Consider the following 124,138-nt stretch of genomic DNA (forward strand, 5'->3'; position numbering starts at 1 on the left):
CCTCTCTTTACAATAAATACAAAAATTAGCTGGGCATGGTGGTGCATACTTGTGGTCCCAGCTACTTGGGAGGCTGAGGTGGGAGGCACTTGAGCTCAGGAGGTGGAGGTTGCAGTAAGCCGAGATGGTGCCACTGCACTCTAACCTGGGTGACAGAGTGAGATTCTGTCTCAACAAAAAAAAAGAGAGAAAAAAGAAAAAACAAGAAAGAAAAAAGAATATACTTGGGGTCTTCCTTCATATGGAAAGATTCATGATGAGAACATCCAATCACAAAGTTTCCACAGGAATGAAGGTAAACAGGGACACACATAAACTATCCTCATCATTCTACTTGGCCCAGTTAGATCCATCCTCAGGCCTCTGTCCTGCTCTGAGCTCTAGGAGGCTGAGCTTGAAAGATGATGTTACCTGAGCACCTCTGCTCTTTGTCTTCCCATTGGGGTCAGCTGATGAGAGGTACCAGTAGAAGGTGGGCAGGTGGGAAAAGGTAGGGGAATACATAAAAATCCACTTAATCATGGCTTTGGCGGGGGCTGCACCCCTTGTGGCTGCCACACCCGCCTGGGGCCCATTTTTAGAGCTCCAGCTCTTGCTTCCTTTCCTTCCTGCTTCAGCCCGGGATGCTAACAGCTTTACACTGTTGCTAGTGCCTGCTACTTCACTACTTCTTGTTGCTTCTCCTAACTCTGCCTTTTGTACATAGTCCCTTCATTAAACTCTCTTCATGTAAAGCTTTGAGTGTGCCACCTGTCTACTGCCAGGACCCTGATGATTAAAGTCATCTCTGAGGGTGAATCCCTTGAGAAGTTACAAAGGCTAAGCCAGGAAGGCACACATGTGGATGTTCTTAGGGCAGCCTTCTCATGTAGATAGGTGTGGGCACAGAATCTAAGGGGAGGTCCTCCCCAGCCCCTGTTCATTCCATTTCTCCATGCTCAGGCAAGTACCTCAGGATGGGGTTAAGAAGCATAGACCAACCCTCTGTGAGTCAGCTGACAGCACAAGGGGCTAGCCTCATTTCTGTAGTCATCTGCAAAGTGAGAAGCCATATTTAGGAGTCAGACCCTTCTGTGAGGTACTTGGTTAAAGGGGAACTGCTCCATTCTGGTTGTATTGTGAGGCATTTAGCAAATAAAAAGCCACAGTCTTGTGTAATTCAGTTGATATTTAATTACAAGGAACTCAGGTTCTTATACAAGGCAAGAGATGGAAATCAGCGCTCCCCACGAGACTTTCCAGCCTGGGTGACTGAGGCTGAGGAGATGGGGACACATGGAACATAGGGGGAGGGTTCTGGCACAGTGTGTCCTGCCCAAAGCAGAGGGTGGTGGCCACTGGGGATCTGCCCTTGCGCTGGCCAAGGACTGCCATCACTCCATGAGGCAGAACTCTGACTCCTGCTGTCGCATGTTGGGTAACACATACAGAGCCACAGCTGCAATAGCCAAGAATACCATAGGCTTCCACAACCCAAACATGTTCTGTGGGGACCAAAGAGAAACTGTGAGTGCCCAGCCTCCTGAACCCTGCCCTAAGCCAGAAATCACCTGCCTATGGGTGCCCGAGACACCTCAGGAACTTCATGGATTAGTCTCTCTTACCTCCTGGGTACCGGTGGAGACAGGTGCTCTCTCAGTCCTGGCACCACTAGACATGTGGCCCAACACTGTACGCACCACCTTAGGTGGCCGCCTGTATCCAGGCTTCCGTTAATCCCCATGGGCTGAGAATACTAGCTCCCAGGAGAAGAAGCAGGCCCAGGGGCCAGACTTCCCAGTGATTGCAATGAGAAAGGACCAGATGCCATGGCAAGACAGAGGAGGGTAAATCTGGGCCTTTGGGAAAAGCAGCAGTACCTCATCAACTTCACTGTAGTGAAGTGAACTCAGAGTCAAGAGGATGGGGAAGTGGGGATAAGACGGAGGGAGAAATGAAGAACGTGAGCCACGGAGTGCAGGTCAGTAAGAGGCTCTTAGGCAGACAGACTTTGACAGAGAAAGACGTTGGTTCAAGGAAATCTAAGGAAACCTGTCACTGGGCCTGGGTCATTAAAACCCTCCCAGTCACCAGGTATGTTGACTGACTTCCTGGTGCATGTGCTAGAGTGTGCTAAGGCTTCCAGACACTGCTGGCCACTAGTGAACCCTGCTGATTCATGGGACAAGTGACACCATCAGAAAATATCCAAATGGCATCCATTAGGGAATATGAAAATCTTAGAAAAGAAAATACATACTTGGGGAAATAGGTTTTACTTTTATAACTTTTTTTACTGTACTACCTGAAAGGTAGAATTTGGATTTTGAGTCATAAGCTATGGCATAAGGTCACAGAAGGATGGTTATGAGGAAAAATGGTTTATAGCCCATTAATGCTAAGAACACATGTGCTCAGATGGTAATTGATCTTAAAATAAGAGGATTTTAAGCCTGCTATAAAGAACAAAGAAAATCTGAGCCTGTAGAAATAGCTACTAAGAACAATAGAAGATATGAAATGGAAAGCCAAACAATGTTAGAGGTGGATATACAGAGTAATTCATGTAAGAAAACCAAGAGGTCCAGAGGCTGAGGCAGGAGTATCGCTTGAGACCAGGAGTTCAAAGTTACAGTGAGCCATGTTCATGCCACTGCATTCCAGCCTGGGTGACAGAGCGAGACCCTGTCTCTAAAGCCAAAAACAAAAACTAAGAAGGGAGCTAGCTAGAAAAAAATATTTACAAGCTCAGATGTTTCTATCCTAATGTGCATTGCTAAGAATGTTAGTCTGTTCTGAAAGGAGTGGAGAGCTGAAATCCTTAAATGTGATGGGTGCACTTCACACTGGGCAAAGGCAAGCTTCTATACGGGATGGGGAAAGGGCTGGTGTGGGTGTCCCAAAGGGGTAAGTTGTGTCAAACTTTCCTTTTAAACTAGGTGACCAAAGTGACAAATCACTAGAATCATGTTTTTGGATGTGAGTTGTCTGATAGGATTTTCTGTGATATCTTTGCAGATAATATGCAGAAATAAGGGTAGGATGACAGCACAGTTTGTGGTATGACAGGTAGGTGACCAGTGAACTGAATAAAAGAACCCTGAGAGACAACACTCCAGAGGCTCTGTCCTCACTTGTTACTAGATGAAGACAGGGAAGGCGGGCTTGCCACCCCTGTAGATGATGTGAAGGTGGCAGAGACAATGAATATTTTAAAACCACAGGGTCAAGATGAAAAACACACACCTGAAACCTCATAAGGTAAGAACAATAAACTATAATGGTGAAGAATAGAAAATTCTGCCTTTGAAGCCTCAAAATCAAATGCAGGTACAGAATGGGGAGAGGATGCTCAGCATCACAATCTGCAGAGGGGCTTATAAACAATGCATGAAATAAGTTAGTAATATATTAGTTACCCAAAGAGCTAATGTGAACTGGGGTTGCCTAAACAGAAGAATGGTGTCTTCCTACTTGGGACCAATGAAGGAAAACTGCTCAAAACGAGGAGGGACGATAAGGGGAAGCAAGACTGGAGTCTTATCTGTGGCTAATATTGAGTCCTTATAATCTGATTTGCAGCTCCCTGGCTGTTTTACTTAACCTCTCTATGCCTTAGTTTAATCATTATAAAAGAATAATAGGAATAGCTTCTTCACAGGGTAGTTGCAAGGATTAAATCAGTTAATACATGTAAAGTGATTAGAACAGTGCCTGACACGTAAAGTGCACTTTGGAAGTGCGTGCTCTTTTAATTATTGATGTGGTATTTTATAATTTATAGAATACTTTCATCTACTTTAACTCATCTGGTCCTGACAAAAACCTGTGAGGCGGGTAGAGGTTTGATCATCCTTTGCTTACATTTGAAGAAACTAGAGTTCAGAGAGTGCATTTTGCTCCCTGGGACAATGCCTGTCAGTAGGTACAGACTGGACCAAGTTCTTCTGACCACCTGGCAGCCACGCTTGCTACCACACGGTGCTCCCTCAGGTCTTGGCTGCACAGATGCATGTTGAGGCCCCTGGAGCTCTGGGGATAACAGGCCCCACCAGGAGAACCCTTCACCCGCAGTTCTTCCTCTCCCTCTGATTGGGCAGGGCTTAGTCTGACATGGTGGAAGGCTGTGGCTGAATGCTTTGGGTCTTGCCTGTAGGGACTTAAGACTTCTGGGGGTGCACAGGGGAGGAACAGTCATAGAGAGGGACCCCGTCACTAAAGCAGTTATGGACCAGGGAGTAAAGGGAATACCTAAAGTCAAGAAGAAAGGCGGAGGCTTGAAGATGAGTAACAGAAAATCTGGGGAGGGAGCAGGAGGAAGCACAGAAAAAGAAATGGAGAGAAGTGCCACCAACAAATGCTCCAGCTGCCACCCTGCTGCATCAAGCCTGCTATCCTCCATTCACAGGAATGTGAGAAGAGAGGGGAGTGGAGGGGGTGGCAGGGAGAGCATGAAAGAGGAGCCAACGCAGGACTACAGAGAATACCTTATGGGTTCCAGAAGGCAAGTGGAACCCCAGTTCTACCTTAGGCCGTAGGAGCACATTCTGCCTCCTGAATTTGGTGTCCTGTTGACAGTCTATATTACATGTGTGAGGGCCAACTGGAAAGTGGCTAGAATATATCAGTCTTGACTTCCTCAGAACACACATCTCTGGCTAGTAGAAACTTTTCACTAATACCACATTCTCTCCAGAAAACCTAGCTTGGGAAGACAATTACCATGGAATCTGGCCCACAAAAGAAATAAACAGAGAACTATAAAATATTTCCCGGCATTCTGTTCTGACTTTTCTGGAGACTGGAAGTCCAGAAGCAGAAAACCATTCAGTAGAAGGTGCAGAGTAATACAGTAGGTGTTCAGTTCTATTTCGCCAAGGTTGAAAGACCAACTTAGGTTGCCCTCCTACCAACGCCCCTGGGAGGATCATGAGGATCACAGCTCTTCGGACCTCTTCTCTCTCCCAACAGAAGAGGGATTCCGTATTTTGCCATCCTGGGTAGCAACAGTTGTGAGAACTTGGCTCTGAGGTTAAACAAAGACAAAGAGGGCCCAGGCCAGCCTGGCAGACAAATGTCAGCCCATCAGAAGTGGTCAGGCTTGCCATCACACAGAGATGAGGGGGAAAAAGAAGTAGTGAGGCAGCTTTGACAGTAGCAACCATGCTGGGCTTATCCAAGGTTTTCCCAGCCAAGGACTGAAACTCAAACCATGTCTCTGGCAAGCATTCCAACCTCCTATGCATTATGAAGACATGCGCCAAGATGTCACAGGCTTTGCAGTAGCCCAAGGAAAAGTCAGAACTAAAACTCAGACTTGAGCATCACCTATTGTAAAATGGCACAAGCAAGAAGCGAGCAGCTGGGAGAAAAGGGAAAGAGGAGAGGCCAGGGCAACCTGCACCCTCCCTCTATCCCTCAGAAGGAGAGGAAGCAATACCAGTACCTGCATTAGGACGACGTCTCAGCCCACCAGCACCAGAGCAAAGCCGAGATGACCACCAGGCCTACAAGAGGCAAGGAGAAGATGGGGGGATCGGGGGTAGGGGATGACTGCAACAAACCAAAATGAGAAAGAAGCACGAGGAGAGACCAGGAGATGTGAGACATAAACACATGGATCCAACAGATAATGAAGATGAGAAAACAAAGGGAAAAGAGAAAGGAATCAAGAGGTTAAAAAACAGGTAAGCTAGAGCAGTTGCATGTCTTTTCTGCTGCCTGGGCCTTGGTTCTTTCCGCCAGCAGTCTGCAGGAATTGCAAAATTGAATGGGTTAAGCAGCAGCCAGGTCCAAGTCAGGCGGTGAGTCCAGTTTTCTTTCTGTCTTGTCATAGACCTCTCATATCTTGTTAGGCACGAGGTATCTGCACCTAGACCCTTCTTGTGACGCTGCAGAGAGTAAACAGCTTCCTTAGAGGAGTAGGGCAGATGCTTTTCCTAGGTGGCCCTAGGAAGAGCCAGTCTTCTACCAGGCCACCTGTCCCTTTGTTCTAGCCTGCTTTCCATAAGTTTCTTAGTATTTCGGGCTCTGGTCCCTTGGATCCCCTAGCAATCTAATGATATCATTGTAAGACAAAATGCACTGAAACAAACTGACAAGGGAGAAGGGCTAGTTCTTTCACTGCAACCATCTTCCAGACAGAAACTGGATTTGCAAAGTGGTAACACACATGCCCTAGAGCTGCCTGCAAAAGATGCAGGATCAGGGGGCAAAGGAATCTCTCCATATGAAGAAACATAGAATGTATTTGAAGTAGAAAAATCAGGTCTAGCTTTAGAAATGTGGCACCCAAGGTAAAGACATCTGTGAGGCCCTGAACCAGCGCTGGTAGAACATGATGAGTTGAAGGAAACATAATAATGGGAGGGGTTGCAGTGCCTCTGACTTTTCACATCTTAGGTAACGGTCCCTGGCACAAGGTCAACAGAGCACTACACACTGGATTCTTAGTGAGTGCTGAAGACCGAATTGCTGGAAATTCCAGATATCCTTAGAGTTGACTGGATAATCCCACCACAAGAGGCTTTTTTCTTTACCTCTGCTTAGGACAGAAAGAACCTGTAATGTAAGCTGAGGACTTACACAGGAAATACTCTAACTCTTTAGGGGCTCTGAGGCCCCAGTTAAGCCCAGGGCAAGAATTCAGTTGCTACATACCTGCGGAAACATACCAGTTACTAAAATATGGAAGTGTGTCTATACTACTGATAAGTTACCCCTAGCATCCTGGCAAATATATCCCAGGATACCTCCACCCCAGCCTCTCAACAATCCAGCAACTGAAGGGATGGTCTCCTTGGACTAGTCTATGCCCCTACTGCACAGATGTGAAACATTTTCACTATCACTCTCAGGCCCCACTTTCACATCCTGTGATATACAGAATCCAGGGGGTGACACAAACAAAGAAGAGATTATCCCCTGACACACCCGTAACAGCAACAACAAAGGTTAATGCTAACAGGGCACCATAGAAAAACTGAGTGATGTGCCCAGGCCGACAGAAATGGCCTGAAGTAGACTTTACACTGTCAACGTCCTTCCTGCAGTGCCAAAGAGACGGATGAGGGCAGAGTCCTGACATAAGGAAGGCAACAAAGGCTACTATGCAAATGAAAGGACTCCAGAGACCCCACGCTGGTTCCCAGAAAAGGTGGTCACTGGGAGGTGGTTCCACAGCAAATGGGGCTGAGCCCCTGACTTCCTGCAGACAGACTGCTCTCGCCTCCCGCTTCTGCATCTCCACCTCCCCGAAGGCCTAAGCCTTAGAGCGCAAGGCCTCTACTCCTGGAGTCATACATCCTTGGCAGGGCCACCCATGAACTCTGAGGCACCGGAGTCTAAGCGCCCACTTCCCACTTGATCTAGCCTTTGGCTCTGGTTACCTTTTTGCTCTCAGAAAGTCTGAGGGGATTGTTTTCTTTGGGACTTTCAAGGGAAGAGTTGATGTCATCTTCCTCGTCTTCATTGTCCTCTTTATTTTCCTCCTGATCTTCTGTGGATTTAGCTTCCCCAGGATCTTCTGGCTCAGCTGCTAGCTCATCCCCACATGGCTCCTTTGTTTCCTCTTTCACCTCCTTCTCTTTTTCCTCCTCCATCTCCTCTCTCTTTTCCTCCTCTTTTGCTAGTCCATCTAATTTCATCTGGCTGGCCTTGTAGTACAGCACCACCTCCAGACTCTGTGGGTGGGAGGTAGGGCAGGATGGGGGCTGCATTACCTGTGAAGCTCCTAACCTCATGACAAAGCTGTACTAGCTCAAGGAAACATGACTTCCAGCATGTCACAGTGCAAGGGTGTGGCCCGGTGGTCTGGGACTGCGAGCCAATCCTCCTGAGCATATATAGAGATCATACCTCACCTCTCAGGACACTATGTCTGGCCATTAAGCCATGTCAGACAGCTGCCAGAACTAATGAGTCTTGGGCTCTGCACCTAAATTGTCTTTTCCTACCCTTATGGTGACTCTTCTTTTACCCAATCCTCTTTTACTTATTAGTACACAACTATTTTTAACAAATGCTTCCCTCTTCATCTGTTTGGTACTTCTCTTGGGCATGCAACCCAGGAAGAACAGGGGCCCCAGCAAATGGGGCTGGGTGAAATGAAATAGCTGTCCAGCCTAGGGGCTGTGGTCCTTTGGGGCTGAACCTCCCAATGTGAGTTGTCTGTGTTCCACCCGCCCAATCGCTTCACAGGAAAATGGAGCACCCACTTTCCATTAAGATGGGAACCACTGTAGACACTTCAGAGATCCCAGAAGCTTCTCTACAAATCCCTTGCCTGGTTGAAAGGGCAGAGGAGATGATGCTTCTTCCCAGGATCTCCTCCTCCTTTCTGCTTATCTAGCTACTAAGGCTACTACTCACCTTTCTGGTCTCAAAGTCACTCTTGGAAGTATCTGAGCACAGCTTGGTCACCTTTTTAGTTTTAACCCCATTGGCATTCTTGTTCATGTTCTTATTAGCATTCTTCCCCTGGGCTTTGAAAGTGGAGGGTCTCTTCTCCCTGAGCTGGCGGAGCTCCTCCTGGCAGCACTGCAGCTGCCCCTCCAGCTGCTCCTGCACTGCCAGAAGCCGCCCCTGCTCATCCATGCTAGCCTGGTATTGCAGCTGCAGCTCCCGCAGCTTGGTCTGCAGGTCTTTGATCTGTTGGTAGTGGAGGGCCAGTTATCCAGAGCTGGGGGGTTATATAACCAGTTAGCTGCCCACGCAACCAACCTCGGTCCTGCTTAGGGGGTCACTGCCTCAGAAATCTCCCTGCTAAAGTCATAGGGAGTAGACAACGAAGAAAATATCCCACTGTGGAAAATAAGCCTCTCAAATAGTTTTACAGATAGCTTCTCTCTAACTTGAGGCACCTGACGATTTATATCTAATAAGATCAAAAAAACAGCCGGGCGTGGTGGCTCACTTGCCACCCAGTGTAATCCCAGGACTTTTGGAGGCTGAGGTGGGCAAATCGTTTGTGGTCAGGAATTTGAGAGAGCCTGGCCAACATAGTGAAACCCTGTTTCTACTAAAAATACAAAAAAAATTAGCTGGGTGTGGTGGCAGGCTCCTATAATCCCAGCTACTCGGAAGGCTGAGACAGGAGAATCGCTTGAGTCTGGGAGATGGAGGTTGCAGTGAGCTGAGATTGTGCCATTGCACTCCAGCTTGGGCCACAAGAGTGAAACTCCATCTCAAAAAAAAAAAAAAGGTCAAAAAAACTATTTAAATTGTGTTTTTTTTACTGTGACTGGGGAATAACGATAGGGCTGCTATCAATTCTGAACCTCAGGGATTTCTTATAGAATTCTTTTTACAAGAACTCCTACTTCATCCAACCCATCTCGCTAACAGGAACAACGTAAAGAACTGTGTTGTACACTCCTGAAGTGGGTACTGGGCTCCTGCACCTCACCCTGGAAACAGAGGCAAGTCACACCCTGCTCCCTCATCTCGGGTTTTGTCTTCCCTGGCTGATGGCAACACGTCACCATTCTCTCCATAGGTACCAATACTAGCCAGTCTGGACCCATGTGTTCGCTGCTCTCCGAATCTCTCCCATGTGTATACAAAGAGACTCCCACTGGACTGTGAGCCCCTGGCCAGAGACAAGGCTTCTGTCCCGTTTCTAGGAATGGGACATCTTGGCACTGTGAGAGATCCAAAAGGAGACATGTCCCTGTCCTTGAGCTGCTTACAGTCTAGTTGGTGCTCCTAGTTGGTACACCGGGAGACATGGCAAATGCACACACAGTGATGAAAGATTGGCAAGTTCAAAAATATACTTCTACAGAAGTGGTCTAGAACACAAAGCAAAAGAGAGAGCAGGAGTGGCAAAGGGAGAAAGAGAGAAATCATTGATGAGAGGATCCTGATGACTAAACTAGTAAACCCCAGCTCCATGAGCACTAGGAAATGTCAGCAGGGATGCAGAAGACTGCCCAGCCTCTGAGCCGCATGCTCTCCCTGCTTTGTCCCTCTCTCTGTAGCCTCTCTGAAGTGGCCATGACTCCTCTGGCTCCAGGGGCTCCCAGAGGAAACCCTGCCTCCCTGACAGCAGTTACCTCATTCTGGTCGTTCTGGGGGGCCACAGGCTTTTCAAGGCCTTCCATGCACTCCTTAAACTCCTTTTCACAGGCATCCATCTCTTCCTTCAGGTCTTTCTGCTTGGCCAGTAACTTTTCCATCTGCTCTTGCAGCTGGCTGTGCTCCTCCTGGCTTATCTGGTACATGGCCTGCACTGCCTGCAGCTTGATCAGCACCTTCGCAACCATTTCCTCAAAGTGCTGTGGGGGGGCGGGGGGGTGAGCAACAATAGCACCCCAGGAGCACCTAAGCTCCACCCAACTCTGCTGGACCCTTCTCTGGATAACAAACAATGGCCATCAGGATCTGGAGCTGCCCGGGAGGAATACTGTATTTATCCCCATAAAGAGCACCGTGACTGTGGTGGTGCTCTTTATGGGGATAAATGGGCCTCTGTTCAGATGGGGGCATCTCTCTATGAGAGGGCTGAGGGGGAGGCCAGGCTGCCATGGGTAGAGGGCTTTGCTTACTTCCGGTAGTTCCCCACATCAGCTCTGACCCCATTCCCACACTTCTTGTCTCTTCCCCCGGCAATGTATCTCTTAAAAAGACAAGAGTCCATCGTCCTCTGCCTGACCTGTCACCTGGCGACTGTTACCTCTGTGTCTTCAGGCTCAGCAGGTTCATCGTCAGTGCAGCTGCTGACAGAACTCTTGTGAAAGGTGTCAAAGCTACTGGTGCTGCCGTAACTCTTCTCATAGGTAATGCTGCTGTTGCTGGTGGTGCAATAACTCTTTTCATAGGTCTCACTGGCACTGGTGCTGCTGTCATAGCTCTTGAGGAGGCTCTCGTCTCTGGTCTGGGTGCTGGTATAACTCTTGCAATAGCTCTCATTGTCATCAATTGTGCTATGGCTATCGTGACAGTTCTCATTGCTGGGGGGCATGCTGCTACCATAGCTCTTTCTGTAGGACTCAAGGCTCATTTTTATAGAAGGGGACTGGACTTGAAGCAGTTGCATTTCTTCGAGGCAGAGCTGCAAGTCCGTCTGCAGCCTCTTCCGCTCCTCTAGGAGCCTCCGTTGCTCTTGCTGCAAGAGCTCCTGCTCCGCCTGACTGGCTTCATACAGCACCTGCAGGGTCTGCATCTGCTCCATAAGCAATTTGGATTGCTGGGGGCAGGGGTGGGGAGACATTATCATTACTCTGACATTTCAGTCCTTTCAGCTGCACCTTTCCTGGTGCAGGTGTCTGAGAGCACATCTTAGTGAATGGCACACCTACATTTCAGCCTCACACCAGCCTATGTCTTTCACTTAGCCTACAGGTAACTGGCATGTGTCAGTTTCTTACTCATTTGGGAAAATCTCCCCAAGGCAGATACTCCATGATTTCTGGGCTCCCATTTTGGCTGGTTTCTGCACTCTGTTATATCCCTGTCTCCTTGGAGCAGTGGGTTTCCAGAACACCCTGGCTCCCTACCACATCCTCTTCTCAGTCAGGTATACCCGTTGTCCTGGCCTTCAGGCTCAGTCCCCTCCCCCACCCCTAGTTCTAAAATCAGCCCCAGCCTTGAATGCAGCAATATGAAGAACTGTAAGCAAGATCTTACTATTAGTTCCTGTATCTCCTGCCCCAATTCTGAATCTGGCCTCTGGGCATGTTTCCCAGGCCCTCTAGGCCTGGCTTCTTGGCTGCTGATGTCCAGGATGAGATCTGATCAGCTAAGGAAATATTTTATACCTGGTTCCCAGCTCTGTGTTACCCAGGCCTCCAGCCTGGACATCTGATGCCCCTGGAATATGATCCAGCCTCACGTTGACTTTTGCTACTCCCTGTTCTCCTCGTTCGGCTAAGATCTGAATGAGTAGATTCAGCCTAAATCGAAACTGTCTACCTGCCCTTCCTTGCCCACGCTGAGACCTCAGAACAACTTTATCCCCCACCCCTGAATAGAATTGTATGGTGATCTCCACCTGTGTCACCTCATCTGCATGACCCCTTGCTGGTACTTGAGAGGCATTGATTTTCTGGTCTAACCCCTGTGATCTTGCTCTGTTATTGCCACCAAAGTTCCAATAAAGATACTGTGGTCAGTACTAAGAACCTCATATGCTAGGAATTCTTCTTTTGTAAATGAAAGGAACCAAATTTGCCTCATATAGAACACCAAAGGTGATAGATTTCGATAACTGAGAAGTGTACTTTTCTACTCAAAAAAAAAAGATGACATGTTTAGAGTCAGTCCAAAGGAATCCAAACAAACACCAAACTGATACTATACATCTTACTGGGAATGAGTCAAATGATCAGATTACAGACTTTGGGTCATCCCAGCTCTGCCCTGAGTGCTCACAGTGCTTCAGCTAAGCACTGTGAATATAAATGTGACAAAAGATAATGGCATCTAGGTGAGGTCCTTTGGCCGTATCTAAAAGCCACCTCTTAATGGAGCCTATGAGTGGTCACAGCTGGTGAAGGGTAGAACTTTACCCTTATCCTTACCCATGGTCAAATAGGCCTTCCCAACTCTGACCCTTTGGCTGTGCCCACTCTCCCTGCCATGCTGTTGTGCTCAGGAGAACTGTCTCCCTAGCTCTTACTATGGTTACCTTGTTTCGATCACATTTTGAGGACTTAGCCAATTTGGAATCATCTGGATTCTCCAACACTTCCTGGAAATGAGATTCTTTGAAATGTTGCAGCTCTTCATATAGCTCTAATTGTTCTTTCAATACGAAGTCTTGGTTCTGTATCAGCTTCTTCTGTTCCTCCTGCATGCCTTGGTAGAGCAGCTGCAGTTCCCACAGGTCTTCTAACTTGGTGAGTAGCTCCTGACTCTGAGGCGAAGTAGAAGGAAGGAGGCAAGGGATTGTGGTGGTTACCACAAGGAAGTCTGATGCCTCCCTGGTGCCTCATTCCCGTCGTGAACATTTCCCTGAAGAATCTCTGGATTGGCTTCACAGAGCCCATCGGGGGACAGGGGGCCTTTCTATGGAGGCCTGATAAAAGTAGTAATGATCTCTTACGTTGGAATATATTTTGTAGTTTACAAAGTGCTTTCAGGTGCATTTTCTCCAGACGGACTAAATAGCTAAATATAAACTGCTGCACAGATTCCAGAGTGTAAAAAGGTATTTTAAGATTTGAAGGTCTTATAAGAAAACTCTAATTGGCTCTGTCGAGCTTTTTGGTTTGGGGAGAGTGGTGAGAAAGTAAGGAGTGGTTGGTAAAGAGAAGAAAAAGTTCAATCCCCATCCTTTTATGTTTCCCTGGTCACACAGGGAAGCTTCTCAGAGCAGCTTCCCCACAGTAAGCAGCTGCCTCTAGTGGAGTTACCTTGAGTAAGAGGCCACTCTTGGGCAGTGGCAGTGTGAGCCTGTGCAGCTCTTCCTGCAGCTGGCCCTGCTCCTCCTGCAACCTCCTCTGATCCTCCAGGAGCTCACACTGCTCCATCTGTAGCTGCCCGATCTCCTTCTGGCTGGCCTTGTACTTTTCCTGCAATTCTGTCAGTCTGGACAGCAGTGTGTCACACTGTGGGCAGGGGCGGGTGTGGAGCAGCTGGTTACTCTGTAAGGTAAGCTTCCTGGGGGGCTAGCACTTCTGTGCTCTCCTGCCTCTTGCGATTCTCTCCCTGTGCAGTCACCTTGGATGGGTCACCCCAAGCCACATCACACCCTGGCTGTTTAGATGCCAACTGGGGAGCCCCAGCAGGCTACTCTTTCAGAGCAGGCTGTTTTAGACTGGTAGCTGGCCATGCTCTAAACTTCTACCATTCCTTTCTGGGGGCAGTTTGATAGGGCCTGCTATCGATAACCCTTCCTCCTCATTTCCCCCTTCCTCTTCTCCGGCCCTTTCCTGTGGTGTGTATATCATACTTCCCTCCTGTCGGGAACTCTAGCTCCTGTTATTCTATTAACCCCAGTGGTTTTTTTAATATAATTACAATCCTTACTAATAAGGACTTAATTTTACCCTAATTTTTCCAATTTTTGCTTTCCTGATTCTCTCCTTAAATCTTTAGAAAAGTATGAGCTATTGCTCAATTTGGGTTGAGAAGACTAAATCATCCAAAATCATCCTATTTCCAAAAACCCAAATCTTCCAATATCAGACAGATCTCAATGCTGTTTTATGGCTAGAGAAAAAGCAGGTGCTGTCTGCCAGCATGCATCTCCTTTCCCATTGTTTTTTCCATTAGGGGAAGAGGTGATGAGCAAGTCACAGATCCCCTGGGCTCCTAAATTGAGTAGAAGTGGAGAAAGGAAGAAACATGAGCCTGGATATAACAAGGCAAAGAGACTGTTGAGGTGGCCCAAATAACTTTCCCAATCCTCTGTCGCTTGAAGGCCTCTCCCCAGGGACAGGAACTACTGAGTTTTCTGGCAGAATGTGACCAGCTCCACCATCTTTAGAGACTTTTGGGTCTCTTCTCCAACAGGCTTCCCATCAGTAATCAGGAACTGAAAGTGCTCAACAGGATAAATGATAATGGCTTGCACTTTATACACTACAGAAAAGAAAAAATAAATAAGGCCTTTTTTTTATCACTACCAGAATTTATTACTAAAAGGAAGTGAGATGAGAGTAGTATTCTCTTCCATGTAAAGAGGGCACAATTCAACCTTCAGGAATTTAATTACTGGCAAGGCTCGGTAGCTCATGCCTGTAATCCCAGCACCTTGGGAGTCGGAGGCCTGAGGTCGGGAGTTTGAGACCAGCCTGACCAACATGGCAAAACCCTGTCTCAACTAAAAATTCAAAAATTAGCCAGGCATGGTGGCATGTGCCTGTAGTCCCAGCTACTCAGGAGGCTGAGAAAGGAGAATTGCTTGAACCCAGAAAGGCAGAGGTTGCAGTGAGCTGAGATCGTGACACTGCACTTCAGCCTGGGTGACAGGGTGGAACTCCATCTCAAAAAAAAAAAAAAGAAAAAGAAAAAAGAATTTAACTACTTTGAAGTGACAGAATAAATCCTAGAAGAGCCTATGTCCTTCTTTTGCCCAATCAGCACTCTGGGCACAAGACCATACCCCCTTTTAAAAGCATTTGCAATCTGCCCCAGAAAACTAGCTCCTCTCTCTGGTTGTGTATATGGGCCCATGTATATGTTCTTCTCCACGAATGACTAGCTATCACTACAGTGCTAATACCACAGATGTAGAAATATCATATCTGTGTAAAACCTTCAGATGTTCAGACTGGGATCCAAATATACTGATCCTACTAAGCTGTAGCTCTGGCTCAAAGTCAAGGTCAGGGCAAACTGTTTTGAAGTCAGCAGCATGTGGCCCTGCCTCTGCTTCCTGCCTAGGAAGCCCATCAAGCCCTTCGGTTGGGTGCCCCCACCTTTTGCCTCTGTACCTCGGCTGTCTGGAGCAAGTGCCCAGGAGCTGTCACCTCTCTGAATGACAATTACCTTATTAGTACACTTTCCTTTGTCCTCTGGAATGGGCTGGGAGGCCTTGAGCTCTTTCAGCTCCAGCCGGCAGAGCAGGAGGTCCTGCTCCAGCTGGTCATACATGTGCTTCTGCCGCTCCAGCTCGTCCTTGCTGGCCTGGTACAGCTGCTTCATCTCCTGAAACTGGGCGTGGGTCTTTGTGTTCTGGGCAGGGGAGGCAGGCCTGACCATCACCCCAGGCGCTCCTGCTGCTGGGCTTTCTCCTCCCAGTCAGGGACTAAGGGGACCCATCTTCCCTTATCCTACTCAGCCCCAATTTCATCCCAGCCAAGGATAGATACCCAAGATGGAACCGTCCCAAACAGGCTTGAAATACAGATCTTCCCAGTGTAGCCTCTCAAGTTAAATAAATACACATACAAATAATTTAAAAAGAAACACAGGCCTTCTGGGGCTTCTTTTTTTGGGAGGTGGGGAGGGAAAGGGACTTCCTTTTTATATGCTGATTTTCTGATTTAAAATCAAAGGAAGCTGAGAGCCTCGTGACTCCCTGAGGCCACCTTTTCCCCAAGTACCTCTTTGGCCCACTCATGGCCAACTCCTCCACACTTCTACCATTCCCTCTCCTCCTCTGCGCTCTCACCCTCACACAAGATGCCACCTGGCTACATCCTCCCTCACCCAGAGCTGCTTTTACCTTCTCCTTGCTGTCTTTGAAGGAGGCCGCCATATCCCTGAGGTGCTGCAGCTCTGCCTCATGGCACTGCAGCTCCTCCTGCAGCTGCTGCTGCCGTTCCAGCAGCTTTTCCTTCTCAAATGTGACATTCTGGTGCTGGAGCTGCAGCTTCTGCAGCCGGCACAGTAACTCCTACGGTAGAAGGGGCTTTGGACAGTGCCTCTGGGCTCCTTAACCCACTGGCTTTTCTGTCTGTATCACTTGAAGACACTGACAATCTAAGATTTGCTTCTCCCTGCCCTGCCCTTCACTTCCTAATGTCCTCACCTCTAATGTAGTACTCAAGCAGGGCTGAAGTTCTTTACCTGTGGTGCTGCCTATGTGGTTGCTGGAATTATTTTTAACTCACTGCTCTTATCCACCTTCCCCAAAACCTCAGAAGGATGCTCTTAGCACCCAAGTTGTCCCCTCACCTCTGGCTGCTGTTACCTTCTCACTCTGGTTTTCTACAAGTGTGGATTTCATGACTTTGAGCTGCCGGAGCTCAGCCTGAAGTTGTAGCTGTGCTTTCAAGAGCTCATTCTGCTCATCCTGGCTAGTATCATATTTTTTCTGCAGGGTACAGAGTCTGGACTTCAGCTCCTCGTTCTGTGGTAGGGAGGATGTGAGTAGAACAGTTACTCTCAAGAAACAGCAGATCTTTCTATGGATCAGTTGGGTTCCTTTTCAGATGCAGACACCTTGAGGAGCTCCCACAGGTCTAAAGTTCGGTTTCTTCTGTGAGACGGACACTCAGTAATGGCCACCATTTCTAGAATGCAGTGCTACGTGACTGCTACAGTTGGTTTCCCACAGACTGTGCCCAGTTGCAGGGCAGGAGTCAGCAAAGCACAGCCATACTCACTGTGCCCACCCCCATTGAAGCAGCCCCTCCCTGAGGCTCTTCTGCCCCCATCTCAGATGACTCCCCGGGCAGTGTTTACCTGGGTGACACTGTGGGAGGTCTGGAACCGAAGCACCTCATTCTGAGCACACTTGAGCTCCCTCTGCAGCCTCCTCTGCTCCTCCTCACTGACCTGGCGATGATGCTGTAGCTCTTGCAACTCACAACACAACTCCTGACACTATGCGGCAAATGGAACAGGGAGACTTGTTTACTACAGGTACCACATGTGCTCCAAGTTCAGCACATGTTCATTGTGGAAAGCATGGCATTCTTTGACTGGAAGAGGCAAAGCAAGCATCAGGCAAGCAAGACCCCAGAATACTATCTCCCGCCACAGTGCATGCCTATGGAGATGTTTCTACCACAGGCTGGGAGAAGGTGAAAGAAAGACAATGAAAGGCTGGCCTTTCCCACCCTCGGTACCCTACCTTCTCCTTCATGTCATGCATCTGCTCTTCAGCATCCCATAGCTGCTGCCGTAACAACTGCATCTCAGGATCAGGCTCTAGGAAATCCATTTCTGAAGTCTGGGACTCTACTGACGTCATACTCCTTAGTGGTTGTGACTCCAGCCATCTCTCCGTTGCTCTTTGTGTCCTGCAATCCAGAACCCCAGAGCGATGCTGGAGGGAATTTTGCTTGGCATCACCAGCCACGTGTGCCTGGTCCTGATGCCTTCATTTTAGGCCAAAGACAGTAAGGGGAATTCTATTGTGATTCACTGCTCGCATGAGCAGAAAAAGTCTCCAGCACCTCAATCTGCAAAGGTGTGTTTGGCTCTGGGAGACCCTAAGAGTGCCAGGCCATTTAGTTTTGAGGCTGGGCCTCGTCAAGCCCACTCCAATCTGGAAGCATTGTGCGTGCCATTAGACTGAAGCAACTTTATGCAGACAATAAAATAATCTCGTCTGATCTACTTTAGGGCAGAGCAAACCAGATCCCAAAGCCTCTAACAGAACTGAACTTCAGAACTCACTCCCTCTAGTCGTGAGACAATTGGGTCAGATCCCTATGTCTGCGTGTACGTGGTATGTGTGTCCTCTGGAAACCATGGAAAGGACTGGCTCTCCAGGAGCAGAAGAATGCTCGCTGCCCTGGCACCTGCCTTCAGGGGAAAGCCTAAGGCAAGGCAGAGTCCTGCAGAGTCCTGCAGAACCCCGTAACCTCTCACTCTCCGGTGACAGTTGTACCTCTCGCTCTCCAGATCCGCAAGCTGCCCCGTGAGGCTACTGTTGCTCTGCTGCAGGGCCCGGTACTCCTCATTCAGGAAATGGTAGCGTTCCCGCAGCTGCTCAAGTTCTTCTGCAGAGGACAAGCCGAGAAAGATGAGACCCTCAGGAGGAGAGTACTGATGACCAGCCCCCAGTTATCCTGTCTTGAAACCTGAGAGCAGAAGGCTAAAGAGTTTCTCTTTTACTGAAGACAGAAAAGAGATACAGAGGCTTAGAAGACAGGGCCCAGGAAATTCCACAGTGCAGTGGGTCTTTCTCCTCTTCCCGATAGCTGTCCTTCTTTTCATCTGCCCTGATGATTTGCCCTGTGTGCTCACCTTCAAAGCCTCAATCAAAGCAGACTCTTGAGCTTTCAGGAATTTTTGAAGGTTTAATTAAGTTTTGGGTTTACTGTATGTAAAGTTTCCATTCAACTGTTTATGATTATCTTCCCATTATGCTTTTAGTACAAAAAGCTGAGAGATGTGAACTGCCACATGTGACTGCCAGTACCTGTCTTTCAGGCATTCTGAGTTTATTTTATGTCCTTTATTCCCACACCAAATACACTGGTCAGGATGTGGTAAAGAATTCTTGCCAGTCGTAGTGGCTCACACCTGTAATCCCAGCACTTTGGGAGGCTGAGGTGGGCACATCACTTGAAGTCAGGAGTTTGAGACCAGCCTGGCCAACATGGCAAAACCCCATCTCTACTAACTACAAAAATTAGCCAGGCATGGTGGTGGGCGCCTGTAGTCCCAGCTACTCGGGAGGCTGAGGTAGAAGAATCACTTGAACCCGGGAGGTGGACGTTATAGCGAGCCAAGATTGCACCACTGCACTCCAGCCTGGGAGACAGAGTGAGATTCTGTCTCAAAAAAATTAAAAATAAAAAAAAGAATTCTTTCTAAATGGCATTTTATCTGCTGACAGAAAAGCCCATCCTCATCCTCAAGCATTAGAAGAGATCTAGTTGACATACCCCAGCACACGTCTCTAAGCACCAGTCACCTATACCTATACTTTTTGTTTTTTGGTTTTGTTTTGTTTTGAGATAGTCTCACTCTGTCATCCAGGCTGGAGTGCAGTGGCACAGTCATGGCTCACTGCAGCCTTGACTTGCCTGGACTCAGGTGATCCTCCTACCTCAGCCTCCTGAGTACCTACGACTATAACACACACCGCCAAGCCTGGGTATTTTTTGAATTTTTCTGTAGAGATGGGGTTTTGCCATATTGCCCAGACTGGTCTCAAATTCCTGGGCTCAAGTAATCTGCCTGCCTTGGCCTCCCAAAGTGCCGGGAGTACAGGCAGGAGCCACCATGCCCACCCACCAATACTTTTTAAGGCTGTAATGATACAAACACCTGTATCTGTTTTGTTTCTTCATGATGAAGAATTATGTTGGCTGGGTGCAGTGGCTTACACCTGTGATCCCAACATTTTGGAAGTCCAAGGTAGGAAGATCATTAGAGCCCAGGAGTTCAAGACCAGCCTGGGAAACAGAGCGAGACTCGGTGTCCATTTGCAAATAATTAAAAAAGAATTATGTCTCTTAGAACACTAATTCTACTGATATTTAAAGAGCACTAACTTGTTCTAAGTAGAACCCACGACCTATCTTACCTGCTGGAAGATTCAACAGCCTAAAAGTGACTTCTAATGTTTCCTGTTAATTCTAATCAGAATTCCTTAGAATACTACAGATTACCATAGAGGGAAGGAAGGAAACTAATCTTTAATGAAAACTAACGCATTAGACTTGATAGTTTCAGCCTCGTATTCAATAAGTGTGCAAGTGATTTCAACATGCTTCACATTCATTTAATTCCCACAATAGCTCTGTAAGTTTTTTTTTTTAAATAAACTTTAAATTTTAGAATAGTTTTAGATTTACAAAAAATCTGCAAAGATAGTACAGAGTTTCCTGGGAGAGTTCTCACCCAGTTTCCGGAATTGTTAACATCTTACATTACCATGGTATACCTGTCATGCCGAAGGAATCAAATATTGATGCATTACTATGAACTAAACTCCATATTTGACTAAGATTTCTTTACATTTTCCCTAAGGTCCTTTTCCTGTTTCAGGATCCCCTCTAGCTATAAGGTTTTATTGACCGGGTGCAGTGGCTCACGCCTGTAATCCCAGCTCTTAGGGAGGCAGAGGCAGGAGGACAGCTTGAGCCCAGGAGTTTGAGACCTGCCTGGGCAATATAGCAAGACCCCATTCTCCACAAAAAGGAAAAAGAAAAAAAGGTTTTATTAACCAATTTCGATTTCATATCCCAGATATAGAAACAAGCTCAGAGAAAGACCATAACCAGACTACCCATGTTCATCCTGCTAATTAGTGGAACTGAGATTCTGAACTCAAGTCTGTTTGACTCCAGCCCAAGCCTTCCCACTGTGCCAGCCTTCCTCTCCCAGCACCATTTAGTCTAAAGGCTCTTCTGAGAGGTTTGGTCCAGCTGGAAAAACTTGCAGTTCTTTGATTCCTTGTTGATTGCCTCTGCTTGACCTGGCCAAATATAGGACCTCCATTATACTCAGATCATAAATCTAGCCTCAGAATAAAGGCAAACTCTCTGATGTCATGAATCCTAGCAACTAGCTGGGAGACTCACTGTCTGAAAGCAGGGCTCTAGGCTTTTAGGTATCTCATGTATCACTAGCAATAACTTTTCTTCTCTGGCTGTCTTGTCCTCTGATTTGTTGTCCCCCTAAAGCTTCTATTTTGGGGTGAGCTAAAGGAGTCTAAGAATTAGCATCCCTGCACCTGGAAGCAGGGCCAGAGGCCCCCCACAAAGCAGTCCAGGCAAAGCGCCATGATGCCAGGGCAGCAGGAAGAGTTTCCCAAGGTGACAGGTCCCTCTTTGCCCATCCTAGAGCTGGAAATTTTCCCAGGAAGGGGTTTCCCATAGTCAAATCAACAAAGACCCAATGACTCTGAAGAATTCCCAGGGTACTTCTCCATGGTGCTATTTCTTACACCACCATGGACCAGTTATGTAACATCTGGGTAGGTTTTCCCCCCTTTATTTAAAATTTTCTTTTAGGAAGAGATAGGGTCTCACTTGGTTGCCCAGGCTTGTTATGAATGCCTGGGCTCCAGTGATCCTCCCATCTTGGCCTCCTAAAGTTCTAGGATTACAGGCATGAGCCACCATGCCTGGCCCTTTTACAGTCTTCAATTCAACCTGGAGGTTCTTATTGTTTTGTTTGTTTGTTTGTGAGACAGAGTCTCGCTCTGTTGCCAGGCTGGAGTTCAGTGGCATGATCTTGGCTCACTGCAACATCTGCCTCCCGGGTTCAAGCAATTCTCCTGCTTCAGCCTCCCAAGTAGCTGGGACTACAGATGCATGCCACTATGCCCAGCTAATTTTTTGTATTTTTAGTAGAGATGGGGTTTTACCATGTTAGCCAGGATGGTCTCAATCTCCTGACCTTGTGATCCATCACCCCCAAACCTGGAGGTTTTTTCTAGAGGTTCCCAATTTATGATCTAACACCACTTTCTACCATTTTCCTACATATTTTCTCCTTTCCTCTGCTTGACTTTACTGAAAGACTTGACTGCTCTCATACCTTGCAACCCAGAGAAATCTGAGAGACTTAAACTATTGGATGTTTCAGAGCTCTTCATTTCCATCTCTGCACGGAGGGAGGCAATCTCCATCTCGTAATCTCCCCGAATGCGTTCCATGTCTTCAAGTTCATTCTGCAGCCGGCAGAGATCCTCCTGAAGGGACGCTATGTCACTCTCATGTTCAGTTGCAGAATCCTCCGCTGCTTGCCGCAAATTCTGGATCTCAGCCTGGGCCAAATGTAGTTCCTGTTCTATTTCCTTAAGTTCACTTTCTTTCTCATGCTCTAACAGGGAAATCTCCTCCCGCAGAGAACGCAGCTCACCTGCAAAGCCCAAAGGTTGAGATGGTGAAGAGGGCAGGTGAACTAATATATACCATATTCTAGAGGTATGAAATTAAAGGGAGACTTATTTCTTGTCTGCAAAGTCCTGAAAACCTCCCCATCAGAGAAGTATAGCACGGATGGAATAAAAGGAGTACCTAAGAAGGGAAAAGAGAATGATTCTACGTAGTAATTAAGGTCCAATAGAAAAGTAGATTTTGAGGCCTGGCACCAAAAGCAATCACTTAGTCTACTATAAACAAAAAGTATTACGTGCTTCTAAGGAATCACCTGACAGTTAAAGACCTAACTTCATTAGGCGGGGCGCGGTGGCTCAAGCCTGTAATCCCAGCACTTTGGGAGGCCGAGGCGGGTGGATCATGAGGTCAAGAGATCGGGACCATCCTGGTCAACACGGTGAAACCCCACCTCTACTAAAAATACAAAAAATTATCTGGGCATGGTGGCGCGTGCCTATAATCCCAGCTACTCAGGAGGCTGAGGCAGGAGAATTGCCTGAACCCAGGAGGCAGAGGTTGTGGTGAGCCGAGATTGCGCCATTGCACTCCAGCCTGGGTAACAAGAGTGAAACTCCGTCTCAAAAAAAAAAAAAAAAAAAAAGACCTAACTTCATTTATAGTATTTTCTTGATGCCCCGAGTCTTTCTAAAAATTCCCCAACTCAAAAAATGTACACAAGTCAGGTGTGGTGACTCATGCCTGTAATCCCAGCACATTGGGAGGCCAAGACAGGAGGATCACCTGAAGTCAGGAGTTTGTCACCAGCTTGGCCAACATGGCAAAACCTAAAAATGCAAAAATTAGCCAGGCATGGTGGTGGGCACCTATAATCCCAGCTACTCAGGAGGCTGAGGCAGGGAAAACCGCTTAAACCTGGGAGGTGGAGGTTGCAGTGAGCCGGGATCATGGCATTGCACTCCAGCCTGGGTGACAGAGGGAGAGACTGTCTCAAAAAACAAAAAAATGTCTACACACTATTTTCACCTATTCAGCCTGAGAGCTCAGAAATTACAGAGCCTCAGAGTTCCCATGACCTACCTGTGGTAAGTACTTGACCCAAAACAATGTGCACTTAAGAGTTCACAACTGAAATTCATATATAAGTTAACTGCATAATAACCAAACACAAGAATAATCTAAGTGTCAGTCAACAACAGACTGTTTAAACTGATGACAGTTAGGCTAGGTGTGGTGGCTCATGTCTATAATCCCAGCATTTTGGGAGGCCAAGGTGGGTGGATCACTTGAGGTCAGGAGTTCAAGACCAGCCTGGCCAACATGCTGAAACCCAGTCCCTACTAAAAATACAAAAAAAAAAAAAGAAAAGAAAAAAAAAATTAGCCAGGCATGGTGGCGTGCTCCTGTAACCCCAGCTACTTGGGAGGCTGAGATAGGAGAATTGTTTGAACCCAGGAGGCAGAGGTTGCTGTGAGCCAAGATCATGCCACTGTACTCCAGCTTGGGCAACGCATTCTCAAATAAATAAATAAATAAATAAAGACATGAACAAACGGATGATAAATAAATAGAATATTGTGCAGCCATTAAACTTATGGTGAAAACAAAGACGTTTCCATATTAACTAAAGAAAAAGAGCTATAAAATATATGATCTGATTTTTGCAAAAAATATTTTATGTATAGTATATAACACACAAATGGAAAAACATATAGAAAAAGGCCTGGAAAGATCTATGCCCAAACCATAATGAGTAGCTATTTCTGAGGTATGGGATAATATGCGATGAGGTTTTTACTTTGCATATCATATCTATCTGTGCTGTTTAGATTTTCAGAACAAGCCTGTATTTTCTAATTTTTCATTTACAAAATAATGGGTCAAGAGTTCTCTGTATCTATGGAGCATCTCAGAGTTTCTAGACACATGTGTTCCCATCTAGGATCAGAACCAAAAAGTGAAAAGTAAAAGGCACTGATACCAACAGCGAATTTAGGATTTGGGGGCCAGAATTAGAGAATTAATGAGGATTGGGTTGGGAAGGTCAGGACCTTCCCATAAATCCTTTGCAAGGCACATTCTCCCATCCGCTTCCAACTCCTGCTCGCTCTACTCACCACACAGATGTCGATTTTTCTAGCCTGTACCTCCATTTCCTCAAAAAAATTAAGAGAAGTCTGCTATTAAATGGTCTCATAGAACCTTGTACTTTGCTATGTGTGTGTGCATACTTAGTCTCCCCTTCACTTGGTTATGAGCTTTATGAAGGCAAAGAGCATATCTGGTGTGCTCACTGTTACAGCTCTAGGATCTAGTATTGTACCTGAAAATGAAGCTCAATAGATATTTGATGTATTCATGCTTAAATAAGGCAGGTGGTTCATCCATTCAACAAACTAAGTCCCTCCTATGTGTACAGAACTAAACATTCGGGGTTTGGGGTTTTTGTTTTTGAGATACAGTCTTGTTCTGTGTCTCAGGCTCAAGTGGGGTGGCATGATCGTGGCTCACTGCAGCCTTGACCTCGCAGGCTCAAGCAATCCTCCCACCTCAGCATGCCACATATCTGGGACTACAGGCATGGGCCACTATGCCCCGCTATTTTCTTTCTTTCTTTCTTTTTAAATGTAGAGACAGGGGTCTCTTCCTGTTGCCCAGGTTGGTCTCAAACTCCTGGGCTCAGGTGATTCTCCCATCTTGGCTTCCCAAAGTGCTGGGATTACAGGCATGAGCCACCACACCTGGCCCTGTTTGGTTGTGTGGTTTTTTTTTTAATTAGAAGAGAATCTAGACTTTCAAAGAAGACAAATTTGGACACACTTCATAGATAGATGCTGAGTGGTGAGGGCATCTCAGGGGAAGATCTACCCTGCTCCTCCGAGCTCTCATGTGCAGCTATGGGCATGTCTTTTGCCAATCTTTCCTGTTCTTGAATGATCCTGGGTGTTATGTCTCCTTGATCTATTCAGCAACTATTAACTGATCCTTAACTGTATGCCAAGCCCAAGCATCTCCAGGTAGATTCTCTGACTTCCTATTTGAAAGAGTCTGCTCTACCCCCACTACTGAACAGCACAGTGAGATCTGTCTAGTTAGGGAGACCCAAGAAGAAAGTGGCCAATAGGATAAAGGCCCTAGAGTCTGGGGTGGGAGTTCTGGAGAAACAGACCAACCTCCACTTCCCTAATATGCTTTTGATGTTAGGGTTCAGCTCTCCCTTAGGTGCTTCTGGCGCTAAAAAAATGGCATTCTCTGCCTAGCACAGTGGCTCATGCCTTTAATCCCAGCACTTTGGGAGGCTGAGACAGGTGGATCACTTGAGGTCCAGAGTTCAAGATCAGCTTGGCCAACATGGGGAAACCCCATCTCTACTAAATATACAAAAATCAGCTGGGTGTGGTGGCCTGCGCCTGTAATCCCAGCTAGTTGGGAGGCTGAGGCAGGAGAATCGCTTGAACCCGGGACGTGGAGGTTGCAGTGAGACAAGATCGCGCCATTGCACTCCAGCCTGGGCGACAGAGCGAAACTCCTTAAAAAAAAAAAAAAAAGCATTCTCAGGGGAAACCGAAGGGGTGCAGGGTCACCTAGAGTCGCCCAGGGCAGGACCCGAGGCCTGGGGGCAGGGCTTATCCGGGAGCGCCCAGGAGTTGAAGAGGCCGGGCGGGGTTCCCCAGATTCTGAGGCGGTGGCGCCCGTTGAGTGTGGGGCTGGGACCGTCGGTGCGAGGTCGAGGGCTCGGGAGTCAGTGTTGTGGGCCGAGAAGTGGATTCTCACTCACTGGTTATGGCTTCCATCTTGCCGGCCCCACTCGAGCGGTGTCGCTGGGGGTCACCCCGTCGCCACCGGCCGGTCCCGGCCCCAGAGGGGCTGTGGCGGCCGGAACCGCCTTCGAACCGCGGCTGCCTCTGGGGCCGCGCGCGCCCCCTCCAGGCAGAAACGGGCGACTCGCGTGCGGGAGGGCAGCCTTGGTCTCTCCCGCAGGGACCGTGGGACAGCTCACCCTAGAAAAGTACCCTACTCAGAAAGGAGGCGCTCTAGAACCCCATTTTCCCGGGGAGTTTCTGCCTGCATCTCTGCTTCAATTCTGACTTTCCCCTCTTTGAATGGAGGAACGTCCCTTCTCCAGGCAAAGGCCTTTTTTTTTTTTTTTGTACTGGATCTTTTCTTTCATTATACACCATCTAGCATTTCCTATCTTTGAAAGAAAAGAAATAGCCTTTTGACCCTATATCCCTTACTTCTCGGCTTCTCTCCAAAATGACTACTGGAGTTATCGGTACTCACCTTTTCCATTTCACCTTCCATGTCCTCTCCAAACCCATGCACTGAAATGTCTCAGGATCATCCATCTTGCCAAATCCAAGAGCATCTTGCTTGACTTAGCAACCTGCCACAGTGGATCGTCGCCTCCTTGAAGCACTTTCTGCCCTGGCTTCCAGGGCATGACATGCTCCAGGAGTTCCTCCTACTTTACTCTTTTGTTCATTTCTCCTTCCATACTGGACCTCTAAATACTGGAGCGCCTCTGGGACTGGACTCTTTCAACTCTTCTGGTGTCTCTCCATGTGACTGCACCATGCTTCCCCTGGATTCTAATGCCAATTATATGCTAATGAGTCCAAATTTAAATCTCCGGCCCTGTTTTCTCCGTGGTTCTGGCTTAATATAGCTAACCGCCTCAATATATTCACTTGGATGTCCATAGTCACTTCAAACTCACCAGGGAGAAAACATGTCTTAAATGGCTCCCTTAGTCCCCAAATTTACCCCTTGCCAAGTCTTTCCCAATTCAATAAACATCACCACCTTCCAACAATTTGCTCAAGGCAAAGTCATCTTTCATGTCTCTGTCATCCCCTGATCCAATTCATTAGCAAATCCTGAGGCTTTCACTTTCAAAATATATTTGGAATCATCTCCATTTCTACATCCCTAACTCAAGCAACCATCATCTCTTGACTGGATTATTACAGCAACTTGCTAACACCACTCACTGTTCTGAGTCCCTTCCCTCCATCCTAAGTGTTTCCACTTAGTGGTCAAGTTCTCTTAAAAATGTAAAGCAGATCTTATTATCCCAGTCCTGGCTAAGACCCTCTCCTGGCTTTCCACTACACTTAAGATGAAAGCCAAACCTCTTGGCTGGCCTACAAGATCCATTGTTATCTGGCCTCTGCCTGCCTCAGAACGTTCTCTCACCAGGGTCCTCCACATGTACTTTGCTGCAACCACAGTGGCCTCTGTTCTGCCCCTCAAACAAATGAAGCTCATTCTCATCTCTGGACCTTCGCAGTTGCTGCTGCTTCTGCCTGGTGTGCTTCGCCCTCAGATCTTGGATGGCTGGATCTTTTTCATTATTCAGGTCTTAGCTCAAATGTCATCTTCTCAAAGATGACTTTCCTAACTGCCATACCTAAAATAAACTCCCTTCAAGATCAGCCTGGCCAACATGGTGCAACCCCATCTTTAGTAAAAATACAATAATTAGCCCGGTGTGGTAGCACATGCCTGTAATCTCAGCTACTCGGGAGGCTAAGGCATGAGAATCGCTTGAACCAAGAAGGCGGAGGTTGCAGTGAGCCAAGATTGTGCCATTGCACTCCAGCCGGGGCAACAGAGTGAGACTCTGTCTCGAAATAAAATAAAATTAACTCCCATCCCATCTCCTATCATATTACTATAATGTGTTCATAGTATTTATTGCCACCTGAACTTGTGTTGTTTATTTTCTGCCTCTCTCCATTAGAAGGTACTCTTCAGTAGAGCAAGGATGTGGTCTGTCTCATTCATAGCTGGTCCTCCAAGTATAAAGGCACCCCATAAATAGGTGATAAATAAATTAGTCCCATTTTACAGACAAGAAATGACATATCAGAAAGATAAGTGACTTGCCCAAGATCACACAATTTGTGAGTGGTAGAGCCAGGTCCAGGAAGCTAGGTGATCCCAGACCAATGCCCACAATCTTCCCTGTGTGACACTTTCCTCCTCTGCACGCTCCTTCACTGTCCGCCCTTCCTGGATCTACCTTTGCTCACATTTTCTGTCCCCTTCTCATCTCCTCCCGCTCTTACACCTCTGCTTGCTCCTGCCCAGGCCATTTCCAGGCCTTCCTTTTTTCTCCATTTATACTTTTCTTTTGGCTTGATCTCAGCTATCCCCAGAGTCCCTACAGTTTTCTAGGCCAGCTCCCCTAAACCTTCCGGAAGCTCACAGAAGTAACAAAGGCTGCCTCTTTATTTGGTGGTGCAATGGAATGTGGGACACTTGCCTTGCTGCTTCCCAGAGACAAAGGGATGTGGGTGTTGGAAAAAAGGGACTTGGGGGCCATAAGCTCAGGTCCCAGAGAGCAAGAGAAGTGCTCTCATCTGCCTCCCTTAACAGGTGCAGAGAGGCCCCACCAGCCACTTTTCACTAGCATCATGATCTTTCCCATGCTGTCCTTGGAGGGACCGGAAAAAGGAATCTGCCTTGGAATTCAACTTGGATCACCCACCCCTGGCACTGACCAGGAGAACAAAGGGACAAGGACACAGTGTGAAGGAGGAGGCTGAAGGAACAAGAGCAAAGAGCCCACCAGAAACAGAAGGTGATGGGGAGGCCAAGAAAGGGAAGGGGAGGACGGAGGAGCCAGGTGGAGGTACAAAGAAAGAAAACTGGGGACAGAGGAGGATGGAGAGACAAGGAGAGAAAAAGGGTGAGCCTAGTAGAGGAAAATGAGGTAAATTAGTACTTAATTTACGGGAAAAAAGTACTTAAGTGACCACTTGCATGGCCATCTCTCTCTGGTCCAAATCCTGGGAATTACCTTGGAGCTGCTGGATCTGCTTGGTGAACACCTCCGCCTGCTGGGCGCTGGCCAGCCGTTCATCCTCCAGGAGCCCTGTAGAGAGAGGGGCACCAGTGACAGGCTCGGATCCAGGGGAGCATAGAGCCTCTGGGCCTGGGCACTCACCCTGTAGCTCCAGGGAGTCATCCTCATGCTGCCCTGCCAGTTCCCGGGTCTCCTCCAGCTCTGCCACCAGCTGCAGCACCTGAGCCCGCAGCTCCTCCAGCTCTGTCTCTGTGAGGCTCAGGCCCCGGTGCTTGTTGACTGACAGGGAGCCAACACTGCCACCTTTCTGCACTTGTTCTTCTTCTTCTTCCACCTCTTCTTCCTCCTCTTCCTCTTCCTCCTCATAGAGAGCTGGGAGTAACACCTCCCCTAGAAGAAACAACCATCCCAGGAGGGAGTCGGCACCAACTTCCTTTCCACAGTCCCTCCAGAGCCCTCTAACTCACTATTCCAGGGCAGAGATGGTATATGGTGCCACCTTGTGTTCCCCAAGGAGCCCCTAGTCAAGACCTGTATTCAAGATGAGTCATCAGGTGTGAGGGTCAAGTTGAGAGGCAGCCCCTCCACCTCCCAGGCCTTTCCTGGACCAATGTTCACTTGATAGCCTCCTACCACTGCCTGTGGGCAGGCTGGTGCCTGCTCAGCCATGAGACACTTGCACAGGATTATCTGCTTCTAGGCTACCCTCTGAGCAGTGGAACAAGTAATCAAGAAAGGAGACAGTGAGCGGATCTTTAGGTCAAATGAGGTAACAGTTGCAGTTTGGAGATTTCTAGAAAACAAAACAAAACAAAAAAACTGGCTGGGCGCTGTGGCTCATGCCTGTAATCCTAGCACTTTGGGAGGCTGAGGCAGGTGGATCACTTGAGGTCAGAAGTTCCAAACCAGCCTAGCCAACATGGTGAAACGTCTCTACTAAAAAAAATTAGCTGGGCGTGGTGGTGGGTGCCTGTAATGCCAGTTACTTGGGAGGCTGAGGCAGGAGAATTGCTTGAACCTGGAAAGTGGAGGTGGAGGTTGCAGTGAGGCAAGATCAAGCCACTGCACTCCAGCCTGGGCAACAGAGTGAGACTGTGTCTCAAAAAACAAACAAACAAAAAAAACCCAACCAAAAAATATCCAGGTGGCTTGTGAAAAATCAGCCTTTCCATGATAAGAAAGCATTGCCCATCGGCAGGTAGGGAAAGGAAATATCTGATTGTAGAGGTTTCATCGGACAAACTCTGGAGCCCTTTGAAATCATCAAATACCTGTTTCAAATTTTCTAGAAGGTCCACCTCGTTTTTCCCTGTTGGCTGTCACAGGTCTCCTCTCCCCTAGCTGAGGAGGCCCCTCCTGCTCTGCTGACCACAAAGCAGTTTTCAGGGGAAGTCTTAGCCTGTACCTGTGCATAAAAGAAACGCTGCCATTCTAATGCATTAAAGAACTGGGGTTTGGTGCTGGCCCCCAGCCTCTGGTTGCGAGCACCCCCTCCTTTACTGCAATGCAGTTCCTATAAATAGCAAAATGTTGTCTGAATGGTGATTGTTTGCTTTGTTTTAAAATTCTGAATCTCTGGTCTTACTTTCTCTAATATCAGCAGCCTTAGGTTCATGTGGGACCCCTCGTGCCATCTGCCCCCCTTAGGGGGAGCAGGTTTCCCTATACTGAATGTGCAACGTGCCACACTTCACAGGAAGTCCTGGAAAATGGACCAGCGTCCTTCCAGGGGCCTGGTGTTGGCAGCAACTGCCAAGTCACATGGGTGTGGTGGGGACACACGTGTATTGGGAGGATGGCCTCACTCGCCCCCTCCTAGGCTTTCTCTTTCAGGCAGTAAGGTATCCGAGAGAACCAAAGCCACAGGCTTCCATTCGAAGTTAATGGTGGTGGCCCCAGAAAGACAATTCACATGCCCACTTCCTTGCTTTTTGAAAGAAGAGACAGCTTGGGATCTGGGTCGGCAGGCAGTGAGAACAAACCCCCTGCTGAAAAGCTGCTTCAAAGCTCTGTCCAACAAGGCCTCTCTCTGTCTGGCAGCTCCCTCGGGACACACAACCTGGTTAGCTGAGTGATTGGGGTCCCAAAGGGGTGCACTCTGAACTTCTGTCGAAGTCTGAACCCTGGGAAGGGCTGGAGCTCTGAGTTGCAGGAGGAGGGGCTAAGACGAACTGAAGGTAGGGCTGTGTCCTGGCTCAGAGGCCTGAGGGTCAAAGGGAAGAGAGGGAAGGGGATTAACGGAGGAGGGGAAGGGGAAGAAAGAAGCCTTTTGGGAAAACTCACCCTCCATAGCTTGCATCCCCCGTCGTTCCAGGGACCCCCAGCGTTGGCCCTTCTTCCTCTCACAGCCCTCCGAAGCCTCATAGGAGCCTAGAGTGGTCACTGTGGGTCCTGAGAGCAGGGCGAAAGGAGGTGCTGAGGGCTGGGGTGCAGAGGAAAGAGGGAGGCATGGCTTCCAGCCCCTCGGAGCCCTGGGATCTGGAATCCCAGTGGAGGTGCCTGACTCACTCTGCCGGCTCTACGTCTCCCCTCTCTCGGCTACGTCTCACGCTCTGCCTGCGGGGACCCCAGCCCTGCCGCCCAACCGCCTCAGACACTCCTGGTTCCAGGCCCCCCTTGCTTGCACAGACAGAAAGAGGGGGTGTGTGTATTTAGCCCCGGGGGACAGGGAGGAGAGAGGAAAGACTGAAAGAGGGCGGGAGCCAGTGAAAAGAGGCTGAAAGGGTGAGGCGGCCTACAAAGAGAGGGAGAGAGGGAGAGAGGGAGGGAGGGAGGGAGGAGTGGGGGGCGTGCGTGAAGGGATAGGGCTGCGGCCGCTCCCCTCCCCTCCCCTCCCCTCGTATTCTCTTACTGGACCTCGCCCACCCCACCCTCGCCCAGCGCTCTGGAGCCTCCGGGGCTGCAGGGGGTGCGGGGTCTGGAGCCCCGAGTACTGGAAGCACCGTCGGGCTTGAGTGGAGAGATGAGCTGGGGAGGGACCTACAGGCAGGATGCGGCCGGTGCGCAGAAGCCCCAGCCCCAGGCCGGAAAGATGGAGACCGGGCCCAGGTGGAGGCCAGGATGGAGGGAGGAAGGCTTCGGGCGGAGAAGAGGGAGCCGCGGAGTCCGGGAGCACCTGGGGGTCTGGAGGGAGGAGGGATGGAGGAAAGAAAGGAGGGGCGGTGGAGAGGTGAGGGACGGGCGGCTCTGACCTGGGCCCTGGCAGCTCCAGCCCGCGGCTCCCGCGCTGGTTCCGGCGCCCGCCTCCATGACCGCTCCCGCCGCCGCGGCAGCTTCCCAGAGCAGAAGCCGCAGCCGCGAGCCCGGGGACCGGGAGCCGGGTGCGCAGGGAGGAGGGAGGGCGGGCGAGGGGGCGGGGCCTGGCCGGGCCTCCTGACACCGCCCCCCGCTGCCCGCCGCCGCCCGGAAGCCCTCCCAGCACCCAGGAGCTCCGAGTGGGTGCTGGGGCGGCGCGGGAGGGTGAGCGCGACCCCAGATACCTCCCAAGGCTCTCCCCGAGGGAGCGCCGGGGGCCGCCGGGCCGGGACAGCGTCGGGAGCTCTCAGGCTTCAGGCTGTCCCAAGAGGGAGGGGTGAGATCTCCTGGTTCTGGCGGCGGGTCCCGCGGGGTCTGCTGTACGCGGGGACCTTCCGCACCAGGTGTCAGGGCCCGGTCATGCTCAGCAATGGGGACGGCAAAGGGCAAGGTGGGACTGTTTCCTCCAAACGCGCGGACACGTGCGCCCCTTCCTCCCCCACCCGGCCGGCGCCCCCACCTGGCAGCCGGCGCGGACTCCGGCCTCAGGTCCCTCCCAGCCCCGCCCGGGGGCCCCTTGGCAGCTTGGGGGCCGGAGAGATGGGCTAACGCAGGGCCCTGACCTCTCCGCTTTCCGCGCACCCTCCTCCCCCCAGCCAGGGCCAGAGACCCTCTTAGGAGGGGCCCTCCGATGGCCCCACCAAGCCTCAGGGCCCGAAGACCCCCCCCTCCTCCGTTCTGCCTTCCCTTCCGGTCCCACACCTGGTGGGCTGCGAGCCACGCCCCCACTGTCGCCCACTCGAAGTGGGCACGACTGATGGTCATTCTCTGGAAGTGAGATTTGGAAGCCCAGGCGGCTTATTTCGCGTCTTAACCATTGCTTTATTCAAGGAATGCCTGCTGGGTGGGTGCCGGCTCTCTAAGAGGCAGTTCTCACACCCCGGCAGGTCTCAGCAAGGATCAAAGTGGGTACAGTTGGGAACAGGGGCTTCCCAGAACATCCAGGAAACGTCTGGGAGATTCCTAAGCCGGGGACACACGCGGATCCCCTCTCTTGCACATCCATTCCCAGGTCGAGGGCTAGGATTGTCTGCGTTCCCCCAGCTGCCAGAAAGGGGTCCGGATCCCGACAGAGAGAGAGGGTTCCTGGATCTCGAGCAATCGAGAATTCAGGGCGAGTCCATAGAATAAAGTGAAAGCAAGTTTATTAGGAAAGTAAAATAATAAAGAATGGTGGGTTGCCCATTTTTATGGCTATGTCTTGATGATATGCTAAACAAGGAGTGGATTGTCCATGACTCCCCCTTTTAGACAATGTAGGGTAACTTTCTGATGTTGCCATGACATTTGTAAACTGTCGTGGCGCGCGTAGGAGTATGGCAGTGAGGACGACCAGAGGTCACTCTCATCGCCATATTGGTTCTAGTGGGCTTTGGCTGGCTTCCTTACTGCAAGCTGTTGTATTAGCAAGGTCTTTATGACCTGCGTCTTGTGCTGACCTCCTGCCTCATCCTGTGCCTTAGAACTCCTTAAACGTCTGGGAATGCAGCCCAGTAGGTCTCAGACTCATTTTACCCAGCTCCTATTCAAGATGGAGTTGCTGTGGTTCAGACGCTTCTGACACCCCACAGGCTTCCAAGTCCACAAGCCATCCCTGTTCCACGGGAAGGAAGCCCTTTTTTGTCTGGACTCCCCTCCTTTCCTTCAGCCCTCAGCTGAGGGTCACCTCCAGGTGGCCTTCCCTGACTGGCACCCCATCCCTGCCCTGCTAGGTGCCCCTGTGGTGCTGGCCCCTATCTGTCTCTCTGTGACAGCACCAGGCCCTTGGGGTTGTCCGGGCTCTGCTCAGTTTCTTGAAGTTTAGGCGGATCTTAGTTATCTTTGTATCTCCAGCATCGGACCGAGTTTCTGACACAGCATAAATGAGTTAAAGGTCTATCTCCCAGCTACCCAGTTAATGCCCTGTCTTATCATTTAACATGATTTCATATTTGTGTTGTTAATGTTGCCTGTTAATGATCATGTTGCCTGTAAGTCTCTCTCCCTCCCCACCTCATCCCTCCTTGCTCCATTTTTCTTCCACTGTCTCTCTCATTATCTCAACGGAAAGATGATGAGCAGAGATCAAGGATGTTTCCTTTGCTTTCCAGAGGACAGGATTGTACCTCAGATCCTGTGGCCAAGGTGACTCAGTTGTGGGGAAAGTTGAACACACCCACACAGACCCCTTCTGTAGATGCTTTACTGTCCAGATTTGGGAACCAGAGTCCAGATTTGGGGACTCAGGAATGGGAGAAGGGAGCTGCACTGGGGCCTTGTGGGATGCAGAGCTCTGGGAGCTGACAGACTGATTCTGGAAGCTCACTCGCTGTTCTTTCTGTGCAGCGCAGCTCCTGGTTCTGCCTCGGCCAGCAGGGTCAGGTTAGCAGTTGGCCTTGACTGCTGACCTCTTGGTGAATGGAGGGAGGCACAGCAGGGAAGTTGTTGATGGTGACATCTAGGGTTCAAGCTCTCCTCAGGGAGCTCTGATCCTGAGTATTAGGACTAATCTCTCCCTGGCTCCCTGGCATGCAGGTCATCATTCACCTTTGATTTGGGAGAACATTCAAGGGGGACCTGAGCCAGTCTATTTTCAGGAGCCAAACCCTGGCCAGACCAGTACTGGGTTGAACGTGGAGGCGGGTAGTTAAGGGCGGGAGAAAAGAGCTTAAGAGATATGAGGGAGGTAGGCTGTGGTCCAGAAATGCATCTCTGAGGGGCCAGGAGTGGTGGGCATGTCAGCCAGGTGATCAGCCTAGGGAGATGATCTGAATTAATCCCTGTAATCCCTGGACTCAGGGCTCAACCTCTTTCCTAAGCCCATCCCAGGAGATCATCCTCTTTGAGAACTGATGTAGCCATTTATCCCCCTTTACCCTTATTTCTAAATGCCTAGATCCTTTCATTTAAAAGAAAAAAAAATGAGTATTCGAAACATGCAGAAAAGTATAGTACAGAAAATAACCTAACAAATAACCATGAGCACAGAACTGAAATCCAACAACCATTCAGATCTTGCCACATTTGATTCGAGGAACCCCTCTATGTTTTCCAGACTTACCAGTATGTATGTTTTACCTTTTATGAATGTATCTACGAGCAATACATAATTGCAAATTGTGTGTTTTAGAAATTTATCTAAATAGTGGTACATTGTACTCATTCTTTTTTCCCACCCACCCCCATTGTACTCATTCTTCTGCAAACTCTTTTGTTCTCCCCCCATTTATCCATATTGTTTCATATAGCTCCAGTTTATGAATTGTAACTACTGAATACTGTTTCATTGCTTGAATACACTGCAATTTATTTAACCGTTCTTCTTCTAATTGGCAATGCAAGCAACTATTCCCAGTTTTCCATGTTAAAAACAATGTTGCACTTGACAATTTCATACATTCTCCTAGGATGGATACCTAGAAGTGGAATTTCTGGGTCATAGAGTAGGTGGATCTTAAACTTCATTAGCCGTTGCCAAATTGCTCTATAATGTAGTTAGACCAATTTAAACACCACTAACCGTGGCTTTATTTATTTGTCCCCTGGCCCCCCGATTTGGAAGTTATACATCCTATTTCTACTCTGTTAGTGATTACCTCTTTATAGATTTCTAAACCTTCTTTCTGAAGTGAATCAGTATCACCATACTTTTTTCTGAATAATAGAAAGAGCTTAGAACATGTTAACTCTGTTCTCCTTTCCCCACCACCTCCCATATTTCTATGTAGTATTTTAGTTTCCCCTTCTTTCTAACCCCTGTAAGCATCATCAGCACCACTATCACCACCAGCACCGTTTTTATCATCATGATCTGTCTCAATCCTCGCTTAGATCTACTAACATATTTATAAATTTCTTTGTTCACCATTCCTTCTTTTTTTTTTTTTTTTTTTTTGTTGTTGTTCACCATTCCTTCTTATTTCAGTTTCCCTCTTATAAAATATACCCTCGTTGCGGTGAGCCGAGATCGCGCCATTGCCCTCCAGCCTCGGTAACAAGAGCAAAACTCCGTCTCAAAAATAAATAAATAAATAAATAAAAGATACCCTTTTGTGGTATTTTAGTGTAAGTCTTTGAGGGATTAGCATTCCCAGTTAGTGTTTTAAAATGTCTTTATTTCATGCCCTTTTGATGGAAATTTAGTAGGCATCAAATTCTAGGCGACAGTTGTTTTCTCTTAGCCTTTTGAAGATAATTTCCCCTATAATCTTTTGCTGCTAATAAGTGACAAAGTTCTTTTCTGTCATTAAAAAAAAATAAATCTGCTCTCTCTCTTTTTTTTTTGAGACGGAGTTTCACTCTCGTTACCCAGGCTGGAGTGCAATGGCACGATCTCGGCTCACCGCAACCTCCGCCTCCTGGGTTCAGGCAATTCTCCCACCTCAGCCTCCTGAGTAGCTGGGATTAAAGGCACACGCCACCATGCCCAGCTGATTTTTTGTATTTTTAGTAGAGACGGGGTTTCACCATGTTGACCAGGATGGTCTCGATCTCTTGACCTCGTGATCCACCTGCCTCGGCCTCCCAAAGTGCTGGGATTACAGGCTTGAGCCACCGCGCCCGGCCTTTCTTTTTTTAATTTTTTTTGTTTTTTGAGAAGGAGCCTTGTTCTGTTGCCCCAGACTGGAGTGCAGTGGCGTGATCTCAGCTCACTGCCACCTCTGTCTCAAGGATTCTTCAAGGATTCTTCAGTCTCAGCCTCCCGAGTAGCTGAGATTACAGTTTGGTGCCCCTACAACTGGCTAATTTTTGTATTTTTAGTCGAGATGGGGTTTCATCATGTTGGCCAAGCTGGTCTCAAACTCCTGATCTCAGATGATCCTCTCACCTTGGCCTCCCAAAGTGCTAGGTTTACAGGTGTGAGCCATAGTACCTTGCCAAAAAAAATGTCCTTTCTATAATCTTTTGATTTCTATCCTTTCTCCCCCACCCCACCCCCAAAATCAATCTCCGGTTGCTAGAAGTGAGCTGCAAATTCAATTTTTATCTTTGTAGGCAAACAGGCATTTTTCTTTCTGGTTGTTTTAAGATTTTTCTCAGGTGTGGAGGCTCATGCCTATAATTCTAGTGCCTTGGGAAGATGGCTTAAGCCCAGGAGTTTGAGATCAGCCTGGGTGACATGGCAAGACTCTGTCTCTATAAAAATAAAAAATAACTCCAGCCTGGGTGACAGAGCGAGACCCCATCTCAAAATAAATAATTAGTTGGCATGATGGCACATACCTGTAGTTCTACCTACTTGGGAGGCTGAGATGGAAGGATTGCTTGGGCCTAGGAGTTTGAGGCTGCAGTGAGCAATGATCATAGCACTGCACTCCAGCCTGGACAACAGAGTAAGACCCTGTCTCAAAACAAACAAACAAAAAACCTCTCTTTTTTCAATATTCTGTAGTTTCACCACAGTATGTTTAAGAGCTCAGGACTCTTCAACCTGAGGACTGTGTCTTTCTTCCATTAAAATTCTCAACCATTATCTATTGGAATATTATGTTTTCCCCATTCTCTGAGTTACATTCAGGAACTCCTATTAGATATATATTAGTCTGTCTCATTCTTTCCCTTATGCTTTTTAGCTATTCTTTCATATATTCTATCTTATCACTTTCCTACTTTTTCGTATTTTGAATGATTTCATCAGCTTCATCAGCTCTCTTTTCCAATTCACTTATTCTCTCTTTGCCTGAGTCTAATAATCTACTGTTTAATGCATCACCAAGTCTTTAATGTCTTCTTTTTTATTAAGTATAAATTTCCAGTGCTAAGAGTCTTTAATTTCAATGATTATGTCTTTCATTTCTTCATGTTGTGTTTGGTTTTTTTCTCCTTATGGTTTATTTTCTTGCCTTTAATACTTCTACTACATATATTTATTATATAACGCTTTTCCTGTTGTTCTATCACGTGTAGTTCTTGGAGTGCTCTCCTGTTGTGTCCACCAACCCTTTCTTATTATGAATTGCTTCCTTGTCTAGTTTTGTTTCTTCTTAGCTGAACCTGTGGCTAGAATCACCCCAAAAGCAGCAACTCCACAAGTGAGTGCCCCAAACTGTGCTCAAATGGGGCTGGTTGGGATTCCAAAGACACCAGCAGTAAGCATCAGGGGATTTGTTCGAAGCATTTATTAGGGGAATGTACATACAAAGTGAGTTGCCATGAATCCTCAAGGCAGAGAGCAGGACAAGAGATGTTCTACCTAGGTGTGTCCACGATGAAGGAGCTGGGTTATGAAGTTTACATGAGGGTTTTAGGAATTTGGCTGGGACAGGGCTAGCTTCTCTATGTTTAGCAACATGGTCAGTCTTTCAGTGTTTTCAGCAACAACCTAAACACCTTTATCAGTGCCTGTGAATGTTCCAGGCTCTAATTTGGGTTCAAACCTACAGGGGAAAACGTTTCAGCTGGCTAGGTCACAGAGCACTTAAAGGACTCTGTATCAGTCAGGTGCAGTGGCTCAGGCCTGTAATCCTAGCACTTTGGGAGGCCGAGGTGGGCAGATCACCTGAGGTCAGAAGTTTGAGACCAGCCTGGTCAACATGGTGAAACCTCATCTCTACTAAAAACACAAAAATTAGCAGGGCATAGAGGTGGGCACCTATAATCCCAGCTACTTGGGAGGCTGAGGCAGGAGAATCATTTTAAACCAGGAGGTGGAGGTTGCAGTGAGCCAAGATTGTGCCACTGCACTCCAGCCTGGGTGACAGAATGAGACTCCATCTCCAAGGAAAAAAAAAAAAAGGTACCACCTGTATCTCTCAGTCTGGAGAAAAAAAAGTAGGGAAAGTTTGTAATATTTTATATTATACAAGTTTATAATTTTTATTGTGATCTCTTCTTTTTTGGGTTTTTCTAAGTTTGATGGGTTGGCTGGTTGGTTGGTTTGATGAGAGTCCTATACAACCTGGTTATATGAAGACAGTCTTATAGAACTCTTTCTTGCTTATGTGTGGCTGTGTGGAATTCCTAAAGATTTCGAGGGTCATAAACCAGTTTTATATTTAATTTCTCACTTGGATTCAGCACCATGAAAACATAAATCCAGATTATAATACAAGCACTTGGTCAGACTTGGGACTTCAATTTCTCAGGATTGATTTGTATTTCCACTCCTTTTCTCTGCTTCCTTGGACTGGTGGATACTGTTTTTCATCCTCTTTTCTTTTCTTTTTCTTTCTTTTCAGAGACAGGGTCTGGCTCTGTTGCCAAGGCTGGAATGCAGTGATGTGATCATGGCTCATTGCAGCCTTGACCTCCCAGGCTCAAGCAATCCTCCCACCTCAGCCTCCGAAGTAGCTGGGACTACAGGTGTGCACCACCACACCTGGCTAATTTTTTTAATTTATTTTTTATAGAGAAGGGGTCTTGCTGTGTTGCCCAGGCTGGTCTCAAACTCCTGGGCTCAAGTGATCCCCCCACCTCAGCCTCCCAAAATGTTGAGATTACAGGTGTGAGTCACTCTGCTCAGCCTTTCATCTTCTTTCCACGGACAAGATGAAACTTTGATATTCTGAGCTTTATGCAGGGAGTTAAGTTCGGTTTGGCTTTAGCTCCTTGCCTCTGGTAGGTGAGGCCACATATCCTACAATTGGAAGCACTGTGAGACACAGCTCCAGATCTTGAGTGACTGTCTTATCTGTGGGTGACATCCACCATGGGCCATTGTGACATCTCCTTTTTTTTTTTTTTGGTTTTTACATTCCTTTAATCCTGGTGGCTGAGAATTTCCTCTATAAAAAAAGTTGGGATGTCCATATTTTAATTTTTGAATTCTGTTTTATCCAACATCCCTGTGTGTGTTTGAGGGCACTGGATGATGGGATAGCTACCTTAGTCCAGTCTTTCGTGTTGTCTGAAGTTCTTCCTTTAGATCCTCTTTATCTTTACTTTTTTTTTTTTTTTTTTGAGATGGAGTTTTGCTCTTGTTGCCCCGGCTGGAGTGCAATGGCGTTATCTCAGCTCACCACAACCTCTGCCTCCCGGGTTCAAGTGATTCTTCTGCCTCGGCCTCTTGAGTAGCTGATATTACAGGCATGCACCACAAATACAAAATATACCCAGCTAATTTTGTATTTTTAGTAGCGATGGTGTTTTTCCGTGTTGGTCAGGCTGGTCTCGATCTCTCAACCTCAGGTGATCCACCTGCCTTGGCCTCCCAAAGTGCTGGGATTACAGGCATGAGCTACCATGCCCAGCCTTTCTTTATCTTTAATACGATTCTTAACAATCCCTACATCTCTAGGGTGCATCACAGTTTCTGATTTCATCCTCCTAACAAGTCTGAGAAATAAGTTTCGAGACTCAGAACTGTAACTGTCATCCTAGCTTTTGGACTTTGAGTCCAGTGCATTTCACAGCTTGGGTTTACGTTGAGAACTTGCCTGATACTGACCTTCAGCTCTAGCCTTGTCCTGATCTCTCTGACAGGCTGTCTTTCTGCCAAATAAAATGCAGCCCAGCCAGATGCTCTGCCAGTCCTCTCCTGCTCAATTTGGCCCCAGTGGAAACAATGCGGTACAAACAGGTCATGGCTAACGGGGGAGTGGGGGGACTGACTGCCACCTTGTCCTCAGGGTCTTTTAGCCACACACCACAAGGCCATCATCTCTTTGCTTCCAACAAGGAAGAGGCAGGCAGTGTATGTGTATGTGGCAGGGAAGAAGGGACAGAAAAAGTAGGGCTCGTCCGGGATTTGAACCCGGGACCTCTCGCACCCTAAGCGAGAATCATACCCCTAGACCAACGAGCCACTGGCATTTGCCCCTTGCCAGATGTGCTCTCCCTGCCACATCAGCAGCAGCCACAGCAGCAGTTTGCAGTTCTTAGAACTCTCTCCTCCCACTTCCAGGCTGGCTCCTGGCCCAGGCCACTGCGCTCCAGCAGGCCTTGCTCCCGGGTTTGCTCCTGCTCCTCCCTAACTTGTTGTGGAGCCACACAGATACTCCCCTGCCTGGGCTTCTGGGCAGGGTCTATTTTTCCCATGACCTGCCAGTTACCCCACGAGGACTCCCCACAGAGTTCACAGAGGTGCTGCTGGGAAGAAGCCAAGCTCCAGCAACCACCACTTTCCTGGCATCCTAGGGCTGGTGAGCCCATCTGGGATCTCTTGCACTCAATTCAGAGCTACTCTTCTTTCTTACTTCATGATCAGACCAGCAGAAAAGCATCTCCAAGCCCATTAGATTCCTGGGTGAAGATCCAGAAGATTGTCCCAGCTCGCTCTTGACTAGGTGACGTTTGTTAAATTACACAATTTCTTCATCTGCTGGTTGGGAAATTACTTTTCCCAACTACCTACCTGTCTTCCTTGCAGGGTGAGACACCTACCCTGTCTTCCTTGCAGGGTGAGACACCTACCCTGTCTTCCTTGCAGGGTGAGACACCTACCCTGTCTTCCTTGCAGGGTGAGACAATGTATGTGAAAGCACCTTGCAAACTGTAAAGTGCTGTACAAAGGAAATGGGTTATGATGGCAACATGAGGCAGGGGAGAAATTCACAGTAGGAAAGCTGCCATTTAATGCTTGCTGTGGGCCAGGCAGTGTACTCTGTGCTTTACAGACCTTATTTAACCTTACAGCAACCTTATCAGAGCAGTGTTGCCTCACTGTAAGATAAACAACTTGCCTGGATTCAGCTTATACTTCATACTTATCTGAATGCTTAAATTTGCCTAAATTCAGCTTATTCACATTTATCTGAATCCGAAGCCTGTTTTAAATGCAGTACACACAGCTACCCAGACTTTCTAAAAAACCAGAAATGGGGAATATATCCTGTCAATACCCACACTCCCTCCCCTACCGTAGCCTACCCAGGAAAGCTGCCCAGGAAGGAGCTGATGACAGCCTCTGGGTGGCCTAGGCTGGGAGGTTCCCAAAAGCAGTGAGGTGGGTGATCGAACCTCAGAAACTGGGGTCTTGTAGGAGACCCCGGTGTGCTTGGTGGGGCTGTCTTTTGTGCTTCCACTGTCCCTGTACACATCCATCACACCCTGGATTCTTGCTTACTGCCAGTGGGGACGTGTTCCACGAGCTGAGAGCTCCACGTGGGCTGAGACCTGTTTTCTCGGTCTTTGGGTGTCCCCTGTGCCTTGGCAGTACTGTTGACAAGACAGACGGCTCCCAGGCATTTCGGTGTGCCCAGTCTTGTGTGAGCACTTTACCAGATTAATCCCACTAATCTTCATAGCACAACTGTTATCATAGTCGTCACTTAGCACATGTCTGTGGAATGAATGAAAGAAAGAAAATCCTAGGAGTGTACACAAAAAGTCACTAGTGGCAACAGATTGGCAAGTGAGTCCTCACCACTTGGCTTGAAGTAGAAATGGTAACCCCGGAGAAATCTTCCACACTCCGTCCTTTTTTGTTTGCTTGTTTTTTTGAGACAGAATCTCACTGTCACCCAGGGTGGAGAGCAGTGGCACGATCTCAGCTCACTAAAACCTCCACCTTCTGGGTTCAAGCGATTCTCTCACCTCAGCCTCCCAAGTAGCTAGGATTACAGGCGCGAGCCGCCGTCCCCAGCCCATACTCCATCCTTTCAAGCAGGATTCCTACTGAACCAATCCCTCCTTTGGATAGGTGGGAAGAATGGCCCTCACTTTGGAGAATACATTGGCCATCATTCTTTTGTACTCAGGGCATAAAGTTGTATTATTTCCATCGAAGTGTCTGAACCAGATAACTGGCTCTGCTAACTAATCATGGCCAGAGAGGAAGGCAACAGCTCATCTATCCTCAAACCAAAGAGACTTTTTTTGGGTCGATGTTCCCCAGCTTTAAACTGACTTATAAATAAAAGCGCACGCAACATGTCCTTCCATTACCTCAGCACACATTCCCTAAATGGTTCCTCTTGGTGAGTGTGCCAGAGAGTGATGTTGCTCAAAGCTAGGGCTCCTAGGGGGCCTTTGCTGAAAATGTTTCAGGCCTGAGACCAGCATTGGGTCCTAGCCAGTGCTTCCCCTGGAGGTGCTGTTGGAATTTGGGGCAGGATCATTCTTCTTTGTGTGGCTGATCTGGAGCTACATCCTGTTCATTGAATACCAGTAATTCCTTCTTCACTATTGTGATAGCCATGAAATACCCTGTATGCTTCCAAAAGCCTCCTAGATGGTGGAGTGAGTGGAGAGGAGCGTGGCCCTGGTGGAAATCCACTGGCACCTACTTTAAACTAACTTCTAGGCTAAAATCACTGCAGCCTTCATCCTTGCAGTAGGACTTCAGGCCCTCAATTGCTCTTTGTTTCTGCATTTAAGGAGCCACAGGTGGAATTCTCTAGGGAGAACCATGGCTCTCCCTCCAGAAGCTTCTTCACTCTCCTCCTAGGTGTGAGGATGGCTGTTAGGCAGATCCTGAGTCCTCATTTTCACAAGAGCATGCCAGCTGGTCCCTTATTCCTTGTCTGGGAGTCTTATGGGTCAGTATTTAACAGACAACATTGTCACACACATCATCTCAAGCTCACTGTCACCTCCTACATATCAAAAACAGAAAAAAGCTAACACTGGTTAACTCTGAGAAGAGTAACTGAGTAGTGGGAGGCTAGGTATGAAAGAAACTTCTTTTTGCTGAATATTTTTCTTTTTGTTTTTTTTTTTTTTTAGTCTCACTGTGTTGCCCAGGCTGGAGTGCAGTGGTGTGATCTCGGCTCACTGTGACCTCTGTCTCCTGGGCTCAAGCAATTCTCCTGCCTTAGTCTCTCGGCAGCTGGGATCACAGGCATGTGCCATCACACAGGGCTAATTTTTGTATTTTTAGTAGAGACGGGTTTCACCATGTTGGCCAGACTGGTGTTGAACTCCTGACCTCAGGTGATCTGCCTGCCTCGGCCTCCCAGAGTGCTGGGATTACAGGCGTGAGTCACTGCACCTGGCCATATTCTTTTTTTTTTTTTTCTTTTTTTGAGAAGGAGTGTCTTGCTCTGTTGACCAAGCTGGAGTGCAGTGGCACGATCTCAGTTCACTGCCACCTCTGCTGGGTTCAAGTGATTCTTGTGCCTCAGCCTCCTGAATAGCTGGGATTATAGGCACCGGCCACCACGCCTGGCTACTTTTTGTATTTTTAGGGGAGATGGGTCTTTGCCATGTTGGCCAGGCTGGTTTTGAACTACTGACCTCAAGTGATCCACCTGCATCAGCCTCCCAAAGTGCTGGGATTACAGGTGTGAGCTACCATCCCTGGCCTGTATAGTCTTTGGTACTTTTTGAATTTTGAGCTTTAGGCATATATATATATACATACACACACACACACACACACACACACACACTCCATTCAAAACAAATTAAATTATTAAAAACTAAATAGAAACAATAAGTAGGATAGGGAGAAATGCATTTTAAGCCTCCAGAGAGCCAAAATTTCCTCTGGATCAGTGCAGCTCAGCAGTATTTGGACTACTGGTCTGGTTTAAGTACAGTTCTAAATTGTGCTTTGTGCCGCGTTGAGTCCATACTCAGGCCTCAGTACTAGACCCAGTCCTGTGCAACTGGTCATCCTGTCTACTCAAAGATGTTGTGGAGGACATTGTTCATTATCTCACAGCAATGTCTCCTTTGTGAAGTCCCCAGGGAGGCATTCTCATCTGTCATAACCCCAAGAACGTTGGTTTGCGTTTTCTCTCAGGACGATTATGTAAATGAGTGGCTGCCAGAGAGCATGGGCTGAATGCGTGGCCCATCGGTACCGAGTTCACAGGGTGCTCAGATGGCAACGTAATTCCTCACTCTTCCACTCCCCACTGTTGTTTCTCTTTCTTCTGCTTCTACATTCGATTCATGATTTCTCATTTTATCCTGTATATTCTTACAAGCCTCTCTTAAACTGTTTTAAGAAAAGGAAGGAGTATAAATAAACTTCTACGGGTAGTAGAAAATTTAAACCTCTGGCTGGGTGCAATGGTTCACACCTGCAATCCCAGCCCAGGAGGCTGAGGAGGGAGGATCACTTGAGATTAGAAGTTGAAGACCAGCCTGGGTAACATAGTGAGATTCTGTCAGGAAGGAAGGAAGGAAGGAAGGAAGGAAGGAAGGAAGGAAGGAAGGAAGGAAGGAAGGAAGGAGGGAGGGAGGGTGGGAGGGAGGGAGGGAGGGAAGGGAGAGGGAGGGAGGGAAGAGAGAGAGAGAGGAAGAGAGGGAGGGAAGGAAGGAAGGAAAGAAAAAAGGAAGGAAGGAGTAAGAAAGGAAAGAAAAAAAGCGAGGAAGAAACAGAAGGAAAGAAAGGAAAGGAAGAAAGAGAAAAAGAGAAAAGAAAGGAAGGAAGAAGGGAAAGAGAAATGAGAAAGGAAAGAGAAAGGAAGGAAGGAAAGGGGAGGGAGGGGGTAGGGAGGGAGGGAAAAAGAGAAAGAGAAAGAAAGAAAACAAGAAAGAGAAAGGAAATGAAGAAAGGAAGGTAGGGAAGGAAGGAAGAAAAAGAAAGAGAGAGAGAGAGAAAGAGAAAGAAGGCAGGCAGGCGTGGTGGCTCATTCCTATAATCCCAGCACTTTGGGAGGCTGAGGTGGAGAAATCACAAGGTCAGGAGTTCAAGACCACCCTGACCAACATGGCAAAATCCCATTTCTACTAAAAACACAAAAAGTTAGCTGGGCATGGTGGCACGTGCCTGTAATCCCAGGAAGCTGAGGCAGGAGAAGTGCTTGAACCTGGGAGGCAGAGGTTGCAGTGAGCTGAGATCGTGCCATGGCACTCCAGAGCAAGACTCTGTCTCGAAAGAGAGACAGAGAGAGAGAAAGGGAGGGAGGAAGAAAGGAAAGGAAAGGAAAGGAAAGGAAGAAAGGAAGGAGGGAGGAAGGAAGAAAGGAAGGAAAGAAAGGAGGGAGGGAGGGAGGAAAGAAGGAAGGAAGGAAGGAAAGAAGGAAGGAGGGAAGGCAGCCTCTTGAAACTATTCAGAAAATATCCACTTTGGTAGGACTTTCCTTTTTTCTGGACAATCAGAACAAATAGAAAAACAAATTTTCACTTGATTGTATTTCATTGGGTTCTGGGCATTTGTAAGTCTAAATCTGAATCAAAGGTTAGATTTTAGCTGGAGGGGAGGGGAGTGAGGAGGGAAGGGTTTGTCTCAGTAGGCATTTGGCAATGTCTGGAGACATTTCTGGTTATCATGACTGGGCTGGTAGTGTTGATTTTGGCATCTAGAGGAGAGGGATGCTATTAAACATCCTATGATGCACAGGACAGCCCCCACGACAAATAATTATCTGCGATGTCAATAGTGCCAATGTTGAGAAACCCTGGTCTAAGTGTAGCTCATGTGATCTTCTGTAAAGCCTTAGCGTATGAACATGTTCTAAATTAATAAGGGCACTTTCAGCCTGGGAAGAGCATTGTATACACTAAATGCACCTAGAATGCCTTCAGTTTTTATATTTTATTTATTTATTTATTTGAGATGGAGTCTTGCTCTGTCGCCAGGCTGGAGTGCAGTGGCATGATCTCGGCTCACTGTAACCGCTGCCTCCCGGGTTCAGGTGATTCTCCTGTCTCAGCCTCCGGAGTAATTGGGACTAAAGGCACCATGCCCAGCTGATTTTTGTATTTTTTAGTAGAGATGGGGTTTCATCGTGTGGGCCAGGATGGTCTTCATCTCTTGACCTTGTAATCCACCCACTACAGCCTCCCAAAGTGCTGGGATTTCAGGGGTGAGCCACTGTGCCTGGCTTTTTTTCTTATCTGTTCTTTTCTTTTTGAGATGGAGTCTTGCTCTGTTGCCCATGTTGGAATGCAGTGGCACCATCTCGGCTCACTGCAACCTCTACCTCCTGGGTTCAAGTGATTCTTCCACCTCAGCCTCCCAAGTAGTTGGCATTACAGGCGCCCACCACCACACTTGGCTAATTTTTGTATTTTTTGGTAGAGATGGGATTTCACCGTGTTGTCCGGGTTGGTGACCTCCTGATCTCAGGTGATCCACCTGTCTTTGCCTCCCAAAGTGCTGGGATTACAGGCGTGAGCCACCGTGCTGGAGACAGGAGAGAGCTATGTGGTTTTGCTTCAGGTTTCATTGATTTTTCTCCATTCTTTATTCATTTTTAATTTCATTGTTTTCTGCTCTGCTTTTTAGTATCTCCCCCTCTCTATTTATTTTAGATTTAATTCACTGTTTCAGCTTCTTATGGTAAAGTTTAAATTTTAAACATTTATTTTCTAGTATAAATACTTAAAGCTATAAATTTTTCTCTAAGTACTGCTTTAGCTGCTTCCCTCAATTTCTAATATTTATATATTTTTACTGTCATTCAATTCAAATTCTTTCAAATTTTCCTTATGATTTCTCTTTTGACTCACAGGGTATTTAGATGTATATTGCTTATTTATAAGTGTTTGGGAGATTTTCCAGATATCTTTTTGTTATTGATCTATTTGTAAGTTCACAGATCCTTTCCTTTGCCATCCAATCTGCTGTTAAGCCATCCAGTGAATTTTCTTTCTTTCTTTCTTTTTTGAGACACAGTTTTGCTGTTGTTACCCAGACTGGAGTGCAATGGCATGATCTCGGCTCACCGCAACCTCCGCCTTCTGGGTTCAAGCAATTCTCCTGCCTCAGCCTCCCAAGTAGCTGGGACTATAGGCATGCACCACCATGCCCAGCTAATTTTTGTATTTTTAGTAGAGAAGGGGTTTCATCTTGTTGACCAGGATGGTCTCAATCTCTTGACCTCATGATCCACCCACCTTGGCCTCCCAAAGTGCTGGGATTATAGGCGTGAGCCATGGCACCCGGCTCCAGTGAATTTTCTATTGGACATATTGTACTTTTCAGTTCTGGAATTTCCATTTGCTTATTTTTATTTTTCCCATTCTTGAGATCCATTAAGTCATGATGATCACTTTTTCTTTTCAGTCCTTGACTATATTTATATCATTGTTTAAAGTTTTTTTCTGCTGGTGCCAACTTCTGGGTCATCTCAGGTTTTGTTTCTATTGACTGCTTTTTCTTTTAGCTATACATCACATTTTCCTGTGGGGTTTTTTTTCTTTCACATGCCTTTTAATTTGTCATTGTATATCAGACATTCTAGATAGTAAACTGGGTTATTGTCCATTGGGAAGTGTGGATTTTTGTTATAATAGGCAGCTAACTTACTAGTTGGTCACCTTGCTGAGGCTTGGTTTTATCCTTTGCTAGTATGAGTCAGCTTTGGTTTTGCCCTTAGTCTCAGAATAAATATTTAGTCCTGGGATATAGATTTTAGCTCTATGGTGTGGCCTTTAGGATTTTCTTTTCTTTTCTTTTTTTTTTGGAGACAGTTTCGCTCTATCACCAGGCTGGAGTGCAGGGGCACGACCCCGGCTCACTGCAACTTCCGTTTTCCAGTTTCAAGCAATTCTCCTGCCTCAGCCTTTCGAGTAGCTGGGACTACAGGCAGGCACCACCATGCCCAGCTAATTTTTTGTACTTGTAGTAAAGATGGGATTTCACCACGTTGGACAGGATGGTCTCAATCTCTTGACCTCATGATCCACTCTCCTCGGTCTCCGAAAGTGCTGGGATTACTGGCGTGAGCCACCGCGCCCTGCCAGCCTTTTAGGATTTTTAAGTGGAAAGCCCTATGTGTTTACCCAGACCCTCTGACTTGGGATTCAAATTCAAACTCTTTCTCTGCTACAGTGGGTAACAGTAGACATTTGTTTAGCTGTTTCAGACCTCCGGTGGTTGCCTTTTGCTGGGCTCCTTGGAAATTCCTCCATCCACAGCTTAGCAGTCAGCCTATTATTTGAGGGGAGTTTATATGCAGATTTAAAGGCTTCACCTTCTGTGGCTTCCTTCATTCCAGGAACTCCACCTTCAGCTGCTCCGGAGTCCCAAACTGTCCTCGGTCCTCTGACTCTTCAAGCCAAAAAAGGCTGGGGCTTTCTGCTCAAGTTCTAGCTATCTTGTGCCATTTATACTTGAGAGTACACTCAGGAAAAAAAAAAATCAACATAGATGGTTCTTTTCATTGAAGAGTTGAGTTCCTTTCAGTTTCTGCCTGCTTTGGATATTTTAGGTGCTTTCAAAAAGTTTTTTTCTTCTTGTGCCCAGTTTATAAATTTTTTGCCTAAGGGGGCATTCATCTAATAAACTATTCTGCCATTACTGGGCCATCCTTTCACTTTTAACTTGTTTATACCTAGTGTGTCACTTTTAACTCATCTATAGGTTTATGATCTGCTGAGGTGGAGAAGATTCATTCACAAAGCCTAAAGTGTAGTACTGAGTACAAGTGCAGGTGGAGCTTAGAGCAGAGTTGGTGTCACTGGTCGGCGGGGTGCTGCAAAGAAGAGGTCTTTGCGAGGTAGGCTGTGAGGGCTAGGTAAGACTTCGATGAACAGACAGGAGGAAGACTGTGGCGACTTGCTGCTGAGCTAAGGGCAGGGGTAGGCATGAACATGGTGTGAGGACAGTGAGCAGACTCACCTCCCTGGCTGGAGGTCTGAGCAGGAAAGGTACACTCTTTGAGTAAATTCAACACAAAGAAATAGAGGCAGCGTGGCTCAGGGATGCCCTAGATTTCTAGGCATTGTCAAGTTGCCTATGTCCTATTCCATAAAGGCTGTTTACTGACCTGCTTCCAGGGCACTCCCCACTCCCAGCCCCTTCCTGCAGCCCGAGGCTGCTTCCCAGCCTCTCAGGAGATTTAAAATGGGCACCTTCCACAAACAGGCAGATGAGGTGAGGAAAACTTCACACAGTTGTGCCGGAAGCCAAAATCAGAGGAGTGCCCTTTCTATAGCCCCATTGTAAAAGAACAGCAAAAACGTGGAAGCATCTTCAATGAACATGGGCTAGCACCTCCCAGACCTCAGGGAGTTCACTTCTGTTCATCCCAGCACCCAACATTGCATATCCAGATTATTTGAGCCCAATCTTTTATCCTCTGAAGAACACAATCGGCTTTGGGACCACAAAAAGCCGGCAGTGGTTTAGGGATTTCTAATCCCAAACTTTGTCCTTAGAAGGTTTAGGATTAGTGTTCATCATTCACAGAGCCCAAGTGTTTTTAGAGGAGGGGTTTTGTGGGGTGGATCATCTATAAGAGGACTCAGAGGGGTGTGGGGTATCCATGAGCAAGATGTCAGAGGAAGAGGAGTTTTATCTGTTCAAGAACATCTCCTCGGTGGGGCCGTGGGATGGGCCTCAGTACCCCCACATTGCCCCTTCCTGGGCCTACTACCTCCAGGCAGCTTTCATGGGCATTGTCTTCCTTATAGGGTTACCACTGAATACCATGGTGCTGGTGGCCACAGTGCGCTACAAAAAGTTGCGGCATCCCCTCAACTACGTTCTGGTCAACGTGTCTGTGGGAGGCTTCCTTCTTTGCATCTTCTCCGTCTTCCCTGTATTCGTCGCCAGCTGTCATGGATACTTCGTCTTTGGCCGCCATGTTTGTGCTCTGGAGGGCTTCCTGGGCACTGTAGCAGGTATTGCAGGGGAAAGGGATTAGGGGAAGGCAAAGGTTGCTACTCCATTAGAGGGGGTCCCTAAAGAGGAGTCTTGGCAAAATGAGTCTGGTGCTTTTTAAAATACTGGGATACAAAGCAACCCAGACTAGAAGTTTGGCCAAAACAGGATGTTTGAGTCTTCACTCCAACGTCAGTCCAGCCCTCTGTCTCCCTGTGCTTGCTCTACCCAATCTGTATGCCACTCTGCCCCCGGGCTGGGTGGGGGGGTCTGTCTATCCCATTATCCTCACATTTCGCCACAGGTCTGGTGACAGGCTGGTCACTGGCCTTCCTGGCCTTTGAGCGCTACATTGTCATCTGTAAGCCCTTCGGCAACTTCCGCTTCAGCTCCAAGCACGCACTGATGGTGGTCCTGACTACCTGGACCATTGGTATTGGCGTCTCCATCCCACCCTTCTTTGGCTGGAGCCGGTGAGAGTGCAGGGCAGTGGTGCTGACTTAACTAGGAGCTCAGGTTGATGTGGGTGGAAAGAGAGCTTGGGTATAACCACTCAGTCTTTGACCTCTACCTTTTAAAGAGTTGCAATACATGAGGCGAAAGGGCAGTGGGAGACAAGTGCTAATGTTTACTCTGCAGTTGGAATTGCTGTAGCTTCTCTCAGTCAGGACAGAGCCCCTGCCCCCCCACTTGAAGTCTTTGGGCATTCTCTGGGTTCTAAGTGGAGAACACAATCCAGGCCTCTCAGCTCCCACTGCACTAACTCTTGGGGAGAGCCCAGTGAGCAACTGTTTGGTCCTTTGCAGGTACATCGCTGAGGGTCTGCAGTGTTCATGTGGTCCTGACTGGTACACCGTGGGCACCAAATATCGTAGCGAGTACTATACGTGGTTCCTCTTCATCTTCTGCTTCATCGTGCCTCTCGCCCTCATCTGCTTCTCCTATGCTCAGCTGCTGAGGGCCCTGAAAGCTGTGAGTGGCATTTGAGAGTCAGGGAGGAATGGGTTCGGGGCTCCACATGAGAAGAGAGTGCTCTGGTACGTAAGATGACTGGAAACGTCCGTAGCCAGAGAGGGTATCTAAAAGCAGCAAAGCAGTGGAAGGGAGAATGATGGAGATAGAAAGGTACTAAGCCAGGAGACGCGACAGAAAAGAGACAATCAGAGTGGATGCCCCCTCCCCCATCCCACAGAAAATCGTCCAGAGGCTGCGTGCAGTGGTTCACACCTGTAATCCCAGCACTTTAGGAGGCCGAGGCGAGCGGATCACCTGAGGTCAGTAGTCCGAGACCAACCTGGCCTATATGGTGAAACCCAGTCTCTACTGAAAACGCAAATTAGCTGGGCATGGTGGCAGACACTTGTAATCCCAGCTACTCAGGAGGCTGAGGCAGGAGAATCACTTGAACCTGGGAAGCGGAGGTCCAGTGAACCCAGATCGCACCACTGCACTCCAGCCTGGGCAACAGAACAAGACTGTCTAAAAAAAAAAAAAAAAATCTAGAGATCTGGGAGTTGAGGGCCAGGAAGAAGAGGGATGTGATGCTCTCCGTACTCCACCCCAGGTTGCAGCTCAGCAGCAGGAGTCAGCTACAACCCAGAAGGCTGAACGGGAGGTGAGCCGCATGGTGGTTGTGATGGTAGGATCCTTCTGTGTCTGCTACGTGCCCTACGCAGCCCTGGCCATGTACATGGTCAATAACCGTAACCATGGGCTAGACTTACGGCTTGTCACCATTCCTGCGTTCTTCTCCAAGAGTTCTTGCATCTACAATCCCATCATCTACAGCTTCATGAATAAGCAGGTAAAGCTTTCTATTCACATTGCTATGGTCCAGAAGACCTGGGCTCTTTTCTCACCATTGACTTTTTATTTATTTGTTTGTTTGTTTGTTTGTTTATCTATTTATTTTTTACCATTGACTTTTAACTCGGAGCACCATCAACCCAATTCGGGTTTCTGGGAGTAGACAAGGGAAGCCACAGAAACCCCAAGTAGGTTGGGAAGCCCTTGGTAAGCACAGGGAGGAAGGCACAGTTATCAAGACCAGAAAATAGAACCCTGGGAGGAAAGAACTTGAGTCATGAAAATGAAGTTGCTCCACAGAACAGGGTGAGTGAAAACGTTTTATTGAAAAATTCGTGCAGCAAACCACCATGGCACGTTTACCTGTGTAACAAACCTGCACATGTATCCCGAAACATAAATAAAAGTAAAACTCAAATTCCTCTGAATTGCCAGTCCTTGCATTTAATGAGTTCTTCATCATTTCCCTGACAACTTTTAGCTTGCACGAGCATGTGTGAAGCACAGAAATCACACCACATGCATAAATCTCTAACATATCTTATCCTCTGAAGGTATCGGGGTATTTCCTATCCCCTATCTAAAATCCGAGCTAATAAACCCCAAACCCTAAGTGGCAAGAACCCTACTTTCAGACGGTGGTGTTTTGGCAATTCCAGAGGGAGATGAAACTACTTTTGAAACCTCCCAGGAGAGAACAGAATTGGCAGTCCTTTCCAGCTGGAAGCACCTGCTAGTTATGAAGGGGCCTCTGATGACAGCGCTTTTATGAAGCAGGATGGTTTATGAAGTTTAACAACAGTGAGGTCTCAGACCTGACCAGGACATTTAGGATTATTGTAGACCAGGAGTCTAGCTAGTTTTCAGGATGGGGAAAGTATATTCGAAACCACCTAAGGCCTAAGGACATTCTGGGCACAAAGCATCCTATAAGCCTTTGATGATACAGAGAATGGGGGGTTTTTTTTCCCCATACTTCCTTGTCTGCCAAGGTTATCTCCAATGTGCCTTTCTCTCCAGTTCCGAGCTTGCATCATGGAGATGGTGTGTGGGAAGGCCATGACAGACGAATCCGACATAAGCAGCTCCCAGAAAACAGAAGTTTCTACTGTCTCGTCTAGCCAAGTTGGCCCCAACTGAGGACCCAATATCGGCCTGTTTGCAGCAACTAGAATTAAATTTTACGTTTAAGTAAGTTTCTATTGTCTCCATCAGAAACCAAACTACTAAAACCACAAAAAAGGTGGTAAGGAGTGATGGCAGTTTGGGGAGTCAATTTTTCATTTTCTTTCTATTCCCTTCTTGCCTACAAAGCTACTGTTTCCACTGGGTCTATTTCAGACCACCGAAAGGCCATTTCAACAATTATCAGTTTCTACTCCTACATGGCACCATTCACAGCACTTGGGGAACTGATTTCTACATACGAGGCAACTATAAAGGAATATGGCTTTAAGTTTTCAGTGTATGGATACTTTCCTTTTTAGAAACTATTTTTTTTTTCCTGTTGCGGATCCATTCTGAGATGATGTATGCTGAACTAGAACAAACTTAAGAAAACACCTTAGAAATGGGAGAGACAACTTTGGGAGGCTGAGGCAGGCAGATCATGAGGTCAGGAGACCAAGACCATCCTGGCCAACAGAGTGAAACCCAGTCTCTACTAAAAATAAAAAATTAGCTGGGTGTAGTGGCACATGCCTGTAATCCCAGCTACTCGGGAGGCTGAAGCAGGAGAATCGCTTGAACCAGGGAGTTGGAGGTTTTGGTGAGCTGAGATCGCGCCACTGCACTCCAACCTGGCGACACAGAGCAAGACTATCTCAAAAAAAGAAAAAAAGAAAAAAAAAACCTTAGTGGCTCCAAGAGTTTAAAAGAACTTCTGGGTAACTGCTACAGCTTTGGCAGGAACAGCCGTGTCCACAAGCCCCTGAGCAAGCACAAATTATTCCAGAGGCTTCTTCCCCGTAGACCTTTATATTTGTCTTAAACTGTGTATTTACTAAACTGTTTTAATGCTCTTGGGGTTCTCAAAATGAATTTGCATATCTTAATACCATTTGTAAACAGTACAAAAATGTTAAACAAAATTGTTTTACCTTATGCTCTACTCTCCCTCCAGGCCCCCAAAAAAGAACCTTTTTGAAATAAAAATCAAGGTAAACGTGTGTGTACATTCAGAATCGCTTGTGCTTGGTATCAGATAATTATATAATGAGCAGCTGGTCTCTCCAGTTATACAGCCTAAGGGAAGTAAGAAAGGGTTGTGGCTGTGGTGAGAAGGATGCCAGAAAATACGGAGAAAATAACCATTTAGGAGAAGGTAGTGCTTTCTCTGAGTTTGGGAGAACTTATAGCAGAGTTCCTTTTCTGACATTTTATAGGATCCATAATTCTAAGCTAGGGTTGTATTTCTTACAAAATGAAGGTCATACATACCCCACAATGAATGTAAACAGTTTTATTTAGAAACAGATAGGTACCTGTTTGCATTGTAGAATATAAAACTTGGTTTACACTCTATAAAAAATAACCAATATCCAAATTCAAGAGAGCTAGCATTCACAGAACACACATATGGGTGTGTAGCTACTGTTCACCAGCCTCAGGCTTGATTTAAACCAAAAAAATAATCCAAGGGGATCATTCAAGATTAGCATACAATGCTTGCTGCTGAGTCTTCAGCATGCAGAAGTTGCTATCTTAGCAGATTAAGGTTTGCTTTTCAAGTGCATGATTTTAACATAAGGCCTGGGCTCTCTGCACCTAGTGAGGTGTGAGGCTCTCTTGCCACACAGTTCACAAAACTAAGCCAGAGTTGGTGGCATTATTAAATTATCACTGGTCTTCTTAACAGAAAAAATGGATAATCCAGAGGGCAGGACATTTCCATTACCCTATATTGGGGCTAAACTTAAAAGTATATCCACTATCAAGAGCTCAGTACAAAGGCTGGGGTGAAGTTACATGATACCTGGCTTTTTACTATACCAGGGAGCCCACCTCAACATGACTGTGGAAGACCAAAGGATATACCTAGGTTCAGATTATAATAAATCACCCAGCACCACCTGAATGTATTATCCACAAAGATATAGCAAATAATAAAGGTTATATATACATATATTTATCTTGGTAACCTGAGGGCTAAAAACGTGGAATACAATAATTCTTCTCAAGAGGTCCATCTGTAAGAAAGGGACCCAAAAGGACAGTGTTTGTGTTGCATAAAATATGGGTAAGTGGAGTTGGGAACAGAGGGTGGTTTCTTTAGCTCTTTCCACAGCTCTCTCTTTGATAAGGACTAAAAATCTGTTGATCCATTATAAACTTTTTTCCTTTTTTTTTTTGGCAGCGGGGAGAGGGAAAAAGGAAGGAATGGGGTGTGATGGGTCAAAGGCAGGAAAGGTGAGCTATGGTCCTCAAACCAAAGAGCCCTCTCTGTAGGTCCTCTCATCTTTGAGTGTGAGCTCAAGCTCTCCAGAGGACACAGAAAGAGGCCTGGTAGTAAGTGGTTTGCATTGTGAGGTATGAGGATCTCTAGTAAATTCAGCAGCATGTGGTTTTTGGAATCAGCCCACAAGATAAGAACACTGCAACCAAACTCATAACTAATACTGCTAATTTAACTATTGTCCAAAAGAGAAAGGAAAGAAGAAAAAAATTTCCACTATATTGGGAGGTTCTAGGCTTTCCTATAAGTTATCCCAATAATCTTTTTTTAATCTTAGGGTTTCTTAAGAGAATTCCCATTCAGTGACCATGTCTCTCGTTAAAGGCACTTTCAATGACATGATTGGAAAGGAGTGAATTTTAATTGTAGTGAAACCAAGATTAATTCCTTGGCATACCTGGGGAAGAAGAGGAACTAGATGGGGGCATTTACAGTGATTTCAACAGGCAATTAATCAAGTCATAAGCATTTCAACAGATGCACACCCAGAAAAAAATGTATGCCCTGAAAACACTTGTATTTTTCCTTTAGTTTTCCAGCTGTTTCTATCTATAGCTCTGTAAAGAGACCACATTCACTACTTGATTTTCAAGACACTGGCCATAACTCTTCCCGCCACAGCTGTGCTTGACGAAATTAGCCAACAGCCAGTCCTATGGGGGAAAAAGAAGAAAATCAATTTGGGCCAAGCTTTCTTACATCAAAGGGATCTTTCCTTGCCCAATTAATGGCAGGATCAGTTGCTGGACATGTAGCAACTGAATGTAATATGTGGCCCCTACTACCTGTGACATTTTAGACTTTTTGATAGGCAAGACTAAGTGTTCTCTCTCTAAATATAAATTGTGGAGTACATATTTTTTTCCCTTTCCTCTCTCCTGAACATCTCTTATTGATCTCAGGCTTACAAAATTAGTTAAGTGAGAATTATAAAAATCATATAAGGGGTTGAGAAAGAGTAAAGAGCTGTTTGTCTACATGTGTGAGTTGAGGATCTTGATCCTTCATATCATACTCCCAACCAGAGAACAAATACAAAAATAAACACGCCATGTTATACATAATACAAAGTATAAATCTACAAACACAAGTGTACTAATTAGAGTTGTTCCTCAGAAGCACGGCTTCCCTCCAGTCCCTCAGAGAGGAGGAGAAATGGGGACGGGATGGTTTTCATTACGCCTTTTCACGTCTTAAAAAGTTTGTAATAACAGTCTCAGTAGCGCAAACAATTCCATGTGAAACCAGAAGCTGTAAAAATAAATTACTTTTGAGGAAATGAGGGTTCCTCTGTAGCTCAGAACTCATCATGCCGTACTAAGGCCTCCCCAAAATCTGTGGCCTGGCTGCCAACAAATAAGTCATACTTGTCAACAATCTCCTCCTTGGTAAGTTTGCCGTCCTGAAATTAGAGATAGCAATGAATTGAAGCAGAAGATATTTCCCATTAAAAATTCAGAAACACTGTTATTGAAAAATAGGGGTTAATCAGGAGTTAAGATTCTCATTCCTACTAAATTAAGTGTGACTCAGCTCTCATTCCCCTTATATACATACAAAGAGGGAAGAAAACAGCAATTACACATTTTTCTTTTATTTATCTATTTATTTTTTTGAGACGGAGTTTTGCTCTTGTTACCCAGGCTGGAGTGCAATGGCGCGATCTCGGCTCACCGCAACCTCCGCCTCCCAGTTTTAAGTAACTCTCCTGCCTCAGCCTCCTGAGTAGCTGGGATTACAGGCATGTGCCACCATGCCCAGCTAATTTTTGTATTTTAGTAGAGACAGGGTTTCACCATGTTGGCCAGGTTGGTCTCAAACTCCCAACCTCAGGTGATCTGCCCACCTTGGCCTCCCAAAATACTGGGATGACAGGTGTGAGCCACCGTGCCGGGCCAATTACATATTTCTTTTATCAAGAAAGTTAAGAGTGGAAGGGTGGAAATAATATAACCCAACAACTCAATGCTAGTTAATAAAGGTTTGTTTCATGAGAAGAAAACTCTCCTTTTAGAGGAAAATATAGAACGTCTCCCAGATAGGGATGACTACATGCATCTTCTTTTCTCACATATCTCAGGACACAACCCCTGGCTATTAAAGTGACTTTAAGCAAGAACTCAAAGCAGATCAACAGTTAAAAAACTAAATTTGAAACTGAAGATTAGCCTAGATAAAAATATACTCAGAACACTAAAAATCTCCATCTTTAGGCTGGTTTTCAGCTTACTCCAAGCAGGGCATTCAAATCTCTGAAACAGATGACCGGGCTTAGGGATAATGACACCAAAATACCTAAGATAAATGATCAAGGACAATTTGAACAGGCTCCAGAGGAAAGCTAATTTATAACCTACACAAAGGACCCAATTAAAAAAAAAAAGCATACTTGATTTAAGAAGGAAACAACTAGCTTTAAGTAGGCAGAATGGGCCTGTAACAGGAAAAGAAACAAATAAAGTAACAAAGCAAAAAAAAAAAAAAAAAAAATTCCCGGGGATCTAAAAATACCAGATGATGCATGTTGGGTACAGGCTAAACAGAGAGGCTCTTTTCTGATGCCAAATTTCCTACAATGCTATAAGCACTGGGCAAAGGGATTTCTAAAATGAGATCAGATAGCTAGTGCTGCCCTGAAAGGTTTTAATCTCCAAATTCAGATGCTTAGCTTAGATGAATTAATACTTTAAATGCTGTATGCACCTTAACAGAAACTGTTTAGGTGATCCCCTAAAAGCAGACTTCAATCCAGGATAGTAAGTGTGGGCCTGGCCAGACTTACCTTGTTTTGGTCTGATTCATAGACCAGGTGCCTGGCTTCTGCTTCTGCATGATCATAGTCTGAGGGAAGGATCCAGTCTTTGGTCTCTTCCTTGTCCATCTTCCCATCACGGTTCTTATCCCGAAACTCAACAAACTGCTCTCGCTCTGTCTTTACCCATTCTGGCTCATCAGTATTCCCATCATGGCTGTACATGTCACCTGCGGACACAGACATATAAAAGAAGGGTTTGTCTTTTCCCAAAACTGCCTCATGTTAATCTGGCCTAACCCTTTTTCCTCATCCATCTGTTTGGAACCCAACAGCAGCTGCAAGGATATTTTAGGCCAGAAAGATCTCAGAAAGCAAGGTATTTTCCTGAAGCTTAATTATTGATCTGGGAACAAGAATATTTCCTGCTGCTGATTTTAAGTCACATGAGAGCAAAGAATCCTATACCTCAATAAATGCAGAAATAAGAGGAGATTACCACCATCAAGAAAGAACTAGACTCATTCCCTACATTTCACTTCACCCTAAGGTAGCTACTTAAACTGGACCACTGGTTTTAGAAAGGTGGTTTTACATTCCCAATCAAATCTGGGAAGTGGATAAGCACAAGCTGTCTACCAACCAATTACTTCAAAGAGCACATTATACCAGTGGCCTTCAGTTGGGACAAGCATACCCGTGGGGGTTAGGAACACTGTCAAGGAGTACACTGAGAAAGGTCAGTCAAGAGAGAATTAAATTCTAGATACTCAGTTCCACATATAGTTTTTCTAAAAATTGATCTTCATAAGAATGTACCTCTGGCCATCAAGGCTTTTTTCCATCTCCCCCCTTTCACAACCGCCCTTGTCCCACTTTATAAAAGAAAGGCATATTTTCATCCATTTTGAAACTAGAGTGCAAAAAGCTCCAAGATAATGAAAAAGAGACAACTAGAAATACTAGTATCTGGCTGGGCATGGTGGCTCACACCCAGCACTTTGGGAGGCCAAGGCAGGCAGATCACCTGAGGTCAGGAGTTCAAGACCAGCCTGGCCAAAACGGGGAAACCTCATCTCTACTAAAAATACAAAAATTAGCTGAGCATGGTGGTGCATGCCTATAATCTCAGCTACTCGGGAGGCTGAGGCAGGAGAATCATTTGAACTCAGGAGGCAGAGGTTGCAATGAGCTGAGATCACGTCAATACACTCTAGCCTGAGCAACAGAGCAAGACTCAGTCTCAAAAAAAAAGAAAAAGAAAAAGAAATACTGGTGTCAGTTTTGAGAATGCAGATGTTTGAAAAAAATGAATAAATTCTTTTGGATGCCAAAAGCTTTTAAATGGTTAAAAAAAAAAAAAGTCCTAAAAAATGGACTAATTGAGTTTTACCTAAGGGATCATTAAACATAATTTTTGGGGCAGGCACAGTAGCTCACTTGAGATCAGGAGTTTGAGACCAGCCTGGCCAACATGGTGAAACCCCAGCTCTACTAAAAAAAAAAAAAAAAAAAAAAAAAAAATTAGCCGGGTGTGGTGGCCTGCACCTGTAAACCCAGATACTGAGGAGGCAGAGGCTGCACTGAGCCAAGATCGCGCCTCTGCACTCCAACCTGGCCAACAGACCAAGACTCCACCTCGCCAAAAACAAAAGCAAAACAAAGAAAACATAATTTTTGATGATAGATTACATAATTTCTGGCATATAACTCAAAAGGAGTTCCCAAGAACTAAGTGACATTGCTATGGCAAATCTTCCACTCTAGCGATAAGTAATTGTCATCCATGGATATGAAACTATTTGAAAAATAAGTTATCAAAGAAATGCATTTAAAAATACATAAACATAAAACGTTTGTAATAAATGTTATTTTGTTCAATTGAGTATTAATAATTGTAATAGTAACTTAACCCAGAAGACTCTAAAAACACTGAAGAGCCATATCACAGAAAACAATTTTCCATATTTCAATTTACATACACAACGTTCTTGCAAATAAGAATGTCAAAGTGACTTAAGGCTTTCAAGATAAAATATGTCAGAATATAACTCTGTTGAGGAAGTAAACTGAAAATGAATCTAACAAATAGAGGGCTGACTCCTGAGTTTGAGATAAGCCTGGACAACATGGTAAAACCTCTACAAGAAATACAAAAATTAGGCCAGGCGTGGGTGGTGGTGGCTCATGCCTATAATCCCAGCACTTTGGGAGGCCGAGGTGGGCAGATCACGACGTCAGGAGATCGAGACCATTCTGGCCAACATGGTGAAACCCCGTCTCTACTAAAAATACAAAAAAATTAGCTGGGTGTGGTGGCACACGCCTGTATTCCCTGCTACTCCAGAGGCTGAGGCAGGAGAATTGCTTGAACCCAGGAGGCAGAGATTGCAGTGAGCTAAGATCATACCACTGCACTACAGCCTGGGCAACAGTGCAAGACTGTCTCAAAACAAAACAAAACAAAACACAAAAATTAGCCAGGCATGGTGGTGCACACCTATATCTTATATACTCCAGAGGCTGAGGTGGGAGGATGGCTTGAGCCCGGGAGGTCAAGGCTGCAGTGATCCATAATCATGCAACTGTACTCCAGCCTGGGTGACAGAGTGAGGACCTTTCTCAAAAAGAAAAAGAAAAAAAGAAATAGGAGGCCAGGTGGCTCACGTCTGTTATCCCAGCACTTTGGGAGACCAAGGCAGGTAGAGCTCGTGAGCCCAGGATTTCCAGACCAGCCTGGTCAACATAGGAAGACCCATGTCTATAAGAATAATAAAAAAAATTAACTGCTCTTCTGCAGTCCCAGCTGAGGTGAGAGAATCACTTGATCTCCCCACCAGTAAGCTGTGATTGTGCCACTGCACTCCAGCATGGGCTACAGAAGGAGACTCTGTCTTTAAAAAAAAAAGAAGAAGAAATAGGAACAGCGTAAAATTTCCAAGTTGGTGAACAATTTATTCATTTTTTTTTTCAAGACAATACCATGTGGTGACTGATAAGTGGTATAAATATCCCCAAATCTCTATAAATTTAAACAAAAAAGGGCTATTAAGTGATGGTCCCCCATTGTTGTTAATCAAACACCACGACTAAAAAAAAATAAAGTACCAAAAAAATTTCCTTAACTATTATGCAATGCAAAAATAACAGCTAACATTGACTGCTTACTATATTCTAAGCATCATGATATAAATATTCTACTTATAAGAAATAACTTTGAAACACATACAAAAGTAGAAAAGTCTAAAGAACTCCTATTAACCATCATCAAACTCAATCAAATTTTTGACATACATGCTTCAGCTCTTTTTTTTCCCCTGAATTATTTTAAGGCAAATCTTGACATCACTTCATCCCTATACATCTCTTAAAAATTGGGCCGGGCGCGGTGGCTCCCACCTGTAATCCCAGCACTTTGGGAGGCTGAGGTGGGTGGATCATGAGGTCAAGAGATCGAGACTATCCTAGCCAACATGGTGAAACCCCGTCTCTACTAAAAATACAAAAAAATTAGCTGGGCATGGTGGCGTGTGCCTGTAATCCCAGCTACTCAGGAGGCTGAGGCAGGAGAATTGCCTGAACCCAGGAGACGGAGGTTGTGTGCGGTGAGCCGAGATCGCACCACTGCACTCCAGCCTGGGTAACAAGTGAAACTCCATCTCAAAAAATGCAATAAAAATTAATGATATTTTTGAATATACCCATAATGCCATTTTCATATTTTACAAAATAAATCCCTTGGTATCATCTAATGCCCAGACTGAATTTAAATTTCCGGATTATCTTTTTAAAGTTGGCGTGTCCAAATTATTCTTATGAATGATGGCAGGTAAGAAGTTATTATGGTATCTTATATTTAAATTGCATAGATTTCTTTCAGAATTACTTTCAAAATGTCAATGCTCATCACCAACAGAGACTATTCTTTTTTTTTTTTTTGAGACAGGGGCTTGCTCTGTTGCCCACACTGGAGTGCAGTGGTACAATCACAGCGCATTGCAACCTCAAACTCTCAGGTTCAAGTGATCCTCCTGAGTTGCTTGGATCATAGGCACATGCCAGCATGCCTGGCTAATTTTGTATTTTTTTGTAGACACAGGGTTGTGCCATGTTGTCCAGGATGGTCTCAAACTCCTGGGCTCAAGCGATCCATCTGCGTCGGCCTCCCAAAATTATGGGATTACAGGCATGAACCACGGCATCCGGCCCAATACAGATAATTCTTTATAACTGTTTAAATTTCTTAATTAAATATTTTAGATGCCAACTTTAAAACATGTAAGGGAATGCTACTTGTCAAATTCTTTCAGGAGTTATGTGAGTGAACAAGTTTGAAAATGCTCGAGTTATAAGACATCTAAGTGTACCTGCATTACATATAAGGTATGGGAACACACCTAAAGAGAAGTCTAAATGGTTCCTACAGGTTCTAAGCAAAGGTAGTTATTTAGTCAGTACTGCCATTTTCCTGATCTTGAGGGTTAAGGGTAGAAGTATTCTTCTGTCTTAAACTCACAAGAGAAGTTCCTCAGAGCAGGATTTGCCAATTTTTACCCATGCTACAGCACATCCAGAAAATGTAGTATTTGTATGGTCCACTGGACCAGGGCCCTGCCCAAGCTGTCCTGAGTGCCAAGAGGGCTGATTTGCAATATGCAGGTTGGAAAGTTCTGAACTAGAATATAGATACATGCTTAAAAGATATGGTTTTAAGGCCGGGCAAGGTGGCTCATGCCTGTAATCTGCACTTTGGGAGGCCAAGGTGGGTAGGTCACGAGGTCAAGAGATCGAGACCATCCTGGCCAACATGGTGAAACCCCTTCTCTACTAAAAATACAAAAATTGGCTGGGTGTGGTGGCGCACGCCTGTAGTCCCAGGACTCGGGAGGCTGAGGCAGAACTGCTTGAACCTGGGAGGTGGAGGTTGCAGTGAGCCAAGCACCACTGCACTCCAGCCTGGCGCCTGGTGACAGTGTGAGACTCTGTCTCAAAAAAAAAAAAAAAAAGACATGGTTTTAAAATAAGATAGAATACACAAAACAATATAAAGTACATTTTAAAGCTGGATGAGTAAAAATGATAAACTCTTTGAATTTCTATTTTTATTTATTTCTGAGACAGAGGCTTACTCTGTCACCAGGCTGGAGTGCAGTGGTGTGATCTGGGCTCACAGCAACCTCCACCTCCCGTGTTCAAGTGATTCTCCTGCCTCAGCCTCCTGAGTAGCTGGGATTACAGGCATGTGCCACCATGCCTAGCTAATTTTTCTATTTTTAGTAGAGGTGGGGTTTCACCATGTTGGTCAGGCTGATCTCAAACTCCTGACTCATAATCCACCCACCTCGGCCTTCCAAAGTGCTGGGATTACAGGTGTGAGCCATTGTGCCTGGTCAAATTTCTTTTTTTTTTTTTGAGATGGAGTTTCGCGCTTGTTACCAAGGTTGGAGTGCAATGGCGCGATCTCGGCTCACGGCAACCTCCGCCTCCTGGGTTCTGGCAATTCTCTTGCCTCAGCCTCCTGAGTAGCTGGGATTACAGGCACGCGCCACCATGCCCAGCTAATTTTTTGTATATTTTTTAGTAGAGACGGGGTTTCACCATGTTGACCAGGATAGTATCGATCTCTTGACCTCGTGATCCACCCACCTCCGCCTCCCAACGTGCTGGGATTACAGGCGTGAGCCACCGCGCCCGGCCCAAATTTCTATTTTTAAAAGACTCAGTCTATTTGCTGATATGAAGAGATTATTAATTTTCTTGGGTTTGACATTATCTTTTAAAAAAATATTTTTAGAAACACATATATATTTTAGACATATATACCTAAATGTTTACAGATGAAATGAGATAATGATTGAGATTTACTTCAAAGTAAGAAGGAAGCAAGGAAGTGGATGTGGCTGAAGAAAAACTGGCTGTAAATTGATCACTGTTGAATTTAGGCATAAGTACACAGGGATTCATTATACTATTTTAATTTTTGGGTGGGGGCAGTGGCTCACACTTGTAATCTCAGCACTTTGGGAGGCTGAGGTGGTCAGATCACTTGAGGCCAGGAGTTCAAGACCAGCCTGGCCAACATGGTAAAACCCTGTCTCTATTAAAAATACAATAATTAGGCTGGGTGCTGTGGCTTACACTTGTAATCCCAGCACTTTGGGAGGCCAAGGTGGGCAGATCACCTGAGGTCTGGAGTTTGAGACCAGCCTGACCAACATGGTAAAACTCTGTCTCTACTAAAAATATAAAAATTAGCTGGGCATGGTGGCACATGCCTGTAATCCCAGCTACTTGGTAGGCTGAGGCAGGAGAATTGCTTAAACCTGGGAGGTGGAGGTTGCAGTGAGCTGAGATTGCGCCACTGCACTCTAGCCTAGGCAACAAAAGCGAAATTCTGCCTCGAACAAACAAGCCAAAAACAAAAACAAGAAAAACACCAAAAATTAGCCAGGCATGGTGGTGTATGATTGTAATCCCAACTACTCAGGAGGCTGAGGCACAAAATTGCCTGAATCTAGGACATAGAGGTTGCAGTGAATAGAGATCACACCACTGCACTCCATCCTGGGTGACACAGCAAGACTGTCTAAAAAAAAAAAAAAAAAAAAAAATTGGTGTATGTCTAAAGTGCTCTATAATAAATTTTTAAAATAAAAAGAATTATCAGCACAACTTGGGTGTTTTTTTTCTTTCCCTATGCTTCCATAGGCACTGATGGGGGATTCTTTTTAATACTAAATTTATGAGCCAAAGAACTTTGTTTCTTCATGATCTCCTTCAACAGGGCACTAGAAGCTAGATACTGTTTTGGAGAATTCTAGGTTTACAAAGCCCAGCATCCCAGATGTAAAAGTGTTTGCATTAGTTACTGACTTGGAAAAAAAAAAAAAGCACACATGCACAAAAGATAGTTTTGGTAGTTTCAAAATATAACTTCTCTGCCCTTGAATCTATATGATACAGAGGGAGACAGAAATATCTCCTTATTTGGCCTCAATGCTTGATAAGTGATGTAGTTAACAGTTATAAAAATTCCTCTCCTTGGGAAGTTCAAATGAGTTCCTCAGTTTTAGCAATGGCAATAAAATGGCAAAAGCCAAGAATAAAAAGATAAATTATTTAAAAGTAAATTATTTAAATCCTATTAACATCAACTTGTCTCAGTAACATCAACTTGGGATCAGTAAATGCACCTAGGCGTTTGTCCACTGTCCTGATAAACTTCTCAAAAAAAAAATAAATAAATTTAGGAAAACATTGTTCACCTTTCTTTAAAAAGTTCAAAGTATGCTGGGAGCGGTGGCTTACGCCTGTAATCCCACCACTTTGGGAGGCTGAGGCTGGCAGATGACCTGAAGTTGAGAGTTTGAGACCAGCCTGACCAACATGGAGAAACCCCATCGCTACTAAAAATACAAAATTAGCTGGCTGTGGTGGTGCATGCCTGTAATCCCAGCTACCCAGGAGGCTGAGGCAGGAGAATTGCTTGAACTTGGAGAAGCGGAGGTTGCGGTGAGCCGACATCACACCACTGCACTCCAGACTGGGCAACAAGAGCGAAACAATGTCCCCCCCCACCCCAAAAAAAAAAAAAAAAAAAATCACTGAGCCTTAGAAGAAAAGGCAGGTAACCAGTAAAGGAGTAATTCAATTGGAATAATTCTAGCATGTAAATAACAGGTATGATTAGACGACACTTAGGGAGTGACTTGTTCCCACACAGCCACACAGTTTAATGACAGGTGATAGAAGTAAAGATTAAGTCTTCCGAAAGGCTTAAAAGATCTAAACACAAACAAGCTTATATGAAACACAAAGCCAATGGTGTGCTAGACTAAGTTATTACAATGAAATAAGTATGTGAAATATTAAAATATCTAATATCATTCTAAAGATAGTAACAGTCATACTTTCCATCTTTACTCATTTTTTAAAGAGATGGGGTCTCATTATGTTGCTCAGGCTGGAGTACAGTTGCTATCCACGGCACAATCATTCATTAATAATCAGCACAGTTTTGACTAGCTCCAATTCTGTCCTGGACCGGTTTAGCCCTCCTTATGCAACCTGATGACCCCCTGCTCCCAGAAGGTCACCACATTGATGATAAATTTGTGACTGACCACAGCCCAGAACTCTTGGACTCAAGTGATCCTCCTGCCTCAGCCTTCCAAGTAGCTGAGTATGCCACCACACCCAGCTCCTTTACTCATTTTAATTTCCATCACAGTAATTGGGAAACAATTTGTTCAATTACTTGGTAAGAAAGACAGCTCTTTTCTTCTTCTTCTTTTTTTTTTTAAAGCAATGGGAAAATCTTAAAATTAGTCTGAGGGTAATAAAACAGAGCTTTACTTGGGAGGAATTAGCCTTGAAGGTATAACATCCATAAGAATGTTTTTTTAAAAACATTTAGACAACTAAAAAGGGAATTATCAAAAGGGAGAAACTTAAAAAACAAACAGAAAATAGTCAGAGAATCGGACAGAAAATATGAACAGAACACAGTAAAAAGGAATAGCTACAAGAGGGATCAACAACTCCCGGTCATTTATTCACCCATCTCTTAATCTATTCCTGATCTCCTTTCCCTGGATTTCCCAAGGTCAGTCTGGGCTCCCTGCAACTCTACATCAGTTTTATAGAGCAGGCAGGACACACTGTATCTGTGCTATTCAGGATGGTAGCCACAGGTGCTTACTGAGCACTTGCAATGTGGCTGGGATGTGCTATCAGTATTAAAAAAAAAACCCTCGATTTATATTAATAAGTGGAAATTACAGTATTTTGGAATATTAGGTTAAGTAACATGCTGTTGAAATGAATTCCATCTGTTTCTTTTTACTTTTTAATGTGGCTAAAAGTTAAAATTGTGTATGTGGCTCACATATTTTGATTGGGGAGTGTGGCTTCTGACACTTTATCACAACCCACTATCACACTGGTCTGGTTAATGATCTGGTGACAGTTAATGATCTAGGGAGAGCTGACCCATGGGGTAAATTGTTACTACAGGTAAATACATCTTTTGTGTGTGTGTGAGAGACAAGAGTTTCGCTCTGTCACCCAAGCTGAAGTGCAATGGTGCAATCTCGGCTCACTGCAACCTCTGCCTCTTGGGTTCAAGGATTCTGCCTCAGCCTCAGCCTCCCGAATATCTGGGATTACAGATGCCCACCACCACACCTGACTAATTTTTGTATTTTTAGTAGAGATGGGGTTTCACCATGTTGGTCAGGCTGATCTTTAACTCCTGACTTTAGGTGATCCACCTGCCTCAGCCTCCCAAAGTGCTAGGATTACAGACGTGAGCCACCGCACCCGACAGCAAATACATCTTTCAAAGCTTCTCAGCTTCTTTTAAGAAAAACACTAGAAGCAGAGACTTACCAATATATTCTTCTAGATCAATGAAACCATCAGCATTCTTATCTATATCTTCCATTGTTTCCTAAACAGGAAAGAATAAGAGAGACTATTAAGTTAGTCTCTGAATGAAAATGCCAGAAGAAAGTATAGCATCTAGTTTAGTCAAACATTTATTATTTATTAAACACACACACATATGCATGTATGTACGTATGTGTGTCTGTATGGTTAAAACCATTTCTAGCCAGGATATGGTAAAACATGAGCAATTTCTTATGCTTCAATCTAAAATATCTGAGTCTTTTTGGCAGAACACTGACACTGCTTAATGACAAACTATCTCAACAAGCCCATGATGATCTACCTGGTAGCCTTAGTCATGTTAAAGTCACACTAACAGATGTGACCAGTGATTGCATATATAGCTATAGATAGTCTATGTTATCAGTAACTGCCTTCTGTGAGACTTCTTTTGCATCACTGTTATTACTCAATGTCTGGCCACTGGTCATGGGATATTTTAAATAATAGGATTTCCTCCCATTCTTACAGTATGAAGCTACCAATGAAATGGCATATATTATATGATAAAAGGTATTATATACTAAACAGAACGCCTACCTAAGGCACCTGAAAAATGACTTTATCAAGGTCCCAGAAAAACAGTGATAGACCTTGGATTCTGAATCTGGCCAATACTTATATGGCATATCACTCTGCCAAATACATGAAAAAAACTAAAGGGGAAAGATGGAATAAGCCACAAAAAAAGAAACTGAGTCCCTGTTCAGAATCCTTATCTCACCCACCTGTACTACTATATCTTTCATGTAGTCATACTCCTCAGGGTGCAGGAAAGCTGTGAACTCCTCCTTTGTGGCAATGAGGTCTCCATCCTTGTCTGCCATTTTAAACCTTCGTTCATCTCTAACCATCATCTGTTTATAGTTAAATCCATCATCAGGGTCTGGATCATCTAGAAAACAAAAATTTACGTCAAAACTTAAAAAGCTTTCAGAAAACAAAAATGTGTGGGGTCGGCAATCGATTTCCAACAAAGATAAACCAAGCAATGAAGAAATAATTGATTACACAGTTGACTACACAGGTGAAATTGCAGCAGTACAAAGGCATTTAGTTCTGGGCTACAGCTCCAGTAATTAGATCTCAGCATCAGGTCGAAGTTCACATGGAACTCTGGCTCTTAAACTATGTAACTCACTGTTATGCTTCACTGTTGGTATTAAGGCTACTAGAAGGCTTGAATTTCCTAGTCACATGGGGAAGGCGGTGGTGGCTCTAAAGTCCCATGTGGCCTGAGTTTGAACTCTACCATTTTCTAGCTATTAGGCCTTGGGCAGGAAACTTAACTGTGTCTTGGTCTCTTTATCTGTAAAATACAGATAGTAATGGTGCTGATCTCACAGGATTGCTATGAGGTTTAAATGAGAAAATATATCTAAGTGCTTAGAACAATGCTTAGAACATAGCTGCCTTTCAATACATGTCAGTTATTGCTATTTTTATTAAACATTAGGATCTCATTAAGAAGATAGATACCAAAGGCCTTCTACCTTATATAACGGACACTTGGATTAAAGAAATAGAATGCCACCACTTTGAAGGTCACATTCTGGTTTTTTTCTTCCGTCAACGCAGAAATCTATCAAGAGTTATAGGTATTGTTCATCCCCATTTATGTAAAATTCTAGAAAATGCAAACTAATTTAGAGTCACAGAAAATAAATCAGTGATTGCTTAGGGACAGGGGAATGGGGAGGATGAGAAGGATTACCAAGGGACATGAGGAAACGTTGGGGGGTAATGGATATGCTAAATATTGTGATTGCAGTGGTGGTTGTATGCAGATGACATAGTAAATACATATGTCAAAACTCATCAATTGTGCACTTAAATATATACAGTTCATTTTATGTCAATAACATTTTATGTTTTTATTACCAAAAAAAAACCCCACCTTAGATTACAACCAAATTGAATTTGAAACTATCCATCTGTTATGACATCGAGCTACACAAGCGGCAGGTATCTAGACTCTATGTAAGAATCTAGAAAACTGAAATTTAGTTTTTAAGCTGAAAAATGTGGTGTTAACTGCAGAAAATAAAAATTTTTTTCAATCTGAGTTGCTGTACAAACCAAGGAAGATAACAGATGAAGATTTTGTGAAGATATTTTAAAAAGTAAAAGACACTACATTAATGATAAGAAATGACTGTTTCTGCAACACATTGATTACATAAAAAGGATATGACACCAGTTTCATAAAAAAGACCCACAGGGCCCCTTTAAGAATAACATCATTACTGCTGACCTTTGAGACTGTTCAATCTTTCCACACTTTAAGCACAGTTTAAAGAAACAAAAACAAAAACTACTGCACTATTTTGAGTTGAGCATCTTGAAGCTTCAGTACAATAGCTTAATGAATCATAAGGCTTTGGGGTCCTATATATTGTGTGTGTACACACACACACACACACACACACACACAGCTAAAGCCATAATAGGTTGAAGATGGAGAACATAAGGAAAACAAGTCTTTCTTATATACTAAAGTGTCTCTTCTAAACAAAGTTTAAGTACTATATAACATAAATAAAAAACATAACAGAAGACAACTTATACTTTAAGACTAGATTCTTACATAAGCGCTCTCCTCCCGCTCTTAGTATAAAACATGGTGACTGGACTCAAATAGCCTAACAGCAACATGCACATATATACATAAGGATGGAAATAGAAAGATGCAAGACTTTTTTTTTTTTTTTTTTTAACTTTTAGAGTCGGAGTCTTGTTCTGTGGCCCAGGCTGGAGGGCAGTGCAATCATAGCTCACCGCAGTCTTGGACTCCTGGGCTCAAGCAATCCTCTTGCCTCTGCCTCCCAAGTAGCCAGGACTACCAACAAGTATCCACTCATGGTAATTTTTAATATATATTTTTTTAATAAAGATGAGGTCTGGCTTTGTTACCCTAACTGGTCTCTAATTCCTGGGCTCAAGCAACCTTTCCACCTCTGCCTCCCAAAGTCCTAGGATTAAGGCATAAGCCACTGTAAGGCCTGGCCAAAACTTTATTTTTAATGACAAAACCTATATGCCTATAGCTCTGCTTGGAATGCTATATTTATCCTAAGCACTAGTGTTGGCGCTAGCTGGCCTGTATACAACTTTAGGTAAGCTCTTGGTCTAGTTTTGCTATAGGCAGGGTAGATCTTAGTAGTTCATATTTTACTTGTGGCAGAGAGAGTGTTAACCTTTCTCTCATGGATAGTTTATAGCTGAACTCCAAATTGAATCAAGAACACACAATAACAAAAACTCCTCCTCACTTCTCTAAGCCGACTCATGACCCCCTCAGTGCTGTCCACCCGCATGCCTCTGGGGAAAGATGCCTTATAAAGACATTGCTTCTCCAGCCAGTGCTTCAGCTTATGCAGTCTCGGGCAGTAGAAATACCCATTATGTTGAATCATCTGCCCTGTGAGGCAACAGAGCTCTCAACAGATTTTTATGCACATAATCATACACAGTGTTGAAGAATCATTCTGGGCAGCAAGTGAGTGCCTAGGTCAGAGCTGAGATTTGTTTACACACCATTTTGTTTAGATCACCAATAGCCTACTCTTTGCTTTATATTTATAATTATTCCAAATAAGTCAGGAAGGTGCTGGGTCTCAGCCACAGCAAGAAGCAGGATGCCTCTCCATCTGTGCTGACTGTTTAATACATGTTTTCTTAATTGGGTGAAGAATATGTTTGGTTCTTGGCTAAGTATCAACCATTGAGAGAGAGTGCCTCTTTAGTCTTAGGAATGGGAACAAGCCTGACACCGAAATAAAAGTCTCTTCACCAGAAATGCATGCAATCCTGTAATTAATGCAGACAGCTGGCTGTCCAGTGGGGAAACAGATCTATTATACACTCACTGTTAGTCAGTGGTGGACAACAACGCTTGCTTTTACCCAGGAAGTTGCCTAATTTCCAGGACAAAAATGCAGAAAGTACCATTTATATTAACATATAATCTTGCCTTAAACTGTAACCACATACAACAGAGGAATTTCACAAATAAAAACACCTTGGGTCATCAACTCAGTAAGATCACTGCCTAGTATTTAGCAGCAGGCAAGTGTTACAAGTAAAAGAAAATGACTAACAAGTGGCCCAGGCATACAAGCTATCAAATCAACAAAAAGCAATCAAATCAACATGTATTTGCCTTGAAGCATTTGCAAAGCAGGCTGATAAACTTGTGTGCCAGAGAAAACAAATGGGAAATTTTCATTTCTAAACTTCAGTAAGCAGACATACTGAAACAAATTTTATCAAGGAAAGCTATTTTATTAAGAAAGACTTCTCACCAGTTAAAAAGAAATCTCAATTGGTTTCAATTTTAGGTCCAACACTTTATTGGGACCATGTCAACAGACATCTCAAAGCCCCTTGCTTTGCATTGTTGGAACTATACAGCTTTATAAAAACCTTTTTTTTTTTTTTGACAGGTCTTGCTCTGTCCCCAAGGCTAAAGCACAGCAGTGTAATCATGGCTCACTGCTGCCTCAACCTCCTGGGCTCAAGTGATCTTCCCACCTCAACTTCCTGAGTAGCTGGGACTACAGGTGTGCGCCACCATGCCTGGCTAATTCAAAAAAAAATTTTTTTTTTTTTTGGTAGAGACAGGGTTTCACTATGTTGCCCAGGCTTGTTTCAAACTCCTTGGCTCAGTCAATCCTCCCACCTCAGCATCCCAAAGTGCCAGGATTTATAGGTGTGAGCTATCAGCATCCGGCCCAATATATCCTTTTAAATGAAATCTACTCCAAAAATTGTCTCTATGAGGGATGACATACAGAAAAAAATGGTAAAATATATGTAAAATGCTAAAGATGTAGAAGATACCAGACTTCAGAAAAACACAATTAAACAAATTTTAAAATATACAATATGTAAATTTAAAATTAATAAAGGGAAATCAGCTTAGCACTGAATTGACTACTTAAGATAAGCTTCCTTTCCTTTATTGTGTGACCCATTTGTTTCTTTGACTCAAGACCATGGTCTCTGCCAGGCTGACATCTTGCCCCTTACCCAGGTAAGTGCCATAAGTCACGTTTCTGTACTCATCCCAGGAGATTAAGCCGTCTTGATTCATATCAAACTCCTGCCATTGGTTTTCAACATTGTCATATATGTACTTCTTCTGGGCGTGCTTAATCCAGGATCTCAGCTCCCCCTCGGTCACAAACCCATCTTTATCCGCGTCTATTTTATCTACAATCATTCTACAAGACAAAACAGTTACGTTTCAAGGTGCCAGCTCCACAAGGCTTTTTCCCCCAGATAGTAGGGACCTACCTAAAACGTAGCCGTAGGTGGCATTTTTATACTCCTCCCAGGAAACGAGGCCGTCCTCATTGAGGTCATGCCCCTTCCACTGTCGCTCTACATCCTCGTAAATCCAGCGCTTTTGTGCAAATTTAATCCAGTCTTTGAGCTCATCCACTGTGACAAACCCGTCCTTGTCGCCATCTATTTTACTTACAATCTTTCTGTAGAAAATGCAGAGAAATCCAGCAAAACGTTAAAAGGACACAGAACTCTGGACTTAGCCAGGTGTGTGCCCAGGGCTAATGAACAGAAATAAAAAATTGTCTCCAAAACAAAACTGCCAGGCCAGCATCTGAAAAAAATGGTCCATTACTGGTCTGTAATGAGCCACATGAATAAGGTCAACACCGTCATGGCTGGTGCACTTGGATCCAAAAGCAAACTGTCTTTTCCCAGTTTGTGTTCAGACTATGGAGGTAGAAATCTCTTTAGAAGCAGATTTCAGCCTATGGTTAGAATTTAGGAGTGAATATCCACTCCTAACCGAGTTCTCCACTCCTTGCATCAAACCACATGTAAAATTTTGTTTTTCCTTTTTTTCATTTTTATTTTCTCTAGTGAAGATGTGGCTGAACTTTTTCTTTATTGCTTACAGAAGAGAAACTCCATTTCTTGGCAAATAATAATGGTTTTCTAAAAATTCAAAATATTTACATCAGACTTTTAAAAAATTAGCTGCTTTTAGAAAAAGTAGCACTTTTGATAAAAATACAAAGAAAGATATCAAAAAAGTTCTGGATCATTCTCTCAAGGCAAGATTATTTTTAAAAAACAGGTTAAAAAGACAGGAAGATGCTTATCTAAAAAATGGCTAGCAGCTTTTAAATACTACAGTGAATTGGATTTTTACATGAAAACAGAAAATTCTGAGGAAATGATGTGGTAAAAATGTATATCTGATTATGAGAATGTTAATAGGCTGAGAGGGTTAGTAAGTAGATTATAAAGCAGAACAACAAAGCCAGAGAATCAGTATCTTTATGAATCTTCCTTTACAAGCATTTTTCTTCCAGATCTGTCACCTTAAGGATTTAAAATAATGTGCATGATATGAAAACTTCTGTTTAAAGATGCGATCACTTAACTATAGAGGCAAAGTCAATCTATGTAATGTCACCCAAGTAAGCAGCCCAGTTTGGAATATGAAGTTCAAGTCAAAACTTCCAATAGATGCAAAATCTTGACATACTCCTATGCTCTATTATTCGCAGGACCAAAAAGATTGTCACTTGATAGAAAATGATGTCTTTCCCCAGTTTGTGTTCCTTTCATGAATACAACATAGGAAAGAGATCAGAACTGCCGAGTAATCGTGACACTATGAAAAGAGACTCATCTTGATACTGATAGGGTATTAGACATAACTATTACTTAAATCCTGTAAGTAACTAACATTTTCCTTCAGAGAATGTGTAATCTTGCTCTAAAATGTTAACGGGAAAGGTAAAGCATTAAGAAGTTGTCTCTGGCCAGGTGTGGTGTAATTCCAGAACTTTGGGAGGCCAAGGTAGGTGGAATATCTGAAGTCAGGAGTTCAAGACCAGCCTGGCCAACATGGTGAAATCCCATCTCTACTAAAAATATAAAAATTGGATACGCATGGTGGCGCATGCCTGTAATCTCAGCTATTCAGAAGGTTGAGGCAGGAGAATCTCGAACCTGGGAGGCAGAGGTTGTAGTGAGCTGAGATCCCACCATGGCACACCAGGATGGGCAACAAAGCGAGACTCCATCTCCAAAAAAAAAAGTTATCTTTTAAATATCTTCTTCTATCTACACAGACAGAAGGACAGTTATTGTTGTTCTAACTTTGGTCCTGTAGAATTTTAACACTATTCACAGATTAAGCTACAAAATTTTGAAAACTTCTACATTATTTATAATAGGATGCAGTTTGGGCCCAAAAGATACTGGCTACCAATAGTGTCACTGTACAGTTCAGAAATAAAGGCCAAGGAACAAAAGGGCAATCAGAACCCCTCCAATCCGTGAAAGGTATTTTTAAACTATTATAAATAGCATGAAGAGAAGGATCCCCCAGATAAAAAAAGACATATGACTATTCAAGACGGGCTTTTCTTAATGAAGTTGGCTGAAGAGCATTCTATTCAATGCAAATATCTCAAGTGGTTTAATCTAGGGATTGGAAAACTTAAGAAAAAATGTATTTTTTTTTTTTTTTACTTAAACAGAAATACAGTTTACAAGACAAACCTCTTTTTTAAAAAAGGGACAGATAAATATTTCTGACTTTGTGGGTCGCATATGGTCTAGAGAGTACACACACATGCCTGTGTGTGTGTGTGTGTGTGTGTGTATTTTTAGACAAGCCTCTAAAAACTATAAAAGCCATAGCCAGGCATGGTGGCTTACACCTGTAATCCCAGCACTTTGGGAGAACAAGGCAGGCAGATCTCCTGAGGTTAGGAGTTCAAGACCAGCTGACCAACATGGAGAAACCCTGTCTCTACTAAAAATACAAAAAATTAGTCAGGTGTGGTGGCGCATGCCTGTAATCCCAGCTACTCTGGAGACTAAGCCAGAAGAATTGCTTGAACCCAGGAGGTGGAGCTTGCAGTGAGCCTAGATCATGCCATTGCATTCTAGCCTGGGTAACAAGAGCGAAACTCCATCTCAAAAAAAAAAAAGTAAAAGCCATTCTTATCTTGCTGATCATCACGCCTGTAAGCAGTTGTGTAAGAACACTGGAAGTGGGCACATCTCATTTTAGGCATAAAGCTTTAAACTATCATCTTTAAATGCCTGTGTAAATTTATAAAGCTAATGGTGTCACAGTCCTCTGATAGTGGAGAACCCTATAGATGCCACCAAATAAGCCTTTATTCTAGGACAGACACAATGCATTAGTGCACCTCATGTTATTTCTTTTAGGAGGTGGCACATACCTCTACATTTCAAGGAGCATAAAGCAAACCCCTCAGTTGTTTAAGAATCTGGATCAATATATCAGCTCCAGAAGGGTGAATAATATTTCTGAAATTTTCAGTATGCCAAATTTACTTCTATAGTAAATATATCAAGGATGAGATTCTTTTTTCTTTTTTCTTTTTTTTGAGACAGAGTCTCGCTCCATCACCAGGCTGGAATGCAGTGGCACGATCTCAGCTCAATGCAAAATCTGCCTCCCAGGTTGAAGCAATTCTCCTGCCTTAACCTCCAGAGTAGCCGGGACTACAGGCTTATGCCACCACACCCAGCTAATTTTTGTATTTTTAGTAGAGACGAGGTTTCACCATGTTGGCCAGGATAGTCTCAATCTCTTGACCTTGTGATCCACCCTCCTCAGCCTCCCAAAATGCTGGGATTGCAGGCGTGAGCCACCACGTCTGGCCAGATAACTTTTTAAATATTAAGAACCACTATCTTAAAACAAATCTTCATTTGAAGGACAAATAAAATGGTCTATTTGTCAACATTCTTAGTAAGAAAAAAACCTGAAACTTGCATATTTAATTGTTTTAAAATGCTTCCTGTGTTCTTTTAGATATTATTAAAGATTTTAAAAACAGTAGTGAATTTTTGCAACTAAAGGTATAAACAATGACTTATCTGTTAATTACTTGCCTTATAGACAGATGGAAAAAAGAGGAAATCTGTTGTTCCCAGCTCTGGTATACACTACCCTACCAAATCAATGTTTGGAAATGGCATAGCAAATACATTTTTTTAAAAAGGTTTATATGGAATTCTTGCTCCCAACAGTATGTTACTGTATAAAGTAGGGATATTTGTCACTACTGACAAAATTTGGGAGAAGGAAACAGTCTATTCATACATTCCATAAAAAACATAATTTTATCATCTTATTCTAATCAAATACAGAATCTGTGCATGTGCTAAACTTGTAATATTCACTGATCACAAAAAGGAATACTTTCTACTGAAAACTGCCAGCAGAGCTTTATCCCTACCTGCAAGGAACCAGAACATCCTCATTGAAGTATCAACTACCCTAAATGTCACCAGACCTAAGGGCCTTTCATTATTTAAGAGTAATTTTGTGAAAAAATATGTGCAGACCAAAATGTGGGTTGGACATGCAGAATATTAATGGGTGTGACATGAAGACTTACAATACCCTCTGCATTTCTATTTTCAACCTGGAATGTTAGCACAGTTATTAGATTAAAACTGGAAGTGAGGATGGTCTCTCAAAAGAAAGCAACCTAATAGAAAAACTCTGTTATGCGTATCTATCTATATCTACTTTCAAATGGGATAGTGCTCATTCTACATAGCAAAATATTTTTATAATTTGTCACTGTTGAAGAATAAAACATTGTACCCTTCAGTTAGTAGATAACCGAGTGAAAAAATAAATTTATTCTGCAGCATCTTCCAAAGCAAATTCTATAACAGTGTCTTAGGATCAAAAAGCTATCAAGGCAAAATATTTTTGAAAATTGCTATGTGTGGCACAATCTCCCACACAAATCTCTTGAATATAATTCAGAAAGTTGCACCAACAGTGCTCACTGAGAGGAATATTTTTACAAAATTGACCTGCATTTTCTTAAAAAAGAAGGCTTTGGAAGGGCCAAAGAAGACATTCTCAGATCCGCAATTAGAAATAATCAACTGGGATTCTACCAAATCAGTTTTTCAGGTCAAAAGCTGCCTACAAAGAGAGCCAAAGAACCTATGGCCCCGCTGTTCCTGAAACAGTAACTCAATATGAGTTACTGTGGTGGCATATACCTGTAGTCCCAGCTACTCTGGAGGCTGAGGTAACAAGATCATCACTTGTTACGATTTTCTAAAAGACAAAGTTGATTTGATTTTTGTTTTTTAATTAAGCAAATATCTGAGAATGAAAATAAAGAGGGTGAAGGACACCTTGGGAAATCAAAAACTTTATAGGGACCCAATATGCAGTTTATTAGCCCATCAAAGACCTGGCTTGTACAATAAGTCAATAGGTCACAGATAGTTTTTTAAAAACTTAAAAGCAGCACAGATGAGAAGTCTTCCCATGCAGTGTTCTTCTGGGAGCAAGATAATGCAGTTCAAGCTGGGTCCTGAAATATTTGGTACATTTATGCAAAAATCATGCTTTGTAGAATGAGGCACAAACTGTTACTCAATTATAAATGTATGAAAGCAGGCACTTAATTAAATTTTAGAGGCAGCAATTCTGTGGTTAGCTTTCAGAAGATGTATTAATAGTTCAATACAACTTTACTCCTGACTGAGCCAGAAAAGAAGAAAAGAATAGTCTTTGTAAAGAATGTCATTACACATACTAGTTCCCTGAGAGCTAGCACCTTACCCAAGCCTTTCTTTGCTCTCTTCTGGTGTCAGCTGATCAAAGGTCTTTGCTTCTTCAGCACCCAAGAAGGCATCATGGTCATAATCAAAATTCTGAGCATCATTGTGAACTTTGTCGCTGAGTTGAGGCTCATGATGTACACGGTCCTTCTTTTCTGTGGGTTTGCTCAAGGCAAAGGCTGTGCACAGGGACAGGCACATAAGAAACTGTCGCAGGTCCATGATAATTAGATCTTAAAGAAGATGAAAAGCAGTTAATTCAGGAGGCAGTATGCTTAATAACTAAATAAGAAATTAAAAGCTCACATCCTAGTTAATCATTAATTTGATGTACACATCTATGCAAGTCTTTTATATTATCCCAAATATTACTTAATCCATAAAATAAGTATGGTGGAATATCAGACTCTTCAATTATTATGGTGAGAAATTTTTACCAGTTTCCTTCATCTGATTGTAGGCTAAGAAATTTATAGTTAAAATGTCCACTTTGTGCTTTCTTTCAAAAGATACCAAAGTAGAACTTTAATCCTTTTGCCCAAGTTCATAAACATTAAAAGTGAAAGAACCAAGATTTAAATGCTGACTCCAAATCTTTTACTTTTTGTAACGCATCAGTGGGCTGGTCTTCAAACACAGCTGGTTATTAGAATCATCAAGGAAGCTTTAAGTTTCCCCTATTGATTTAGAATCTCTGAAGCTGAACGCAGACAATTGTAGCTTTAAATGTTTTTCAGGTGATTCTCCTGGTCATCAGATTAGGAACTAATTAAATACTTGGCAGTTTCCTTGGTCTATAACACCGAGCCTCCGACATCCAGGCTCAACCTTGAGTCACCTTCAGATGCCAAATCGTGCAGATGGTCTGGTCATAGATAATAACTTCTTTATCCTTCTGCACAGTTGTTTCTCATACTTGCCTAGGCATAAAGACCACCTGGAGTACTGTTCAAAGTACAGATTTCCAGGCCCTGCTTCAAACTTTCAGAATCTCTGTAGTCATAGGTGATTCTAATGAATAAGCACAAAGCTGGAACACTTGACCAAAAAATGTGACAAAAAAACCTGCAGAAAAGCTGCAGTAGAAATCTGTTTAGCTTGCTCTACTGATACCTTACAGTCCTGTCCAGAGTGGTTAAGGTCTTAGATAAAAATTAAAAATCAAGGAGAGGGTTTTCAGGCTTTTACATTTTTTCTTTCATCACTGGAAAAGCAGCTCAGTGGGGGAGGGTGGGAGGTCCTGAAACGGCGGAGGAGGACACATCAGTGGAGAGTGGAAAGTGTTCTAGAGTAAATATGACAATGCACTAAGACAAACAGAAATGTACCTAAGGAAATTATGGGGCGGTGCGGGGGAGAATGAGTCTGTCCCATGTGCCTCACTCTCAGAAAAGGTACTGTAACTGATGATGTGAAGATTAAGACTTCGAAAATCCACCAGAGGATGCAATGTGAAAGCAAGATCATGAAACCCACAGAGAAAGGGGTAGAAGGTGGTACTTTGCTTTACTCTGTTCCTATCAATGTTAGAACTTGGCTATGTTTCTCAACATTGTTTCCTTCAATCCCATCAAAATACCTACATTTACAGACAAAGATACTTGTGTTAAGATGTTCAATGATGCCAGTTCATAATGATTAAAAAACTGGAAAACAAGGCTGGGCACACCTGCCCACACCTGTAATCCCAGCCCTTTGGGAGGCCGAGGCGGGCGGATCATGAGGTCAGGAATTCAAGACCAGCTAGGCCAATATGGTGAAAACCCGTCTCTACTAAAAATATAGAAAATTAGCTAGGAGTGGAGGTGTGCACCTGTATTCCTAGCTACTCGGAAGGCTGAGGCAGAAGAATCGCTTGAACTTGGGAGGAGGAGGCTGCAGTGAGCTGAGATTGTGCCACTGCACTCCAGCCTAAGCGACAGAGCAAGACTGTCTGAAAAAAGAAACAAACAGTGGCCATTATAACTGACTACATGAAAAAACAACAACAACAACAAAAAAAAACAGGAAAACAGAGAACTGGTAAAATATATTAAATCTCTATTATGGAAAAATACACAGAGATTAAAAAGAATGACGTGAGGCCGGGCGTGGTGGCTCACGCCTGTAATCTCAGCACTTTGGGAGGCTGATGCAGGTGGATCACTTGAGTCTGGGAGTTGAAGACAAGCCTGGGCAACATAGCAAAACCCTGTCTCTACTAAAAATACAGAAATTAGCTGGGCATGGTGACACACACCTGTGTAGTCCCAGCTACTCAGGTGGGAGGACAGCTTGGACCTGCCAGGTAGGTTGCAGTGAGCTGAGATTGTGCCACTGCACTCCAGCCTGGGCAACAGACAAAGATCCTGTCTCAGGAAAAAAAAAAAATAATGCCAGGCCATGATGGCTCATGCCTATAATCCCAGCACTGTGGGAGGCTGAGGCAGGCAGATCACTCGACGTCAAGAGTTTGAGACCAGCCTAGGCAACATGGTAAAACCCTATCTCTACTAAAAATACAAAACTTAGCTGGGTATGGAGATACATGCCTGTAGTCTCAGCTACTCAGGAGGCCGAGGCACAAGAAGTGCTTGAACCCAGGAGGTGGAGGCTGCAGTGAGCCAAGATTGCACCACTGCACTCCAACCTGGGTGACAGAGCAAGAACCTGTCTCAAGAAAAAAAAAGAAGAATGAGATGCATTTATCTTCAGTGAAATGGAGAACTCACCAAAATATGTCAAGTGAACAAAAAAGCAAGGTGCAAACAGTGTCAAGATCTCATTTACATAAAAAGCAAAGCAAATTAAACAATCTCCCGAGCATTTTATTTGTATAAAACATAACATGCACAAAAATGGTGTGGAGAGATAAACACCCATGTGTAAACAGTAGTAACCTCAAGGCTCATGGGAGAAGAGACAGGATTGGAGTGGGTAGGTAAGATTTGTGTGAAAGTGGACTTTAATACTGTATCCTGCTGTAACGTCTAATTTTTATAAACAGGACACTCTCACGTTTATTAGCTTTCTGTGTGTATTACTTGTAAAATACTGCTCTAAATGAATAACCCTCTGGCTGACCCTCCAATAATTAAACTGATCAAATTAGTTAAGACTGAACAGAAAATTAGAGATTTAGTGGTTCCTTAAATACAACATTAAAGTGAGTTTGCCTTTACTTGAGATGAAACTTCTATATCAACTATAAACAATTCTTTTTTGAGACAGGGTCTCACTCCATCACCCAGGCTAGATGCAGTGGTGTGATGATAGCTCACTGCCGTCTGGACCTCTGGGGCTCAAAACATCCTCCCATTTCAGCCTCCCAAGTAACTGGGAATACAGATGAGCACCACCATGCCCAATTAATTAAAAAAAATTTTTTTGTAGAGTCTCACTATATTGCCCAGGCTGGTCTCAAGCAATCCTCCCACCCAAGCCTCCCAAAGTCCTGGGATTACAGGCATAAGCCACCACACCCAGCCTATAAACAAATCATTCTTTAGATAAACAAAACTTTGGAAACAAAAAACAGGCTATGTTGTTGATGTTTAGTGATATATCCCAACAATATATAATGACAGAGGCTTGCAGAATCAAGTAAAATCAAGAGTCACTGCAACAAAGGATTTTCCTTCTGTCTAAAGGGGCTTTATAGCAAAATTTTATAAATGATTACATTCTCAAAATATAACATAATACCCTAAAACTCTTGCCAACCCCAAATATTACAATATGAATAAATGCTTACTCACTCTAACACTATCGGGGCCTAGAAAGGACACTGTACCAAGTTTTGAGACATGTAGTATATAGAAATGTAAGATTGGTTCACTTTGTGATTTAGAGGGAAAACTACATTTAAGTTTCAGGCTTAATATCTTAATACAAGGATACAAGAATTCCAAAGAGTAAAAGGCAAGTGATTTAGCTTCATCACTCACCCATTTGTCCTTCCGTCCCCTCTCTCAACTAAACTTCCAGTCTCACCCTTAAACAGTCTCTTCCATTCTGTGAATCAGTGCTTCTCAGGTCTCCACAACCCAGTCTTTCCCAGGCGGGGCTACTCCTTCAAGCTTGCTCTTCCCTTTCTCTCACCCACACAGTTGTCTACTCTGCTGCCTCTGCTTCTTCACCATCCAGTACTAGCCTGAAACCCGGCTTCCTTCCTATTGATGAAACTGCCTGCAAGGGCCATCAAGGACCACCTGATGGACAAAACCAATGGTCCATCTTTACGTCTTTATCTTTCTGCAGGGAGGAATGAAAAATCTGCACTTTAAGTTCTACTTAAAACAAAATGCCTTTTGTGCCCACATATACCAACTTCTGGCTATTAGAAACTTTAACAAAGGCCTCTTGTTTTATGACTATAGACACTAAAAACAAAAAACACCACCTATACCAAAAACTGTACTAGATTTATCTAAAACCACATGGTTTTTGGTATGGGGTGTGTATGTTCAAACAGAACAAAGGATATCCAAGACAAAGGATATTTTATGTGGGAAGACGTGAAAAAGAACAGTATAAAATAACTCCATACACAGCATTTGAAAAACTACATTAGCGCACTTTGTTTTCTTTTTCTGAGACTGCGTCTCTCTCTGTTGCCCAGAATGGAGTGCAGTAGCACAATCTCAGCTCACTACAACCTCCACCCCTGGGTTCAAGCGATTCTTCTGCCTCAGCCTCTTGAGTAGCTGGGACTACAGGCATGTGCCAACACACCTGAATAATTTTTGTATTTTTAGTAGATACGAGGTTTCACCATGTTGTCCAGGCTGGTCTCAAACTTCTGATCTAAAGTGATGATCCCGTATTGGCCTCCCAAAGTGTTGGGATTACAGGCATTAGCTACCATGACCAGCCAGTGTACTTCATTTCTGAAGCATCTTTGTCTTTCAACCAAATTGAAACCAAATGATACAAAGTTAATGACCCTTCTCATTTTCCTCACCCACTTTAACACTTTATAAAAGTTTACACCGGCTGTGGCTCATGCCTGTAATTCCAGCACTGCGGGAGGCCGAGGCGGGTGGATAGCCTGAGGTCAGGAGTTTGAGATCAGCCTGACCAATATGGTGAAACCCCATGGTGGCCTGCGCCTGTAGTCCCAGCTACTCACTCGAGAGGCTGAGGCAGGAGAATAGCTTGAACCTGGGAGGCGGAGGTTGCAGTGAGCCGAGATCATGCCACTGCACTCCAGTCTGGGTGACAGAGCGACACTCTGTCTCAAAAAAAAATTTTTTTTAGATTGAGCTGTGAGCAGTGGCTCACAGCTGTAATCCCAGTACTTTGGGGGACCGAGGCGGCTGGACTGCTTGGGTCCAGGAGTTCAAGACCAGTCTAGGCAACCCTGTCTCCACCAAAAATACAAAAAATTAGCTAGGTGTGGTAGTGCGGCTAATAGTCCCAGCTACTTGGGAAGCTGAGGTGGGAGGATCGCCTGAGCCCGGGAGACAGAGGTTGTAGGGAGCCATGATCATGCCACCACACTCTAGCCTTGGTGAGGGTACAAGGCCCTGTCTCAAGAAAAAGTTTAAATTGTTGGATACCTTTTCTGTCCAAAAAGAAAGTTTAGAGGAATAGGTATAGATCACAGATCACTTCCAGCTGGAAAGATCTTTGTATACCATTGGACTATATATAATGATCGCAATATGGTCCAATGGATATGCTATGGACACAATGGACAACATAATATCAGGAAAAATATGATAGATGTAAACAAAAGACTTAGCTGTATGAGCTTTAATCATATGACCTAGAAAGTAAACCAATGGTTGTGAAAATTGAATCTCCCTACCTCCCATTTCTCAAATCAGTTTCTCTCTCTAAAATTCTGTCCCTCTTCCACCAAGGGTAACATCTAGTATTTTTTTCTTGGAAAAAAGAAATCTAGACCTGTACTGCCCAGTACAGTAGCCACTAGCCATATGTGACTATTAAGCATTTCAAATGTGGCTAGTGTGAATTGAGACCGGCATAAGTGTTATATTTTTACATCAAAAGAATGGTATTGTATATGTATTAGATTAAATATCACTAAAATTACTTTCACCTATTTTAGATTTTCACCTGAAAATTTAAAAGTACATAGGTGCCTTGTATTACATTTTTATTGGACATCATGTCAGACACAAACCAAAATATTAGAACAGAAAAGCTATCCAGTAGCTATCATCCTTTTGTAGTACTAGTATGTCACCAAAAATGGTCTATAAAGTTGTTTCATGAATCGTTCCAGTAATTTATAAAGAGAAAAATTTAACGGGGTTAAGTGATTTTAATAACAATGAGTCTTAAGAATTGGTTTCTTAATAACAATGTCTTAAGAACTGGTTTTCTGATCCAACCAAAAACGTCCTTAAAAGCTCTCAATTCTTACCACTCCTCCCTTCAGGTAAGAACTTAGAGCTTTCAAGGGAAATTTTGTGCCCATTGTGTATCCATTGGACCAGTATTGCAATCAATATATGGCCCAAGCTTTCACTCTTGGTAAAGTGCCATTGGTCACGAAATACTTAAATTGTTTCAGGGAAATTGAGATGTTTAAATTCAGCTTCACAAGAATGTTAACACTGAATGATCCGACAGTTATTCTGGTTGACCAAAGACCCATTGCTCAATGTTAACAATCGGGAGAAATGGGTGTGGCAGTAAAATTCCAGTTCTCTGAGCTGGATGGATATTCAGCAGAAAAGGCATTTCTCCACAATGCAGCAAAAGCAGGATCTCATTGTTTTAACTGTCTACTTCAATTGGAGATTACAGGGAATAGCCTGATAGCAATTTAACTATAGTAAGGCCTAGGTTATGAGGTCTAGAAAATGAAGTTATCTTGTTGTCTGACATTCTTTACTTACAAACTTTAGTACAAGTACTACCAATGGACTATCACATAAAAGTGATGGCATCTTTCATGATTTGATAAGTCATGATACCAACACATAATTTATTTAACGTCTAGCGATGAAGTTACATTGGTTCATCAACACATTCTAACTATATGATGGAGGAAATACATTTACAAGACAGCTGAGATATTAAAGTGTAAAATGTGGCTGCAGAGAAAAAAACTCTGAGAATGTCTGAAACTATTACTCAAGCTTCATTAGTTCTCTAACCAAAGCAACCCAGCACAAACTTTAAATTTTCTGGCCACAGAATAAAAAACTTTTTTTTAAGAAAAAATTCTAGAAAATCTGAGAGAAAACAAGTTTCCTTTTGGTCAACAAGCCTTAATACATAATCAATTGTGACAGAAATGCTACTTGAAATGTAGGAAAGGAGCCTTGGTTTCTAGTTTTAATTTTGCTGTGCATGTGTAACATGCGTGACATTGTTGAGAATTTGGTAGTTATTTTAGCTCAACCTTCCTTCAGTGCCAGATGTCTATAAATAATTTTAAGATCCTAGAAGAAAAGACCTACCTGCTGTAATCACTCTAGCTGGAAATGATCTGTGATATTTTTTTCTTTTTGGACAAAAAAGGTATGATGCGGTCTAAACTACAAAACGCGCTTGTACCACTCAGTAACAATGACCATAGACTACTTTAAGTTGTCTCCTTAGCTCCTCTTTAGAATCTACATTTCTGGAAGAATGTCTACATATTAGTGCAAATTATTATCCCTATATTTTCCCTAATACACTGTTTTGCACTTTTTTGATACCAATACATTTTACTGGATTAATACATCTTACTGAATTAATTGGGTGGTACTTGATAGCAATGTGGTTCCTGCCTGCCTGTGCTCTCCAACCTCCAATTCCATTTACTGGACCTGGCTATCAGCCAGCAACAGGCAAAGTATTATTTCAGCTGTCTTAACTTGAATACATAAATTACAGCATCAGCAACATCCATACTTAAGAGTTCAGAGAGACAGAATCTAGGGCCTTATGGCCTAGCTAGCATTTCCAGCGGCTATCCTTGGCTACACCTCTGTCGTTCCAATATCCCTGGCATATCTACGTTACACAAAATCTGTTAACACCAACGTACTAGGGTGTGGTGTTGTATACCTCTAGTCTCAGCTACTTGGGAGGCTGAGGCAGGAGGACTGCTTCAGCACAGGAGTTCAAGGATCCACCCGGGGAACACAGTGAGATCTTCAACTCTAAAGTAAATTTTAAAAAATAACACCAATATACAGATCACAATACTGCTCTAATGGGTATAAAGTGCTATCAGTAAGTATCTCTTGACACATCACTGGATGAATGAAAGCAATGAGTAGATTGAAAGTGACAATGAGTTGGTTTCAAAGCTATATTGAGTATTAATCACTGAGGCACACTCAATACATTTTTGTGAGCTTACAGCTCTCCTACTTGTGATTCTCAAAAGAATCCTGTTGGAAACCCCCGAATCACTGAAAAACCTCAGATTAGGCCTTGACAAACTTACTTTCTTGACAAATACAATTTAGAGGTTATATCTGGTCCCTCATTTGGATATTATAGAAATTCTTCAGTGATGACTGTCGTTTGGTATTTGGTTAATTAAATCTGAGTGAGGTCACACTTGCATTTGTCTTGTGTCAAGTTCCATTCTATGGCAAAGCCTAATTTAACAAAGATTCCAAGGTTCTTTGCCTCCAAACTGAATGAACTACTAGAACAAGAAACAACTTGAAACCACCTTATTCCCAGTTCATTAACGTTGACTTTATGGTCCATGCCAGAAAATGAATGCAATTCAGTTCTCAAAAACACTATTCTAGAATTTTACACACTTAGGAATTCAGATCACAGGCTCAAAAGTTGTAGCAGGAGACCCAGGGAGCTTTTGCCTTGACGCAAAAGCAGCTTTCGAAACTGACTGCAAGGCACTCTACTATACGCTTTATCAGGGCAGCGGAAAGGAATTAAGTTTATTTCTGACCTCAGCACGCCAAAAATCAGTAGGATATGGTGCTAGAAGCAACAACAACAAAAAAATTAATTCCCCAATACAGCTTTAAAACCTATTTTCCATCGCTAACTGAAGTACGTAGCCAAACATGGAAGCTCTAAATATTCGGCTTTTCTTTAAAACTGTACATAACACGTAGTGTCTTCACTTGTTCTTTCCTCCCTTGTTTTTGCACCATTTAGGTGAGTGAACACGACCTTCTTGGCAGATGCACCCTACAGTCGGGATGTGGCCCTGGGGCGGGGCTGGCAGATACAAGCAGGCTGGTGAGTGGGAGGCGGCAGGGAGCTGTGACAATAACACTATCCAAATGCCCTCCGACCTTCCGGAGGCAAAAAGTGACCCTCTGGTTCCAGGGACTCGGTGAGTGGCATGACCCAGAGACGGACAAGGACGCGACAAGCCAGGCACAGAACAGTACCGAACGGGACGGAGTCGACCGGACTAGCCCCCTTCCCGGAGCGCGCGGGAAGACCAGCGGCGGCCTACATCCCAGGTCGCACACCGAGGGCCCCAGGATCTCCAGCAAGCTCAGGCCTGGGACCTCGGCGCCAGCAGAGACACGGGCCCCGAGTGAGGTAGGCACCTGCTGCGTCCAGAACAAGACCAGGGACAAAAAGAAAACGAATAAAGATGAGGCGGTGGTGAAGGGGCTGGGCATCACCGTACTTACCTTTCCTCGTAGCCCCCACAGCACAGGATGCCGTGGCCGCAGCCTACCCACCGGCTCAGCTCACGCGCGCAAGCACCGCCCAACCGGAAGCGGCTTTGCGTCCCGCCCTTATCCGGCTTGTCAGCGGCCTCCCGACCAATCATCAGCAAACCCGCCGCTGACGCATAGCTTCCCCGAGCTGCCATTGGTCCAGCAATCTCATAGCCAGGATTGGCTCGAAAGCGCCACGTCCCCGCGACCACGCCGAGTTGCGTGGACCCGATTCCCGCCCAACTCTAGTACCCGGGCACGTTGGGACGGCGGGCCCTAGCCCCGGCCCCAGCCCCAGCCCCCTATTGCGGATGGCGTGGGCGCGGCCGTGTGGCCGCCACGTCCCCATTCACAGCTCATGACTCTGCCTCCAACAGTGCTTCTTAGACTATCCTGCTAGTTATCTTCATTCCCACAAGGCCCCCAGGGCGGAACTAATCCGACTGCATCAGTCACCAACTTTATTGAACAATCCCAACCTTTTATTTTCCTTCAGCGCTGCGCCCTGTACTATCTATAGGAGGCTCTTGAGTCTTTGGCATCAGTGTATCTTTCAGCTCCATCTCTCAACACTCCCCCTCATCCTGCGCTCTGGCCACCATCATCTCTGTTTCCTGACAGCCGGTCCTTTTTCATCTCTTAAGATTTTTGATCAAGAGGCTTCCTCTGCCAGGAATAAGTGGGCTTTCTTGATTCTCTGCCTTGCCAATAGAAGTCCCAGTTCTGATGTTAGTTCTAGAAGCCTTCCCTGACCCCACTAGGCATAATTCTTACCTTATTTACCATGATAGCTGTATATAGCTTCAGTACGCTTTGCCAAATTCTGCTTTAAAATGTCGCTTTTCCATCTGTCCTCTTCTAGAGTAAGCTCCTGGGTAGGGATGTGCCTATTCGTCTTTATATCTGCAGCTCTGAGCTTACTGCCCAGCTCAGTAATGTGAAGTGAATGGAATGGGCAGAACTCGTTGCATGTCCCTGGTTTAAGAGGAACACAGGAAATCATCCATTTATTCGTTTCGTGTCATGAAATTAAAACAAGTGTCAAATAAAGGTTACTATAGCTTCAACACAAATGGAATATAAACCTGTGGAGTTCTTAGCACATAAAGCCTGTAGAGTTTAAAATCAAGTTGAGGCAAGTAGTAAGCTCATGAAACAGTTAAGCTCATGAGAGCAAGTTTGTTACTGTCAGGGTGAAAGGTTTACAACTAATGCTTCCGGCATTCAGACAAAAGAGTGTCAGTGACCCTTGGTGGTAGTCAGAGAAGGCTTCAGAGGGAGATATGACTAAGGCTGTACTAAGGAAGTCCCAAATAAACTATTCAGCAAGAAGAGTAATAGGAAAAAGGACAAGTGGAGGGACAGAGTGGGAGGTAACTTCTCAGGCCAGGTAGCAAATGAGGAAGGTTAAAAAACAAAAGGGGTTGAAAGGCCAGGCGCGGTGGCGCAATCCTGTAATCCCAGCACTTTGGGAGGCCGAGGCGGGCAGATCACGAGGTCAAGAGATCGAGACCATCCAAGGTGGTGAAACCCCGTCTCTGCTAAAAATACAAAAAATTAGCCGGGCGTGGAGGCAAGCGTCTGTAATCCCAGCTACTCGGGAGGCTGAGGCAGGAGAATTGCCTGAAGCCGGGAGGTGGATGCAGTGAGCCGAGATCGCGCCATTGCACTCCAGCCTGGGTAACAAGAGCGAAACTCCGTCTCAAAAAAAAAAGGGCAGGGGCGGGTTGGAGAGAAGCGATGAAAGGGAAGCATGGATAGTAAGTTTGTGGAAGATCTTGTCAATTTGAGGAGCCTGAACTGAAGGCAGTGGGAATTGTGGGTCTTCCTGTGAAAGTTTCTAAGCTTGTACCTACATGGGGAGAATGAAACTGAAACTGTTTCTTTCCGGGAAGCATATGTAATGGGTATCAACAAGAGAAACAGCCTGCCTCAGGAGGCATTACTTGAAAAACAGTTTTTAAAATACCTCCTTAAGGATCATTTAAGGCCAGGAGTTTGAGACCAGCCTGGGCAATATAATAAGACCCTCCCTCCCCCATCTCTACAAAGAAAATACTAAAAATTAGCTGGGTGTGGTGGCACACACCTGTAGTTCCAGCTAGTTCCTTGAGACTGCAGGAGGTTGAGGCTGCAGTGAGCTATGATTGTGCCACTTCACTCCAGCCTGGGCAACAGAGAAAGACCCTATCTCTTAAAAATAAAATAAAATAAAATAATAACTCCTTAAAGTCAGGCACTGGTGTTAGGTGCTGGTGAACCCAAAATTAGTAGAACATCATCTCTGTCCTTAAGGAACTCAGCCTAATGGCAGAGCCTTCCATCCTGGAATTGTCCTAGTAAAGTCTAAACAGGCAGTGAGAGCGCCAGAGTGGGACCCTCCGACCCTGAGATTCCCTAGGGAGAAGGGCCTGACCTAGCAAGGGCAAGGGAAATGGAAGAGGACCCTTAGATACAAGAGAGATTTGCAAAGTGGAAATAAGCCCTGAGCTTAGTGATCACTTGAAAGAAAAAATGAAGAAGGAGCACTCAAAAATTAAAAGGTTTAATCATGGAAAACTGGGAGAATGTGCTAGATTCATGGAATGAGGGAAGTGAATTGATTTCAAGACATGGAAGTCTACGTGATGGCAGAACATCTAAAGAGAAAGACCAAGAGCCTGGAGGAGATACTTGGGAGGGGTTGTTAGCCAGGAGATGGCTGATGGAGCCATGAGAACAGATGAACTTTTTGAGGAGACGAAAGCCTCATGGGAGCCCTAGAGTTAGAAAGTAGTTGGAGGAAGGAAGAAAAGAACCTGAGGGACAACATACATTACAAATGCTGCCATCAGCTGCGCCTAAGTCCATCTAGTGAAAGCAGCACTGAAAGACTGCTTGTGGCCAGCATGATGGTATCACCACAAAAGGCTGACGTTTGTCTCCAGGTGTCCCAGCTCTGCTAATGGGTGCTACTAAACCTTCAATGTTTCCTGTGTGCAGACACTGTTCTAGGAACTGGGGATACAGCAGTGAACAAAATTAAGTCTGTCCTGGTGCTTATATTCTGGTATGTAGAAGTAGGTGAGACAGCCCATAAACAAGATAAAAAAGCAAAATACATAGAATGAGAGGTGGTGACAGGTGCTGTTACCCAAAAAACCAGGCTTTGTTCTCTTGCCAAGTAACAAACAATGCAAAACTCAGTTTTCGATCAATAGGAGTTTTACTACTTGGCATATGCAAGAAGGATACTGGGGGTGTTCTCTAAAGCAGTGTCTTCCCAAAGGAAAGTGACAGGAGGGTTTTATGAGGCGATGGAGAGAGGAGAGGGTGCAAAATCACATATAGAGGAGGTGTCCCAGTGGCACAGATGAGTGAGTCATTATGCCAGCACATAGGTGGCATATTATGGTAATGAAGCTGTAGCTCCTCCCAGGGTGGAGACTTTGGCATGGTCAAGAGAAAAGTTGACTCGGCTCATCTATAAATTGCCAGGGTCTGTCAGGAGCTGGTTCAGACCAATAAGGTGACCACATTGCATGCAGGGTTGGAGAAAAACAGGCTGCAGGGCAGGAGGCTATAAAACAGCCTGATTGCTCAAGTTTACTGAATTCTTTTCATTCTTGGAGACCCTGATATGGGTTGGATCTGATCTCCATGTCGAATTGTAAACCCCAGTGTTGGAGGAGGAGCCTGGTTGGGGTGATTGGATCATGGGGTGGAGTTCTCATGAATGGTTTAGCGCCATCCCCGCTTGGGGAGTGAGTTCTCACAAGATCTGTTCATTTAAAGTGGGTGGCACCTCCCCCCGCTTCCTCCTGGTCCAGCCACGTAAGACGTATCTGCTTCACCTGTGCCTTCTGCCGTAATTGTGAATTCCCTGAGGCAGCAGCTGCTATGCTTCCTGTACAGCTGCAGAACCGTGAGCCAGTTGAATCTCTTTTCTTTACAAACTACCCAGTCTCAGGTATTTCTTTCTAACAATACAAGAATGGACTAATACAGACCCTCTCTGTCTGCTTACATAAGGAGAAAAATAAGGCAGGAAAGGAGAGCAGTGAGGGAAGGGACTCTCAGGAGTGGTGTTGCCATCTCAGAAAAGGTGGCCAGGGAAGCTCATGAGAGAGTGACACATGAGTGAACATCCCAGGAAAAGGAACTCCAAGGCAAGGTCCTGAGTTGGGGGTATGTTTGCAGTGTTTGAGGAGCAACTGGAAGCCAGTGCGGCTGGAGTACAGCAGCAAGGAGAGTAGAGGACATGAGGTCAGAGAGGGAGTAGCAGGGATGGGGGAGGGGGAGATGGACACCAGGTAGGCCCGTTAGGCTATTGCAAGGACTTTCGCTTTCACTATGATGAGTGAGAGGATATGGAAGACTGATATTTGCTAAATTGTTTCTTCTTCTTTCTGTGAATCCAGCTAGACTACATTTCCCAGCCTCTCTTGCAGTGTGGCCATATGACTGAGCTCTGACCAAAGGAAGGAGGGTGGAGATGCTGTACCCGACTTCCAGTACTGGCCATACAGACCTGCCATGTGCAGTTCTCCAAGCTCATTCTCTTTCGGTGGCTAGAAGCTGTGTATTGCGGATGGCAGAGCCCAGGTTCCTATGAAACTACCACTCACTTTTGGAAGCAGCAATACCATTTTTGGACCCTTTGTGACTGAGAGGTAGAACTTCTATTAGCTATTTTATGCCATTACATATTAGGATTTCTCTCTTTCAGAGATAGCATTGCCTTAACTAATACAGAAGGGAAGCCACTGGAAGGTTTTGAGCAGAGAAGTAACATGAGCTAAGATTTTAAAAGGATCACATTAGACTGAAAGGGGGTAAAGTTAAGGAACAGAGCGCATTTAGGAGGTGGTTTGCAGCGATCTAGGTGAGTGAGGATAATGGTTTGGTCCAGGCTGGTGGCAGTGGAAGTAGTAAGAATATAAAATTCTGAGTGCGATAACCACTTTGTTTTTTCTTTCCAGTTTTTTACTCACCAGATGCCATACGCCAAGATTAGTATAATACTAAATATACAGTACTATTTTGTTTTATTTGCTGAACACTGTTTTGTATATGTTTCTAATGTTCTTTGAAAATGTGAGTTTTAATGACTTCATGACGATCTATTATGTGGATGTCGCATAATTATTTACACAAGTTCGTTATTGTTGGTCATTTAACATTCATTGCTTCCAAATTGACTTTATTGTAAATAACAATCCCATGAACATCTTTGTAGGGAAATATGTCTGCATTGATCAGATTTTCTTCCTAGAATACATCCCTAGAAATAGACATATTAGTCCATAGAGTGTAAATATTTAAGATTCTTTATTTTTATTTTTTTGAGACGGAGTTTCACTCTTGTTACCCAGGCTGGAGTGCAATGGCGTGATCTTGGCTCACCGCAACCTCCACCTCCTGGGTTCAGGCAATTCTCCTGCCTCAGCCTCCTGAGTAGCTGGGATTACAGGCACACACCACCGTGCCCAGCTAGATAACCACTTTTGAAAGTGGTTTGAAAGGATTTCCTAATGGATTGGAAATAGAGTGGAGAGAAAAGAGTCAAGGATGACTCCAAGGTTTTGAGCAAGTAGAAAAATTAAGCTTCCACTTATTTGGATAGAGAAAACTTTAGAGAGAACAAAGTTTTGAGGGATAATTGTTTTTTGTTGTTTGTTGTTTGTTTGTTTGTTTGTTTGAGATGGAGTCTTGCTTTGTCGCCCAGGCTGGAGTACAGTGGCATGATCTCCGCTCATTGCAAGCTCCGCCTCCTGAGTTAAAGTGATTATTGTGCCTCAGCCTTCAGAGTAGCTGGGATTACAGGCATGCATCACCACATCCGGCCAATTTAACGGATAATACTGAGAGATTTGTTTTGGGCATATTGAGATACATATTAGACATTCAAGTACAGATCTCAACTAGGCAGTTGGATATGTATCTCTAGGGTTCACAGCGGTCTGGACTAAATATATAAATTTAGGAGTATATTGGTGGAATGAAATCCATGTGTTTTTATTACAAGAGACTCAAGGTCTGAATCCTGGGAATTTCTGACGTTCAGATATGATTGGGGGGTGTTGATGAAAATGAATCAGCAAAGGAACTGAGAAAAAACAGATCAAACTGATGTCATAAGAAAAAGGAAGAGTTGCTGGTGGACATCCTTGGGGGGATGGGATAGGATCTAGTACAAAAGCGGAAGAGCTGGACTTTGCTTGGAGAGGCAGTTCCTCCATAGTAACAAGGAGAGAAGCCAGAGTCAACGGGTCTGGATCTAGGGAACTGGTAGATATGAAAGCCTGAAATTCTCTTTCAATTGTGACTATGTTCTCAGTGAAATAGGAAGCCTGGTCATTAGGGGGCATTGGCAGTTTGAGGAGAGGGAAGGTGTGAAATAGCCATTCAGCAGAGTGAACAGACTTGGGGGAGTGTAGGATGATTTCCAGGCAACATCAAGGACCCTCTTGAGTCTACGCTGATGACGTTGCAGTGAGACTGGTTAGTATGTCATGGGATCTTCTCCAGGGGGGTTCAGTGGCAAGTTCAGCAGCATCACACAGGCATGGACTTGGTAGAGAGCTGGAGTTAGCCAAGGGAAGAAAGTGAGACAGCCACAAAGATGTTGAGAGTGCATGCCAGGAAGTGATAATAATGATGACTGACCACGGGTAATCTCAGTCACAGGGGAAGGAAATGAGAACATGAAGAGAGTGAGCGACAGTGAAAACCTGGTAGAAGCAATAACTTGTAGGATTGGCGGGTCAATGGATTATTGGACTCGGGAAAAAATAGATGTATACAGCTAGGGAGTGGGAATAATGGAGTTACGTACAGTTATTAATGACAAACACTAGGGTAAAATCAAGGGAAACAGTGGTTGAGGGTGGAAAACGTAATATTGGAAGGCAGGAGTTCAGGAAACAGATCAAAGTATGGGAAGGATCATCTATGTGGATGTGGAAATCACTAAGAATTAGGACGTAACTACAAAACTCAGCCTTGGAGTAATGGTGATCCAGGAGCTTATTTTTTAGCCCTCCAACCATTTCAGTCTGAAAACCACTCTGGTGAGGAAAAAGCCCCTACTAGGATATCTTAAGTCAAATCGAAACCTCCCAGAATATCCTGTCCAGTTGGAGGATGGGCAGGTTTCCTGAAATATTCGTAGTCTGTTTCTCATTAAATGTGAAATTTTTCTTTTCTTGAGACAGGGTCTCACTCTGTCACCCAGGCTGAAGTGCAGTGGCACTCTCATTGCTCACTGCAGCCTCGACTTTCTGGGCTCAAGCAATCATCCTACCTCTGCCTCTCCCTTGTAGCCTGGACTATGGGCACATGCCACCACTCCCAGCTTTTTTTTTTTTCTATTTTTGGCAGCGATGGAATTTCGCCATGTTGCCCAGGCTGGTCTCCAACTTTTGCACTCAAGCGATTTACCTGCCTCGGTCTCCCAAAGTGCCGGGATTACAGGCAAGAGCTACTGCACCTGACAATATGGCACATTTTAAACAAAGAGGCCAGTCCATAGACCATCTGACAAACCCCTTAGTGACTCTCTTCGTCTATAATTGATAAACCTCTGATCAACCTATACTTTGAGCCTTTCTCTCCTATCTCTGGAATCTCTAATTTAAAAAGCACTAACAGGGGCTGGGCGAAGTGGCTTACGCCTGTAATCCCAGCACTTTGGGAGGCCGAGGCGGGTGGATCACGAGGTCAAGAGATCAAGACCATACTGGTCAACGTGGTGAAACCCCATCTCTATTAAAAATACAAAAAGTTAGCTGGGCATGGTGGCGTGTGCCTGTAATCCCAGCTACTCAGGAGGCTGAGGCAGGAGAATTGCCTGAACCCAGGAGGCAGAGGTTGTGGTGAGCCAAGATCGCGCCATTGCACTCCAGCCTGGGTAACAAGAGCAAAACTCCATCTCAAAAAATAAAAATAAAAATAAAAAATAAAAAGCACTAACAATGTATGTTGGCATTTCAAGGAGTGTTATACAAAAAAGAAGTTAAGCCAGTGTTTGCAGCACTGAGATAATAGTGAATTTAGGGAATTCGAACACAAAAGAGAAATTCACCCTACCTTACACACCTTGCCTTACTGCCTCCCACGGGAACCTTTCTGCAGCTCAAACCCAAACCTCTGTTTGGAACACCAAGGCTGGGCTAGCAAGTCCAAGTTAGGGAACAGACTAACAGAGAAAGAATACAGCTTTAATCAGAAGAGAGGAACTAGCAAGAAAAACAGACAGAAAGGGAAACTGAAGGAGTCTGGCAGTTCACACTTGTCCAGAGTGGACCGAGCAGGGAAGAAAATGTATTTCTTTTTTTTTGGCATATGGCTTTACTTTCAAGTTTTAAATTAGATAGATAGAAGCTTGGTGAGCATCTCTCAGGGGTGTGCCTCTTCTCTTGTTCTCTTTATCTTGTCTGCCAAGTGTCTTCTGTTTCCTGTTACCACTTGTCTTGTGTCTCTCATCCGCTTTGACTTCCTCCTTTCTCGCCACTCCTTTTTGCTCCCTTCCACTTCTTTTCTGCTCCTACTTCCCTCTCACTCCTTTCCTCCATCGCTCGGTTCTGGCCATTCTGAGCGCACATCTTGCTAGGCCAACTCTGGCAGTGGCATGGAGGTGGGGCGTGGCGAGGTGCAGTGGTGAGGACGTGGGTACGTACAGCTGGAAAGGCTCTGCTGTCACCGTGAGATGATTCTATTTTTCCTTACTTGCAGTTTTCTCTTCCCCTCCATCCCGACAATCCCTCAGAAGCTGAATGCTGCAGAGTAGTGTTGCTAAGGCTCGCACAGATTCTCCCCAGTGCGGAACGGTGGCTCAAATAGAATTTCCTGTGAGTGTGGGAGAGAAAAGTGTTTGATAGGATATAAATTACCTAAAAAGCTCTTTTGCGGGCACAGAGGTACTATGCTAATTTTAAAAATTGTCAACTATTCATAATAGGTATCTTATAAGAATTGGTGATGTCCAGGCTCAGTTGCTCACTCCTGTAATCTTTGGGAGGCCAAGGTGGGCAGATCACCGGAGGTCAGGAGTTCAAGACAAGACTGGCCAACATGGGGAAACCCTGTCTCTACTAAAAATACAAAAATTAGCTGGGCATGGTGGCAGGTGTCTGTAATCCCAGCTGAGGAGGCTGAGGCAGGAGGATCACCTGAACCTGGGAGGCGGAGGTTGCAGTGAGCAGAGGTCATGCCACTGCACTCCAGCCTGGGTGACAGAGTGAGACTCTATCTCAAAAAAAAAAAAGAGTTGGTGGTTTTTTAACAATATTTTACTTTAGAAAACAGAAATCAGCTGTGTTCACCATTTAGAACAGGGTCTGTGAGCTGGCAGCCTCCAGGCTGAATGTGGCCTGCAGATGTTTTGTTTGCCCACTAAGTGTTAGCCAATACTATGCTTTAATATTCTGTGGGAAGGTGGTATGCCACATATGTCCAGATTTTTGGCTTCTCTTAAAAAATCAGAACATTTGGCCTGGATTCCAGCATGGCAACAATTAATGGAAGTCTTAATTGAAGCTTTTACCTTCTCATTGCCACTGTCCCCACCACTCCCTGTTGTGTTCTCAGTTTTGACACTCCCTTTTTAGGAAATCTATCTCTGGCTAGACAGAGGCACATAGGAAGTACTTCACAAATGTTCATTAGATGAATGTGTGGACCGACGAATGGGCATGAAGAGAACGACTGGGTGGGACCTTAGGAGTTCTGACCCCACCCCCGCTCCCTTAGCCTCCTTCCTTTTTACTCTCTGCACCCAGCCACAGTAGTAAGAAAGCTCTTCAAGAGCTCCAGGAAAGGAAAAGAGAGGAAGGAGCACATGGGGTCTCTGCAGAGGAGACCCCTTACATCTCCCACAAAGCAAAACAAAGCAGCTGTAGTGTCAAGAGCATCTGGGGAACTCTGGGAGCCCTGGAGGTGCCACACATCTGGGTTTTGCTCAACCCACTTGGAAAAAGAGGGCTGGGGTGGCCAACATCACTCGACCCCACCTCACAGCTTTCTGGAATCACCCTCAGGACCCCAGGACCTGACCCAGCCCTGAGGCTAAACACCAGGACTGCCCCACAATGACAGAAGATTACTTCCATTGCTGTACCTATGGGTGGGGCCAGCTGTGGCCCAGTGGAGGCTGCCAGAGTGCTGAGGAGTGAGAGGGGCTGCAGCCCAGAGGGGTTCTCTCTTTCCCACTCTCCGTAAGTGAATGAAGCCCTCCAACGTAGGTCACAGGTGCAAGGGATGCTGTCTTCACCGGAAGAATCTTTCTCTAAGTCAAGTAAAGAAATTCGTTAGCTTGTACGCTGGTTCCCAGAGCACTCACAGGTTACAACCAACAACTGGGGGCTGCTTATAATGTGCCAGGCACCATTCCAAACAATTACATGCATTCATGGTCTTTTAATCCTGACCACAACTCTGTGAGTTCAGAGGGAGTGGGTAATTTACCAATGGGCACACAAGGAGAGGCAGAGTCAGAATTCCAAGCCTGGCAGCCCGGCTCCAGAGTCCACATTCTTTTTTTTTTTTTTTTTTTTGAGACGGAGTTTTGCTTTTGTTACCCAGGCTGGAGTGCAATGGCGCGATCTCGGCTCACCGCAACCTCCGCCTCCTGGGTTCAGGCAATTCTCCTGCCTCAGCCTCCTGAGTAGCTGGGATTACAGGCACACACCACCATGCCCAGCTGATTTTTTGTATTTTTAGTAGAGACAGGGTTTCACCATGTTGACCAGAATGGTCTCGATCTCTTGACCTCGTGATCCACCCGCCTCGGCCTCCCAAAGTGCTGGGATTACAGGCTTGAGCCACCACGCCCGGCCCAGAGTCCACATTCTTACTGCTATGTCATGTGAACAAGACAGCACCAGTAAAAGGAGAGACCCAATATGATTCAGAAGGGTTAACTGAGTGAATTTCCCCAGGAGACTCATCTAGCTGATATAGCAGTGGCCTTGAACCCAGAAGGCCTTAAGCCAGAGCCTTTTCTTGGTCCAGTTGGTCCCAGCTTTTCAAAGGATGGCCCATAGCCCAGCACCTTTGGCATCACCTGCGAGCATGTTAGAATAGCAGTCTGAAGCCCGCTAGACCCAAGAAATGAGAATCTGCCTTTTAACAAGATCTGTGGAGGACTGTTTGCCCATTAAAGGTTGGGAAGCACCGCGGTAATGGGCCATACCACCTGCTGGAGGGAAGTGGAAAGATTCAGCCACACAGGTACTGTTGGTCTCTGGTTTTTCCAACTCGAAGTCTCTCTTTTTCATCTAAAAGTTCCAAGATGCTGGGGTTTAACAGTCTTTTTAAACTGAGAGGGTACACTACCTCACCCAATGAGAAAAGAGGGCCTGGAGGCCACCTGGGATGGTTAATTTCAACTTAATTTCAGCCTAGGAACATCTTGGGCATGGTTGCTCCTGTGATGCCAGATACCCTGTGATCCTAAAATTCTAGCTGTTTTCTCGAGTCCCAGAAATGTTTGAAATATTTCTCACATCTGTTTTCCTCAACCCTAATGCCATGGGGTGTGTTTTGAGTGTGTATGTTTATATGTATGTGTGTCTGAATTAGAGAAACGAATCACCATCGTGTCATTAGTTACACAACATGAGAAAACATTCCTAGGCTTGGACAAAATGTGAAGCAGCCGCAGCTGTGCTTACCATTTAAAACAGGGGCTGTGAGCTGGCAGCCTCCAGGCTGAATGTGGTCTGCAGATACGTTTTGTTTGCCCACTAAGTGTTAGCCAATACTATGCTTTAATATTTTGCAGGAAGGTGGTATGCCACATACATCCAGATTTTTGGCTTCTCTCAAAAAATCAGAACATTTGGCCTGGATTTCAGCATGGCAACAATTAATGGAAGTCTTAATTGAAGCTTTCACCTTCTCATTGCCACTGTCCCCACCACTCCCTGTTGTCTTCTCAGTTTTGACACCAAGTGTCAGCTGCCAGCAGTTGTTTTACTTATAACAGAATTTAGAGAAAAGTTAACCTGTTCTTACATCCATGTCACCCAGCCCTTTACCCATTTAGATCACCTGCAGACCTATGCGTTTGTGATCCCTGACTAAGACGAAAGTTAGCAGAGTTCCCCTGGGACCTATAGCCTTCTCTAAATATATAGATATCTTATGATATTCTGCCTGCTTACTGAGCCAACATGAAGAATTTATTTGTGGCATGGTATATGGATATTTATTGCCTCCCATTGTGTTCTCAGCCCTCTATTTTATGCTGTGGATAATTGAGAAGCATGAAAACAATTTAGTATTCATTGAAGAAATGTGCCTTGAACTTATAAAACAACTAGGGAATAATGAAAGAGAGGTTATGACTAAGGAAGGATTAGCCTGAGCAGGAAGGTGTTGTGTGAAGGGTAGGATTTAGAAGGATAGGGAGGATTTAGAGGGAAGCATCGGGGGGAGGGAGTGGATGGAGATGAAGGAGGCATGGGATGGATATGGTTTGCTGGAGCAAAAGATTTGGGCTGGAGAAGATGATTAGGCCGAGGGCTTCTATTAGAGGCAGAGTGAGTGATCAGGTGAGATGGATGAGATGGGGGAAGTTTGTGCAGGGCCATGCATGCCACACCGAGTGGATTTGGGGTTAATTAGAACCTGGAAATAGAGAACTGGGTGCTTTTCCCAGAATGCATTATGCTCCCTCATGCAGACTCTGTCTCTTCTTCCTGGAATGCCCTTCCTTATCTGTTCCGGCCAGCTCACCTGCACTCATGGTCTATGACTCGATTCAGAAACCATGCCTCCCAGGCCAGCTTCCTGGCAGGAAAAAGGGACCCCCTTCTTTATGCTCCTTTGGTTCCATAGGCATAAGCTTTGAATGTTTCCTGGAAGGAGACATTTTGTAATTTGGTGATTTCCCCATCTGACGCCACCAAATTTTAAACTTCTTGAGAGAACATGTTGTCTTTCCACATGAAGACCCTAAAGCCCATTACAGTAATTGGCACTTACACAGTACTCAGTGAATGTTTTTAAATGAATAAATGGATAAATGAACTTGTGGAAAAGTGCTGCAGGCATGAGATGAGTAGGGCTGGGCTAGGGTAGGGTCTATGGACGTAGAAGTGAAGTAAAGAATAGAAGATACATTGCAAAGAAAGAAATTGACTAGGACTTGGTGCCAGCTTAGCTGTGGTGGCCAGAGAGCCTAAAGGAATTCAAACTAAGGCATGGAAGGACAATGGCAATACTGACAGCACCAGGACAACTGGGATGGGAGCTGGGGAGGATCTTGTTCTTATATCCAGAGTGGAAAGCTCTTTGAGGCATGGTACCCTGTGCCCTTCCTTACCTGAGCTGTTCTTGTTGGTCTCCACCTTTTTGCTGCTCCTGAAACTCGAGCCATTTCTGGATCAAGGAAATGAAAGTTGAAAGTAAAGGAAAAGAACCTTAAATTTGTATTTCGGATCTTGTTCCAAAGTTCCTGATGCAAAGCTTTAGACAGATATAAATATGAAACAAGCCAGCTGTGGCTATGTTGAACGGGTGTGACGCGTATTAAAGTTCCAGAGAAGAAACCAGGGAGGGGGAGGAATGGGGGGAGGTGAGGCGCAGAGCCCATGCTGCTGATCCTGCTGAGCAGGAGGGGGTGACGCCATCTGTTCAGTTCTGCATCTCAGCCATTTATTATATTTGCTGTTAAGTTGCATCTTGTTGCCAAATGTGCAGAAATTGATAATAATTGCAGCCAGACTAGAACCAGCCTGAATCAGAGAAAAATCATCACTCAGGGGCTTCATTCTGGGAAACTGAAGAGAAGGAACTCAATGTCCGTACAAAGCAATTATTGAGATAGCAGTGAAGCAAAAAACGAATCCCTTCCTCCCTCATTTCTTACATCCCTCTCATCTGCCCAGACTAGGTTGCCATAGCTCCCTAGCTTCTTTTTCCATGTCTCTCCTTCCCTTCAAATTAACTGTCAGGCAACAGCTAGCATGACCTTTTCAAAATGTAAATTGGATCACGTCACTTCCCTGTTTAAAATGCTGCTAAAGCTCCCATGACACTGGAAGTCTAGATTTCTTCACATGGCTTCCCAAGCCCTGCCTGGCTCACTCTCTGCTCTCTTCTGCTTATTCTCTTCCATCCCTGTTCTTCCTTTCCACCAAGTTTCTTCTTTTGTGGAAGTCTCAGCCTTGCACCTGTCCATTCCCTTAACCTGCCTGGCCCTTCTTCACCCTTTCTTTAACAGTCTATTGCCTATTTTCTCCTTCAGATCTTAGCCTCCTCTAAACTACTGGAAATATTAAAAGCTGTCTGTGCCAGAGAGTGCCAGTAGGTCCCCAGTGACCCTTTTTTCTTTCTCCCTGGGGAGCAGAGTGACTAATTTTGTGTTGGTACACGACTATGCAAAACAGGGAATGAATTTCCCAGCCTCCCTTGCAGCTGAGCAAGGCCATGTGACTGAGTGTGGCCAATGAGATATAAACAGAAGCTGTTCCTTAAACAGTAATTTAAAAATCAGTGATTTGGCCAGGCACAGTGCCTCATGCCTGTAATTCCAGCACTTTGGGAGGCTGAGGCGAGTGAATCATGTGAGGCCAGGAGTTCGAGACCAGCCTGCCCAACATGGTGAAACCCCATCTCTAATAAAAATACAAAAATTAGCCAGGCATGGTGGTGGGCACCAGCAATCCCAGCTACACCAGAGACTGAGGCATGAGAATTGCTTGAACCTGAGAGGTGGAGGTTACAGTGAGCTAAGATTGTGCCATTGCACTTCAGCCTGGGTGACAGAGTGAGACTCTGTCTCAAAAAAGAAAGAAAGAAAAAATCAGTGATTTAATATTTTGAGACAGCCAAAAAGTAGCTTCAAAATGCCTTGCTCTATTAGAGTCCAGGGCTCAGCAATATGATAACTCATTGAGAAGTTCTTTAATTACAGATCTCTGTATGGCATATGGAAGGAAAATCTCCAGGGTATATTCTTTACACTGGGCAACAGATAAGTCTTTTTCTTGCGTTAATAGTTTTCTACTTCCAGCCAAGTTAGAATTAATAATACAAGTTAATACTTATTGAGAGCTTACTTATAATTTGCCTCTAAATCTGCTGAGGAACATTCTAAGTGCTTGATGCATATGAGCTCATTTGATCCTGACGACATCTGAATGAGGTTAGCACTATTTTCATTTCCATTTTACAAATCTGAAAACTGAGCCCTCAAGTTTCAATATGCTCAAGGGTGCAGTCAGAGCAGTGACTCGGGCCAGCTCTATGTGAGCTCTCTACCACTCTAAGCGCTTGCCTCCTCCGAGCCCTACTGGTTTTCAGTTTATTACCAGTGCTCAGAAAGAAAGGGGATATGTTCTGTCTCTGAGATGCTGGTCCAACTGGTTACTGTTAGGACAAAATTCTCCTCTCTGACACCTCATTTTTCTCTCCTGGTGACATTTATTAATTTATTTCTGTTCTCCCTTTTTTATTAAACCATAAATAACAAACACAAGGACCCTGGATCCCACTTTATCTGGGACTGGATACTCTGTGGTACCCTCTGGTCTAAGTACTCTTAACTCCTGTCTCTCTCTGTCTTTTTTTTTTTTTTTTTTTGAGACAGAGTCTTGTTCTGTCACCCAGGCTGGAATGCAGTGGCGTGATCTCTGCTCACTGTAACCTCTGCCTCCCTGGTTCAAGCAATTCTCCTGTCTCAGCCTCCTGAGTAGCTGGGATTACAGGTGTGCACCACCAGGCCCAGCTAATTTTTATATTTTTAGTAGAGACAGGGTTTCACCATGTTGGTCAGGCTGGTATCGAACTCTTGACCTTGTGATCTGCCCGCCTCAGCCTCCCAAGCAGAGACCAAGTGAGTAAGTAAGTAAATCCAGTAAGTCGACAATGTTTTAAACAATGTTTTAGTTATTTCTCTGTAGGACTAGAAACTGGATTAGAAATTAGGTTTTACGTGACTGGACAGGGTGGCTCATACCTGTAATTCCAGCACTTTGGGAGGCCAAGTCAGGTGGATCACTTGAGGCCAGGAATTTGAGACCAGCCTGGCCAGCACGGTGAAACACTGTTTCTTCTAAAAATACAAAAATTAGTTGGGTGTCGTGGCATATGCCTGTAGTCTCAGCTGCTGGGATCTGTAATCCCAGCTACTTGGGAGGCTTAGGCAGGAGAATTGCTTGAATCCTGGGTGACAGGGCAAGAGTCTGTCTCAAAAAGAAAAGAAAAGAAAAAAAAAAACTGTAGAGTGGTGAGTTGTAGTATTCCAGGGTCTCTCCCTATTCTCATTAACCAAGATATTTGGTTTCTGGATCTCACAGCTCAGACCATCTGGGTTGCAGAAAGGAATGCCAGAGGCTGGCCTGTTTTAAGTCATGTACCTCAAATGATTCTGCTGGAGTAAGTCGGCAAAAATCTGAGAGAGGGCTTCACTCTCCCCCTTGGCCATTAGTTGAATGAGACTCTCACTGGGCTGGGAGGCTTGGAGTTTCTTCTGTTCTAACTATACAGAGAAAAAAAGCAGAATGAGGTGGTTAAGGCCTTAGGGTCTTCACATTTTCCTAATATCACTGTCCAGACTCTAAAATGTTAGAACTCAAAATTTTCCAAGGTGGAGCCACACCAGCTGCTCACAAAGGCAATTCTAAGGCCATATTTGTTAGTTTACACTCTTTGTATTGGTAAAAACGTCCTCTTCTGCCTTAAGGGGAATATCTTCATTACATACTTTTAACATAACTTAGCAGATATTTATTCTTATTAATATACCTTAATATCATGTATTAATAGCTTATTAATATAAGTTTTAATAAAGTTTATGCTGCTTGGTTTTATACTTAAATGTAGGGGAATAATGTATTTGTTATAGAAATTTAATTAGTGTTTTAAAACTTAATTTCTCTAAGAAATATCCTGTAGTGAGCTGCTTTTCACATGTGGACAAAATTAATTTCTTTCCTGCTGCCTCTGATGCTCCAGTTGTGCATGCTGTCCATAGTCACTCATTCATTCCTTATTTATTGAATGCCAACTAGGTACCAGATACCAGGGATGTAGCAGTAAAGAAGACAGGCAAAAACCCCTGCCTTCCTTCATGGAGTTTCTGTTGTAGCTCAAGTCAGACTTATACTCATCATATTCTGGGGCAAAAAAACCCAGGTATTGTCACTGGTAAATTCTATCAAATATTTAAAGAAGTAATAGCAATCCTTCATGAACTCTTTCAGAAAATAGAGGAGGAACTACTTTCCAACTTCTTCAATGAGGCTAATATTAACTTGATACTAGGGTATCAAAAGATATCACAAGAAAATTGCAGACCACTATCTCTCATGAGCATAGATGCAAAATTCCTTAACATAATGTTAACGAACTGAATCTAGAAACATATAGAAAAGAAATATATACACCATGACCAGGCAGATTTTATTGCAAGGACACAAAGTTGGTTTAACATTGAAAAAATCAATTAATATAATATGTTATATTAACAGAATAAAGGACAAACTATATAATCATCTTACTAGATGCAGAGAAAGCATTTAACAAAATCTAATACTCATTCATGATAAAAAAGAAAACCTTTTAATAAATTAGGAATAAAGGGAACTTCTCAACCAGATAAAGGGCATCTATAAATATTCATCATAAGCATCAAACTTGATAGCAAAAGACTGAATGTTTTTTTCCTAAGATCAGTACAAGACAAGGATGTCTGCTTTTGCCTCTTTTATTAAACATGTACTGGAGATTCTAGCTAGTGCAATAGAGCAATAAACAAATCTAGATTGGAAATGAAGATGTGAAACTGTACTTATTGCAGACGACATGAGTGTGTTGTGTGTGTGTGTGTGGGTGTGTGTGGTGTGTATGTAGAAAATCCCAAGGAATCTATAAAACTGCTATAATGTATAAGGAGGTTAATATTAAAAAACCAATTGTATTTCTAATACTATCAATGAGTGACCCCAAAACGAAATTAAGAAAACACAAACACAATTCAGTTCACAGCAACATCAACAATACTTAGGAAAGCATTTAAAAAAAGAAGTGCAGAACTTGTTTACTAAAAACTACAAAACAGGCCAAGTGTGTGGCTCACACCTATAATCCCAGCACTTTGGGAGGCTGAGACAGGAGAACTGCTTGAGCCCAGGAGTTCTCCCATAAGACCAACCTAGCAAGACCTCGTCTCTATTAAAAATAAAACAAAAGCTACAAAACATTGCTAAGAGAAACTAAAGTATTGAAATAAATGAAAAGACATTCTATATTCATATACTGGAAGACTCAATATTGTCAGATGGCACTTCTCCCCAAAGTGATGTATAAATTCAACATGTGCTTATCAAAATTCTAAAAGTTTTTCTTTTTTTGCGGAAATTAGCAAACTGATTCTAAAATTTATATGAAAATGCAACAGATCTAGAATAGCCAACACAGTTTGAAAAAGAACAAAATTGGAAGACTTATATCACCCATTTTCAAACTTAATGTAAAGCTACATTAACCAAGACATTGTTGTATTCACACAAGAATAGGCAAACTCCAAATCAACAGAACAGACCTGAGAATTCAGAAATCAATTCTTATGTTTATGGTAAATTGATTTTTGATAAAGGTGCTAAGACAATTCAACGTGGGAAGGAATAGTCTTTTCAACAAATGGTGCTGGGCTAATTGCATATCTACATACACAAAAAAAGTACTTAGACCATTACCTCATTCCATACATAAATATTAACTCAGAATGGATCATAGACCTAAATGTAAGAGCTGAATCTATGAAACTCCTAGAATAAAACATAGGATAAAATCTTTGTGACTTTGGAATAAACAAAGAGTTTTAGATATGCATTGAACACCTGATCCATAAAAGAAAAAGCTTCATGCCTGTAATCCTGGCACTTTGGGAGGCTGAGGATGACAGATCACTTGAGGTCAGGAGTTTGAGACTAGCCTGGCCAACATAGTTAAACCCTGTCTCTACCAAAAAATGGAAAAATTAGCTGAGTGTGGTGGCACACACCTGTAGTCCCAGCTACTCAGGAGGCTGAGGTGGGAGAATCACTTGAACCCAAGAGGTGGAGGTTGCAATGAGCCAAGATTATACCGTTGCACTCCAGCCTGGGGAACAGATCGAGATTCTGTCTCAAAAAAAAAAAAAAAAGAAGAAGGAAAAAGTTGATAATTGCACTTTATCAAAATTAAAAACTTCTGCTCCTCAAAAACATCATTAAGAATGAAAGACAATAATTCGTAGACTGAGAGAAAATATTTGCAAATCATATATCTGATAAAGAACTTGTACCCAGAATATACAAAGAATTCGTACAATGTAATAATAAGAAAAACTCAATTGAAAAATGGTCAAGGCTGGGTACAGCGGCTCAGGCCTGTAATCCCAGCACTTTGGGAGGCCGAAAAGGGTGCATCACCTGAGGTCAGGAGTTCGAGATCAATCTGGCCAAAATGGCAAAACCCTGTCTCTACTAAAACACAAAAATTGGCCCAGCACAGTACTGCATGCCTGTAATGCCAGCTACTCAGGAGGCTGAGGCAGGAGAATTGCTTGAACCTGGGAGACAGAGGTTGCAGTGAGCCGAGATCACGTCACTGCACTCCAGCCTGGGTGACAGAGTGACTCTCCGTCTCAAAAAAATAATAACAATAGGCTGGGTGCGGTGGCTCAAGCCTGTAATCCCAGCACTTTGGGAGGCTGAAGCGGGTGGATCACGAGGTCAAGAGATCAAGACCATCCTGGTCAACATGGTGAAACCCCATCTCTACTAAAAATCAAAAAATTAGCTGGGCATGGTAGCACATGCCTGTAATCCCAGCTACTCATGAGGCTGAGGCGGGAGAATTTCTTGAACCCAGGAAGCGGAGGTTGCGGTAAGCCGAGATCATGCCATTGCACTCCAGCCTGGGTAACAAGAGCGAAACTCTGTCTCAAAATAAATAAATAATAATAATAAAAATATTTGAATAGACATATCACCAAAGAAGGTATATGAACAATGAATAAACCCGTGAAGAGTTGCTCAGTATCATTAGTCATTAGGGAAAATCATAGTAAAATCATTACACATCTGCTAGAATGGTTATAATAAAATAGGCAATACCAGTTTTGGTGAGGATGCAGAGAAACTGAAACGCTCACGTGTTGCTAGTGAAAATGTAAAATGGTGCAGCCACTTTGGAAGACAGTACCAGTTTCTTTAAAAGTTAAACAATAATTTACTGAATAACCTAGTAATTTTATTCACTGAACTTTACACAAGATAAATGAAAACATATGTCTAGAAAAATCTGTACACAAATGTTCATAGCAGCATTATTTATAATAGCCCCAAACTGGAAACAATCCAAATGTCCAACTGGTGAAACAAAATGTGGTCTATCCGAATAAACTGGCTGGGTGAGGTGGCTTGTGCCTGTAATCCCAGCACTTTGAGGCAGGTGGATCACCTGAGGTCAGGAGTTCAAAACCAGACTGACCAATATGGCGAAACCCCATCTCTACTAAAACTACAAAAACTAGCTGGGTGTGGTGATGTGCACCTGTAATCCCAGCTACTCAGGAGGCTGAGGCACATGAATCACTTGAACCTGGGAAGTGGATGTTGCAGTGAGCTGAGATTACACCATTGCTCTCCAGCCTGGTGACAAAGTGAGATTCTGTCTCCAAAAAAAAAAAAAGCAAAACAAAACAAAAAAAACTACAAATACTCTGTCACTCTGCCCTGGAGTTGGCCCATGCTACAACATGGATGAACCTGAAAAATGTCATGCTAAGTGAAAGAAGCCAGACACAAAAAACTGTATGTTATAAGGTTCCATTTATATGAAATGACTAAGATGAATGTGTAGAGACTAAAAACGTATAATGGTTGCCTAGAGCTGGGAGCAGGAACAGGGAATGACTGCAATGGGCGAGGGGGAGTTTTTTAGGGTGATGGAAATGTTCTGAAACTAGATTGTGGTGATGGTTACACAACTATATACATCTACTGAAAGTGTTGAAACTGTACACTTGTTTACAATGGTAGATTTCATAGTTGTAAATGATATTCAATAAAGCTGTTTAGAAAAGGCCTCGGGCTGAGATCACCTTCATAGGGTGCTCAAGTACCAGCTGGGTTGTGTGAGCTCTACCTCGCTACTCTGGTTTTGGCTGGAGGCTGGCAATGGTGCTCACTTACCTTGGAATCTCCTGAGGGGCTGCAGCAGTTCTTGGGTACTAGGCAGTGGGTAACAAGAATCCTAGGGTCTTTGGTGGTGATGGACAGCCCCTTTTGCAGAATGTGAGTCAGTCGGATCCAGAAGTGGAAGACAGTCTCAGGATGGTCAGGGTGGAGCTTTAGGTAATAAATCTTCTCAGTGACTGTCCTCAATTGCAGTATACATTGATGACGGTCACATACCTGGAGCTCCACAAACTTCAGTGGGAAAATCCTGAAGCCACCAGGGAAGACACACATTAACAGCCCTATTACATCTGATCTGACCCTGTCTTCATCAAAATGAGGAAGGTCTCCTTTAGCACTAAAGCTTTTGGTGATAGGAAAGAGGGTGCTTTCACACAGGGCTGCTCAAATGCCGGGGAGACCAAATATGCCTCCGGAGCTTGTTTAAAATGCAGATGCCTGAAGACACCACTAAAGATTCCGATTCAGTAGGAGTCGGGTGTGGCCCTGGAATTTGTATTGTAACTTCCACCCACCCTGCCATATTCTCGTGAGTCCTAGACTCTATGTGAGAGAGACAGCCTAGGAGGTAAAGTGGCTGGAGTCATAGGATTTTGCAATTTATTTCTTGAAAACACCAAAGGAGCTTGCCCCACTGTCTGGGTTATGCATTTATTGAGTTTAATGCCACAGTTACTCTTCCCAAGGGAGTTCAAGTTCAAGGAGCGGGCTTTGGACCTAATATGAGTCAGCTGAGACTGGTCTGTACTTGCTACATGTACACCAAGAACATCATGGAGAGATGCGTCACTGAGGCAGCATGGAGAAATGAAGGGTTTTCCTGGACTTCTGGGAATATCTAGAGATTCGTGAGACATCCTACAGATTATTTAAAGAGGCCCAAAGATTAAAAAAAGGCTACTTCATCCCAGACAAGCGTGATGTCACTACATGCTAGAGTTCTAAGTGAGACTTAGTCCCATTTATTTTACTGATAGAAAAACTGGCCAGGTGCAGTCGCTCATGCCTGTAATCCCAGCACTTTGGGAGGCTGAGGTGGGTGGATCACCTGGCATCAGGAGTTCGAGACCAGCCTGGCCAAAATGGTGAAACCCTGACTCTATTAAAAATACAAAAATTAGCTGCACGTGGTGGCAGGCACCTGTAATCCCAGCTACTCGAGAGGATGAGGCAGGAGAATCGCTTGAACCTGGGAGGCTGATGTTGCAGTGAGCCGAGATCCCACCAATTGCACTCCAGCCTGAGACTCAGTCTCAAAAAAAAAAAAGAAAAGAAAAGAAAAAAGAAAGAAAGAAAGAAAAGAAAAAGAAAAACTGAGAAGCAGCAAATAACTTGTGATTTTAAAAATTGAGTCCAGTTAGTTGAATACCAAGAACTAGAAATAATCTCCCTCTCCCAACCAGTGCTCCATCTGCCGGACCTCACTGCCTCCTTGCCCTTGGGCCAAATGCTGAGAGATTTCCTATGAATTCAGTAGGGTCTGTGCAGCAAGAAAGAAAGTGGGCAGGTAGACTGGCCCTCACTCCTGTCCACATGATGCCTCCCTTTGTCCCACTTGGCCTGTCCTTCCAGTGCACCACCTGTCTTAGGTTACTGTTGTCTAAAAAAATTTAATGTCACTGCTGATGACAGCTCTATCTTTTTCTTGAGTTTAGTAGTCAAGCAACCTCTGCTTTGCAGCCACCCCTCACCCCTCTTGTCCTCCATTCCCATCTGCATTGCTCACCTCTTCAGGAAGATGTTGGGGGCTGTGGATGGTCTGTTCCATGTCTGGCTCTGCCCCTGGTGCCATTTGACATTGGCCATGAGTAGGATGTTGGGGAGGGGTAGGCAGGGCATGGAGGAGGTCACCCCTAGGGCTGTGGTGTTGGAGGCTGTGTGGATCTCTCTCCAATTCCTGCCCGCTTTGACCTGCAACACAGCCCCCAGGCACAAGTTGAGCATTTGGCAAAAGCCGAAGTCTGTTTCAGCCCAGGGTTTCTCAACCTCCACACTATTAATATTTTAGGTTGGATATTCTTTGCTGAGGGCCAGATACTTCCCTGCACACTAGAGAATTCTTAGTAACATCCTTGACCACTGCCCACTAGTTCTAGCAGCACTCCCAGCCAACCTGTGACAATGAAAAATGTCTCCAGACATTGTCAAATGTTCCCTGGCAGTAGGAACCAAAAATCAATTCTTGTTGAGCACCACTATACTGGTTAAACAACTACTAGTATTTAAACAGTATGTCAACGACCTGCTATTAACAATTGCCCACAGGAATTATAACCCAGGAGTTCCCTGGCATCTGTCACATTTCTGCCGGTCCTCCCTGGACTGTTTCCTGGCCTTCTTTGAAAAATGTATCCTCTTGGTCCTTCCTTGAGGGGCCCTATTATCTCCCGCACCTTCACTGAACTGGAAGGTCCTCTCTAACTTCAAAGTGCTGTTTATTCTCACTTCCATCTAACCAGAGGAGAGCCCAGGCAAGGAGACAAACGTGCATCCAGTGCCTGTTAGACCAGGTACTTCGCTTGCTGTATTTGCACTTCATCTTCAGGTCAGTTCAACCCTTTTTTTTTTTTTTTTTTGAGACGGAGTTTCGCTCTTGTTACCCAGGCTGGAGTGCAATGGCGCGATCTCGGCTCACCGCAACCTCCGCCTCCTGGGTTCAGGCAATTCTCCTGCCTCAGCCTCCCGAGTAGCTGGGATTACAGGCACGCGCCACAGTGCCCAGCTAAGTTTTTGTATTTTTAGTAGAGACGGGGTTTCACCATGCTGACCAGTATGGTCTCGATCTCTTGACCTCGTGATCCACCCGCCTCGGCCTCCCAAAGTGCTGGGATTACAGGCGTGAGCCACCGCGCCCGGCCCAGTTCAACCCTTTTACATTAAAGGAGCCAGATTTAGGCTGGGCAGTCTGGCTCTGCCCCTGGTGCCATTTGACATTGGCCATGAGTAGGATGTTGGGGAGGGGCAGGCAGGGCACGGAGGAGGTCACTCCTTGCACAGTCACCTCCCAAGGAGAAGGGAGAGGACTGGAATCTGAGAGCAACTCTCTCTGGGTTCCCAGGTGCTGTTCTTTCTCCAAAGCACATTTTTGTCCTTAAGAAAGAGGATGAGTTCAGGTCCTTTGCAGGGACGTGGATGAAGCTGGAAACTATCATTCTCAGCAGACTGACACAAGAACAGAAAACCAAACACTGCATGTTCTCATTCATTAGTGGCTGTTGAACAACAAGAACACATGGACACAGGGAGGGGAACATCACACACTGGGGCCTGTCAGGGGGTGGGGGAAACAGGAGGGATAGCAGCGGTGGGGGGATTGGGGAGGGATAGCATTAGGAGAAATACCTAAAGTAGACGATGGGGGGATGGATAAAGAAAACCACCTTGGCACGTGTATACCTATGTAACAAACCTGCACTATCTGCACATGTACCCCAGAACTTAAAGTGTAATAATAATAATAAAAGAAGCATCTCTTTTCACTGCCTCTTTTGTTCATCTGCTTCAGGTGACAGCCTGGATGCTGAAATAAACTGGGGGATTTGAATACCAAATTTCCCACTTAGAGCAGAGGACCCCTGACCTTTCTCCCCAGGTGACAGCTGTTGGTAGAAGCCCTGTCTGGGGCTCTGGAGGGCCCAGGTCAATGGGGATGGCCTTGCATTCCAGATCCACTGGCTTCTCCTTGCCTCAGTCTCACTCTGCCCCAGTTTCAGGGATGGGCTCTCTCAGTCGTCTCATGGGAACAGGTTTAGAAGAATCAAAAAGTGCTGTTCTGCACTACCCAAGAGTAGCCGGACGAGGTTGCTTTCAAACACGGCGGAGTCAGGAACCAGGCTGAATTCTGGAGAATGAAGCATCGGGCAGAGCAGTCCCTCCTCCACACCTAGGCCCACTCCAGGGTTCGGTTCCCCATCCACAGGCAAGAGGCCCCTGAATTCTTCCCAGGCATTCAGGGAAGGGAAGGTTGGATAGGATCGTGTGACTTTTACTGTCTTCTTTGATTCCCTCCAAGTCTTTCTATGTGGAACTGATGACATTTCTACTCATGCTCAGGGGCCTGCTGCACACTTGTCCTGGGATCTCTTTCTCCCCTCCTGGCCTTGGCAGCTGGCCAAGCCCTGGACCGCCAGTCAGCTCACAATGATGAATGGATGACATCATGAAAAACCAGGACAGACCTCCAGGAAGGGGAAGTACAGAGGAGCCTCCCTTTTCCTCCAGAGGGCTTGTGTGACTTATCCACACCCTGACATTCTCCAGCCCTTTGCGGAACCCCAGGACATAGTTCTCCCACAACTTGCTGAGAAAGCAGTAAGCCAGGCAGAAAGCAAGGAAGGAGGGCTGTCAGGAAGCTCCTTCCACTGCTAAGAGGAAAATGCCTTTCCTGCCTTTTAACCCTTCCTTACTCTGAATGCAACCTATCTCACACAACTTTAAAAGCTGCGTGTCCATTGAAAGTGCCGTCTTCCTAACCTTTGCATCATGTGAGCCCCCGACACCCCAGTGGATCTGCAGGTGATGGAAGTAGATGCAGGAGAGTTGGTGCCTGCTCTGTGTTCCGCCACGGCAGGCTGGTCACTTCTGCAGGACTTATTTCCCTTCGGAGATCAAACTGAAGAAGCAAGAGAAGCAATTCATTTCCTGTCCAGAGGCTGGATTTGTCAGGGTGCTGGCTGGGAGGAATAGAACCCGGGACGAGCAGCTCTGCTAGGTCCACAAGCCGTTTCCCCTCTTGAAGAGTGACAGCGTCCCTCACACCTGAGCCCAGGAGGAAAGAGCCCAAATCATGGGCTAGGTCAGGGGGAAAGAACCCCCAGGAATGGCCTTGAATAGTGTCAGCCTGCTAGGTCAGGGGGAAAGAACCAAGCAGGCTGACACTATTCAAGGCCATTCCTGGGAGAAACTGTTTCCTAATTTGAACTGAATTCTGAATTTATTACATAATGAATTAACCATCAAGGTCAAATGTGACAAATATAGAAAAGGAGTTTGACAACCATTAAACACAAAGGACAAGCATGGAGGCTGACTTTTGTATTTCATCACAAAGTCAGGGAGAGGCCTAAAGGGCCTAGAGGCTCACCCCACTCAATTCCATCAGTCCTTCCCTCTAGTCGTTCAGATCACACCCCTGCTCAAGCACCTGTTACAACTCCTGGGTCAGTGAAACAACTTCCGATCTCACTTTTCTCATTATCTTTTGTTTACCAGGTAGGAAAAGTGTCCTCATGGTCACATTCTCTAAGGATTGGATCAGAGACCATGCCCTGTGGTTTGCATTTCCCTGGAAATAACCTAGAAAGGGAACACACAGCACAAAAGCATAGTAATTAGTAAATTGATATGTTGCTGTTCACAGTTAAAGCTTAACCACAACAGTAAAGCTCACTGGTTTAGATACATGGTTTGCATATACTTGGCCATTGAGACACCCAAGAGTCAGTTGGGGAGATGACTTCTCTTTTCCATGCAAGTCTGTTAAGCCCACTTCTATGGTGTTCATCAATCCTCAGAGGAAGAAGCCTTGAGCGCCCAATCTAGAAAGCTGATTGTGAGCAAGTGAATTTTTCACTCTAAACAAGATGCTAAGCAGTTATGTAAATGGTGCTTTAAGGTGCTCACACCTGTAATTCTAGTGCTTTGAGGAGCTGAGGCTCCCGGGAGGATCGCTTGAGGACAGGAGTTCAAGGCTACAGTGAGCTGTGATCTCACCACTGTACTCCAGCCTGCACAGCAGAATGAGACCCTGTCTCTATTAAAAAAAAAAAAGATGCGCAATCCTTCCTACTCCCCTCACCAAACCTCAAAAACAAGCATATTGTATCTTTTTAGAAACTATGTGAGAGATGCTTAATTGTCTATTAGTTGCCTGTCCTAAGACCCATTCAATTTTTTTTTTTTTTTTTTTTTTTTTTTGAGACAAGGTCTCACTCTGGCCCAGGCTGGAGTGTAGTGGCATGATCTTGGCTCACTGCAACCTCCATCTCCTGGGTTTAAGAGATTCTCCTGCCTCAGCCTCCCAAGTAGCTGGAATTACAGGCATGAACCACCATGCCTGGCTAATTTTTGTATTTTTAGTAGAGATGGGATTTCACCATCTCTGCTAATGGCTAGTCTCGAAATCCTGTCCTCAAGTGATCAGCTCCATTTGGCCTCCCAAAGTGCTGGGATTACAGGTGTGAGCCACCATGCCTAGCCAATTCTGTTTTATTTTTTTCTTTTTTTAGTGATAGAATGCTTAATGATTATTTGGGTACAAGTCTCCTATAAGAAAGATTACATTTCCTGGCCTCCCTTGCAGCTAGGTAAGGCCATGTGACTACCTTCTGGAAAAGTTGTAAAATTATTTACCAAGAATTTTAAGCAATGAAGAAAATACAGTTAATTTACAGGAAATTAGGACTGTAGGAATAACAAACTTGTAGCTTCTGGGGAAAGTTATGTAAATGTAGGTTCCAATAACTTGACAAAAAAATTGCTTTTTCCTCCTTGCATATTCAGTAATATTGATGCTGACACAAATACTACTGTTTGCACGTTTAGTGATGAAAACTTTGGTGACCACCTTAACCGTGCTGACTGTCCTTTGGTCTGAGGCTAAAGCCACTTTGGCAGGACAAGGTGTCATTTCATAACTTGCCCAGGAATTATGGGGACATCTGGTTGTCAGTTGGGGCTGGACCCAGGTTTTGTAAAGCTAAGAGTTTGTAAAATTTTAGAAACTCTTAAAAATAAAAAGCCTGGGGCTGGGTGCAGTGGCTCACACCTGTAATCCCAGCACTTTGGGAGGACGAGGCGGGTGGATCACAAGGTCAAGAGATCGAGACCATCCTGGTCAACAAGGTGAAACCCTGTCTCTACTAAATATATAAAAAATTAGCTGGGCACGGTGGCGTGTGCCTGTAATCCCAGCTACTCAGGAGGCTGAGGCGGGAGAATTGCCTTAACCCAGGAGGCGGAGGTTGCGGTGAGCCTAGATCGCGCCATTGCACTCCAGCCTGGGTAACAAGAGCGAAACTCCGTCTCAAAAATAAAATAAAATAAAATAAAATAAAAAATAAATAAATAAAAAGACTGGATGGAGGGGATCATAGGGAGTTATTGTTTAATGGGTGCAGAGTTTTATTTAGGGAAGATGAAAAAGTTCTGGAGATGGAAGGTGGTGATGGATGCAAAACAGTGGGAATGTACTGAATGCCACTGAACTGTACACTTAAAATAGTTAAAATGGTATGTTTTATGTTGTGTATGTCACCACAGTGAAAAGACACTAGAACTTAAACAAAATTAAGCCGGGCGAGGTGGCTCACGCCTGTAATCCCAGCACTTTGGGAGGCCGAGGTGGGTGGATCACGAGGTCAAGAGATCGAGACCATCCTGGTCAACATGGTGAAATCCCCGTCCCTACTAAAAATACAAAAAATTAGCTGGGCATGGTGGCACGTGCCTGTAATCCCAGCAACTCAGGAGGCTGAGGCAGGAGAATTGCCTGAACCCAGGAGGCGGAGGTTGTGGTGAGCCCAGGTCATGCCGTTGCACTCCAGCCTGGGTAACAAGAGCAAAACTCCGTCTCAAACAAACAAACAAATAAAATTAAAACCTCCCCAAAAGTATGATATAAACTTGCTAGGGTCCTCCTAGGGCCTCATGAGACCCATATGATTTAGAGGCCCTGAAGCTTAAGTTTCATTATCCTTTGTGGTAAGTCTGTCCCATTTAAATCTATGTCACTATTTAAAACACGTTATTATTACATAAGCAGTGCAAAGCTTTGAAGAATATTGGAAAATACAGCAAGGTTTTTGTTTGTTGTTTTGAGACAGAGTCATGATCTGTCACGCAGGCTGGAGTGCAGTGGTACGATCTCAGCTCACTGCAACCTCTGCTTCCCGGGTTCACGTGACTCTCTTGCCTCAGCCTCCCGAGTAGCTGGGATTGTAGGAGCCTGCCAACACACTCGGCTAATTTTTGTATTTTTTAGTAGAGATGGGGTTTCACCATGTTGGTCAGGCTGATCTTGAACTTCTGACCTCAAGCAATCCACCCTTCTCTGCTTCCCAAAGTGCTGGGATTACAGGCGTGTGCCACCATGCCCAGCAATACAGCAAGTGTTTAATAAAACTCAGCATAGTCCTTCCTCCTGGAGGAGTGTGTGATGAGATCATACGTTAAATATTGTTTTATAACTTTTTAATAACCTGCTTCATTTAGTTGACACTCTCTGCCTTTGTGTATTTTCCTCTTACCTAATTTTCAGACCATATTATACTTTCTCCAGTTAACCAAAATTATTACTATAGCTGGTTTATCCAAATCAGTACCCAATCCAGGACCAAACATGTTCCCTTAGCTTATTTTAATCTGATATATTTCCCTTTTTAGGACCCTTATTAGTGAAAGCAATTGAATGAGTTGTCCTACAGCATGCCCTACCTTCTAGGTTTGTCTGGTTGCTTCCATGGGGTGATGTTTAGCTTGATTCTCTACTGCTCATTTCCTGTGAAATAGAGGCTCTATCTAAAGGGTTACTGGATTCAAGGAAAACATTTTTTTTAAATTAAAATAGTCACGATTTCTTAGTAAAGCTCTATCACAGGATCTCTGTGAGATACTACTCTTCTCTCCCCCAAAAAATGCCAGGAGGAAAATACACATGACGACTGCATATCAAAAGCATCATGATCCCAGGAAGTAGAGGAAAATATTTGATAAAGCTCTTCTTTGCACTTTCAAGAAAACTAAATATAGTATGGGCCCTCTGAAAGAAATATAGAGATACCAAAATAAGATAAGACGATGAAATGGGAACCAAAAGAGGTAAGTAAAGAAACAAGAAAAAGACACTAAAAGATCTGGAAGTCGGCCGGGCACAATGGCTGACACCTGTAATCCTAGCACTTTGGGAGGCCAAGGCAAGCAGATCACCTGAGGTCAGGAGTTCAAGACCAGCCTAACCAATGTGGCGAAACCCTCTCTACTAAAAATACGAAAGTTAGCCAGACATGGTGGCACACACCTTGTAGTCCCAGCTACTCAGGAGGCTGAGGCAGGAGAATCGCTTGAACCCAGGAAGTGGAGGTTGCAGTGAGGCAAGATTGTGCCACTGCACTCCAGCCAGGGTGACAGAGCAAGACTCCATTGTAAAAAAAAAAACAAATAATACAATAAAGCTGGGAAGAGAGATGAAATAACAGATATAGAAAATAGTTATGTTGATCCAACACACAGACTGAGTCCTTGGTGATTAGGGAACAAATGAAATTCAAAAAATAAAATAAAAAAACATAAAAAGAAAGAGCCATTCTTAAAACAAACAAACAAACAAATAAAAAAGACCTGATTTGACAAAAGAACAGAATTCACTATATTGCAGATAAAGTGAGTCAAGAAGCCACTGAGACCAGTCTAGCTCTTGTGAAGTTCCTAAATCTTAGGGATAAAGAATGCATTAGCTAAGTGTTACTAGTCTTTTAGGATTTGTCTAGCAGGGCTGGGTGTGGAGGCTCACTCATGTAATCCCAGCACTTTGGGAGGCTGAGGTGGGCAGATCACTTGTGGCCAGTTTGAGACTAGCCTGGCCAAAAAGACGAAACCCTATCTCTACAAACAATACAAAAATTAGCCAGGTGTGGTGGCAAGCACCTGAAGTCCCAGCTACTCAGGAGATTGAGGCAGGAGAATGGCTTGAACCTGGGAGATGGAGGCTGCACTGAGCTGAGATCATGCCACTGTACTCCAGCCTGGGTGACAGAGAAAGAAAAATAAAAAAAAGAAGAATTTGTCTAGCAGGTTTCCAGTACTTTAAAAAAAAAAAAAGCATTATACTACAAACATCCATATAGAAGAAGCTGACAGTCTACCCAGGGGAAAAAAGGAGACTGGCCTCAGACCTCTTTCCTGCAATTTTAGATGGCATAGGAAACAATGGAGAAAGAATGTTGAGAAGAAAAGTGTGTGACCCCATAATTCTATAAATGGCTTAAAATTCATTCAAATGTAGCAAAAATAATCTCAAAACACTAAGCACACCAAAATATATCCATAAGCTGGTTCTTTGGAAAAAATTAGTTGGATCACTAAACATTTTACTTTGTGAAAACATGGACATATAATATTAAATAAGAAAACATAACTATGTGCAAATAAAGAGGAGGTGCAGGCTTCTGGGTGAAGGTAGTGGCATGAAGCTATACTACTTAAGATGTAGTCCAGGTAGTCTGAGACCCCAAAATATTGTGACTTAAAATAGAATTTTGATTTTCTCTTACATAATAGTTCAAAGGTCAGCAGTCCAGAGTGGATACAGTATCTCTGCCATTCTCACCATGAGACTTTAAGCGCTGGGTCCTAAGGTGGCTGCTCCAGCTCCTGCCATCATGTCTGCGTCCTGGCCAGTGAGAAGAGGAAAAAGAAAGGGGAGTGCACTCTCATTCCTTTTAAGGCTATGATGCGAAAATGGCATAATCAGTTTTGCTCACATCCCATTGGTCGGAATTCAGACAAGTGGCCACACCCAGGTACAAGGGAAGCTGGGAAATGTAACTTTTCACTGAGTGGCCATGAGCCCACCTAGAACTGGAGAATTATTTATTATTTAAGGATGAGGACTATTGATGGACGATTAGCAACCTGTGCAAAGAAGCTGTATCATAGAATGACTCCCCAGCCATGCACATTAAGTATATCATTTTTTAAATAACAAAAGATTAACTATTGATAACCTAACAAAGAAAATGGTTAAGTTAGGTGGCCTAAGGGTAGGGAACACAAAAATCTGGAGATAGCCTGGTAATAGGGAAAAAAATGCTAGTTAATAAAATTGTGGAGAGTTCTTACAAATTATTCCCTTCCCCTCCCCAAATTGGAGAAGAGCAGTCTGAGGGAGTGAGTAATCAGCTCAGGGACACAATTCAAGAAAACCCTTCAAGAGTAGAAGAAAACAATTCAAGAAAAACCTGTCATTCATAGCACTGTCTCATTAGAGACAGAAAAGCCCAGCTGGGCTCACCATTGTTTAGTTCTTCAGGCTGATTTGAAGGATTATCCCATGAGAATAGGATACATCTACAAATAGAAAAGAGGGCGTTTAAAAATTTTTCAGTTGACAATTCAGTCTTAAAAAAGAAAGAAATTGGCTCTGTTCAATGGCTCACACCTGTAATCCCAACACATTCAGAGGCTGTGGGAGAACTGTTTGAGCTCAGGAGTTTGAGATCAGCCTGGGCAACATAGTGAGACCTTGTCTCTACTAAAAATTAAAGAAAAAAAAAAAAAAAAAAGGCCAGGGGTACTGGCATGCGCCTGTAGCCCCAGCTACCTGAGAGGCTGAGGCAAGAGGATCACTTGAGCCTGGGAGAGCAAAGCTGCGGTGAGCTGTAATCCCATCATTGCGCTCCAGCCTGGGCAACAGGGCAAGATCCTGTTTCAAAAGAAAAAGAAAGAAAGGGAAGAAGGGAAGGAGGAGGAAGGAAGGGAGGGAGGGAGGAAGGAAGGAGGGAGGAAGGAAGGAAATCCTGCCATAGGCAACAACGTGCATGGACCTGGTGGATATTATGCTAAGTGAAATAAAGCAGACACAAAAAGACAAATATTGTGTGATGTCACTTATACATGGAATCAAAAATGGTTGGCCAGGTAGGGTGGCCCATATCTGTAATCCCAATACTTTTGGGAGCCAAGGCGGAAGGATCATTTGAACCAGGAGTTCAAGGGTAGCCTCAGCAGCATAGTGAGACCCCATCTCTACAAAAAAAACTAATAAAAATTAAAAGAGCCTGTGTTCCTGGGCTAAGGCAGGATTGCTTGAGGCCAGGAGGTCGAGGCTGCAGTGAGTCATGATTGTGCCACACTGTACTCCAGCCTGGGTGACAGAGAGAGACCCTATCTCAAAGAAAAGAAAATAGTCAAACTCATAGAAGCAGAGTGTAAACCTGGTTGCCAGGGGCTGGGTCGGGTGAAGATGAGATGATAGTTAAAGAGTACAGTTTCAGTTGTAGGATAGATGAATGAGTTGTAGAGACCTAATATGCGCCATTATGCCTGCCACTAACAATGCTGTGTTACACAGTTAAAATTTCCCAGGCTGGGCGTGGTGGCTCACGCCTATAATCCTAGCACTTAGGGAGGCCAAGGCAGGTGGATCACCAAGTCAGGAGACTGAGACCATCTTGGCTAACACGGTGAAACCCTGTCCCTACTAAAAATATGAGAAAATTAGCCAGGTATTTGTGGCATACGCCTGTAGTCCCAGCTACTTGGGAGGCTGAGGCAGAATCGCTTGAACCCAGGAGGCAGAGGTTGCAGTGAGCTGAGATCATGCCACTGCACTCCAGCCTGGGTAACAGAGCAGGACTCTGTCTCAAAAGAAAAAAATTCCCAAGAGGGTAGACATTGAATATATTGAATATTATTTACACACACACACACACACACACACACACACAATAATAGGGCAGGAGGAAAATTCAGGAGGTGATGGGTTTGTGTATGGCCTTGAAGGTAGTAGAGTTGGCTTCACAGGTGTATACTCATCCCCACACTCATCAAGTTGTATACATTAAATATATACAGCTTTTTACATTTCAATCATTCCTCTGAGTCCTCATCACCCCAGGCCCCTGAGTCCTCTTCACCCCAGGACCTTCACCCTATGGAAAAGTGAATGTCAATAACACAACCTGCAGCCTTCCAACCCCATTGTAGCCCTTTGAATTTCCCATGAGGAGTTGCCTTACTGCCTGCAGTACGGCAGCAAGCAGGGAAGAAGACAAAGGTGAGCCCATTAGGCTCTGAGATCACAGGATGCCCAGGTATGAAGGATGAGGCAGATCCGAGAGCTTCTCAAAGACAGAGGGCTTGCTCAGTAGGGGCGGTGGCAGGTGAGGGATTCAGCCAGTGGTTACATGAGCCAATGAGTAAACATATTGAGGATAATGGTAGCCAGGTTTCTCACTGTGGGAGAAGGTTCTTATAAGCATGGCAAGATTGGGAAGACTAGAAAGAACCCAGAGGTGGTAGACTGAAATTGGAGATAGCAAAATGAACTCAGTTTAAAATACATAAAGAGAGAGAGCCGGGCGCGGTGGCTCACACCTGTAATCTCAGCACTTTGGGAGACTGAGGTGGGTGTATCACGAGGTCAAGAGATAGAGACCATCCTGGCCAACATGGTGAAACCCCATCTCTACTAAAAAAAATACAAAACTTAGTTGGGCGTGGTGGTATGCGCATGTAGTACCAGCTACTCCAGAGGCTGAGACGGGAATTGCTTGAAATCAGGAGGAGGAGGTTGCAGTGAGCCGAGATCGTGCCACTGCACTCCAACCTGGTGCCTGGCAATGGAATGAGACTCTGTCTCCAAAAAAAAAAGATAGGTAGATGAAGATATATAGTTATAGTTCCATGAGTGCATAAAAATGTGTGTGTGGCCAGGCACGGTGGCTCACGCCTGTAATCCCAGCACTTTGGGAGCATAAAGTTCGTGAGTGTATCACGAGGTCAGGAGTTCAAGACCAGCCTGGCCAAGAAGGTGAAACCCTATCTCTACTAAAAACTACAAAAATTAGCCAGGTGCAGTGGCAGGCACCTGTAATCCCAGCGATTGGGAGGCTGAGGCAAGAGAATCACTTGAACCCCAGATGGCAGAGTTTGCAGTGAGCCAAGATCGTGCCACTGCCCTCCAACCTGGGCCACAGAGTGAGACTCCATCTCAAAAAAAAAAAACAAAACCTGTGTGTGCCCTGTGTGTGCATGTATGGATGTGTGTGTGTGTGTGTGTGTGCGCGCGCGCGCGTGCGCGCGTGCACGCACGTTTTTCTAACTGTTCATTGAGAGGGCCTAGAAGCAGTGACACCACAGCAGGAAGAAGAGCACTAAGTGTGTAGGTTGGTTTTCTAAAACCATCTTCCACTCTAAAGAACCAGGATTTCTTGGAGAAATGGCTGATTCCAAGACTGGGGCAGGAAAAGTACAAGGTAAGAGTGGAACCTCTTGTTTGCCAGAAAGGAAGGAAGTGCTCTAAGAATGAAGCTGACAAGTCAAAAGAATGCAGAAGACAGCCTGAAGGTGCTCCCACTGGCCAAATTTGGGACTGTTTGAATATCAAAGCAGATAATGACAGTAATGAGTTACAAACTCTTGATTAAAATTGGAACCTATGAGTCATGCTGATGGTGGGGGGAACCTCTTCTTTACAGTAGAATGCCCACTGTTCATAGTAGAAGGGATAATGGAAGTAGGAAATCACCATTTGCCAGGGCGCAATGGCTCACACCTGTAATTCCAACATTTTGGGGGTCCAAAGTGGATGGAGCACTTGAGCATAAAGTTCAAGACCAGCCTGAGAAACACAGCAAGACCCAGTCTCCATGAAAATTAGCAGGTTGTAGTGGTGTGCGCCTGTGGTCCCAGCTACTTGGGAGGCTGAAGTGGGAGGATCACCTGAGCCCGGGAGGAGGAGGTCACACTGAACTATGATCATGCCACTGCACCCCAGCCTGGGTGACAGAGTGAGATCCTGCCTCAAAAACAAACAAACAAAAAAACACCGAAAAAAATCACATTTGGCACCATCAGAGTTGCAGCTGATTCAGGCAGAAGTTTTCTATAGAGGCTAAAGCTAGTGAATAGAGGAGGTTTGATGAATGCAATCTTGGGACATATTTTTGGAAAAATCTACTGAATTAC

The 124,138-nt window shown here is 44.6% G+C and overlaps 5 protein-coding genes and 1 non-coding gene across 46 annotated transcripts; 2 read left to right on the forward strand and 4 right to left on the reverse strand.

Moving 5' to 3' along the window:
• Window positions 1-1,153: 1,153 nt before the first annotated feature.
• CCDC136 (coiled-coil domain containing 136) lies at window positions 1,154-32,222 on the reverse strand. 22 transcript variants are annotated; one of them, XM_035254785.3, is made up of 19 exons: window positions 32,124-32,222; window positions 31,216-31,323; window positions 29,074-29,322; window positions 28,927-29,001; window positions 21,817-22,140; window positions 18,209-18,320; window positions 17,447-17,615; window positions 17,056-17,196; window positions 16,562-16,720; window positions 16,094-16,264; window positions 15,415-15,600; window positions 13,335-13,529; window positions 12,608-12,835; window positions 10,655-11,167; window positions 10,035-10,256; window positions 8,350-8,628; window positions 7,368-7,661; window positions 5,426-5,532; window positions 1,154-1,484 (listed from the first exon to the last, which is right to left on the reverse strand). In XM_035254785.3, the coding sequence occupies exons 1-18, from the start codon at window positions 32,179-32,181 to the stop codon at window positions 5,431-5,433; spliced, it is 3,585 nt and encodes a 1,194-aa protein (XP_035110676.1). In that variant the 5' UTR covers window positions 32,182-32,222; the 3' UTR covers window positions 1,154-1,484; window positions 5,426-5,430. The 22 variants fall into 22 exon arrangements, 12 of the variants coding, with proteins under 12 accessions (XP_035110676.1, XP_035110677.1, XP_035110675.1 ...); XR_004728222.3 differs by having other exon boundaries at window positions 1,347-1,484; window positions 5,426-5,870; window positions 15,415-15,579; XR_004728221.3 differs by having other exon boundaries at window positions 1,347-1,484; window positions 5,426-5,870.
• On the forward strand, window positions 30,964-54,567 carry OPN1SW (opsin 1, short wave sensitive). Of its 5 annotated transcripts, none has more exons than XM_035254795.3 (6): window positions 30,964-31,109; window positions 50,398-50,607; window positions 50,892-51,060; window positions 51,394-51,559; window positions 52,152-52,391; window positions 53,414-54,567. In XM_035254795.3, the coding sequence occupies exons 2-6, from the start codon at window positions 50,415-50,417 to the stop codon at window positions 53,531-53,533; spliced, it is 888 nt and encodes a 295-aa protein (XP_035110686.1). In that variant the 5' UTR covers window positions 30,964-31,109; window positions 50,398-50,414; the 3' UTR covers window positions 53,534-54,567. The 5 variants fall into 5 exon arrangements, with proteins under 5 accessions (XP_035110686.1, XP_035110685.1, XP_078199944.1 ...); XM_035254794.3 differs by lacking the exon at window positions 30,964-31,109 and adding an exon at window positions 31,772-31,980; XM_078343818.1 differs by lacking the exon at window positions 30,964-31,109 and adding an exon at window positions 31,772-31,931.
• TRNAP-AGG (transfer RNA proline (anticodon AGG)) lies at window positions 40,877-40,948 on the reverse strand. Its single transcript has one exon. It is a non-coding gene; the product is annotated as a tRNA-Pro (tRNA).
• A 272-nt stretch (window positions 54,568-54,839) lies between the features above and the next one.
• CALU (calumenin) lies at window positions 54,840-88,332 on the reverse strand. 2 transcript variants are annotated; one of them, XM_002752034.6, is made up of 7 exons: window positions 88,248-88,332; window positions 78,671-78,902; window positions 73,081-73,274; window positions 68,778-68,944; window positions 67,990-68,050; window positions 58,630-58,829; window positions 54,840-57,249 (listed from the first exon to the last, which is right to left on the reverse strand). In XM_002752034.6, the coding sequence occupies exons 2-7, from the start codon at window positions 78,889-78,891 to the stop codon at window positions 57,145-57,147; spliced, it is 948 nt and encodes a 315-aa protein (XP_002752080.1). In that variant the 5' UTR covers window positions 78,892-78,902; window positions 88,248-88,332; the 3' UTR covers window positions 54,840-57,144. The 2 variants fall into 2 exon arrangements, with proteins under 2 accessions (XP_002752080.1, XP_002752078.1); XM_002752032.6 differs by lacking the exon at window positions 73,081-73,274 and adding an exon at window positions 73,348-73,541.
• Window positions 87,447-88,693, forward strand: LOC118143790 (uncharacterized). Of its 2 annotated transcripts, XM_035254798.3 has the most exons (3): window positions 87,447-87,648; window positions 87,757-87,840; window positions 87,931-88,693. In XM_035254798.3, the coding sequence occupies exons 1-3, from the start codon at window positions 87,571-87,573 to the stop codon at window positions 88,555-88,557; spliced, it is 789 nt and encodes a 262-aa protein (XP_035110689.2). In that variant the 5' UTR covers window positions 87,447-87,570; the 3' UTR covers window positions 88,558-88,693. The 2 variants fall into 2 exon arrangements, with proteins under 2 accessions (XP_035110689.2, XP_035110688.2); XM_035254797.3 differs by having other exon boundaries at window positions 87,757-88,693.
• A 7,764-nt stretch (window positions 88,694-96,457) lies between these two features.
• Window positions 96,458-119,864, reverse strand: GARIN1B (golgi associated RAB2 interactor 1B). 14 transcript variants are annotated; one of them, XM_078343824.1, is made up of 10 exons: window positions 119,778-119,864; window positions 117,887-117,950; window positions 114,870-114,998; window positions 114,537-114,748; window positions 111,180-111,364; window positions 109,448-109,700; window positions 104,624-104,745; window positions 101,587-101,642; window positions 98,377-98,544; window positions 96,458-97,106 (listed from the first exon to the last, which is right to left on the reverse strand). In XM_078343824.1, the coding sequence occupies exons 4-10, from the start codon at window positions 114,549-114,551 to the stop codon at window positions 97,093-97,095; spliced, it is 813 nt and encodes a 270-aa protein (XP_078199950.1). In that variant the 5' UTR covers window positions 114,552-114,748; window positions 114,870-114,998; window positions 117,887-117,950; window positions 119,778-119,864; the 3' UTR covers window positions 96,458-97,092. The 14 variants fall into 14 exon arrangements, with proteins under 14 accessions (XP_078199950.1, XP_078199948.1, XP_078199947.1 ...); XM_078343822.1 differs by having other exon boundaries at window positions 117,887-117,970; window positions 119,758-119,864; XM_078343821.1 differs by having other exon boundaries at window positions 119,722-119,864.
• Window positions 119,865-124,138: the final 4,274 nt, after the last annotated feature.

The sequence above is a fragment of the Callithrix jacchus genome, chromosome 11 (genome assembly GCF_049354715.1).
Source record: "Callithrix jacchus isolate 240 chromosome 11, calJac240_pri, whole genome shotgun sequence".
Classification (NCBI taxonomy): Eukaryota; Metazoa; Chordata; class Mammalia; order Primates; family Cebidae; genus Callithrix; species Callithrix jacchus.

What these genes read in the sequence shown, in the direction of transcription:
- CCDC136 (XM_035254784.3), bottom strand. Translation starts at nt 32,181, where the DNA reads ATGGAGGCGGGCGCCGGAACCAGCGCGGGAGCCGCGGGCTGGAGCTGC. An exon ending in AGATTTCTCTGGGTTGCAAG is followed by an intron (nt 18,321 to 21,816) that starts GTATGAGAGCAG and finishes TGTCCTCTGCAG; the next exon opens with AAGAACTTGAGCAGCTGCGG. An exon ending in GTGACTTTGAGACCAGAAAG is followed by an intron (nt 7,662 to 8,349) that starts GTGAGTAGTAGC and finishes TCCCACCCACAG; the next exon opens with AGTCTGGAGGTGGTGCTGTA.
- OPN1SW (XM_002752031.6), top strand. Translation starts at nt 50,250, where the DNA reads ATGAGCAAGATGTCAGAGGAAGAGGAGTTTTATCTGTTCAAGAACATC. An exon ending in CTTCCTGGGCACTGTAGCAG is followed by an intron (nt 50,608 to 50,891) that starts GTATTGCAGGGG and finishes ATTTCGCCACAG; the next exon opens with GTCTGGTGACAGGCTGGTCA. An exon ending in CCCTTCTTTGGCTGGAGCCG is followed by an intron (nt 51,061 to 51,393) that starts GTGAGAGTGCAG and finishes GGTCCTTTGCAG; the next exon opens with GTACATCGCTGAGGGTCTGC.
- CALU (XM_002752034.6), bottom strand. Translation starts at nt 78,891, where the DNA reads ATGGACCTGCGACAGTTTCTTATGTGCCTGTCCCTGTGCACAGCCTTT. An exon ending in GAGAGCAAAGAAAGGCTTGG is followed by an intron (nt 73,275 to 78,670) that starts GTAAGGTGCTAG and finishes TTTGTCTTGTAG; the next exon opens with AATGATTGTAGATAAAATAG. An exon ending in GACTTATGGCACTTACCTGG is followed by an intron (nt 68,945 to 73,080) that starts GTAAGGGGCAAG and finishes TTTGTTTTCTAG; the next exon opens with ATGATCCAGACCCTGATGAT.
- LOC118143790 (XM_035254797.3), top strand. Translation starts at nt 87,571, where the DNA reads ATGGTGCTAGAAGCAACAACAACAAAAAAATTAATTCCCCAATACAGC. An exon ending in ATTTTCCATCGCTAACTGAA is followed by an intron (nt 87,649 to 87,756) that starts GTACGTAGCCAA and finishes TGCACCATTTAG; the next exon opens with GTGAGTGAACACGACCTTCT.
- GARIN1B (XM_035254811.3), bottom strand. Translation starts at nt 113,490, where the DNA reads ATGTCATCAGTTCCACATAGAAAGACTTGGAGGGAATCAAAGAAGACA. An exon ending in CTCCAGCAGAATCATTTGAG is followed by an intron (nt 101,643 to 104,623) that starts GTACATGACTTA and finishes TCCTTGATCCAG; the next exon opens with AAATGGCTCGAGTTTCAGGA. An exon ending in GACCAACAAGAACAGCTCAG is followed by an intron (nt 98,545 to 101,586) that starts GTAAGGAAGGGC and finishes TACTTGACTTAG; the next exon opens with AGAAAGATTCTTCCGGTGAA.